This window comes from Nyctereutes procyonoides, unplaced genomic scaffold, assembly GCF_905146905.1.
Source record: "Nyctereutes procyonoides isolate TBG_1078 unplaced genomic scaffold, NYPRO_anot_genome, whole genome shotgun sequence".
NCBI lineage: Eukaryota > Metazoa > Chordata > Mammalia > Carnivora > Canidae > Nyctereutes > Nyctereutes procyonoides.
This window is the reverse complement of record NW_026575020.1, coordinates 49,197,857-49,332,761: the sequence shown is the minus strand read 5'-3', so window position 1 is coordinate 49,332,761 and position 134,905 is coordinate 49,197,857. Positions and strand designations below refer to the sequence as shown.

Here is a 134,905-nt window from a genome sequence, read left to right as displayed (position 1 = left end):
CTTCTTCTTCTCCTTTTGTGTTCTCTCTCAAATAAATAAACGAACAAATAAATAAAATCTTTTAAAAAAGAAAAGGTGTGACATATTGTGAGAATTACAGAATGACACAAAGACATGAAGTGAGCAGATGGCATTAGAAAAATGGAGCTGATAGATTCACTTGATTCAAGATTGCCACAAAGCTTCAGTTTGTAAAAAACAGTATCTGTGAAGTATGATAAAGTGAAGCACAAGACGTAGTTTTATGAATTTTTTCTACTGTGATCAATTACCTTGATTTTTAGAATATCGAATCATCCTTGCATTCCTGGAATAAACCCTAGTTGGATTTTTTTTTTAAGATTGACTTTATTTATGTATTTATTTTTAAAGATTTTATTTGAGAGAGAGACAGAGCCCAAGTGTGGGGAGGTGGTGGAGAGGCAGAGGGAGAGGGAGCAGCAGGCTCTCCACTGAGCAGAGCCTGGCAGAGACCATCTTAGCATCTCCTCCCACTGCTAGGACTGCGCATCTTATCGTAGCTTGGTGGTCCCAGCCTTCTGCATCCCCATTCCCCAACTCTCCACATGCCCAAACCTCCTGCCTCTTACCCCACTATCTCCCCAAGAGCTTTTTTTTTTTTTTAATTTTTATTTATTTATTTATTTATGATAGTCACAGAGAGAGAGAGAGGCAGAGACACAGGCAGAGGGAGAAGCAGGCTCCATGCACCGGAAGCCCGACGTGGGATTCGATCCCGGGTCTCCAGGATCGCGCCCTGGGCCAAAGGCAGGCGCCAAACCGCTGCGCCACCCAGGGATCCCCTCCCCAAGAGCTTCTAAAACAATTGCAGCACCCTCTGCACTCGGTGGGTGAGGTTTCCACAGGAGTCTGACATCCTCTTGGAAAATAATCAGGAACTACTGTGGTGTGAGCAGCTCCAGTATCTGCTTTTCCACGTGAATGTCTGGATTCAGCCTTTCATAACAGAGCTCTTGGAGCCTGCTCAAAATCTCATAGGTTGTTGGCATCACCTGGTATGAGAATGTTCTAAAGCACTGACATAAGATCTCTTGCCTGGTGTTATTTTCCTGGTTGCATTTCTGCCCCCAACAGTCATCTTTTTCCACCCTTCTCTTGCTCAGGTGGAGGATGGGGATCCTAGGTTCTTGGGTCCTTTTTGAGTATTCATTTGTCAGATGGGTACTGTTGAAGTCAAACCCCAAAAACCAGTTCTTCAAATTCCTGGAGATGCTCTTTAGGGCCACTCTTCAAGTATGTTATGACCAATGTAGATAAATGACAGCTGTTGTTTGAAGCACATATAAAATATACAGAAAGCCAGTCACTACTGGAATTTATCATTAGAAATGGGAGAAAATACCTAAGAGCTATCTAAATAATTATAGCTATATTGCAACAATGGGCAAATGGAATTTTGATTCTGTACCTAATGGAGTTGAAAGGTCTTATCTGATTAGAAAACTATATGCAGTTAGTCTTAACATCAAGTAGTGTCATAAAGGAAAGTTGAGTAAATAGATAAACACAGGTTTTGGTTCTTGGATGGGTTAAATGGGTATTGGAGGAAATCATCAAGAGGACACTGATTACCAGTTGACCCTCAGGCTGGACCTGCGCAATCGGGTCCTTCACCCTTAGAGTATACATTCTGCCTTCTGTTCCCATGGTGGGAGTCATTTTCAAGGATGTAACCTTGAGACAGCAATGTGTGTTGAGATCATCTGGACAGTACACATGACCGATCATCCCCATTAAGGCTTCTGAATAGTTTTTAAGACTCTGGTGGGTGGATGCAATTTACTCATCTTACCACCACCCATGACAAGCCTTGCTTATTACCTGGCAATCTGCGCTTTGCCTTTGGTCCCTCCTTGAGCTGTGTATGAAGAACAGTTTCAGATTTCACCCAGGAAGCTCCCAAGGCTTCGAACCAACAACAGGGCCAATAGACACTTAAACTTCAAAGGGAGCCTTTTTTTAAAAAAAGAATTTATTTATTTATTCATGAGAGACACAGAGAGGCAGAGACACAGGCAGAGGGAGAAGCAAGCTCCCTGCGTGGGGCCCGATGCGGAACTCGATCCCAGAACCCTGCGTCACAACCTATGACAAAGGCAGATGCTGAACCACTGAGCCACCCAGGTGTCCCAATACTTAAACTTTAGAAAGAGATCAAATATATAGAATGAAATCAATCATCAACAGAAAGGACAAAGAGGCTATTTAAAAGGACCTCAAATCCTAACTCGGTGACCAGGGTGCAACTTCAAGGAGGGACAGCTGGAGAGAAGCTGTTAACAGAAGAGCTTAAACCAAGTTAATTGCTTTGTACTCTAGCTTGAGAAAGAATATGGGAAGAGTCTCCGAAAGGGATATTCAAAAAGACAAATTTTTATCTTGCCTCTAGCACCATGGGAGAGAGTGCCTTTTACCCATGGAAATAAATATCTAGCCGATCTGATAGGTTTATCTGTAGAGTGAAGACACCTGATGCCATTAAACTTGGCTAGCATTCTCCTTGTTGATTTCATGCTAGTTGTCTTCCATACAACACACCCTAGTGTAACAGTCTGGTCCCCCACGTAGATCTTCTTTCAGGAAGGTACACCCTGTTGGCAAATAAAATCATCCAGATGACTGAAAATTATTATTTTTCACTAGAAAGGAATTCACTCACACTCTAGGTTTATACATCAGTCCCTTTTGAGTTTGGTGAGCATTAGTCTGTCTCCTGGAGCCTGCTTATCTCTGTGCAAACTAGTGAAACTAGGTTTCTGGCCCTACACAATGGAGCCAGGGCACTCCAACCTATTTTTACCCTCATCTTTAGGCAGGTTTTGCTCGAAATTGCAAATTCAGTAATGTCCTAGGAAGTCACTTCAAAGCTCTGACAGAAGTTTGTGCCAAATACATGAAACTACCTCATTAAGAGCTTATTCAGTAACTTCAGTAACTAAGTAATCCTGAGCAAAGTTCAAGACAACCCTTGTATTACATTTTATTCTATGTTACTGCAAGTTTCCAGTGAATGTCACTTAATGTCATACATACAACTCCCTTAAATGGTTTTTAGCTACATTCTATTTAAAGTAGGTCCTTCTAGGAGTCCATGAACAAATTTCCTCAGTTTGTCATTAAGGCGGCTTAACTATAGAATTTTCAATAGGAACAATTCACGGGCTTTTTTTTCCCCCCTAAATTATTCCCATTGTTTTATAACTATATATTGACAGTATTTTGCTCAATAATATTGAGATATTATTCACTGTCCATGACCTACGTAGGAGTAAAGCCAAAGAGGGTTTACTTCCTTTTCCAAATGTTACATGGTTTGCAATACTTGTTAATAATGGACCATTTTCTCAAACACCAACTAGCCTTCCTAAAATCCAGTGAGATGGTTTAAAAAAAAAAAAAAGTACTTCTGAAATTTGAGAAGGGGGAGTGCCTTCTGAGCAGGTCTGTGTCCAAGTGAATGATCTGTCAGTATTTCCCAAAATGTGTTCTGGGAAAAACAAAACAAAACAAAAAGAAAACACCCCCCCCCCCACTGGAGAACTATTAATAGGGTGTTACTCAAAAATCTCAAAATGCTTGAGAAACGAGGCTAAACAAAGTCAGACGAATTAATCCATTACTGCAGCGCTTTTCAGAACAGTTCAGTGTTTTTACTAGTAACTGTGCCAATTGACCCTACTCCAAATCCAACACTGAACCTGCCCATGATGGTAAGCACATCATGGTAAAAGCTTTAAGTGAGGGCAGCACCAGTGGCGCGGCGGTTTAACACCGCCTGAAGCCTGGGGCGTCATCCTGGGGTCTCGGGATCGAATCCCACATCGGGCTCCCTGCGTGGAGCCTGATTCTCCCTCTGTCTGTGTCTCTATGAATAATAATAAAAAAAAAGCTTTATGTGAAATATTCCACAACACGATCTTCTAAGACAGCAGCGAAGGTGAATCTGCTTCACCAAAGAACCCATCCCACTCCCACCCACCTACGGTCAATACAAGGCGGGCCTGAGGGCAGACGCTATCCTTGTCTTAAAACCCAGGACAGGGGGGGATCCCTGGGTGGCGCAGCGGTTGGCGCCGACTTCAGCCCGGGGTGTGACCCTGGAGACCCGGGATTGAGTCCCGCGTCGGGCTCCCTGCATGGAGCCTGCTTCTCCCTCTGCCTATGTCTCTGCCTCTGCCTCTCTCTGTGTGACTATCATAAATAAATAAAAATTAAAAAAAAAAAAACCCAGGACAATCGAAAGATGAATGGATAAAGAAGATGTGGTCTATATATACAACGGAATATTCCTCAGCCATTAGAAACGACAAATACCCACCATTTGCTTCGACGTGGATGGAACTGGAGGGTATTAAGCTGAATGAAGTCAGTCGGAGAAGGACAAACATTATATGGTCTCATTCATTTGGGGACTATAAAAAAATAGTGAAAGGGAATAAAGGGGAAAGGAGGAAAAAAATGAATGGGAAATATCAGAAAGGGAGACAGAAATGAGAGAAATATCAGAAATGAGAGACTCCGGGATCCCTGGGTGGCGCAGCGGTTTGGCGCCTGCCTTTGGCCCAGGGCGCGATCCTGGAGACCCGGGATCGAATCCCACGTCGGGCTCCCGGTGCATGGAGCCTGCTTCTCCCTCTGCCTATGTCTCTGCCTCTCTCTCTCTCTCTCTCTCTCTCTCTCTCTCTCTCTGTGACTATCATAAATAAGTAAAAATTTAAAAAAAAAGATTAAAAAAAAAAAAAAAGAAATGAGAGACTCCTAACTCTGGGAAACGAACTAGGGGTGATAGAAAGGGAGGTGGGCGGGGGGTGGGGGTGACCGGGTGACGGGCACTGAGGGGGGCAGTTGATGGGATGAGCACTGGGTGTTATGCTATATGTTGGCAAACTGAACACCAATAAAAAACAAATTAAAAAGAAAAACAAAACAAAACACCCAGGAGAGGGGCACCTGGGCGGCTCAAGGATCGAGCGTCTGCCTTGAGCTCAGTGTGATCCTGGAGACCCGGGATCGAATCCCACGTGGGGCTCCCTGCATGGAGCCTGCTTCTCCCTCTGCCTGTGTCTCTGCCTCTCTCTCTCTCTCAGGAATAAACAAAACCTTTTTTTTTTAAAAAAAATATCCGAATAAAAATAAAATCGAGGACAATGGAGTTCAAGTGCTCCGGCAGTCTGCGGGTGGCAGGGAGACCAGGAACCCGCCACGGCGAGCGTTAGGGGGATGTTCTGGGCCTTCCCCCTCCCCCCCGCAGGGCGGGCACTCACACCCCCCACCCGGCACCTGCCCCCTCCGCCCCGGCCGCCGCGCCTCCCGGCTGGACCCGACTCCCGTCTCCCCGACCCGGACTCGATGAAGTACTAAGGCACCTGCTTCTGTTCCCGTTACCAGCCTGTTTTAAGTGGACAAGGAGGTCGTGGTCTCACGTAGGCGGGATCGGCCCCTGAACTTCACCGCGAGGGCCTCGAGAAGTCATCCCAAGGGCACAAGCCCACGGCTCCGGGTCTCCGAGGGGCTCATCCCGAGGCATCACTTCGGGGACAGAGGCCCCGGCGCCACGGCTGCAGGGTGGCCGCTCCGGGAAGCCCCCCAGCTCCGCGGCGTGAGGGTCTCTCCGAGCTGGCGCCCCGCCTTCTGGGGCCCGCGCCCACCTCGCTCGCCTCCGCAGAGCCGGGAGCCCGAGAGCGGCCATCGGGGAACACCGCACCCCGCTCCCGCGGGCGGAGCAGAACCGGAAGTGGTCCCCGGCGGAAGTCCCTCCTCCGAGAGTCGCGTTTCCTCTCTAGGACCATGGAGGTCTCCTCGCCTCTATGGCCTGGACGCCCCGCCGCGGTTTGGCGGGAAAGAAAAGGGGGCGCCGGCCCCGCGCGGTGGAGCCCCGGTCCGTGTCTTTGGGGGCACCCTACTGGTCCTTTTGACGTGTGCATCCGGCAGCATTACTGATAGAGCAGTTATCCTCACGATTTAGAAAAATGGAGATGTGGGCTTCATAATGAGGCACCCCGGAATGTCTCAACAGTTTTCTAGCTGATTTTTTTTTCTCTTTTAAATAATGCACTTTATTTTTATTTATTTATTTTTAAGAGTAAGCTCTATGCCCACGGTGGGGCTTGAACTCACAAGCCCGAGATCAAGAGTAGCATGTTCTATTGAGTGAGCCAGCCAGGTGCCCCTCTAGCTGTTTTTTTATTTTTATTTTTATTTTTATTTTTTTATTTTATTTTATTTTATTTTATTTATTTTATTTTATTTTATTTTATTTTATTTTATTTTATTTTATTTTATTTTATTTTATTTTATTTTAAGATTTTATTTATTTATTCATGAGAGACACACAGAGAGAGGCAGGGACACAGACTGGATCTCCAGGCTGGAGTCAAGCCCTGAGCCAAAGGCAGACACTCAACCACTGAGCCTCCGAGGCATCCCTCTAGCTGTTTTATCATTATAATTATTATTATTATTATGGATACACACATACCTTTTTTATTGGCATGAAATCTACCTTTAATATGGTAACACGGGTGAAGGGACCATAAATGATTTTTTTAGAAAGGTTTTACATAGGAAGTACCTTTTAAATTTGAACCCCAGGCAGGGGCTAGACCTCCTGCTTCTCTCTTCTCTAAGACCCAGCCCTTTGTCCCCTAACACTGCAGGGATCAGTGGGCACACCTGTCCTTCCCCACCCCCAGGGTCCCTAACTGGCTCATCTGTTGATTCAGAGCTTGGTGTTGAATCAACTTTTATATACTCTCTTACTTAGAGTTTCTGCTCTAGAAAGGAGAAAGGGAAGATGATGCAAATATAAATACAGAATCTAATAAAATTAGAATTGTCTAGGTTTATTTTATTTTTTAAGATTTTATTTATTCATGAGAGACACACACACAGAGGCAGAGACATAGGCAGAAGGAGAAGCTGCCTCCCCGCGGGGAACCTGATGGGGAACTCGATCCCAGGATCTCAGATCATGATCTGAGCTGAAGGCAGACACTCAACCACTGAGCCACCCAGGTGCCCTTATTTTATTTTTATTTTTACAAAAGATTTTACTCATTTATTTGAGAGGGAGAGAGAGAGAGAGCTTGGTTGCACACTAGCAGTGGGAAGGGCCAAGGTGAGAGGGAGAAGCAGACTCCCTGCCGGGCAGGGCACCCCGCCCGGGTCTGATCCCAGGACCCAGAGATCACAATGCGATCACAACCCAATCCCAAGGCAGATGCCTAACTGAGCCACCCAGGTGCCGCAGAATTATCTAGGTTTAAACATAATAGCATCTAACACAAATAAGGATGTGGTGAGATAGGTTTATTCTGGCAAACAGAATGTAAATATGCAAACCTGTTGAAAAACTACCTGGCATCCTATATCAAGAGCCATTTAATGTGTTTTAGGTTCCACCCAGTGAGATACCATCTATGGAAAATTTATCCCAAGCAGAGAATCCAAGAGGAAGAGCTGCACTCCTGAAATGATTCTGCAGTGGACAACTGCTGATTTTCCTTGCCCAATAACCAGTTTTCTTTTTTTTTTTTCTGGTTTTGACACTATGATTTTTTTTTCTGGGGGGAAACCACCTAAGCCTCAGTCTACTTCTGGGGTGGGCACATGACCCAGGTCTGGCTAATCAGGATAGCCCAGCATGGCCGGGCAGTAAGATACGAAGTCAGAGCCTGGCTGCCAGGTTCCCAGGCCTGGTTCTGCTGCTTAGTAAGTGCATGGACTTCAGCTTGTTTTTTTTACCTTCTCTGAGTCTCACTTACTTATTTGTTGAATGGGGATATTAATGATAGACATCTGCTTCATAGGGTTGTGGTGGGAATTAATGAGTGAAACAGGTGTACTAATGCTGGTTATGGACAACTATTATCACTGTTTGCCTCTGAGCAAGCCCTTACCGCCATTCCCTTTTTTACTCTTCCTTTTGCCTCTCGGATTTGCAATATCATGTTCTACGTGATCCTAGAATTATATCTTTCTTTCCCATCGGAAATACCCTAAAGGGAGGACTGTATCTTTATTCATCTTCATACCATAGGTGTTTAACACAGTACCCCACTCCCAGCCATGGTGCTCGAGAAAGGCTTAGTTGGACAAAACTGAATATTCTCCAACACAGAGCACAGAAAGTAGGAATAGTTACTGAAAATGTAATAAATGCTAGATGATAAAGGGGAAGTAGAGAAAGCCACATGAAGCTAGAAAAGTTTTCTTACAAAAAATGGCCTGATTCCTGGGGATTACAGATTCCATTTTATCTTGGCCAGAGACTTGTTCTCATATAGCAGGCAAATGAGTTCCAGCAGTAGACTGGTACCTAAGGTGGACTTTGGGAATCACTGTTTCCTTTTCCTGACTTAGAATGCATCTCTTTCCTTGGAGATGGTTGGGAGAAATGACATCGCCTTGAGAGAGATCAAATCCACTCTCAGGATATCAGATACCACCGTGTAAATCCAATACTCGTATGCAAAATTCACACAGATAATGCAAAGTGGAGAGGGAGCTTAAGAGGGGAAGGCTTCATTAGGTTATAGGGAGAGGGTAGATGAGGTCAGCCAGGAAAACTTTCTTTTTTAAAAAATTTTATTTATTCATGAGAGACACAGAGAGAGAGAGAGGCAGAGACACAGGCAGAGGGAGAAGCAGGCTCCACATAGGGAGCCCGATGTGGGACTCGATCCTGGGTCTCCAGGATCACACCCTGGGCTGAAGGCAGGTGCTAAACCGCTGAGCCACCCGGGCTGCCCCCAGGAAAACTTTCTGATGGGTGATTGCCTAATCTCTGATGGTAACGCTGGATGAGTTATAGCAAAATCCATTTCTCTGTCATATGGCCTTGGAGCCATATCTATCTGAGACCCAAAAAGTCTTAGAGTTGGAAGAGATGGACAGGTTTATATAGTTTACCACTAAATGTGATGTAGACCTCATCTTAGACCATGGTCATGTAAACTATGAACACTCCAATGACACTCAGTTTCCTGGTCCAAGAGATAACCTATTTAGTGTATGCACAATTCTAATTGCTAGAAAGTTTTCCCACTGAGTCCGAAAACTGACCTCTGTGCTCTGGAGCTGAAATATAACACAGAGTTTGGAGATAAAGAGGAAAGATAAGTTTTATTACTTTGCCCAGCAAAGGAGGGTGTAGCAGGCTAATGCCTTCAGAACTGCAGACCCACTTGGGGTAAAAGGCTGAGGGCTTTTATAGAAAAATACAGGATCTGGGCAGTTTCCATAGGAATCCAGTCCGTAATGCCAGCTGGGTTGGTCACATCTTCAAGGTGGTGTCATCACTAGTGCCGGTGATGCCAGCCATTTGAGTCTCATTACCAAGTATACATTGAGGTCAACAGGATGTCAATATCGACACCAAGTTCCTGGAAGAAAAGATTCCACAGAAAAACAATTGAAGGGGAGCAGGAGGCTTTAAAAATGAGGAAGAGGAAAAAAAAACATTTAAGTCAAACTTTGCTGAAGCATTAGTGTGCCCATCTTAATTTCCATCCATCTCTATGTGTCTATAGTGGTTTCACTAATTGCTCCTTACCTAACTATGCCCCAATTCAGGTTTTGCTAATCCTTAGCACTCTTTGGTGCTACACCAGAGAAGGACTTCCGACTCCCATCCAGTATATATGCGGTCACTAATGTCACATCAGTACAAGCATTTACACCACAGATATTGGCAATGCCACAAATCAGATCGACCTCCTGCCAAAACCAAAACCAAAATCCAAATCGAGGGGCAGCCCCGGGGCGCAGCGGTTTAGCGCCGCCTGCAGCCCAGGGCGTGATCCTGGAGACCCTGGATGGAGTCCCACACCAGGCTCTCTGTATGATGCTGCTTCTCCCTCTGCCTGTGTCTCTGCCTCTCTCTCTCTCTGTCTCTATGAATAAATAAATACAATCTTAAAAAAAAATCCAAATCGAGAAACCACTACTTACAAGGCACCGGCTGCCCTTATTCTTGGTGAAACTCATTGATGAGTTGGGGAATATAAGATAATCCTCAGTTATCTACAACCCAAAGTCATGAATGGAAAACACGTGGTATAGACTCAACCAGGAAGGAGTGAGGAGCAGGGACGCATCCCCTTTGATGGATGGTGCAAGTTGATCTGGATTCTGATGGAAGGCAGCAGAGAGCCTTTCATTTGTCAAATACATGCACAAAGGGATTATCAGCAGAATGACTGGCAAGAGAGAAGACATAATGGTGAAAAAAATCCACGACATGCTGGAGAAAAAGCAAATTTCAGGCCTGGCTAGAAAAGGACCCTATGTTGAGGAGCAGTGAAACCATGGTTTGAAAAATCAGATTGGGCCTGACCTTGAAAGAATGAACTTTATTAGGGAGGTGAATGAGAGCCACTAAAACTTTTTGAGAAAGGGAGGCACGTTCTAATAGCAATGGCTTGGGAAAATTAATTCTCTGGGTTTGCACTTTTAAAAAAGAGGTATAATTCACGTACCATAAATGTTGCCTTCTGGAGTGTACGGTTCAGCAGTTTTAGTAAATTCGCGAGGTCATGCAACCATCACCAGCTGTCTAATTTCAGAACATTTTCATCACCCAAAAAGAAACTCCATACTCACTAGCACCTACTCCTCATTCCTTCCTGTTTGAAGGTTTTGTACTTTTCACAAAACACCAAGTCTGGTATCTATAAAGTGGCCTGAGGTTTGAACCCAGAAGGACTGGCTGCCAAAGAGAAACAGAGACAGGGAAAGCAGAACAGGCTTTTCCACGGTTCAGGTGATCTATCCAGACATCTCTCTGCCTCTATCTCTCTTTGTCTCTCTATCTAACTAGAGAGAAAGAGAAGAAGGAAAGAAGGGAGAGAAAGCATTTTTAGACCCACACCTGGGAGCAAAGAGAAATGAACAGAGGTGAAGTAGTTTTCAAATGCAATATCTGAAAAAAGTGGAAATTATAGAGGCTAAAAGATATTCTTGCAGGTGTTACTGTTTTTATTTTCTTTGTGGGCTGTCTTCTCATACCCTTTCAGACATTACAGTTCCTGGGGAAACCAAGGGAAAAGCAGAAGGGGCCTGGATTTTGAAAAATCCCTTGTTTTGGAAAGCCTTGAAAAAGACATTTGCTCTCTGCTGCCCTCTGGTCTCTTCAAGAAAGACGGTGACGGCTGCTGGCAGCAGGAAGAGGGGCTGGGGACCTGGGCTGTGGTGCCCGAGCCACCTGCACAGGCAGGGGGATAGTCCAAGTGTCAGTAGAGGAACTGGGGGGCTGGCGTGCAGGCGGTTTCAGCATCCTCACAGGATGGGCCTGGCATGTCTGACAACAGAAGAGGGTTTCAGTGAATCCAAGACTACTGGGGAGTACCGAGTGGTGCATTTTCCTGGGGTCTTTCTTGCCTCTCATCCCCACCCCTCTTGATCACTTGTGACAGGAATGGCTGGGGTATGTAGATGGTGGCCCTCAGCACTTTTTTTTAGTTTATTTTTTTAATTTAAATTCAATTTAGTTAACAGTGTATTATTCATTTCAGGGGTAGAATTTAGTGATGCATCAGCTGCATCTGACATCCAGTGCTTATCACATCATGTGTCCTCCTTAAAGCTCATCACCCAGTTACCCCATCCCCCCACCCATGTCCCTTCCAGCAACCCTCAGTTTGTTTCCTATGATTAAGAGTCTCTTATAGTGTGCCTCCTTCTCTGTTTTTTTTTTAAGATTTTATTTATTTATTCATGAGAGAAACAGAGAGAGAGGGAGAGAGGGAGGGGAGAGAGAGAGAGAGAGAGAGAGAAAGGGAGAGAGAGAGAGAGAGGCAGAGGGAGAAGCAGACTCCATGCAGGGAGCCTGACGTGGGACTCGATCCCGGGTCTCTAGGATCACGCCCTGGGCCGAAGGCGGCGCTAAACCGCTGAGCCAACTGGGCTGCCCTCCTTCTCTGTTTTCATCTTAATTTTTGTTTTTCCTTTCCTTCCCCTACGTTCATCTGTTTTGTTTCTTAAATTCCATATATGAATGACATCCTATGGGCATTCTGCACTTTTGAATGTCTGTTACTTGGAATCCCATTGTTGGGGTGGCTGGTTTAGGTTCTGAGGGGTGTTGCTTTGCAGGGAGCACTAAATCTCACTCTGCCAGCCTTGGGGCTGATGGAGCTTTTTATTCTACTTAGAATACTAAAGTCATAGGATTTTAAAATTAGGAGAGGACTTCTGAATTCATCAAATCTGATGCTTTCTTATTACTAATAAGAAACTAGTGAATCAGAGATTAGGTGACTTGATCAGAGATTAGGTGATTTGATCCAACTAATTGATAGTGACAGAAAGGGTGGTTGCCTAGGGACGGCAGGGAGGGGGGTCGCAAAGGAAACCTCTGGGGGTTTTGGATATGTCCCCTACTTGATCATAGGTGTGGTTTCACATATATGGTATATAACTTATAAAATTGTATATTTTAAATACGGTGCTTTTTGGTGTGTGTCAATTGCACCTCAATAAATCTGTCTAAAAAAAGTCACACATCCTATGAGAAATAGAGCAGGGCCCAGAACACACATCTTGTGCCTTGAGGCCTTCACACCTCCCCTTAGCCCCGACGCTGTCTTAAAACCAAAGCCTACTTCGAGTTGTGAAAAGTGCCTTTTCTCTTAATGTCATTTTTAAAAACTCCACAGTTCCAAATTTACTGTAATGTAAAGTAATAGCACCCTTTACCAGAAAGTAGCAGATGTCATTCTTAAGTTCCAGCATGACCCGGTCCATAGACAGCCATGTGCCCCAAAGAGTTGGAAGGAAGGGGGGGGACCGAGCAAGATGTGGTTTTGTACTGTTTACCTGTTTATCTCTGGTGATCCGTGTGAAAGGTATGGTCTCTGGGTGTATCCAAACAATGTAATTTAGGATAAAAAAGATAAAGAATAGGGTTTTTATAGGAATGTACTTCATGACATATTGTACTTTTGATGGCTTCTAATGGGCCAAGATAATTTCTGAGCAATCCCTGGATGTGGAAGAGGCAGGAAACCTTCCACAAAGGTTCCAAGTCTTTTTCTTCCACTCTCCCCAATCAAACAGCCAGAGCCACCAGGTGTGGCCAGCTTGCTGAGGTCTAAAATAGTTTCTTTGTGTTGAAGGTGAAAGTACAGAGAGAAGGGGGTGTGTGTTTCACCCACACTTCGCTTTATTACTGAACCAGAGCTGACCAATGGGTGCACAGAAAGATTCTATCTGGCTGGTCTGGTAGGCTCACTGTGGGAAAAGAAGGGCCTCTGGTTTCCCTACAGAATATATTTTCATGAGCTATTGCCTCTCTAGCAGGTGCTAGGAAGAAACATTCATGCATGTAAGATGTTTTTTCTCTAAATGATTTGGTAGGATTGCAAATGCTATCCTCATAACAAATTCAAACAAGACAAAATTATATGAAATGCAAACAAGGGGTAGTTGGCCAGGAAGTCAGATGAATTCAACATGATTTCTGTCTGAGTCAGGGAGACATCTGTGTAGGTAGGGGAGGGGCTGTTACTAGGGGACATAGGATCAACTCTGGGGGTAGGGGACACAGGATCAACTCCGAGAACTAGCCTCTGGGCTTCTGTGTTATCAAAGACATTTAGCACGTCATGCTATTTCACAGTTTACCTACCCCATGTCCCTCCCACCTCTGAATCCTTTGCCCTCGTCTGCATGGCTTTGTGCTCCAGGAGGCTGACCCCAGCAGGCTGACCCCAACAGGATGCATAATCCAGGCTCCGCTGCCCCCTGGCTTCTGGTCAGAACTGAGCAATGGGAGGCATCAGGAGGAGAGCAAGTCAGAGTATTCTTCTGGCATCCTATCTAGCAATGGCTGTGTCCCTCTAAGATGACAGCTCCACAAGGCAGCCCTTCCAGTGGGGCTCTGGCCTCCCAGGCCTTTTTGTCTGGATAGTAACAGTGGTTTCTTTCTTTGTGTGTGTGTGTTTTTAAAAAATATTTTATTTATTTATTTGGCAGAGGACAAGCAAGAGGAGCAGCAAAGGAAGAGGGAGAAGCAAGCTCCCCGCTGAGCGGGGAGCCCCATGGATGCCAGGCTAGATCCCAGGGTCCTGGGATTATGACCTGAGCTGAAGGCAGATGCTTAACCAACCAAGCCACCCAGGTGCTCCTGGATAATAGCAGTGGTTTCCATGTTTGTCATTCTCTGGGTGCCTTGACATCTTTTAGGAGTTACCTTAACCCTGCCCCACCTCTGAGAAGAACCTTCATGATGTCTTTACCTGGAAGTGATATGATATATCCATCATGTGGGAATAAACTATCTAACATTCTGACTCCTTTCCTGATCTGGGAGCTGGGAGCATGGCTTTCTAAAGTCTTATCTCCTCAGCACTTAGAACAGTGAACTGAGGTAAACTGTTGAGCTGGCCGGGGACATTTTACTGGGAGGTGACCTTAGACCTGGCTTTTAAGGGACACTGCCATAGGGATGACCATTGTGCCTGGATAAGGTTTATCCTACAGGGGACAAGGTTCAGGTCCATAGATCATATTGAATGGTATCCAGGGCAACATGATCCCGATTTAGGCCCTGAACAACACCCCTTTGTTAATGAGGAGGAGGACTTTGATGACACTGGTGACAACGGTGACGATGATGATGATGGAATGTTCACTTACCTGACTGAGTCATGGGAGGAGCTGATTTTTGTACCATGTCCCTCTACCATTTTGCAAGATAATATTTGCTTTTGAGAGTCCATCCTTTTATTGAGGTATGGTTTATAGACCATATCATGACCCAATTTTAAGAGTACAGTTGGATGAGTTTTGACAACCTTATTTACCTGTGTTACCACTATTCCTGTTAAGATATAGAACATTTCTATCACTCCAGAAAGTTCCCTCTCTTCCCCTGTTTAATCCCTGACCCAAAGCCAACTATTGTCTGATTCATGCCCACTTCCCTTTTCCCAGTCTCCCGTGACCTTGTGTCCAATGCATTCCTTACCACCCTCCTCAAACTATGCTAATCCTTGCCTCTGTGCCTATTCTTTGGCTGTAGTCTGATGTACCAGCAGTGACCCCTTTTTCTTTTAGGACTCCTTTTCTAGGAAGTCTCTCTGATCTCTTCCACTCAGGCTGCATAAAGTGCCCTTCTACAAAATTCTGTGTTGCACTGACTGGACCGCCATTATGTATAGATTTGGTTTATAACATATTTTTGTTCAAGTTCTCCCCCATTACCCCATGATCTCCTTGACGGGGACTGGATCATATTCTGCTCTGGCACAAGGCCTGGCCTGCAATATTTTGTTGTTTAAATGAATAGGTGAATTAAATATATTCTTTTCTTTCAGGACATTGTCTCTCAAGTTTTGACACCACATTACATATTTAAGCCTCTCCGGTTGCAAGAAGCAAAGACTCAAGATATGTAAGAGGATTTGTGGAGATTCATGTGCCCTTGGAAAGGCAGGGAGTCAGGTTAGCCCTAGAGACTTCTCTGTCAGCTTCATGGCCCCTTCTCTGCTCCTAAAGCCTGTTTAGTTTCTTTGCTTCTTTTTTCCAAAGGGCCGTCCTCCACTCAACTTTCGTTTGTTTCCTTAAAACTTCACCTTGAACTTGGCCTCAGCTTCTGGCCCTGACTTGACTTCTCTCTGACTCAAGATGACATTTGTGAAGGTAATAATCAAGCAATCTCATCTAAGCTTTTCAGATCCATATCATGGCCACAGCCTGAGCAGGGACCAGCTGCCAGGTCACATCCTCAGCATCCCTGGTCCAATGTGCTCAGGGTGGGTGGATCCCACAAAGCAAGGTTGCTCAGTGTGCAGGGCCTAATAGAAGGGATGAAGAGATTGGCAGGCATCGTGTAGTCACTCCTAGCCTATTATTGAGCAAAATCTCAAGTATTTGTCCTGTTTTGCTCCTAAATCATTTAAGTTCTCTCATCCTTGAACATAGGAAAGCCGTTTTCCTCCTTTCTGCTTAGGAACATCAAAAGTGGAAGGAAACTCATAGTTCATCTGCTCCAGCATATTCCAGGGTGTGTTCTAAGTAAGTTCAGGTCCAATAACTCTATTAAAAAAAAGTCATATTTAAATACAGATATTCTAGCACTTTTCTTGGGTTGTAGTTCACACCAGGAACATACTTCCCAGTGGCCTGGTTTGCTTTGTAGGATCTCTGGTCTTCTGCATGGATGGACACCTGTTGGGTCCTGGATTCTCGAAAGCAAAAGGGAGTTGCAGACCACTCTCAGAGGGGACCAGCCATGGACCCCTTAAAATTGTTTGCAAACTTGAGTCAGCGTTGTGTAGATGTGTGTGTTTTGTATGTGCACCCGTATGTGCACCCATGTGCCCTTGAGCATGTTTCCTGAGACAGTGTCCATAGCTTTCATCTTACATGTGTGACCAAAAATATGGATAAGAACCACTGCCTTGAAGGGACACTAATTGGTGTGCTTTCCTGAGCCAAACTTCTTATTGTTCTCCTTCCAACTCGAACATTTTATCTGCCACAATTGATCGCCATCCAGCTAATATGAAAAAATAAGAAGCTTCACAGACGAAGAGTCTTGCTGATTACTTAGGAAGGTCATTTTTTCATTTTCTAGATATGAAAACTCTAACTAAGGAACAGAGAAGGGGATCCCTGGGTGGTGCAGTGGTTTAGCGCCTGCCTTTGGCCCAGGGCGTGATCCTGGAAACCCAGGATCGAATCCCACGTCGGGCTCCCGGTGCATGGAGCCTGCTTCTCCCTCTGCCTATATCTCTGCCTCTCTCTTTCTCTCTATGTGACTATCACAAATAAATAAAATTAAAAAACAAACAAACAAACTAAAAAAACCAAAAAACTAAGGACCAGAGAAGGAAAATATAAGTTTGCTTAGATCATTTAGATCAGGCAACTGACCCAGAAGCAACTGTGTCTTTCCTTCCCTCCCTCCCTCCTTCCTTCCTTCCTTCCTTCCTTCCTTCCTTCCTTCCTTCCTTCCTTCCTTCCTTCCTTCCTTCCCTCCCTTCCTCCCTCCCTCCCTCCCTCCTCAATACCTCACCAATCCACTTATGATCTATCTCCCTAAACACTGCTACACATTTGTAGAGGACCAAGCGTTGTGTTGTTACACATTTCCCCATTAGGTGATGTAGCAACCCGGGTGTTGGGTATCACATTCCAATTTTTAAATTTTTTTAGCTTCCAGGTAAGGAAATTAAGGCTTAGAATTTACGAAACTTGCCCAAGGTTGCCCAGCCGGCTGGCGGCAGAGCTGGGATGGTTAAGACCGCGTTTTCCACCGCGCTCATCAGTGAGGCTGCTTTGTCTCACCTCTGCCCCAGGTGACAAGCCGGCTGTCTGCGACCGAGCCTCCCCCGGCGGCGCCCGGGACCGCGGGGCTCACCTGCGGCTCCGCGGGGGCCCCCGGGCGTCGGGCCCCGCCCCCTGGCGGCAGGTGGGCGCGGCGCAGCGCAGCGCATGCTAATGAGCCCGCGGCGCGGCGCGCTGATTGGCTGGCGGGGCCCCGCGGCTTTCCCGGGGCGGGGGCGGGGGCCGAGGCCCGGTGGAGGGGCTCCCCCCGCCTCCCGCCTCTCGCCCCCCGCCCCCGCCTCCCGCCTCCCGCGGCCGCCGCCCCCGCTCCCGCCCCCGCCCCGCGCTCGGGGCCGCCCTCCTCCCCCGGGGACGCCGCGGCGCGTGCGGGGCTGGCGGCCGCCTTCGCCGGGGGCTTCCCCTGCTGCCGGCCGCGGGCGTCCTGGCTCTGACTCGGCGCGGGGTCCAGGATGACGATCCGGCACCAAGGCCAGCAGTACAGGCCGAGGATGGCATTTCTGCAGAAGGTGAGCGCGGTCGGGGGGCCTGGGCGCGGGGCGCGGGGCGCGGGGTGCGGGGTGCGCGGGGTGCGGGGTGCGCGGGGCCCCAACTCCGGGAAGTGTGCGCGGAGATGCTGGGGAGGCGCGGGGCGCGGGCCGGGAGTGGAGGGCACCCTGGGGGCTGGGAGTGCTGCTCGCTGTTATTAAATGACTTATTTGCTCCGTGTGTGCGTGTGTGCACGCTCGCGTGTGTTGTAGAGGCTGATGGTTAGAGGTCCACGGCACCTGTTTGTAGCGGAGACTCTGAAGCCAGGGGCGATGGTCCGCTGGCCGCTGCAGACAACCTGTTACTCTGGAGAGGAGGGCGCCGGAAGGCGGCTCGGCCGAGGCTGTGTCAGGTGTGAGAGAGGATCGTGGCATTACCATAAGGCTCCCAGATGTCGAATTAACATTTTTGCCATTTCTCTAACCCCCAAGAGTGTGTGTGTGTGTGTGTGTGTGTGTGTGGTGTGTGTGTGGTGTGTACCCAGAGACCGCACAAAGATGGTGTGATTTGTAGGATAAAGGGACACCTTGCTCTCAGCGCCCCTAGATGCCTCGTTCAGGTGTGTGTATTGGTGGATCTCGGGTCTGTCTGTGCGGGCAGCAGAACTCAGAGCCTTTCCCTTCCATTGCAAAGGCTTTCTCAGAGCAAGTGGCCCGGCACAGGGTATCCACCCCCGGGGGGTGCTTGGGATGTGGCATGTACCTGGTGGGGTGATGCGTTGGGTTCGAACTGGACTTTTGAGATGACTGGTGTCGGGGGGATGGACGAAGGTTAGGTCCCAGATCTCTTGCTCACTCTTCATTCCATCTACAGCCATATTTCACAGTGCAGCGGACGCCTTTTGAGGCTTATCTTGTTGAGTAGAATTAGCTGAATGCTTTGTGACAGTTAAGAGCCCTGCCTTGAGCCCTTGGAGCTTGGCAAACTGGTGTAGTTGGTGACTGTCCTGATTTGGCCAGGGCTTTCAATGCTAAAACCTGCACAGTCCCAGGCACCCCCCCGGATGGATACCCTGTGGACACAGTGGGTCACACACGGTCTACCTGCTTCAAGAAGCTTGTGAAGTATTCCAGGTAGTAGAGGTGTGAGGATTGTCCATAAAGCAGAGAGGTGGAGTGTTGTCTCACTTAGAACCCTCTGAGCCTGTATTGCAGACCCCAGTTCCTAAAAGCAGGAGAAACCATCTGCGTCTGATATCTGAGAGCCATAAATCATCTTCCAGGATCTTTCCAGCACTGCCTTCTTCTCCCAGACAGCAGGGCAGCCCTGGCTTGTGGAGAGGCTCAGAGAGCAATTGTCTGGAGACATTCTGTGTTCTGAATCTCGACACTCTTTTCCATCGTGACTGTTATCTGGGAGATTTTCGTCTCTTTACCTGGCCTTCTGACTGGTGTCGTGGTTTCCAGCCTCCCTCCACTACCCACCCCACCCCCAGCCTGCCTACCTCTACAACATGCTTCATAAACACATTGATTTTCTTTCCTAAACGAATGCCGATCTCCTCAACCTAAACCCTTCCACTGGCTTCTCATGTTCGCAAGATAAAGTGTAACCTGCTCAGCTCAGCCACTCGGGATCCTGCTTCCACTCATCTCTCCATCTCTTTACCTTCCACGGGCCCTCTACACCTGCTCTCCAGGAAAACAAAACAAAGAAGCCATAGTACGTGGAATCTGGCCTCGACAGCCTCCCTACCTTTCTAGGAACCCTGTGCCCTTTCATACCCAGGTTCCTCTCCTGGGAACACTCTTTTCCCCCTTCTCACCTGCCAACTTCCCACTCCTCCTCTGGGAAGGCTGGTTCTTCCCAGCCCCTGGAGCAGAGCCACTTCCTTCTCTGCCCCACAGACCCTGCCCACACATCCAGGATGGCTTTTTCCCTTTGCCTTGTGGGGAGGGACCTGCCTGTTGTGTATTCTGGGGCCCCCAGTCAGGTCACAGAGCTCCTTAGAGCTGTACTCAGGAGCCCTGCTCTGGGGCGGGGGTGGGGGTGGGGAGGTCCTTGACAATGAGCCAGCTGAACTAGATGTCCAGCTTTCTGGAGAAGGACCCAGACCAAAGGAATGTGGACATGGGTGCCAGGTCATTCACCGCTCAAGGAATAGTCATTGAAATATTCAACGAGTATTTATAAAGTGTGCTGTGTCCCCGTAGTGGGGACGTATGTGCATTATCCCATCTGGTCCACAAGACAAACATTATCATCACCATTTACAGAAGAGGAAATTAAAGGTCAGAGAGGTGACTTGCCCCAGCCATATAGCCACTAAGTGATGGAACCAGGAAAAATACAGAACTGCTCGTCATCTGTTGCCAAATGTGATACTATGCTATGGGCTTGGGGTGGAGTGGAGGCTGTGGGAAAGCCTGATTTAAGTGCATGGGGGATGTATTGCCGAGAACCCAAGGATAAATGGGGTTTCTAGGCAGAGAAAGAGAAGGATGTTCTAGGCAGAGGGAATGGCATGTATTGTATGAGAGAGTGTGTGTGTGACACACGATGGGCCACTCCCTATGGCTGTAGCATGCGTGGGCTCCTGTCCTAGTGCTGGCCTGTCCCCTCTGTGATTTCCAGATCACCATCCCAGCCAGTGCCGGTTGTTGCTGCTCTTGGGACACACCATGGCATTGACTCTCTTGGTGCCATGTGGAGAAGAAGCCTTTGGTTAGATACCATGCTTTCTGGTGTGGCTCCTGACATCTGCCTTTGCTTGGGAAGGGAGTGCGGAAACAGAAATATTAGGAGGTGTGGGCAGCTCCATACCTTTTTTTTGTGTCTTTTTGTTTGTGTCATTTCATTCAACATGCGTACATAATTGTGCACTGATGTGCTAGGCGCTGAGCCAGATGCCAGAGACACTGTAGGGATTAAGACACGGCCCCTTCCTCCCAGAAAGACAGATGCATAAATAAGGAGAGACGTGTTACCAAGGTCATGGTAGACCTTGTGAGAGGAGATATATATATATACACACACAAAGATATGCATATACGTATCACACCAAGTGGGGGACGGTCAGTTCTGCCTGGCGTGGGGGGGGATCAGGACAGGTGTCATGAGGGGGTTGTAACTGAGTTGAGTTTTCTTTGCCAGGAGGACGGGAAGATGAGTGACTGTTCAGGGAGATACAAAATGCAGATGTGTGAAACAGCACTCTGGTGTGGGCGAGACGTCAGGGCCTGGGGTGGCAAGAGTTAATGGATGTTAGGAGCCCAGAACCGGGGGCTTTGGACGTTGTGCTGAGGAGTTGGATGCTTTCTGCATTCAGGGAGAAGCTGTTTGATGTTTTAAAATGAGTCTGTTTACGTGCTCGAAGGACGATTGTGATTCGAGGGTCCGGGTGCTCCTCTATGCTGGCTGCACCTAACAGTATGTTGATATCAAGTCCCCATCCTTAGGGTTTCTGATTTGCTTACCAGGTAATCGAATAATTAAGCGCAATGGAACCCAACCATTGGAGTTTTTTTTTTTTTTTTTTTAAAAAAAGCTTCCAGGCGATTTGACTGTACAGCTGAAGTGAGAGGTCCTGGGACTGTTTGGCAACATTTGGAGACATTTGGGGTTGTCACATCTGGAGACGAGGGTGCTACTGGCATCCAGTGGGTAAAGAAAGGTAGGGGGGCTGCTTGCCGTCCCTCAATGCCCGGGACAGCTGGCACTACAATGAAGAATGGCCTGGACCCCAAATGTCAGTAGTGCTGTGGTTGGGGACCCTGAGCTGGGGGTCACACAGGAGGCTGGAGATGTGCCTGTTGAAAGGCAGAAGCCAGACAGGCAGAGCCTGACGGTCCAGAGGGGAGGTTCGAGGGTCCCACGAGGCAGGATTCAGTGGGCAGGTAAGACTCATCTCAGGAAAAAAGCAGAGTCCGTGGAAGTTGGCTGCTATTGTCTGGGGCTATCTAGAATGCTTCCCAGGCCTCGACCAAGATGGGAAGAGGAGGATTTGGGGGACGACCACTGAGTACTGATGAGGGTATGGGGCTCAGGAGGGTGCATGCAACGGCGGGGTGAGGTGGCAGGGGGGCAGCTGGCCTGTGTGTGGCCAGGCTTGTTAGCAGGAGCACCTTCTCTCTGTTAGCAAAACAACCCTGTGGTTCTGGGTCACTCCGCCTATCTTTGTGTAGAGAGAAGGACTGATTATTATCATCCCCCTGGGAGCCTTCTCCGGCTGGAAGGAAAATTCTAGCCCAGAGATCTTGCACAGTGAGTGACAGCTCCTTAATGTGAGGAGCAGCGTGGGCGTGCAGGGTGGGCTGTCGGGGCCATCAGAGCCATCGTGTCTGCTCCTCTGTGATATTGGGGTTCCCTGGCATACCTGCAGTCACGTCGCAGCACGTTGGCTTCTGAGAGAGGAGATGTGGGGCCGGCACCCTCCTCCCGCCACTGTCCCCCAACACGGGGTCATGGGTGGCCTGGTTGTGCGGCATTTATCCGTGCCGGGGAATGAGAGTTGGCTGAGTCTGGTTGGGAGTGGGCTTGACATTTGCGGGTGGGGAAGGCCGGCCTCTTCCTCATCTCCCGGGGGACGCCCACGGAACACCAGGGGGAGGTGTGACAGTTGGCAGCTATTTGGAGTAGAAAGGCCAGGGCTTCTTGCCGGCTCTCTGGAGAACTTGGAAATGGTTGGGATTCTCTCCTCTCTGCGATGGGCAAAGGGGTTTTTCTCTTGGGCTGGATGAATAGAACACAGAGTCTACTCTTTTTTTCGGGCCACCATGACAAAGTATGGGGGGCCCTGTGGCTTAAACAACAGGAATTTCTTTCCTCACAGCTCTGGAGGCTGGAAACCCAACACCAGATGTGGGCAAGGTTGGTTTCCTCTGAGGCCTCTCTCCTTGGCTCGCAGGCAGCCGCCTTCTCCCCGTGTCCTCACCTGACCTTCCCTCCGTGTGCGTCTGCATCCTAATCTCCTCTCATAAGCACACAGCCCTATTGGATTAGGATCCACCTGATGACCTCATTTTACCTTAATTACCACTCACATTCTGAGGTACTGGGGATTATGGGTTCAACATGTAAGTTTTGAGGGACACAGTTCAGCCCATACCAGTGAGAGGCTCTCACTGTTTCCTTGGGTGACTGGGGAGACCCCTCAGAGGACTTTATGTGAGGAAAGTTCTAAGGAAACTTGAGTGGAATTGCACTGGGCTGAACGCCCTCGAAATGTCCTCGAGGTTCATGTAACGCTCCCTCCTCCCACCGGCCCTTTTTTTTCTGTGAAGGGTGACACACCTGCTGCAAAGAAATGTGACTCCCCTCATTGTGTTTTTAAAATAACTCTCATTATTCCTCCCCTGAAGATTATTTTCAAACTCTTTATAACTAGATTTTTTTTTTTAATGTGACAAGAAAGAATCCAATCCACTGACTTTCTATCCGAGGAACTCAGATTTCCAACTCATAAGGCAATTTCTATTTCTTCAATATCTGGGCCCCCTGTTTCTATGAAACATTGCTGTTTCATCCAAAAAGTTTTTGAATAAATATGGGATTTCATCTGGCAGCTAATGTGGGAATGGAGGAGGCCTGAGTCCTTGTGTCAGAAAATCGGGCACTTGCTGGAGTGGCCTATAAATCCAAGGCTCATGGTTAGTTGAGAACTGCAGAAGGAGTGACCCCATAAACTGTAGCTCCTCGGGGCCCCATGTCCAGGGAAGTGCTGGCCTTGTCCCTTTGTTCCCTCGCTGCGGCAGGCTCTCCGCTGACCCTGTGGCCAAGATTGTGTCAGGCCCTGGCACTGCAGAAGGCCGAGGACGGCAGCTCTGAATGGACCCGAAATGGATAGTTTCTGTTCCAGAACAATCTGTGAGCCGGGAAAGTGGGCAGATGCACAAGCACTCATTCTTGCTCCCCAGCATGACCGTTCCCCTCCACTGCAGCTGGGTCAATCTCTCTATCATTCTTTTTAACATTGTGTTTTATTATGGTAAGAACACTTATTGTGCGAATCTACCCCTTAAATTCTGAAGTGTACAAACCATATTGCACAGCAGATCTCTAGAGCTTATTCACCTTGGTTAGCTGAAATGTGATGCTTGTTGGTTGGCAACTCCCCGTTTCCCTTCCCGGAGCCCCTGGTACCACCATCCTACTCTTTGATTCTATGAATTTAGGTGCCCCATGTAAGTGGGATCATGCAGTCCTTCTGTGACTGGCTTATGGCACTTGGTGAAATGTTCTCTGGGTTCATCCTTATTGTCACACACTTATTGTCACAGAGTTTCCTTCTTTTTAAAAGGCTGACTCGTGTTCCATTGTATGCCTGTGCCACATTTTCCTTATTCATTTGTTGACGGACATTTAGGCCGTTGGCATGCCTTGGCGTTCATGAGCCCTGCTGCCGTCAATACGGTAGTGCTCGTATCTCTCTGAGATCCTGATTTCAAGTCTTTGCCATATACACCCAGAAGTGGGATTGCTGGTAATCCTGTTTTTGATTTTTGGAGGAACCTTCATACTGTTTCCCAAGCAGCTGCACCATCTTGTGTTGCCACTGACAATGCCGAGGGTGCCAAGATCAATCTTTTCACTTTTCTGCCTAGAGGACCCCGGGGCCTTCTCAGGCCATGCCTCCCTTGGATGGGAGCCCCTTCCTCACCCCCGAGGGAGATCCTGTTCACCCTCCATGCACATTTTTTGGAGATCTTCTCAGCCATCCTTCTCATCTCTTGGCTTCTATTCCAGTTGGCACCTTCCTGGTGATTCGGTGCCTAATTCAGCCTGCACTTGCTATCTGCTGAATAGTCTGTGCATAGCACCATACTAAGAGCTTTAAACGCTTCATGTTGGTTAATCTTTAAGACATCCCTCTGATGATAGAGGTACTATTGTCATCTCTCTTTACAGAGAAATGAGTCTTAGTGAAATTTCAGCGATTTACCTAGCTTATACCTTGAGTAGGGATTTGAACTGGGCTTTTTCTGCACCCAGATCTCTAGCATTTATCTTAGTTAACTTTTTATTTTCATATAAATGTCCTCCCAGCCCTCTATGGACCTCTTTTACCTTGTTGTATCACCCGCCATAGTGCTGCACACTTAATAAAGCTCAATAAATACCTGTATTTGAATGGCGAGGAGAATAGAGTTTTTGTTCCCAGGCATCTAAAGAGGGAGAAGTGCTTGCTCATGACCTGGTGGGGGTGTGTGTGAGGGGGAGGAGAAGAGGCAGAGGGTGAGGGAGAAGCAGACTCCTTGCTGAGCAGGGAGCCCAATGGATGTGGGGCTCGATCCCAGGACCCCAGGATCATGACCCGAGCAGAAAGCAGAGCGGCAACCGACTGAGCCACCGAGGAGCCTTGATAAAGTATTCATCTTTATGCTCATGTATCTTTATGAGTATAAAACATATCTGTCCCTATAAGGTATTTTTACACAATTAATGGGATTCTAAGAGATTACAAAAGTGTGTCAATTACTTGGGCACAGACTATTGGTGTCCCGTTTTATGGTAGAGAAAGGACATGTAGAGAGGTTAAGTGAAATCCCACAGTTAGTAGAAAAAGGAAACCCCACAGAGCTGTGAGAACCGTGGGTTTCTTTTCTTTGTACCACAGCCCCTGTGCAAAGTCTAAAAGGACTGGTAATTGTAAAGGGCTGTACGGAGTGGGAGAGTCTTATTTCATTTAAAAGCAGGAGAATAATGATGATATAACTGAGTTCGTTACATTGAGGGGAAGCAGGTGAGTCAGTGACCTGTTTTGGTTTGGGTGTAGGCTAGACTGTGGACAGGCTGGGTTTGGGGTACGGCCCTCCGGGATACATCCAGCTGTATGCAGGAGAGGGTTTCCGGATGGAGAAGGACAGGGAAGATTTTCGTTCCTACTTGCCCATTGGTAATCTGTGCTTCTGCTCCTGCTGTCCCCGGAGCCTGGAATGCCCTGGTCCCCCCCGCCTGATCAGGTGCCTGATTCCTATTCATCTTTTGAAGATTTGCTGCTGGAGTCCCCACTCCTGATCCCCCTCCTGGCACTGTAGTGTTCTTCACCATACCTTGATCTCACCTTTGTCATTATACTTCCCATGTTGGTCCATCATCACACCCTCACACCAGACAGTGAGCTCCTTGGGCTTGGGGACAGCATTGCCTTATCTATGGTTTTCCAGAGTCAATTATGACTGGCTGGTTGTTGAATGACTGGCTGACCATCACAAGCACCCAGCAGGCTGGGGGAATGTGTGGTTTCTTCATGGGTGAGGGGTTTCCTGGGGGAGTGTGAAGCTTGAAACCTCTGATACATGAGGTCCTGTCAGTGTTCATTGTAAACATTGACAGGAGATACATCTGGGTTTATCTTTTTTTTTTTTAACTGTGCCAACCCATCCTTTCTTTCTTTTTTTTTTTTAAAGATTTATTTATTCACTTCCATTTAATTTTCTCAGGTGGAAAACAAATTTTTTTTCTTAATAAAATTAAAAAAAAATACAGAGCATCAGGGCCATCCTCGTGGATGTCCTCCTGGAGCTCACTCTTCCTTGGACAGGTCACCGATTCTCTTTGCTTCACCCCTCCCTCTGATATTCATGACTAATCCATAGCTCTGATCCCTGTCTCTTTCCCTTGGGACATTCGGTTTCCTGTCACCTGCCTGACCCGGTGGTGGCTCTCTCAGTCGGCATTCCAAAAGCAGAAGCTTTTGCTTTCAGAAAGTGCTCCTTCCTTTGCACTTCCTACATTTTCTATTTTGGTGACTGGCGGCTCTGATCACAGGAGTGCCACCCTCACTGAACAAGTCAATCACTTGCAAGTACAGTTCACTCGAGTTAACTAGAGCTCCAAGAGCAGTGCCCTCCTATCTCCCCTGCCCCGGCCTTCATGTATATATTAATTCATGCATCAGCTGCTTAGTGAGTACAACCTACGTGTCCAGCAGTGTGCCAGCATGCACAATAACAGCATCGGACAACAGCAAACAGGACACCTGCTCTTAAAGAGCTTGCTTTCTAGGGACAAGGGAGACACACAGTAAGCAAGGTAATCAGTAGGTAGAGAATTTCCTATGTTAGAAGGTGGGTGCTATGGAGAAAGTGAGTAGGGGAACAGGAATACCACGGGTGGAGTTCCAGGTTGTAGCGTTAAGTACGATGGTCAGGGTGTTAGCAGAAGAAGGTGGTGAGTGAGTTAGCTACGTAGGGAAGAATGGTCCAGGCATAGGGAATAGCCAGAGCAAAGGCCCTGGGGCAGGAGGCTGGCTCTGTGCTTGGCATGGTCAGGGAACAGCAAGGTGGCCAGGGTGGCTTGGATCGGAGGGAGCCGGGGTGGGGGGCAGTGGTAGGAGAAGAGTCAGGGAGGAAGAAGTCCCAACCATGCAGACCAGTAGGGGAGCTTTCCCATTGTCTCTGAGTGGAAATGGCCATTGCAAGGTTCCGAACAGGAGTGACACGTTCTAAAATAATTGAAAGACTCTCTTTGGCTGCTCTCCTGAGAAGGGGCAGAGGTGGTGGGGGTGGTTGTGGGGGGGGCCCCACTATTTCTTGCTGGGACCATTGCAGTAGCTTCGCATGGATCTCCCCGCTTTTCTGCACCTTCTTCAAACATCAAACTTCTTCATACTTCAGCATTCTTCTCTCTGTCTTGGGCCACATTTCCTGAGCCTGGGCTGAATTATGCTACTGCCCAGCAGTTGCCGCTGGAGCAAAATTCACGCTCTGGGAATGGCATTCAAGGCCCATGGTGATCTGGCCCCTACCTGTTGTTCCTGTTTCATCTGCCCCTGGTGTCTGCGCCACTCTCTCCCTGGACGTTGGCTCCTGTGTCTTCTCACTTTCTGTCCAGCAAAATCCTCATTGGCTGAGTCTCACTTCCCCCTCTGGGCCCGTGAGTAGCTCTACATTGGAGCACACATCTCTGAGCTCCCCACGCCCAGTGAGGGTGTTTGTGTCTGGGAGGCACATGCTGAATCTGGTTGTGTTGTGCTTCCTCAGTGTCCATCTAGGTTGCAAGCTCCTGGTGGTAAGCTCGCTGTATTCATCTTTGCACCTTTTGCTCCCTCCATGCTGCAGAAAGGGGCCTTGCTTGGCTTTTGAATCAGTTCTGGTCAGCCAGTGGTTTTGGTTCTGTTTTGCAGATTGAAGCTTTAGTGAAGGATATGCAGAACCCGGAGACGGGGGTCAGAATGCAGAACCAGAAGGTTCTGGTCACCAGTGTCCCTCACGCCATGACAGGTAATGTATCTTGGGACATAGTCTTGGCCTGGAACCGTCCACATGCAGAGGTTGCCAGTCTATAGCTGGAGGTCCAAGTTTAGCCTATGGCATGCATCTGTACATCAAGTGTTATTGGAACACATCCACATTCTTATTTTTAAAAATATTTTATTTATTTTGAGAGAGAGAGAGAGCGCGCGCACAAGTGTGCGTGCATGTGCAGAGGGGAGGGCAGAGGGAGAAGGAAAAGCAGACTACCTGCTGAGCAGGGATCCCAATGGGGGTCTCCGTCCCAGGACCCTGGGGTCATGACTTGAGCTGAAGGCAGACGCTTTACCCACTGAGCCACCCAGGTGCCCCCCACATCCCTATTTATGTATTATCTTTGGCTGCTTTTGTACTACAATGACAGAGTCAGGTAGTTGTGCAGAGACTGAATTGTGGCCCACAGAACTGGAAAAATTTACAACCTTTTATAGGGTAAGTTTGCTTATTTCTGGACCACAGCCTCCTTCTGGGGAAGGGGTCAAAAGGAAAAGGAGAAAAGGAATCAGGAGGTCACTTTGTGAAGCCATCCCTCCCAGGAGTTCATTTAAAAAGCTTTAACAGTCACTTTCTGTTTGCCCTGTTTTAATGAAATCAGGTGGTGTTAAAAAAAAATAGTACATCTGGCAGAAAAAAATTGGTCTCTGCTCTACCCTTTTCTTATTCCTATTGACACCTTTAGCTACCCCATGTTGATGGCACCAGAGTCTCTTTTCTCTGGATGTGGGATAAAGGAACATCATTTGAGGATGTCCGCAGAAGGGATCTGAATCGCAGAATAAGAATGAATTTGATTAATATGTTGTATGTGTTTTATGATTCTGGTTTTTCAGTGGAGAGTATGTTTCCTAATGAGACAGTTGTCCTCAGAAACAGATTTTCAAAGCACCAGCCTGGGACTCGCCACTCTGCACCACTCCTTGTGACCCTGCACTCTCTCCCCACCATGACCTATTTTTCACTCAGGGTGCCCTGGTCTTGGCAGAGGCAAGCTGGCTAACAGTGTCCCATTTCCTTCTGTCTGCTTGGAAGGAGTACCCATGCCAGCAAAGTGTTGCTCAGGGTTCCTGGAGTGCAAGCAACAGAAAATCAACCCAGCTGGTTGGAACAAAAGAGCCATTGATGGAATGGGACAGAGTAGCTCACAGAAGGAAAAGGAACTCTGATGAGCCACACTTGGGAAAGGCTAGGAACCAGAGTAGCACATGGTATCCAAAGAGCAGGGATTGATGGGCAGACTTCTCAAGGTGGCTCTGCTTTCCCCCAGCGTTTAAGATGTCCCTGGGGCAGTTCTTCCTGAAGGCATCCCTGCTCCTGCCCCCACTCCGCTCCTGGTTGTCATTCATTCTGGCCTGAATTCTCTGCTGGATTGGGAAGCCCTTCAAGGGGAACTATCTTGTCTTGCTCATCTGGGTAACTCCAGGGCTTAGCATAGCTGTTGGTCAGGGTGGAGGTTTAACAGAAATTTATTTAATGCATGAGTCAGTGCTCCTCGAGCACTGTGCAATGAGTCCTGGACGTTGAGTCAGGTGCCCTGGGGTTGAATCCTTCAGGTGCCTTTTTAAAGCTGTGTAGCCCTTGTCTTAATCATCTCACTTTATTTATTATTTTTAAAATATTTTATTTATTTATTTGAGAGAAAGCGCACGCACACTCCCACACACACAAGCAGGGGAGCAGCAGAGTGAGAGGGAAAAGCAGACTCCTCACTGAGCAGGGAGCCCAGTGTGGGGCTCAAATGGTCCCAGGACCCTGGGATCATGACCTGAGTCGAAGGCAGATGCTTCACAGACTGAGCCACGCAGGCACCCCTTAATCTTCTCATTTTAAAAGCAGGAATAGCAATCCCTGTGTAAGAGAATGATTGCGGGAATTAAGTGAGGTAGTCCTGTGCACACGGTCGGCCAGCATGGATGCTTGATGTGTGATGATAGCTAGCAGTTTCCCACACTGTGCCACTTAAGACCCATGATAAAGTTTGGGGTAGATATGACCATCTGCATTTTGCACCTGGGGCCATGGACAAGCAGAAGGGTTCAGCAACCTGTCCCTGTCACTAAACTTGCACATGGCTGAGCTTGGATCTGACCCCAGCAATGTGACTCAGGTGTCCATCCCCTTATCCATGGTCAGCGCACATAAGCTACTTTCTTTCCTTGCACACGGGGCACCCTTGGCTCCTGGGTCTGGGCGAGGTGGCCCACCCTGCTGTGTTTCGTGTGGCTGAATTTCGGCTGCCACTGGAGCAGGACTCAGGGAGAAGCCTTGGGTCCTGCGTCAGCATTAATGCACACAAATTGGGTAATCAGCATCTAACTCCTCGGATGGCAGGTGACCCAGACCTCTGGGAATGAAGGTGGCTGACGTGGGAGCCTACTGCACTCTTAGCATACACCATGTGGTGCAGATGCTGGTGGCCCTGTAATCTTATTTGGTCTATTTTAGGAAGCAGTCAAGTGGATGAGAAAACCCTTGGCTCCTTGGTGGAGAGCGCTAATCAGTCTGCTGTCTGCCTGAGTCTCTCTCTCTCTCAGTCTGCATACCTCTGAGTGGCATTCAAGGGGACCCGGGGTGGAAAGTCTAAAACATCCAGTCCTAGGAGTTTAAGGAGGATCTTAGATGGAGAATTTTGCTTTAGAAAAGCCAACCAGGGGTGAATAAAACAAAGAGCAGCAGAGGAGATCCCACTGAAAGGAATAATGGTGGGCATGTGGGCATAGACAGAGACAATTTGTGCCTCAGGGCAGAGAGGAAAGTAAGAATCACATGTTGTCCACCCTTAGCTGTGGCCAGGTAATTAAGCCTGGAGAGTGAGTGGGTCTTATAAGGGCCTTCTCTGGAGGGGCCCAGAAGACATGCCCCTTCACGACCACTGAGGAGAGAAGTATCATTTGGAATAGTCTAGCCACAAGGACATTGGCAATGGTGTCTCAGACCCGGATCCTCCTTCTCAGTATGTTCTGTGGGTCAGTCTCCGTGCAGGCAGGGGCCCAATGTGACCTTTGTAAAGCAGGCTGAAGTTGCTGGAAAATATGGCCATTGGTATTTGCAAGATGGCATCTGAATTGGGGTGGTTGGTTCCAGGGCATCTTGTCCTTCTTTGGAAATGCTACTGGGCTCCTCCTACAAGGAACCTGTTCTGCTTATGGGGCTGCAGGGCCCAGGGTGAGGAGGAAGCACACAGTTTCCTTGGGGTCCTATAACAGTTTTAGATTATTGGTGGAACTTGGCTTGCTTTGGCCCTTAGATAAGGCTGAATACTTGGGGGGCAGGTGGGAGGGGTGCTTGTGTCCTGATCTCTCCTTTTTTTTTAAATTTTTAAAAATTTTTATTTATTTATGATAGTCACACACACACACACAGAGAGGCAGAGACATAGGCAGAGGGAGAAGCAGGCTCCATGCACCGGGAGCCCGACGTGGGATTCGATCCCGGGTCTCCAGGATTGCGCCCTGGGCCAAAGGCAGGCGCCAAACCGCTGCGCCACCCCGGGATCCCTGTCCTGATCTCTCCTGATCTCATCCCTGTCTGCCTCTCCTGCTTCCCCCCTGCCCCCACCAGTCCTCACTCTGCATTGTTCCCAGGCCAGCCCCTAAGACTTGCAGACTCCCAAGTGGAGTCCACATCCCGTTGTCCAAAGTTATAAGTCAACCCATAGTGTTACCAAATATGTCCCCTCATCCTGCTTTGACCAAAATACCTTCACAGTGACCTGACAGGTCAGGTCTGAATTTAGAATGTTCTGACTCCTCAGAGTTCTGCCTGGGAACTTGGGAGCGTAGGAGAACCATCCCCTCACTCTTAGCTCATTCCCACTTTTCCTCCCATCTCTTGCTCTGACTTACCCTTGTGTGACCAGACTCCATCTGGAGCCCCACAGACAGCATTCCTTGGGTCTGTTTTTTTTTTTTTTCAGTGTTAAGACTTAGGCTATTTACTTTTTATCTGTTGAATGACAGTCAATGCACCAATTGTTGTAAGGTAAGAAAAGAAGTACTACAAGAGAGGTGAAGATTGAGGGTGTGTGTGGGAGGTTAAACTAGCAGTCTGGATGAAGTCAGATCTTGGATGACCCTGAATCATGGCTGCAGGGTTTGGAGTGAACATAGTAGGGAGCAGTGGAGAGGAGTCCCTGAAAGTTGTAAGGAGAAGAGGGATGAGATCGCAGCTGAGCCCTGCAGAGACTCAGGCAACAGCGTGGAGGAGGGTGTAGAGGTCAGGGGGTATGCTTGAAAGCTCTGACGATGGCCAAATACTTCTGGTTTGCAGGAAGTGATGTTCTACAGTGGATCTCCCAGCGGCTTTGGATCTCCAATCTGGGTGAGAGCTCCTCAGGCACTCGGTCAACAAAGATGGTCATGTGTGCAGCGCCACCAATGAATTTCTGGAGGGTAGAGACGAAATGGAGGCTTAACCTTTGTCTCTGAGAAATGGACATTGGAGAGACAAGGCGTTCATGTGCAAAACAACCAGAATCAAAAGTGAAGGCATGATAATGGGGCTGGAGAGCATGTAAATAATGGATAATTGGGGAAGAATCAGCCAAGACAGAATTCTTGGAGGGGGTGATGCACACATATAGCTGATTTCAAAAGAAGGTTATGCTTGGGAATTGCGGAGGGGAGCCCGACGGTCTGTCTTCCCAGAGGGGCACTAGCCAGAGCAGTGGTGTAGAGATGGAATGAATGAGATAGGGAGTGGGAACGAGGGGAAATTGGGAGACATGACTTCAGCTGGGTGTGCAGGGCAGGGGAGGAGTAGGACTATAGCTGGCATGTTTACAAATTCCAAGTTGTTGTTGTTTTTTTTAAAGATTTATTTATATATTTGAGAGAGAGAAAGAGCATGCGCTCACATGTGCACGGGTGGGGGAAGGGCAGACTGAGAGGGAGAGTCCTAAGCAGAGTCTGCACTGAGCCAGATGTGGGGCTCGATCCCAGGACCCCAAGATCCTGACCTGAGCCGAAGTTACAAGTCAGCTGCTTAATCAACTGGGGCCACCCAGGTGCCCCTGCAAATTCCAAGTTTTATCTGGGAGACAAGTCATAGGAAGCCATGGGGGATTTTTGAACATGGCAGTATGTATGATAATCATATGTAAGCGAGGATGTCTGCAGCGATTTGAGGGGTGGATTGGAACAGAGAGACTCTAAGGAACAGACTTCCCACTAGAAAAAAGACTTGGTACAACAAGGCATAAAAAAATGAGACTTGTCAATGACAGAGGGAGTGAGACATGATGTAAGAAGGAGGGTTGGGGAGAAAGTCTTCTCAGCTTTGAAGGCTGAGATATGGGATGGGATGTGGGTTGGGTCCTTGGGCCGGAGAACTAGAGGTGGAATTCTTTCTCAGTGATCGATGAAAAGACACCTGCTTCATTGGGGCTTCTGAGAAAGAACCAGGAAGGTTTTCCTTTAACTGACACAAATCCAGAAATAAGACTGTGTTTTCAAGCACACTGGAGGTGGGTGGGAATTAAAGGGAGGTTTAGAGGAGTTGGGGGCAATAGGGGTGGGATCTGGGCCTGGGATGCAAGGAGAATTGAGCTTGGGATAGAAGCTGGCAATAAACATGGCTTCCTCTTTCCTTTCTTCGTTGAGTGAGGAACTTTCTGTTGATCAGAGACATTCTTTCCCTGCGCCTGGGGACTTCTCTAGACCCAAAGGGCCCAAAGAAGCTTCTCCATATACCTACAGTGGACCACCTGTGACACTCATTAACATTTGGGTTCACTGGCTCCCCCTAGACTTATGAGTTGTCATTCTGGGGATTGGGCTGAGGAATCTTCTTCTTACCATGCCTCCCCAGCTGATATTTGCCTATGGCCAAGTTCAGGAACCACTGTCCTCACTCCTTGGATGAAGTGCCATTAGGATGGAAGCACCTCTCCTGGAGTTTGGAGAACTGTGTGGGGGTTGGGCAGTGAGCTTCCGCCTTCTGTGTCTGCTCTTAACTTCCATGTGTCTTCTCAGAGGCACAGAACTTGGGGAACTTTATTGTCAAGTATGGCTACATTTATCCCCTGCAAGATCCCAGGAATCTCGTTCTCAAGCCTGACAACAGCCTCTACCGATTTCAGGTGGGTTTTGGTCTTGACCTTGGTGTTATATGGGATTAATCTTACCTGAGAAGGTAATTGTGTGGTTTCATATCATCACAGATCAGAACTTTAGAAAGAGTGGGAGGGGGCTAAGGTAGTTTCATCTCAAGCCACAGGACTGGGTGGGGGGCTCAGGGGGACAGTCACAGCGTAGTGTTTAAGCATGGTTTCCTGGTTTCTTTTGTAGACACCATATTTCTGGCCCACCCAGCAGTGGCCTGCTGAAGATACAGACTATGGTAAAACTCTACCTCCCCATGCCTTTGGTAGTGCTTAATACGCTACTTATTTACTCACTGCATTTTGGTGACATTTGTCTTGCTGTCATCATGACCTTTATGTCAGTTCACATCTGTATTGGGAGGGTTCCCAGGGAAGGGAGCAGGGGTCTGCTGAGACTTCTCCCCACCAAGCCAACCACAGCAGCCTCATGCAGATGCAGTTTTAAAATATGATGATGATGGAAAATGTCATTGCTTTCTTTTTCAGCCATCTATCTGGCCAAGCGAAATATAAAAAAGAAAGGGATTTTAGAAGAATATGAAAAGGTACAGAGATGCTTTCAAGTATAAGCTATTATAGTTGGAATAAAGTCTTCAGTTGTTTTTTCCTCTTCCTCCTTTGTGATATCACATATACCCTCATTGTCCATCCATCCATCCATCCACCCTTGATCCATCTGTCCACTCACTGTCTATCCATCCATCATCCACCCATCCACCATCCACTATCCATCTACCATCCATCCACCATCCATCCACCAACTCTCCATCTATCCACCATCCATCCACCATCAGTCCATCCATCTATCCTCTATTCATCCATCCAGTATCCATCAACCCACCATCCATTCATCTACCATCCATCCACCCACCATCCATCCATCCATCCACCTACCATCCATCTATCTACCATTCATCCACCATCTACCCATCCATTATCTATCCACTGTTCATCATCCATGCACTCACTATCCATCTATCCACCATCTATTCACCATCAATCCATCCATCCATCCATCCATCCATCCTCCATTCACCCATCCAGGATCCATCCACCCACCATCCATCCATTCATCTGTTTGGAAGCAGCTTGCTGAAGTAAATTCTTCCCCATGTCAAGCTTCAGTTTCTCCTGCTATAATAGAAACCCTTGCCTCAGTGTCTACTGGACACACAATAGCTACTACCTTCCTTTTCCTTCCTTTTGCTGTCCTAAAACAATGAGACAATTAATATGCATGATAATGGATAGTGTGTGATGAACAGATTTGAACTTGAGTGTGTGATGAGAAAACAATAGTGTAGCTTTTGTTTTAGGCCAGACGAGTTAGATTTCTCAAAGAACACGCCCTCGCCCTCAAAAGGCTAGGTTTCTGGGCAGACAGCAACAATCTTGCTGTGTTTTTATTCTTTACAAACATGTTTTTAGAAGTGCCAACATCATGCCAATCTTAGGACTTGTCTGTGCATTTGTGATGCTCTGTCATTGAATATTGAGTTTCTGCTTTTTCTCCCATTGTATTCTCCCTTTCCTAATAAGATTTGGGATATATTTATTTAAAAAAATTCAAGCCAGGGTCTGGCTTCTGTTGGCAAGGCTTTCTGAGAATTTGGTGCTACCCTTTGAATGAATGCCTTTGCAAAGCCAGGATGGGAGATCATTTGGCTGGGGTGAGGCTGTAGCAGGGCCAAGGGCATGCCATCATTGACTTAAAGCTTTCTGCCCTCTGCACACAGCATATGTCATGGGGCTCAGTGTTCTTTTTGTTTCCCATTTCTAGGAAAATTACAATTTCTTGAACAAAAAAATTAACTACAAATGGGATTTTGTCATTATGCAGGCCAAAGAGCAATACAGGTAAGTGAAAGGTCACGTTTGTCCACTAGTCATCCTTTCTTCCTCCCTTCCTTCTTTGTTTCCTTTTGTTAAAATAAATCTTAACTGGGCACTTCTGTGTTAAACATTAGGCTAGGCATGGGGAACGTGGAGGCACAATCTGGGGTCAGGTGGATGAGCAAACAGGCTGCAATGCTACACTGAGATGGGGGCCTCACACTGGGGTTTCCAGAAGGAGCGGGGGAAACCGCATCAAAGTAGATGGAAGTCTTCAGAATCTGGAGTCAGGGGAATGGCCACTTGAGGCAGCTCTGCATAGCTGGAGCAGAGAGCCTAGAGCCTGGAACTGACAGATGTGAGACCCGAGATGTCAGCAGGAGCAGCTTGTGGGAGGGTTTTGTGCTAAGGGCCACGGGAAGCCATAAAGAGATTTTAATTGGATTTGCACGGTAGAACCACCCACTGCTGCTCTCATTTGCCTGCTGTCCACTTCAGAACTGGAGCCGGAAGTCCTCATGAGGGCTTTGCCTTGTCTAGGAGAGCCAGACGTAAATGTTGGAGAGAGTGAATCAGGCAGGATGAGATCAGAGGTCAGGCTGTTACAACAAATAGCCCCCAGGTCCCAGGAGCACAAAACCACAGTGCTGTGTTACATGCCCACTGTGGGTTAGCTGGGGCCCTGACATGCTTTGTGCCCCCTCCAGGACCCATGCTGAAGGAGCAGCACCATCCAGGCTTTACCTGTTGCTGGAGCAGAGGGAGACAGAGCCTGTGTGGGTCACAAGTGATGCATGTCACTTCTGCTCGTAATTCCTTAACCAAAGCAGCTCCTATCATTGTGCCCAACCTCAAAGGAGTTTGGATGGGGAGGTACAGTCCTATCGTGTGCCTGTAATACAGAGGAGTCAGGAATATCTGGGGACCAATGCCAGATATTACCAAACTGGATAAGTCAAGCTGGCCTAGCCTCACTCACTCTGGCAAGTCCATTTTCTGGAAAGGTCTACCTTTGCTGGTGCATAGTTGAGCTGGACAGTGAGCTCTCATCAGGCAGCCTTAGGATTGGAGTAGTGGGAGATTAGTTAGGTCTCTCTAGAGAAACAATAGGATATATATGTATGTATGTATATCAAGAGTTGTATGCTAAGGCATTGGCTCACACAATTACAGGGGCTGAGAAGTCGCAAGTCGCAGGCTGGGGACCCAAAGAGCTGGTGGCGTAGGTTTGTCTGAAGGCTGGCAGCCTGGAGGTCCAGGAGCTGATGTTTTAGTTGAGTCCCAAGGCAGGAACAGACTGCTGTGTCAGCCCAAGGCCATCAGGTGGGAAGAATTCCCTGTCATTCGAGGGAGGATCAACCTCCCCCTTTCATTTCATTCAGGCCTTCAACTTAACATACCCTCATTTGAAAACACCCTCAGGGACACATCCAGAATAATATTTGACCAAATATCTGGGTGTCCAGTGACCTAGTAGTTGACACATAAAATTAGCCATCACAAAAGGTGAGCGCTATTATGCAGGTGTGCCAGTTTGGGAAACACAAAAATTCCAATGGCAGATGGCTTTATTGCCTGGAAGGGAAAATATCTGTTTTGAGGCTTTAGATTCAGGTAGAGGAGCATTACTGAGAGACCTGGTGTGGGCCTTTCACCACTGACATGTTTCTGCCTGGGTATGTCTGAGACAGAGCGCTGCAGGGAGTGCTCTAACTTCCCATCACTTGTATTTGTTCCTAAGGCTTCTTTTGGTGAGGTCTGTGTACTGTCTCCTTTGCTGTTGGTGAGAGGGAAGTGCTCACAGTAATTCTGGTCATCCTTCACATCCACAAATAGCGAAACTGACACTTAGAAAGTTTAAACAGTCCTCGGCAAAGTCACTCTGTGAGGTAATGGTCAAACCTGGGCTAGTGTTACTTTGAGTTTCTGCTGGATTCCACACTGGGCTGCAACCCCCTTATTCTTCCCCAGCTCTCTGCTCTAAGTAGGATAGCCCAGGGATCCTGAGTCCTGCAGACCTTGACATATGCCTTTAAGGATACTCTAGCTCCCTGGCAGCTCGGGACTATTCTCAATGGCTCCCACAGGCCCCACCAGTTGGGCCTTGGCCTCAGCCTAGATAAAGCTCTGTCCTTCCCATGTCACAGGACGTCCCCTCCTCCATCACTTCTAGATGCCTTGGGATGAGCAATTCATAAAAGGCTCTGTCCTTCTGAGATACTGGCTTTTCCCCACTAATTCCATTGCTTGACTCAGAGGCTGCCTCCGATTCCAGATTTCATGTCTTCAGTGGCTAATTTTGTGTGTCAACTTGTCTAGGCCATGGTACCGAGATAGCTGGGCCACCACCAGTCTAAGATGACATTGTGAAAGTATTTTTTTTTTTTTAGATTTTAAAAATTTGTGAGCAATCTTTATACCCTACAGTGGTATACCCTACTCAAATGCACAATGCCGAGATCAGGAGTCTCATACTCCACCTACTGAGCCACACAGGTGTCCCGTCAAGGTATTTTTTAGGTGAGATTAACATTTACATCAGTAGACTTTGAGTAAAGGAGATTACCTCCATAGTGTGTGTTTGGGCCTTATATAATCAGTTGGGCCTTATATAATCAGTTGAAGGCCTTAAGAAAAAAAGACAGGTTTTCTGAGGAAGGAGGCGTTCTGCTTCCAGATTGCCTTTGGACTCAAGTTGCAACATCAACCCTTCCCTGCATCCTGCCTGCTGGTGTGTCGTTCATAATTTAGACTTGCCAGCCTCCTCAATAGCGTGCTATTCCTTAAAATAAATTATCTATCTATCTATCTATCTATCTATCTATCTACTACTCTCCTACTCTTTCTGTTTTTCTGCAGAAGCCTGATCAATACAAACACAGGGTCTCAATGAAATTAGGTTGGCCATGTAGGTTCGCTCCTGAGGTAGCCATTTTGTTATACTGAGCCTCTCCACATAGACCTCTTTTCTGAATCCCGGATTCAGCATCTAGCCACTCATTCAACATCTCATGTTGATGTCACGGCTCAAACTTAACTTGTTCATATTTGAATATTTCTCTCCCTCATACCCCAAACCTCTTCCTCTGGTGTTACCCACATCAGTGGAAGGAGCCCCATTTACCTCCCGTTCCCAAGGCCCCATACCCAGTGTCTAGTCATCTAGTCCTATTGCACACTCCTGGCAAAACTCCTTCTGCCCACCTGCTCCCACCTCCCTGCCCTGGTTGAAACAACTTCACCATGAAACAACCAGGCCATGGCTGTGTCTTTCCAACTGGTCTCTCTGCTCCCATTTGCATTTTGGAAACACAAATAGGGTCCTGTTATCCTTCAGAGAGAGATCTCTCAGTTCAAATGTCTACTCAAAAGAGACTTTTCTAATTAGTTGTTGTTAGGGAACACACATCGTCCTAAGACTCAGTGGCTCAAAACAGCAACAATTGCTTTATTATCTAAACAGGTTTCTGTCGATCTGGAATTTGGGAAGAGCTTGGCTGGGCAGGCCTGGGTCTGAGTCTCGTAAGTGGATGCAGCCCAAGGCTGGAGCTGGAGGCCTGCAGCCACTGGCTGGGCATTTCTTGCCCTTGTCTTGGGGCCTCTGGACCTCTCCAGGTGGCTTGGGCTTCCTCCCAGCATGGTGGCACCAGGGAAGTCACGTTGCTTACAGGTGGTTGGAAGCCTCAAGGGCAAGTATTCCAGTGGGAGGATGGCAGCTATCCCGCCCTTTATGGCCCAGCCCCCAAAATCATAGAGTGCCATTTCTGACATTACTGTGTTGGTTGAACCAGCCACAAAACCCACCTGGTTCCCGGGAGGGGAGAACATGAACCCTCCTCTCAAAGGAAGGAACATCAAAGAATTGTAGACATATATATTTTTTAATATTTTATTTATTCTTGAAAGACACAGAGAGGCAGAGACATAGGCAGAGGGAAAAGCAGGCTCCCTGTAGGGAGCCTGATGCAGGACTCAACCCTAGGACTCTGGGATCATGCCCTGAGCCAAAGGCAGATGCTCAACCACTGAGCCACCCAGGCACCCTCATCTGATTACCTCTCAAAGGCCCCATCTCCAGACACCATCGCATTGGAGGTTAGGGCTTCAATATATGTTCTGAGGGGCACACAAAGATTTAGTCTATAACAGTCTCTTTGGTGCACCAATGTACTCTCAGTACTTTTTAAAAAATGATTTTATTTTATTGTTTATTTGACGGGGGGGTGGTGGGGGGGGAGAGAGAGAGAGAGAGAGAGAGAGCCCAAGCAGAGGGAACAACAGAAGGAGAGGGAGAGGGAGAAGCAGACTCCCCACTGAGCCGGAAGTCTGATGCGGGGCTCAATCCCAGGACCCTGAAATCATGACCTGAGCCAAAGTCAGCCACTTAACCTACTGAGCCACCCAGGCACCCCACCCCATACTCTCAGTACTTTGAACATAGGGGGAGATCAGTGAATATGTGAACAAATGATTTATTGATTGATTGATTAAGCAATACTGTTGCTGAAAGAAAAAAAAAGATCATAATACGACAACCTAAGATTCTTTCTTGTTTACTGGTTCTTTCGGATTCCATTCATCACGACTCTCCTCCAAGTACATCTGTCCCAGCAGAGCCAAAGAGCAAAGCCAGAAAGGACCATTATTGTCAATTAGCCACTGACTATTTACAAGGCTCTCCAGCATGATGGAAACGCTGCAGTGCCGTAGGCCGTCTGTGGCCCATCCTCCTGAGGATGTGGGGTAGTTAACCTGGTGGAAAATCCAGTTAGGTTGGCAAGGGGAAGTTGAAGTGACAGTGTTTATATTTAATTTCCAGAGGAGGTTGGCAAAACACCCCAGTGGAATGGCACTCTCCACCCATCTGGCTCTCTAGATGTGCTGACGTTATTCACAATACATTAGCTAGCAAATAAATCTGCCGTCTTGTGGAGGGCATGTGCGTCATCCCACGTTGCCTGGGAAAGCAAGCCTCACCGTGTGAGTGCAGGTCGCCGTGGAAATGGTGCTGAATGGGACCTGTGGCCCTATAATTACCGTTGCCCGGCTTCCGTGGGAGGAAAGCATGGCATTGTTTCCTCTCCATAATGAGGAGAGGGGGAGATGGAGATAAGGGAAAATAAATAGCCTTTTACAATAATAAGTTGGGTTTGGAAAAACCCTGACTTGTCATGAACTCTTTGAAAGGACAGAGTGGACCCGACAGGGAGGGAGACACACAGATCCCCGAGGCCCAGCATTTTCCCCATCAGCAAGCTCTGGCAATGCCTGCTGCCTGCTGGTCCAGACGTTGACTGTGTTGTCTATCAAGGCAGGGAGAAATTAAGCTGGGTAGTCAGGTGTCAGCCCAGAATGTCATCCACACTCGCCCTGGTGGTGAAGGTGGTGGCGGTCTGACTCTGGGGCCAGTCACCGTGGCGTGGTAGCTCTCAGACAGAGCTGGACTCTGGGACCAGATGCCTGTTCGGATCCCACCCTGCCCCTTGCTGACAGTGTGACCCTCTGCAGGGCATTCAGTGTCCCTTTGCTTCAGTCCCTGGAGCTGCGAAGTCCCTGGTCACTGGGGGCATTAAGTGAGTTAATACTCGTGTGATATTAGTGTTGACTATGATGATGATGATGATGATGATGATGATGATGATGATGGCAAACGCAGATTATTTGGAGAGGTGGGGAGAGTGGACTGGATCATCAGAAGTGGGGTACCTCACTGAGCAAAAGGTGCAAAGTCTTACTGGCTTGTATGTGGCTTTTGGCTTCTCAGGACTGGAAAGGAAAGGAATAAAGCAGACAGGTATGCGCTGGATTGCCAGGAGAAGGCATATTGGCTGGTCCACCGATGCCCTGTGAGTATTATTATCCTTCCTGGTTTCACCCATTTTATGCCTCCCCATCTCTATCCTGTACTCTCATTATCCCTTTTCTGGCTCATTTCCCGCTGTGGCTGGAACTGAAGGAACAGGAGTGGTTGCTCAGCACTGGGTAAGCGTCTAAGTGCCTCTTGGTGGAAGAGGAAAGACTGCCTGATGGAATGAGCTTGTGGCTCATCTGGTGGTGGTGGGTCTAAACAAAGTTACCTACGGGAGGAACCCGAATGAGCTTGCCTTTTATGAGGGATAGATTATGATTTTGACTTTTTTTTTTTTGCCATGATACCTTGGAAAAGGGACACAAGAAGAAAAAACTAGTACCCAGGTTCTACAGAAAATGCTGTAGAGAACTGGAAGTCTGCATAGACCAGGCTATGCCTTGCATCTCTTGTTCCCTCTTCCTTTTCCAGATCCATCCCCAGCAGTTGAGGTGGGAGTAGGTGAGGAGGAATGAGTGTGTGCTGTGCCTCACTTCTCAGAGCACAATGCATCTCTATCTAGCTCAGGGACTCTAGGGGCCCAGAGAGACAAGCTGGGCATAAGTGATGTAGCTTGCTACGGCTCATTACTGGGAATGGTCACCTGCTGGGGTTACCTCTGCTGCCTCACTTTCCTCCTGTGGCAGATCCAGGTGCTGCCTTTGGGTCACTGGAGGTGGGAGATGTGAAAGGGAATCTGGAAAGTGAGGAGGTCAAAGCAGATGTGCTTCCTCTTCCTCCTTTAGCCTTCCCGCCTGCCTGCTGACCGCCTTCTCAGGTCAGAAAGTGAACTGGGTCAGCCATGGTGCCAAAGCTTCTGGAATTTAGAACTTTGACCTCATCACATTTTGGCCATTTTGCTTATTTCCTTTCTACATTCAAAACAGATACACATACACTGTTCCATCTGTGGGCGCATTGGTTTGCACAGCTCGTTGCTGAGGTTAAGGTCTTGGAGTTGGTTGATCCCCAAAAAGCTTGTTTGGTTTTGCTTTGTGTCAGGATTCGTCCTCTAGACAAATCGGTTAGCTGATGCCCGATAGAGGTCACCAGGGCTCGGTGAAGTTGTCCACAGCTGGGATGACAGGATCCTGGAGGGACAACTTACATATACGCCCCTCCCTGTTGTAGCTCAGGAGTGAGATCTTTGTATGAGAAGGAAGGGTGCTGTCATTGCTCAGCCTTCCTTCTGTCACCTGTTCCTGAAAGGGGAGCCTGGGTGAGATAGGGGGACATGGCAGGGAAGCCTCTCATTTGGCAAGATGCCCTGGTGCCTGTGGCACTCGTGATGGAGGGGATCCTTCTCCTTGCAGGGTGGAGAACGGATCCTCTATTATGTGCAGAGACTCCATGGGGTGGAAGGGCCAGTGTGACTGTGTCCCTTGCAAAGTGACATAGACCGACTGTGCACAGGACCTGCCTCGGATCTCTCTCCTCCCCTCTGTCCCTGTAGCCAGCCAGGAGGCCTGTAGGGAACAAAGTGAAAAGCAGATGATCTGAATTCTCCCAACTTCTCCTGGGGCAAGCTCTCAGCGCCCACACCAGGCAAATGGCGCAGAGTGGCCCCTCACAGTATGATGCAGAAGTCCCTAAACTTGACAATGTGACTCTATGGTTACTGCTTCCACTATCACCTGCCTTGTTTCCACCCCCCACCCCCACCGCACTGCTCCCACTTTCTCCCACCTCCATCGCCATCACTGTCACTGGTCCATGATGATGGTCATCATCACCATCATCACCACAGCAGACCTGAACTGAGCACATAACTATGTGCTGGGCACTGTGCTAGGCTTCACTCGACATTCGTCCTCTTGTTTCATCTTTGCAGCCCCTCATGAAAGGTGATATTAGCCCCATTCTGCTGATAGGGAAGCTGAGGCTCAGGCATATTGCCAGGGTTGCACAGCTACTGAGTGTCCAAGGATCTGAGCCCGCAGACTGGGGAGCACCGTCTCCTGGTCCCTGTGCCCTTTTGCCTCCCACCACAACGTTACATGATGTCTTAGCTCATTGAAGGCCTTTTTGGAACCTCTCCGGTCATTAGAGCATCGTGTGAGTCACTGCTGCTCTAACAAACATGATGCCAGGGTGCAAAGGTGCCCAGTCCGTGCTTGAGAGCACTGAGGAGCCAAGTTCACAGGGAGGTTCTGATGTACCTGGAGCTGTCGTAAAACCCTGTGGACACAAAACTATTTTCATGTCCAGTCCTTGCCAGGGCTGCACCCCTAAATCAAACTGGACCATCAGCCAGAGATGAGGCTGGGGTGCATCTGGGTCCTGCTCTCCCTGACTTTCTCAGAACACTGTCAGCCTCTTGGTGGAGCGTTCTGCTTGAAGAGCGTCCTGTCTGAAGTCTGTCTCAGGCTAGAAATTGAGCAGTCTCACTGACAAACCCACGAAGCCCAGGAGTTTAGGGGCTGTCAGACTGTCTCCAGGAGACCAAACAAACTGTCAGTTCAGTGGGAAAAAAGCCAGCCAGGCAAACAAAGCTTTTGACTCCGTGGAGTGTAAAGCCGCCAGTATGTGGACCATCTGTAACCAACTGTCGTAGAATGGGACATGGATTGCTGCGTCTCAGTGGTCCCCTTCTTCACTTGTCTGTTCATTGATCTGTGAAACCTTCATGGGCCCCGACTCTGTGCCAGCTCAGTTTGGTGCTGGGCATAAAATAACAGCTAAATGTCATCGAGCACCTGATACATGCCCGCATTAAGCTCTTGGTGTGGATGATCCCATTTACCTGATGACAATGCTGTCAGGTAGGGAGTATCCCCATCCCCGACACTCAGATGGGGGGCAATCCAGGCTCAGAGAGGGTCAGTAGGTTGCACAGCACTGGGATGTGAATCCACATCTGTCTGATGTGCTACCGCTGTAGGATGTGAGGTCCCCCCCTCCCAGCTTGGGGGGCACAAGATCCAAATTGCCATAGCAGGTGAACAGCATCTCCTGGAGATAAGGCCTAAGTGCTGAGGGGGCACAGCGAGGAGTGCTTGATTCAGGAAGTGCTGGTGGCGGGGTGGTGGTGGTGGTGTGGAGCCGGATGCTGTATCAGAGAGCTCATCATGGGCAGAGGCCAAGACCCAATGTGGGTGGTGGTGGCTGAGGATTGTGACCCAATCCCTGCCCTGAGCCCAAATGCTGCCTGTGACGCAGCATCCATATGCTGGGGGCAGGTTAGAAGGGGAGAACAGTGAAGGAAAATGATGTTCCTCTCCCATGTTTTACCCAAAAGAAACAGAGTGCAGATGTAGGCAGGATGCAAACAACAGTTAATTGCGTAAATCAACAGAGGGTGAATGGTTCCTTTAGAGAAGTCATTTTGGGGCCTTCTGTGCATCTTTGCTGCACCATCTGGGACTTCTGGGTCTCCCGAGGATAGGGTCCACTGACGTGGGGACCATGGGTATATGGAGGATGTGGTCCAGGACAGAGGCGGTGTGTGCTCCAAATGACACAGTCACTTGTCCGAATATCAAGCTAACTGGCCATCACGTCAACCACAAATCCCGACACTCACCAGAGCAGAAGGTGTCTGCCTTCCATTTCTTGTTGAGGTTGGGCTGAATGTCCAACAAAGAGAAACAAAATAAATTTGAATGGATAAAAAGACAGATAGATGCATTTAAATCTTTACATATGAGCTTATATCCACATAAAGGAACATTATGAAGCTATTAAAATTGTATTTTTTTAAAGATTTTATTTTATTTATTCATGAGAAACAGAGAGAGAGAGAGAGAGAGAGAGAGAGAGAGAGAGAGAGAGAGAGAGAGAGAGGCAGAGGGAGAAGCAGGTTCCATGCAGGGAGCCCGATGTGGGACTTGATCCTGGGTCTCCAGAGTCATGCCCTGGGCTGAAGGTGGCGCTAAACCGCTTAGCCACCCGGGCTGCCCTAAAATTGTATTTTTAAAAGGCCAATTATTGATGTAGGAAAATGGTCTGACATTTAATGTTATATCATAAAGGCAGACGGAAAACCCACATACTCTGATTCAAATGAGAAAAAAATCCGACATCTATTTTGTGGGTGCCCACGCTGTGCCAGGTGCTCACTCAGCAGTGGGGATACCTGGACGCTGAGCCATGACAGACGATGAGCCTGTGCCCTCAAGGAGCTTACAGTCTGGCGGAGAGCTGGGGACAGAAGCGATTGCACACACGAGTGCGTACTGTACAGAAGGGCAGGACGCTGGAAGGGGGCAGGGGTCCCGTGTCAGCGCAGGGTCTGGGAGCACCTCTCCAGGGAACTCATGTTCCAGCCAACATCTCCCAGTGCAGCCCCATCTCTGTCTCTTTCCCCTCCTTCATCTTGTTCATGTAGCTATTTGGTATTTTATCTCTTGCTTTCTGTCCCAGGCACCAGAAGGGGCTGAACTAATACGTTAGGGAAAAGAGTGATGATGGAGAACAGAAGAGGAGAAGGGACAGGAGGGACATGGTGGAGTGTCCCCGAGCAATGTCCCTCAGCACTCAGCCTGGTGTTGCCCTGGGGATGTCGCCTCCTCAGAGCAGTTGTTGGGCATACAGGTTCTTTCCTCACCCGAATTATGATGCATTTAGGAAGTTGCCTCTTTGGCTTATGCCCAAGGGACGTTCTCGGGGCATCACAGCCTGGCACTCACGGGGGGGGGTGGCTGTCTTTGTGGGCTCTCTGCGTGTGGCACTGGGGCTGGATGGGCCTGCTGGCAGCCCACGGCAGGGATTGCTCTGGTCTCCTGCACACCGCAGGCAGCTCTGGCGAGTACCCTCCTGTGTGCCAGAAACTGCAGCGCCAGTGGCTCTGCAAGTGGCAGGGGAACAAAAACTTGATTCTACCTGATGAATAAGTGAATGAATCAGTGGAGCCTGGGAGTCTTCCAAACCAGCAAAGGTGGAAAGGCAACCCCCTGGGGAGTTTTGAGGGCAGGGCACCGGAATGGGGCCACAGCTCAGTTGGGAGCAACTGAGATGCTCGAAGGAGGCAGGAGATGGGGAGACTGGCCGCCAGGAGGGCACGTGTGGCCGTCTGCACAGTGCAGGGCAGCCAGGAGGGGCTGGCACTGGACAGGCTGGCAGGATCCTAAAGCCCCCGGGGCGGCCACAGCTCCGAGAGTCAAGGCCGTCTGGTCTGGGCGGCGGAGGGCAGCCCTGTGCTGATTACGGTTGTGCAGGTGCACCAGGGAGCACCGGGGCAGCCGAGTTTATATCAGAACATGGGGCAAGTTTGAAGGAAAGATTTGGAGAACTAACGCAAGACTTGAGCAGACAAGTACACTGAAGCTGCTGAGGTTGTAGGGGTGCCCGGAGCATGGTGGGTATGTGTGTGTGTGTGTGCGCGTGCACGTGTGTAAGTCTGTCTTTGGTTACCCTGGGGGGGAATTCTTTGTACCAGATGGAGAAGACAGTTCCTAGAACTCACTTTAGGGATGGGCATGGATTCTCGTGTCCCCCTGCCCCCACCTCCATGCTGGGTTAGATCCTGTTGAAGGCTGGCTTGGACTTCCACATTGTCCCTCATAGCACTTGTCACAGCTGTAATTTATCATTTGTGGGATAAGTTGCCGAGTGGCTGCCTTGCCCACACAACTGGAAGTGCCTCGAGATGCCAGCTGGGGATGCCTTGAAGTGTCACATTCCCCACAAGCTCCCCAGGCTGAGCACAATGTCACCCATGGGAGTGCCTGATAACATATTTGTTGATGGAGGTCCACATGTGACCACTGAGGTGAGGACAGCCACTCCCTTCCCCTGTCTTTCCCCACCGATTTTTCTACTGCTTTCTTTTGTCTCTTCCTTGCCTTGGCTGTGTGCCCAATATCTGCCCCCTGTGGTAGCCTGCTGAGCTAAGTAGGCAGATTTAGCAAGTAAAATAGAGGATGCCCAGTTAAGTTTGAATTTCAGACAAGCAGCAAATGTTTAATGTCGCAATATTTTTATGCTTATTGTATATTTATATTAAAAACATATGGAATGTATTTTTATGTATCAAAATTGTCATTTGTCTGAACTTCAAACTTCCCTGGGAAGCTTATATTTTATTTGGCAACCGTACCTCTGAGCTAAACACGTGGTTGATGTTATTGAGGTTGAATCTGTTGGGGAGAAAGCTCAGTGGCCTGCCTCTGCGTCAGGGTCATAGGCCGGGTTGATCATATGTGTTGGGAACTTGATGGTTGCCTACATCAAACTAACAGAGAAGGAAGTGAAAGACTCAGCTTGCTAGCCAAGGAATAGGGGACACCAAGCAAGGTTGGCTGGAGGGTTGGTTGTCTGACAGAGAAGGGGACTGGTAAAGCCTGAGGGGCCCCACTTTGGCCCCGGCCTTTACATACACGATCCTAAAATGAACACAAGCCATTGCTCAGTAATTGCTACTCTCTGTTTAGAGCTTTGCACATCAACTTGTTAAATCCTCAACAAGAACTTGACATGTAGGAGAGATCACCTCCATTTCTCAGGAGGGGTAGCGAATGTAGAGAGAGGTGGTTTCCAAAATCTTCATCACAGCTAGGAAGTGGCAGTTCCAGCACTGGAAACCAAAGGTGCTGACTGAAGCCTGGATTCTCCAAAGCACTGCACTTTAGAGTGGGGAAGGAGCACTTCCAGAGGAGTTGGGGGTTCCTTGTACTAATCCCAGTGAAGTCTTACTGAGTTTGAGTTTTATCCATCCATCCATCCATCCATCCATCCATTCACCCACCCATCCTTTCCATCCATCCATTCATCCATTTATCCATCCATCCATCCATCCATCCATCCATCCATTCACCCACCCATCCTTTCCATCCATCCATTCATCCATTTATCCACCCATCCATCCATCCATCCACCCACCCATCCTTTCCATCCATCCATCCATCCATCCATCCATCCATCCACCCACCCATCCTTTCCATCCATCCATTCATCCATTTATCCATCCATCCATCCATCCATCCATCCATCCATCCATCCATCCCAATCATTCACTCACTCCTACACACACCTATCCATCCCACTGTATTGGGTTTTGGGATGCCACGGTGGTGGAACAGCCCCATGAAGCTTACTAGCTCATCCAGAGGGTCTTTGAATAACTGTAGTTCCCCATGGGCTAAGCCACAAGCCCTTCTTAGCTCAGGCTCATAATTGGTAGTTTGACCAAGGCCTAGAATTAATCAGAAACTGGAGAGTCTTCCAGTGGTGGTTCTTACATTGTTTTTCTTCCTTTTAGCCGGGAATGAACAACGTACTGGACTATGGCCTGGACCGAGTGACCAATCCGAATGAAGTTCAGGTAAACCAGGTAGGTCTCTGCTGCAAACTTTGGGCAGGGCCTATGTCACGTTCGTAGGCTGGGAAAGTGTCCACACGATTATTGTCTTTTTGTGCCTGTTGGGGCAATGATGTCTCCCCTTTGGGACCGCCAAAAAGATATCTTGTGACACCAAAGTCAGGAAGGGGGAAGGCCATGATAAAGGTCTTGCATGATGAGAGATGAGAGAATGTAGAGTGCAGGTCAGAGCAAATGGGATCTAGGTGGTCGATATTCAGACTTTTTTGAGGCAGTTCCCCCTTTGATGAAATCTGATGTCTGATGAAAGTTATGAACCCATTCCGCCCAGAGATGCCCAGACAGACATTTTGCACACAATCTCAGCCACTTCCCTGACACTCTGGAGACTGTAGGCCCCAGGCTCAAAACTCTTGTACCGACTTTGGGTTTAAACCTCCTTTTGCATCTCAGTAGGGTGAGACCTTTGCAAAGATTCTCTTATGCTTCTAGTTTTAAAGGATCCTGTCCCCAAAGAGGCCACTATTTATGATGGATGGCCATTTTCCTATGATAATTTTTTATTTAAAGGAATGCACTGCATAAGCTGTTGAAACGGTGGGCATCCAGGGTAGGGCTTCTCAATCATGGCACTATTATTTTTGGCTAGATAATTCCTTGGGGAGGCGGTTTCCCTCATGTTGGATGTTTAGCAGCATCCCTGGACTCTACCCACTGGATGCCAGTAACTCTATGCCTTTCCCCGCCGGCCTCCTAGTCGTGACAGTCACAAATGTCCCAGACATTGTCCAGTGTGCCCCGAGGAACAAGATTGCCCTGATTGAGAACCATGGAGCCTAAAACCCACTTAAACTAGTCTTAGAAGTTTCATTGTTTTCTGTCTAATGTTGTCCATGGGCAGCATGGGGTCAGGGACATTTTAACCTTGTGTCATCTGTAGCCTAAAGGCTTGAGTGGAAGGTGGGAAGAATATGCCAGAGAGGAGGAAGAAGGAAGTCCACTGGGACCTGGAACTCCAGATGGCTGTGGGGAACCCAACCAGTGCATGAGGCAGAGGCACGCATGGGGTTAGGGATGGAGTCCATGTGGAGAGGGGATATCCAGGCCCTATAGGGCATCCCCTGGGCATTGCTAGGTCCCTTGTTAACAACTCAAAGTAACCCTTCCTTCGATACACATATGGCCCTGTCAGCCTGTCAGTCTTTTCCATGTTCCTGTCGTCAAATGACAGATAATTGCTGAGGCCTTGTAGGCTTGGTTGCTATGGAAACAGAATCATCAAGGAAAATACTGAACCCGGGTAGAAGATCTACTTTTTTTTAAAACGAATAGCTGGCAGTTCTGGAAGCCTCTGTGGTGTGGAGGAGGGGAGGGTACAGGTGGAAAGCACATTACTCCATGCTGACCCTAGCCAACTGGGGATTTGGCTTACCTGTGTATGTGAGTGTGTGTGTGTGTGTGTGTGTGTGTGTGTGTGTGTGTGTGTAGCAGGGAGTTTTAACTCCAGCTCTGGGAGGACAGCTGAGGAGTGGAGACGCTCCATTCTCTGGAGCTCCTTTCTCTCCATTCTGTGCTCCTTGGGGTGTAACTTCTCTCCCCTCCTCAGGGAGAGAACATCTTCAGGCTCATGGCAGTCAGGCCCAGAGAAGAGCACAACTTTCATGGCCCACTTCTTGCCAGATGCTGGTGATGCTGTGAGCTCAGAGTCGGAGCACAGACAGTGTGTGAGGCTGAGGGCTGTCTCTAGTCGTGGCCAAGTTTGCCATGGGGGTGTTTTCACTTAATTTACCCTATTCTCTCTCTCTCTCTCTTTCCCACCAGCTCTCTTTCTCCCGTCTGCCCTTTGCTGCTCTGGAGTACTCAGAAGAATAAGGAACCATAATTCTCATGCGAGTGGGGCCTCTCCTGCTCAGCCAGCCCCAGCGTGTGTCAGGCCCAGCCACTGGGGGGATGGAGGCTGGTGCCATGTTTGATCTGTTGGCAACGCTTCCTACCATCTGACTAAGTGTCCCCTGTCTTCCCTGGTTTATCTGCCCTGAGGGGAGAGGGTGGAGGGAATGGGAAGTGTCTCCATGAGGCCTTGGGCATGCAGAGGTTCTGGATTTTTGTCTCATTCCAGAGAGGAGCACTCATTGCTGGTTTCAAGAGAGAGGCCAACTCTGAGAAGTAGTAAATTCTTGAAAAGATGCCTGTTCTCCTTAAAGGGAGGCAGATAACCCAAAACAAGTGAACACCATCAAGTATAAGAAAGACGACTATTAGGTTGGCAGGTGTCCTAGGACTTCGGGTGACCCAATTCCTCAGGCTGATGGCCATTGGTTAGTGTGGTTGTCCAGCCCTGGGAGGAGTTGGCCGTGGTCCCAGGGCCGCACCCAGAGAGCATGTCCTCTCTCAGTTCCCATACCCTGGGGGACACTCAGTTCCCCTTCTTCCCTTTATTTCAGTGAAAAGACAGAACAGGGAGGCTGGGCATTAGCCTAGCCATGGGCATTGGTACACCCAGGGCTGGCCCTTCCTCCCCTGACCCTGACAGGGGGACAGTGGTCATTTTGTGATGAGGGCCAGTGTGGTGTGCTGAAGAGAGGTTTGACATCAGGGTAAGTCCCAACTCAGCCACTCCCTGGACATGTGGTCTTGGACAAGCTCTTGAGTTAGTCAAAGCCTTAAGGTTCCTTGCCCATAAAATGGGAATAACAGTAGCCCCTTCCTCAGAGGATTAAATGAGATCATTTATGTGAAGTGTCTAGAATGGTATCAGACGTGTAGAGGCGCTCCACAGGCAGTAGCTGTCATTATCCTAACTGTCGATGTGTGTGAGAGAGGTCATTTATGGGACCTGATTTTGGGGGGCTGTCCTTAGGCCAGTTTCCTCTTCTGTCCTCCCACCGTCTTATATTTCCATTGGGTTGGAAGTGGAGGGAGGAAGATAAGCACCAGTTCAGCTTCCCTGTCTAGTCCACAGAACAGCTGCTGAGAACAGACCAGTTCACTCTAACGTGCACGTTAGTCTTTGGATAAAAGATGGAAATATGGCTCCATGGAATTCAATAGTTTGTTCTTTAGAGCCCTCAGCCTGGCTCTCAGTGAGAGAAAGTTCCTCACCACTACCACATACTCTTACCAACTGAGGACAAACAGTTCTCTTCTTGTGACTGGCGCTGGCTGGAAGGGACAGCTCCCATGGCGCCCAGGTCCCCATATGTGCCCAGCATGGGGCTGAGGGCTTCGCACCTGGTCACAGCTCAGTTCAGACCCACAACTTTCTGAGCGAATGAGTATTACTAGCATCTGGATCTCGCAGTTGAGGAGAGGGCCAAGAGAGGAAGCAACTCATCCAAGACACGCGGCTCAGAGACAGAGAAGCTGGGATTTGCACTTCAGCCTTTCCTGCCTCATGTGTTCTACTGTCCAGTGGGTGGCTTCTGGAAGCTTTGCTGAACATCATTAAATTCTTACAGTGGCTTGGGAAGAGAGATAGTATTGTTCTGTGTTTCACGTGATGAAATGGAAACAGACAGGTTCCATGTGGGTCTTTCCCAGTTCTGTGGCTCTTGCTCTTCTCTGATCCCACCATTATTCCTCCTCCCCGCCCCCCACCCACACCCTTCCAGTCTGCACCCAGGGTTGGTGTCATGAATGGGTGACCCATGCACTGCGCCGCAGCTCCACACCCAGGTCAGGTCCTTTATTTGGCTTAATGTTTTCTTGTCACTGCCTTGAAGTTCTTAATGCTTTCTTTGGACAAAGGGTCCCACATGTGCATTTTGCACGGGGCCCTGCAAATTCTGCAGGCTCTCCTGCCTCCACCTGATCAGGAAGTCCATGGCAGGACAGGCTGCTTCAGGTGATTGCGACCTCAAATTCTTGTCTCTTTGGACAGGTCACTGCCTCCCATCTCTTGTCTGCTCTGCATTAATGACTTCAGTTCCCAGACTTCCCGGTTTCTGACTTTTGACCTTCTCTCTGCTCTCAATGCCCTTGTTCCCCGAGGTCCCCTGGTTGTCCCCATCTCCTGTGTCACTCTGTGGCTTGCCTGGCCCCTCACCTCTGTTTCTGTATATATTCCTGCTTGGCTGTCTGATCCCAGGGTCCTTGGTTGTCCCTCCTGCTTGCTTCCATGCTCCTGTCTGCAGTGGCCCCAGGGCCTCCCAGGGCATGGCCTGACTGACTCCTCCTGCCCTGTGACAGCTGTCTGGAGGCCACACCCGGGGTTTGAGGCCTACAAGCCAGCCATAGAGCTGTGTAAACGGGCTCTAGATGTGTCCCTATTTGGGTCACTCCAGAAGAGAAAAAGAACAAGTTAGAATTCCAAGAATGTGTAGCATTCGAAGCTTCCTTAGGCAGAGTATCTTACCGTAGCAAAGTGTGTCACTTGGATGAGGAATAAAAAAGTGAATTCCCTCCAGGAGGGCCAACTGTTGAGAAAGTAAGGGGTTTTGTGCATGGATTACTGGTAAAAAAAATGTTTATTTCTTATGCTGTCATGAAGTGGTTTTCTTTGAATTGCTTAGAAATGTGCGTGCATGCACATGTACATGCTTGTGTGCATGTGTATGTATGTATGTGTGTGTGCGGTTAATAACTTCACTTGAATATTTAGTTTTATGGCCTTTGGCTGAGTAATCATAACATGGACAGGTTTATGAGATTTAGCAAATACAAATACTGGCTTCTTAGCTGAATTTGAATTTCAGGTAAACATCAAATAACTTCTTTGGTATTAAAGTATGTCCCAAATATTGCATAGGCATCCTGTGTTTTATTTTATAATTATGGTTAACACCCCACTGTGCCTACTCTCAGCAATAGTGTGTGAACCCTATTCAGTAGCCACTGTAGGTTGAGCCCTTGCTCTATGCTAGTCACCTCTATGTGTTATCTCATTTAATGCCCTCCCCCTTTGCTATCGCCATTTACAAATAAGGAAAGAGGCTTTGAAAATTTGCAAAACTCATCCAGAGTCAGAGAGCCGATAAGTGACAGAACCAGGAATTTGACCTGGGTCCCAGTCTGAAAGTCCATGCTCTTTCCTAAGCCTTACCTCCCTTCCCCAATCACATTCTCTCCCTGTCTTCTAGAAAAGTCCAAGACCCTCTTCTGCACCATCCCAATGTCCGCACTCCCTTAACAGGACAGAGATAACCCTGTATGTCCATCTAGAGGAAGCTGATCCCATGGAAAGCTATTTTTAAAGCTAGAAATAACCAGTAAAATGCATGTGGGAAATCCAAGGTAAGGGCGGGGAAGCCTCTGACTCAACCAGACCCACTCCTTCGATTCCCAGAGGGTGGCTGGTAATCGCAGGAATCAGAGAACAGTCAGTGAACCGCACCACCAATGCAGAAGCCCTAACGGGGTAATGCAATCAAATGAAGTGAATTAAAATATGAAATAATGAGATAATGGCCCCAGAAACATATTAGAGCTAAAAGGCAGACCATGCCAGGTAGAGGAGAGATGGGAGTGTGTGTATGTTATTATGGTTGACTTGCAGGGCCAGCTCCCCACGGAGCCCAGAGAACATCAGGCAGTCTGAGAATCTGGCTCATTTAATCTCTGTTGATCTTCTCAGGAGCCCCCTGCTCTCAGGAAGTTTGATCTTGTGCCCCAGGCCCTTGTTTATGACTCTGGCGGTTGAACACAGGCCTGGTATGATTGTGATCTTTACCATCATTAGTGTTTTTTCTTCCTTAGCTTTATTGTTGCCATATAACATCTGTAAATTTAAGGGGTACGATGCAATGATTAAAACTATATATATTGCAAAATGATTACCACAATAAGGTTGGGCAACACGTCCATCCTGTCACATAATTGTTTTTTTTTTTTTTTGAGTATGTGGTGATGGCATCTAAGATCTATTCTCTTCAACAACTGTCAAGTATATAAAACAGTATTATTAGAGTCACTGTGCCCCAGATCTTGTTTCTCTGAGAGCTGGGAGTTTGTTTTCCTGTCATTAGTGTTGATTAAAGAGTTTCCTGTCTTTCTGTTTCATCTTGCGATCAGGGCTTTAGCTGTCTTTTTGTTTTAATTTTCAATGAAATGGCTGGACAGAGTCATTCTGTGGTGCAGCCCCCGTGGCTTCAAGGTCAAGAGGAAACTGGTGAAGAGTAGGCTGTTTTCTGAGTCTCATGGATCACTCCTCAGCTTTGTGAAGGGAAGATCTAGGTTTAAATCCTGGCTAAACCCGTTATTGGCCAGGAGGTATTGAGAAAGTCGCCTGTAACATCTCAGCAACTCAGTATCCTCAGCTGAAAATCAGAATAATAAAACCTCCCTCCCTTAAACTTTGTAAGGCGTCAGAGAGGTGTAAATTGCTTTGCACTAATTGTTAAGTGATTACTGTTCTAGGCAAAGATCCGGCTTCTGCTTTTTTTTTTAAATAATAAATTTATTTTTTATTGGTGTTCAATTTGCCAACATACAGAATAACACGGCTTCTGCTTTGAACAGAGGGGGAAGACCAGTAGATAGGATTCTTAATCCACTTTAGCACATTCTAACAAGAGAGTCTGAATATATTAGATTTGAGTGCAAAGCCACTCTGGCCCCTGGGTCCTTTTTTTCCTGAAATATGTCTTCTAAAACAGTGTCTTGTGTTAAAAGACAATGGGAACAGATAATCAGCAATGATCCATATTTTGGATCCAAAATATGGATCATTGTGGTAGTGTCTTCAACTTTTTAGGTGGAAAAAGTTCAATTCTACTAAGCTTAGATTAATCTCCATTTTTCTAGGCCTCCAAGCACATGGCAGTTGTCATTTATCTGATTTTTTTTTTTTTGAGCATCTACTCTGCACCAGAAATTATGTTAGAGGCAGGCATGGTGGCCCTGCTCTTAGTGGTGCCTGGTGGGTGATACCTATATGAAAAAAAATGACACAAATATTTAATCACAGTTGTGGTAAGGGCTATGCAGGAAGAAGTCAGGGTGTGTGTGAATCCAAAACAGAGAGCCCCGCCTTTAGTTTTCTGAGATAACTTTCCCTACTCCCCCACCCAGGAAAAAGGACTTCCTGTGAAAAGCAGTTACATAAAAGCAATCTAATAAAGCAAAATGAAACCCTGCATGGATTAGAAAGGAGAGATACGTATGTGACATTCCAGATTAGACCCTCCTCTATTCCTTGTCAGTGGGCTCATAGGCCAATACTTAACTTTGCTAACTGGCTAAGGGAAATCGTGTCCTCCTCGGGCTTCTGATTCTATTCCCAGCGAAGATCTGGTTGTGTTAAGCTGCTTGGATTCTGGAAGCCAGGAATGAAGATGATCAATTTAAAGTGTAACAGTCAGCACCAAGTAGCCCCTGGACACAACCAAACCTAAAAAAACCGAGACTGGCATCACCAACTGTGCCCAACTTCCAGGAGTTGCATGAAGCAGAGAAGTGATGCTAAGGACGCATGTCCGATTATAAAGGGATTTAAGAGTAGGCAGGTCTGAGTGGTATCTAGGAGGTTCTAAGAGCCTATACATGGAGTCTCTCTTGGGAGCCAGCCTTTCTCTGCTATATCGCACAAAAATCCAGAGAGAGGATGCCCTACAGCTCACTCCAGGCACGAATCTGCTTTGGCTGCTTCAACAAGAGGATGAGGCCCACCTGATATGATCTACATCAAAACAGCTCCACTCTGGGACTTAGCTTTCAGTGGTTGCAGGTCTCAAGTTTTTCAATTGTGTGCTTTATATTTGGCAATGTGGTTGCCTCCTCCCCCCAACACTTGTATTGGTCAAGTTGTTATGAATGCCTGAGGAATGGATCTCTCCTGGAAGAAAAGAAACAAACATTCCAACTGCATACTTGTTTCCCCATATTTATGTCTCATTCCATTTAGGGTAGGCACTGTGGTAGATTGGGACCAATCCCAAACATAGTCTTGAATTCATCTTGGCTTTTGGGAGAACAGCATGCAGTTATAGTAGTAAATCATATGCGTTCCCTCATCAGAGCCTTGGTCGAACTAATTCTCCAGTGGTTGTCTAGAACAGGGTGAAGGCAGTGGTCATGGGGAAATCCTGTCTTTTAAGTAAGAAAAGGTGAAACCATTTTTTTCATGGGCAAGGATTTTTATTTCTCAAATGGGTATTTGAACCATAATGAATTAATGGCATCTGTTTAATGGTTTTTGCTTCTTTGTTTTTACAGAAACAAACAATCACTGCTGTCAGAAAAGAGGTAATTAGTTTCCTAGTCCCAGGGAAGTTTGATTTTCAGTCCTCTAACAAATTATATGTACTTTGGCTTTATGCTCTGCCCTCAGTAGTGAAATGAAAAACCACGTGTAATGTTCAAACAATTATTTCTGGATTAATGGACGGCGCAGAATGACAAAGCATCTTTTGTAAGATCTAAATGGATCAGTGCTGAGGCTCAGGATATGAAACACCATCAGAAGAGCCCAGATCTGAGGGATGTGGGGTGGATGCCACAGGGTCTGCTTGCCCACCCCAGCCCCTCCTCCAACAATTATGGGGCAAGTTTAGAATCTCTCTGAAGAGGCATACTACTTATTTTGGCAAATTTTGTGTCCAGGGTGCAAGACAGAGCTCTTGAAGGTGTTGGCTATTGAGGTTAGACCTGCTGTGTCAGCCAGAGGCATCTGAGGGAAAAGCCAAGCATCCGTCCCCACATCTCGATTTAATGCTCCTTAGAACCTTTTGTTTATCCAATTGGTACCTCTTCCTGAACTGATACATGATGGGCTGTGGAGGCTCCTAATTTAGAGTTCGGGGTCACCCCTCTACTGTGGATCTCTGCCCTGTTAGTACTGCCATGAGTGGCTTAAGGGGATGGAAGGGCAGATAAGTGGCTTCTGGTTCTGGGGGCCATGTGTGAGTGCCAGTGCTAGTGACACTCAAGGGTGGGGAAATTGGGCATCCTCTAACCACTGTGTCTCTTCCAGATCATGTATTACCAACAGGCCTTAATGAGGTCCACGGTGAAGTCTTCTGTGTCCCTTGGAGGGTAGGTCCCTAATTTGTTGGTCTTGCTGAGGTTGGAGCACGAGGTGGGCAAGAGGAGAACTTTCTGCTTTAAGGAGAACTTGAGCGGTCATGAGCTCACCTATCCTAAGGAACTCTGAGGGACAAAACCGGTCTTCTCAGGATTATGTTCCTAACTCTCAGTCTTCGTGTGTCCAGGGCTCATCTTGGGTTAGCCAAGTTAGGGTTGGGTCAGGTTTTATACAAGACTCATTGTTCTTGGAAGCCACTACTGTGTGGATGGAGAAGGTGGGCAGAATTCAAAGTTCATAGACTGGACCCTCTGGGGGATCCACACTAGCCTGTATTCCTGTCGCTACCCACTCAAATTTATTAGAGATATGTGAGTTATGTTTACTGGTTCAATGTCTACTTAAATGTCTGTTGTTAATCTCTGATTTAAAATCTACTTACGAAAAAAAAATCTACTTACGATAAATCAGAAATTTACATTTGACTTATGGAACATCCAGAAGGGGACCTTGAGCCAGTCCCCCAGAGGACATTATTGGGGAGATACAAAAGGGTGTAGTGCCACCCAGAGGGTTTAGGACCACCTTGCTAACTCAAAGATTTTCCTGCATACATGAAAATGGACTTGACTTCTTTCTGGAGAGGCACAACATGGCTAATGATTGATTTTGACTTTGCGAGACCCAAGCAGTGGTACCAATCAAGATGGAAGATGTTTTATTTTGTCCAGTGCCTTTCTTCCAATGTGGCGAGGGGTCAGGCTCTTATAGAAAAAAACAAACAAACCCTTCACATATCTTCTTACATCTTCCCAAATCCCTGCTTTGTATACATACCACCTGCCTGAGAAAATGTGCCCTGACCCCACCCGCAGATTTCCACAGCTCCTGTCTGCAGCTGCTGAGCTCCATCCGTCACAGATGAGAGTGTACCGGTTTACTCAGTAGTCACTCACTTTGGGTCGTAACAATAATCATTGTTTTAGGAGAAAGTAAAAACCCTCTACTGTGATGTACCAGAAACCCACTTTAATGAAACCAAACAGAAAGCACATGGAAGGAGACACAAAGGCTGTTGGATACTTCTGACACCCACTCTCCAATTTCTGTTTGTTTTAGGGACTCATTACGAGGATTTAACATCACTGGTGTTAGGACTTGTGGGCCAGTTTTCTTTTTTCTTCCCTTCTGTTGCCCCACTCTAAAGGCCTTGCTGAGAATTGAGAGGGTCTTGGGAGAAATGAAGCCAAGGGGCCTGAGTTTTGCACAGAACTGTAAACCTAATGCTCTGGGATATCTCCAGGGCATGGGTTCTGTTCTATCAAAATCTCCTGGCTGTGGGCAGACGTCACAGCAGGTGTCTCATGTGTATACCGTGGGTGCAGTCCCCCCACCCAAGGGCCAGAGGCACAGCAGGCGTTTCCACACTGCCCGTGCCCCAGGAATGTGCTGCCTAGGCAGGTCTAACTCACATAGAAGAAATTAGCTCTTGCTCATATTTGTGAATGTGGGATTCACACCTCAGTGAGACCATAGGCTCTGAGTGATGAATCTAGCTTCCCAAACTTAGGCATCATCCTGACCAAGTGGGGAACGTGATGTGGCAACAGAATCTCAGAGAGACCATGGCAACCTCATGCTTCCAAGATGGCACCACTAGGACACTGGTTTGAACACATGCAAACTGACCGGCTTTGAACTTTGAAGACTCATGATAAAATATCAAGAGGCCTTATTTTAATGACTTCAGTACAGTAGAGAAATTGCAAAGGGATTGGACGGGAAGACGATGTTTCATCTCAAGAGTAGATCAGGGACAGATCCTGTCAAATACCTGCCAATCCCGAAGGCTATTAGAGCATGTTTCTAAGAAGGCAGTAATAAGTATGCAACTAAATCGATAAGGAGACAGGAGGACAGGCTGGTCAATCAACCTGAGTATTGATTTCGCCTCTTGGGTGTTGAACTTCTAGGAAATCATTTTCCATTTGCTTTTCAGGATTGTCAAATACAGCGAGCAGTTTTTGTCCAATGACGCCATCATGTCAGGCTGCCTCCCTAGCAATCCTTGGATAACAGATGACACCCAGTTCTGGGACTTAAACGCTAAATTGTATGTATTTGATATATTGGTGGTTTTTTTTTAAATAGCCTTTTGAGTTATAATTCAAGTGCCATACAATTCATCCAATTGGAAGTGTGCAACTCGTTGGTTTCTACTATATTCCTGGAGTCGTGCCACGATTACCACAGTTAATTTTAAAACATTTTCATCACCCAAATAAGAACCCCCCCCCACTTCCCCAAAACCCCTTCAGCCCTAGGCAACCATAAAACTACGTTCTGTTTCTGTGCATTTGATGAGTTTGGACATTTCACATAAATGGAATGATAAACTATGTGGTCTTTTGTGATTAGCTTTTTTTTTTTTTACTGAAAATAATGCTTTCAGAGTATATCTGTATGGTGCAGTGTACTAGTACTCCATCCTTATAAATGTGTGAGTGAGAGTCACTGTAGGGAGATACACTTTTTTTTTTTAAGATCCATTCATCAGTTGGTGGACATCGTCTCTGTCCTTTAGCTATTATGAACAATGCTGCTGCGAACATTTGTGTACAGATCTTTGTGTGGACGTATGTTTTCATTTCTCTTAGGCATGTACCTAGGGGTAGAAATTCTGGGTCAGCTGGTAACTATCTACGAGTAATATATTGTTTTTGAACAGAAAACAATCATCTTTATGGCTTTGCAGTTTTGATATCTAATTAGAGAAAAAATAAGTTCCTGGAGGCCAGGGCCCTACACCTGCCTTGGCAATTATACCACTCACTCCTTTGCTCTGTTTGTGGATTATGAAGAGTCGTGGCTCCTGACTGGGCCTATGTAAGCCTGTTGTTTGCAGGAGGGAAAAAGGTAGAAATGCAGAAGGAGAAGCATAAGCTGATGAAGGAAGAAGAGAAGGTGTAATAGTCACATCAGAGGGAAAGATAGGGCAGGAGGGGAGGAAGGAAGTGGCTGGTCAGCGTGGGTAAGACAGGTGGGGTGATGTGAAGGATTGAGAGCATCAGGTGAATATCACAGTTCAGGTCCCCACCAAGGTCATTACCACGTAAGGCACGAGGAACATGTGGGTAGCACAGATCCAGCCAGGTAAACAAGCAGAGCTTCCCCGTAGCTTGGGGAACCCTTCCACCTCTTGGCCTGCTGAGAGCAGCTGATGGGTTAAGGAGGGTGCTCGTGTGAGTGTGGGGTCACCTGTCTACTAGTGTCACCCGCAGAGCCCAAGATTCTAGAGCCACCTTCCGGAGAGGCCTCCCTCCCACGCTGGGAGCTCTAGTTATTAGGGTGTTCCAGTTCCCAGTGTGTCAGGGAAGAGAAGTGACCGGAATCGCCTTGTGTGCGAGGATGTGCAGTATTCAGCTCTCTCTGGAGAAGACAGGGCTGCCTGGCCAGGGAAAGGGTTTTCCTGGGAGAGCTTGGGATGGAGACGCGGTTAGCTGCAGAATTTTAAATGAAATGGAGAATACGGTATTGAAGCTTGAGGCAGAGATGTGCTGGGGAAAAGAACAGGGGCGATGTTTTGTGTAGGAGCCATCCATCAGAGGGTTCTAGAGGGGCGATGCCGAATGGAGGCCCCACTGAACAGAGGAAGCCTTGTTCTGAATGGTTTAGATCTTCAAGCCGTATTCAAATCACCTGGGAGGCTTAAAAACAACAGACAAACAAAAACCAACATCCAGCCCTCACCCCCAAAGCCTCTTATTTGGCCCGGGCTCCCTTCTAATCCTCACCAATGGTTTTTATTTTTTTAGTTATTTTTTATTTTTATTTTTTTTAATAATAAATTTATTTTTTATTGGTGTTCCATTTTGCCAACATACAGAATAACACCCAGTGCTCATCCCGTCAAGTGTCCCCCTCAGTGCCCGTCACCCATTCACCCCCACCCCCCGCCCTCCTCCCCTTCCACTACCCCTAGTTCGTTTCCCAGAGTTAGGAGTCTTCATGTTCTGTCTCCCTTTCTGATATTTCCTACCCATTTCTTCTCCCTTCCCTTCTATTCCCTTTCACTATTTTTTATATTCCCCAAATGAATGAGAACATATAATGTTTGTCCTTCGCCGATTGATTTACTTCACTCAGCATAATACCCTCCAGTTCCATCCACGTTGAAGCAAATGGTGGGTATTTGTCATTTCTAATGGCTGAGGAATATTCCATTGTATACATAAACCACAAGCTCACATTGACTTTAATGAAGAGCCGGGACTCACAACACTGGTTTAGAGCGTTGGCTCCCAGTATGGCCCCCTGGACCAGTAGCTGCAGCATCATCAGGGAGCTTGTTTTTTTTTTTTTTTAAAGTTCTTTACTGTATATAATTTTCCATTACTGAGAATAAATTTGACAAGTGTTAATGAGACGGGATGTATCCTCATTAAAGACAAAAAAAAATAGGAAACACATTTACACCAAGTCACAGAAAATCTAGTTTAGATGAAATATTTTTCCCTGCCAGTAAATACATTAAAAGACCTAATTCATATGCAAAAGTAAAAATTCCTAACGAAATGCAGGTTCTGGGCCCCACATATCCCTGTGAACCAGAAACTCAAGGGATAGCACCCAGCAGTCTGTGTTATTATGACCCTTCCCGGTGATTCTGACGCATGCTGAGGTTTGCACACCACTATTTTTGCTTGTTTGTTTGTTTTTTGGATCTGCTTCTTATGTGAGCCTTGGTCTTCTCAGCAATACATGGGGATGACAATGGGCAGCTCACAGTGGTCTCTTGAAGACCAAGTGATGTGTGTAAAACACAGTGCCTCACAGGCGGTGACAGACTGGTGGCTCTTCATGTTAGTACAGTATTTGTACTGTTTTCACGTTGCTATAGAAGGCACGAACTTGCTTGGCTGCCTTTAGATCCCATGAGCATGAATTATAGCCGGTCCCGGCTCTAGCTGCCACCTTAGTGGGAGGTGTGGTGTCGTGGACTTGGAAACCTGTGTTTCCAAGGGGCTCTGTTGGGTTCTGGAGAATTTCATAAGGAATAGGAGAAAAGCCAACTCTTTTTCTCATTTTCTGGAATGTTAGACCTCAGCCAGCTGTGCTAAAATGTCCTACCTGGGAGCAGTGAGACCTTTCCAAACGTGGAAGTGCTGGGGACTTGCATCTTGGAGGAGGCCCTGGGAGAGGGTGTATCGGTGACAGTAGAGTCTGCCTGGGGTTTGGGGCCTGAGGGCAGGTACAGGACAAATCATTGGCTCCTACTAGATGCCCATGTAGTCCCGTGGTGAAGGGACATGGGACAGGGTGGCAGTGGCCAGAACACCCATCACCAGTGCTGCTCTGGAATCCTCTTCTGGTCTGATGTGGCAACCGACCCTCCGCTGGCCAGCCTCCACAGGCCTTGGAGGCGGCATCTGTGTTCCTTTGCCCTGAAGTAGAAAGGAGTGGGCCCAAGTGTGAGGCTGTTTGCTGTGGGCATCCTTCTCACCTCCAGGGTACCAGTTTTCCAGATGAGCCCAGGGGACTTACCTGAGGCTGCATTTTCCTAGCAAGTGATTACTTGGATTGTTCATTTGTGCAGGGATTGGGGTGGGGGAGGATTGGGTTGAGCCCCGGGCCGTGGGACTCCTGAGCTTGGTGGGGGCCCCTCCCTTTCATTGAGTGTCTGGTGCATTCATAAATCATCATCCTTGCAGGGTGGAAGTCCCAACCAAGATGCGGGTGGAACGATGGGCTTTCAACTTCAGCGAATTGATCCGAGACCCCAAGGGCCGACAGAGCTTTCAGTACTTTCTCAAGAAAGAATTCAGTGGTGGGTCTTTGATTTTTTTTAAATACAATTTTTACTTTTAGAAACACCCCTGCAAGTGTCCGGCATAGGGTTTCGAGGATTTCTCAGTAGAGGCCCCATAGTTGGGGGATGGCGTGGGCCAGGGGACTGCATCTGCTGACAAAATCCACGTAGCGTTACCCACATCTTCGAGGGCTTTGTCCCCTCTGGCTCTTCTCACTTTCTCACGCTGATTCTGGGGTCGCCAGTCCAAGAGTCCTGCATCCCCTGCAGCTGAGTACAGCTCTCAGGGAACCCCCGGCCAGAAGGAAAGCCAAAAAGCAAACTTTCTCTGTCTGGCAGCCTGGTTTCCTTCAGCTCACTGCTTCTCTGACCAGGCTGTGCATTTGAGTCACCTGGGGGTATTTTAAAAACACATCCACCCAGATCCCATCTCCAGATGCTCCTTTTTTATTGGTTTGGGGTGGGAGCTCGGCAGGTTTGAAAACTCCCCAGGTGATTCTAATATGTGGCTGCGCTGGAGAACCACCGTCTCAGCTCCCGCTCTGCTTCCTTTGGGGCATCAGAGGCGGGACAGGCGGGGCCCTGTTTTATACTCCATCTCCTGGTGGCTCAGCATGGCAGGGAGGCACTTGTAACTTCTTAAATACACTGCCCCTGAGAAAACATCTGGGAAAATTAAAGGTCAGATTAGGATCGATTTCAATAGGCCGAGCCTTCAGTTGGGCTTCTCCAGCCTTTGCTGAAAGATGTGCTTTTATGGGATCCGTTCATTTGCTTACTGGATCCCTGGCCCTGCAGAGCATCCTATTTGAACCTCCATTCTCAGACACTTGCTCCCAGGACCCATTTGTTTATGGGGTTGTGCCTGAAACTAATCCCAGGGGACATGCCATTAGCCTGCTTGACTGCCTGATGCAGCACTTACAATATGGATTCCTGACAATCCTTCTCTCTAATCAAGCCTAATTGCCGTGATAAAATAAAACCCAGAATAGATGATGGGAAAGGCAAGGGCTTTTAGCTGCCCCCCTCCACCCTACCCCAAGCAACTGGCGAATAAGAGGATAGAGTGCCATCTAGCGGCAGCGTGGCAAACTGCACCCTGAGCTTTCCCACCCTTACTTGGTAATAGTGAGAATCTGTTGGAAAGATTTCCTTGTGTTATTAAAATAGCACTTCTGGTGATCTCCTCAAGAGATTCCCGAGGCTTCAGGGGTAAACAGGGGAGATGAATCGTGAGTTTTCTCATTTAAATCACGTTTTTAAGAAATCGGGATCTACTTCGCATACCATAAATACGCGTACCATGTAATTCACGTGCCATCATCCTTTTAGAGTGTACAGTTCAGTGGGTTTTTATTTATTTTTTAAAAAGGTTTTATTTATATATTTACGAGACACACAGAGAGAAGCAGAGACATAGCAGAGGGAGAAGTAGGCTGCCTGTAGGGAGCTAGATGTGGGGCTCAATCCCAGGACCCCAGGATCACACCCTGGGCTGAAGGCAGACGCTCAAAACACTGAGCCACCCGGGGGTCCCCAGTTCAGTGGTTTTTAGTATAGTCACAAAGTTGCACAACTATCATCACTATTTATTTGTAGGACATTTTTACCACCTCACAAAGAAACCCCGAACCCGTTAAAAGCCATTCCCATTCCTCTCTCTTCCTCTGCCCCCTCCCTTCTTCCCCCTTCCCCACCATTTAGGTGACCTCGAATTTCCTGTCTATCTTCATGGATATGCCTCTTGTGGACATTTCATATAAATGGGATCATACCTTATGTGGCTTTTTGTCTTCTTTCACACAACATAGTGTTTTCAGGGTTCATTCCTGTTACATTATTTAATGGTCCTTCATTCCTTTTTATGACGAAATAATATTCCATAGTATGGAGAGGCCACCTTTCGTTTATCCATTCAACCCTTTGGGTTGTTCAGAGTTTCTGGCTGTTGTGAATAATGCTGCGATGCACACTCATACACACGTTTTTCATGTGCTCACTTAATTTTTTATGGTAATAAAATATTCATCACATAAAATTTATCATTCTAACTGTTTTTAAGTGTATGGTTCAGTGGCGTTCCGTACATTCACGTTGTGGTGTACCCATCACCACCATCTACCTCCAGAACTGTTTATTTTCTCCAACTGAAACTCTGTCCCCGTGAAACAGTAGCTCCCCATTCGCTGTCCCCCCAGCTCCTGGTGACCACTGTTCTACTTTCTGTGTCTATGAATTACTCTATTTTTAGGTACTCATGTAAGTGGAATCATACTTCTTTTTTGTCCTTTTGGACGGGCTTATTTCACTCATTTCACTAATGTCTTCTAGGGTCATCCCTATTGTAACCTATGTTAGAATTTTATTCCTTTGTAAGGCTGAATCATATCCTTTTGTATGGAGATGCCAGGTTTTGGCTATCCATTCATCTGCTGATGGACATTTTTGCTTCCACCTTTGGCTATGGTAAATAATTGCTCATTTAATTTTAACCTTAAGCATTTGCTTTTTTTTTTTTGCCATGAGTAAGGCAGTCTCCATTGCACTTGTTGTGAGAGTGATTGGCTGTCACTTAAAAGCATCACTGGCTTGTCCACTCCTGCCTGTGATCTCAATCCTAAGAGCACCCTGACATTCATGTTGAAGAGGAAGGATCGCTATAGAGTTATGGGACAGACATCAACATTTTAGAATTATGCTGCTTTTTCCATACCGATGCACCTGGGAACTTTCCAGAAAATGGTGTGAATGGAGAGGAGGGGGAGCTCCTGTCTCTTTCCCCACCCCACAGCATACTGTGATTTACACACATGCACGTGCACACACATACAACACACACCTACCCACATGCACACCCATATGTAATATGCACACACAAGCACACGTGCACACACAGCCACTTGCTGCCCCACTGCTGTGATCATCTGTATTTTCTCAAGCACAGATGATCACCTGGGTTGCTTGGACCCAAGTACTTGCACTCCTTGTGGGTGCCATGGGGAAGTGAAGGCTCGAGAGGAGACTGGCTTTCCTTCCGGGCCCAGAGGAGCCGAGTCTACGTGGCTCAGGTGAGCCTCCTCTGGGTCCCCCAGTGGCCAGGCCTTCCCTGAGAGTCCATCATTGCTAGAGCAGCCGCTCTGTAAGGACCTTTGGCTGGAATATGCCACGCGGGGGGCTGTGAAAGAGGGGGTCTCTACACACAAAGGAAGCAGAAGTCATGTGCAGCTGCTGAGCATGAGCGAGGTGAACGGGGGCTTTATGAAGAAAGCCTGTGGGGGAGCAAGCAGGACGTGGGTACAAGCCTATCCTATGCTAGCTTGTTCAAGCAGTGTTTGCTACAGTCACATTCCAGGACAGTCCTAGGGCGTTGATAGGACCTCTGACCCCAGGAGAGGCCCACGTGGCTGCAAACGAGGTGGGCACTAGGCTGGTTCATTTCAGAGACCACGTGTGGGGCAGTGGCAGGTGAACAATGTTCTTCTAGGCTCTGGAAGCAAGACTCGGCTCCTCCTCTCGAGGGGTGTTTTGTCCAGCATGGCCTGGGCGTGTTCTGCAGAGGGGAGATGCTCCTTGGGGCATGGGGACTGAATCCGCCCCTGCTGACCCATCTCTCTTCTTTCCTCTTTTCTTCTCCCACCTTGGTTCCTGCCTGGCTTTCGTCTGCGTGGACCCCTGCTCCCCGTGCAGGAGAGAATCTGGGATTCTGGGAAGCCTGTGAAGATCTGAAGTACGGAGATCAGTCCAAGGTCAAGGAGAAAGCAGAGGAGATTTACAAGTGAGGACTAGCCAGATTGTTGGGAGAGCCTCCCTGTGGGGGAGCCCCCCCCCCCCCCGCTGGCCCCACCCCATCACCTCGGATGGAAGGGGAGGGACCACATTCCTGGTGTGGGCTCAGGCTCTGCAGCTGCCAGTGCTATAGATAGATGCATCCCCGCTGAGGCTTGGGGCTTCCTCGGGAGAAAGGCTGGGGAGGTGCGTGGTGTCCCTGCCCCGTTCCCAGGGGAATGTGCTCAGGAGTTAGAGCAAGCTGCCCAGAGTCATAATGCACTGCTTTGTTTTTGACTAAATCCCCTTAGATGTCCTGGGAGGGGTGTGTGTGCTCGTGTGTGCGGGTTTGAGAGAGAGGAGAGAGACAACAGGTGGAAGAGGAAAGCCTCCTATCCTCTGCCAGCTTGGAGAAGTGAAGACCGTGAGGTCAGGGAATGTCCCCAAGGCTCTGGGATGGGGCCCCCAGCTTGGAGTACAAATGTGGGCTCATCTCTTCTTTTGCATGTAATGGCTCTGGGCCCTGCTAGCTCAGCGCAGCAGTGAGTCTGTTCTGCTCCAGGCCTGCTTCTCCCCAAAATTGCCCTCCATGTTACCCAAGAACCCAGGGTTCTAGTTCAGAGGGCCAGGCCTGCCTCTTCTGGAGAGGAAGAGGAGGTGGGCCGAGACCTGGGCCTGCTGAGCTGCAGAGCTGTTGAGATGTGTGCCCCCCTCCCCCCCCCCGCTGAGCTGGGCGGGCCTCCCTGCCAGTCCTTCTCTCTGCCCTGGTCGTAGTGGACACCAGCCTTGGGCTCTGAGTGCCAGTATATGTTCAGTTCATATACACGTAGCAGTGGTTTTCAGAGCCTAAGCGGTGTGCCGAGATGTGTGCTGGGCTGGAACCGGCCCCCGCTGGCCACCAGACTGTAGCTTCAGTCGGGGCAGCAGGCCAGATGGCCCCTCTGCCCTGAGTACTTGCCCCTTTGGATGTCTGGTGTCCTTCCGACAGGCTCAGAATGGGCTACTGCAACTTTCCGAAAGGCTCCAGTAACGCTGACAGCCTCATACTTGGGGGCATCTTGCACTTTCTCAGAAATGTCCCCACCTCCTCCCACAGGGGGGACTGTGCACATGGAGAGAAGTGGGGGTACGGGTGGGATTCTCCTTCCAGGAAGGTCCCCTGACGTCCTTGCTCAGAACAGTGGTACCTGACCGACTCACACACCATGACACACAACTCCTAACTCCAAAAATCAGCTGTAAAAAACCTTGCTGCCTCCACCTTTCTAACAGCTAACTTCCTTTTTCCCTAGGCTCCTCTATTACAGTGTCTTAGTCTAAATTCCAAAATTTTGATGTCTAGCTTCAGGGTGTGGCTAGATTCATGGATTTCTAACTCTGAAACAAGTCAGAACGGGAAATGCTGGAGAGCCATGTGGCTGAGTTTGGGTTCTCATTGGGGCCATCCGCCCTCTGGGTGCTGGGACTGTGGCTGCCTCCTGACTCAGCATAGGAGATTCCTTTCCTTTCCTTTCCTTTCCTTTCCTTTCCTTTCCTTTCCTTTCCTTTCCTTTCCTTTCCTTTCCTTTCCTTTCCTTTCCTTTCCTTCCTTTCCTTCCTTCCTTCCCTTCCTTCCCTTCCCTTCCCTTCCCTTCCCTTCCCTTCCCTTCCCTTCCCTTCCCTTCCCTTTCTTCTTTTCTTTCTTAAGATTTTATTTATTTATTCATGAGACACACAGAGAGAGGCAGAGACATAGGCAGAGAGAGAGAAGCAGGCTCCCTGTGGGGAGCCTGATGTGGGACTCTATCCCAGGACCCTGGGATCATGACCTGAGCTGAAGGAAGACGCTCAATCACTGAGCCACCCAGGTGTCCCGAGATTCATTTTTAAATACATCTAGAGAGCCTGGCTGGCTCAGCGGAGCATCGGACTCCTGGTCTCAGGGCAGTGAGCTTGAACCCCATGTTGGGTGTAGAGATGACTTGAAAAAAGAATTTTATTTTATTTTATTATTATTTTTTTTGAAAAAAGAATTTTAAATACTTCTAGACTGGGCCAAGGGAGAGCAGAGGCCCTGGAACCCCTCTTTGAGGATGTCTCAACCTGGTTCTAGGTGAGCCCCAAGTCCTCGTCAATAAGGCAAAAGGCATTAAATAGGAAATTGGATTCTGTCTTCCAGTGGCTGGCCTTGCTGCACCAACTGTTTGCTCTCCTAGGGGCTGGGAACACTGAAGTTAAATACGCACCTGCTGAATACTGGTGTTGACATTTTCTTGCTTCTAAGAAATGTCCCTTGACAACCTGTTGAGACTCTTTACTGTCCCCTTAAGAAGGACTGCTGTCATTCCCAGTGACCTGCTTCATTCTGGGTGACCCGAGTCATGTCGATCCCTCCCTCCCAAGCAGATGTAAACTTTCATTAGCTGACTTGGTTGAGCTACTGGCTAACATATTCCTCCCCGCTCCAGGCTCTTCTTGGCCCCAGGGGCGAGACGGTGGATAAACATAGATGGCAAAACCATGGACATCACAGTCAAGGGGCTGAGGCATCCCCACCGCTACGTGCTAGATGCCGCGCAAACCCACATCTACATGCTCATGAAGAAGGTAGGTGGGGTCTGTGCGGATGGCGATCTGGGACCAGGATGCCCTTCCCTTCTCAGGTACCTGGAAAAGTCTTTACCTATGGGAGCAAAGGGAGATGCTGTGTGGCTTCTGCTCTGCTGGTGTTGGGGTACAGTGTTGTCAACAGTCTCTTCCACCCATCCACTGGCCCAGAACCTCCCTGAGGCTCCAGTCTTGGTGGCTGGGTGGGGATGGGGGGACACTTACAGATGCTGTGTGCATCCTTTTGGGCTGTCACTCTGCAGTAGTGGTACAGGCGCTCATGCCCTGGTGATGAGAGTGTTGCTACAATAGCTGTTATTTGGGGGGGGGGGTTGGGAGGTGCTGTCACGGTGCAAAGCATGGAACTTTGTATCAAGGACAACCCATGGGGCAGGACTTGCTTCTCCAAGGCCTAGATAATCCAGGGTCTCCTCAGAGGTGAAGTCAAGAGCCAAACTGTGTCCGCCTGCATCCGAAGGCACCTCTTAGTCTCTAGCATAGAATGGTGGCAGTTCTGGAGGCCCTGACCCTAAGCAAGTATCACAGGTTGGGGGTGGGGAGGAGTTTAGTATCTGAAAGAGACAGATTTGGTGTGATGATGGTAAAACCCTGTGGGAATTCAGGTGGCCTTCCTGGGTTATTTTTTTTTAAAGATTTTATTTATTTATTCATGAGAGACACACAGGCAGAGACACAGGGAGAGAGAGAGAAGCAGGCTCCCTGCAGGGAGCCCCATGTGGGACTTGATCCCAGGACCTGGGATCACGCCCTGAGCTGAAGGCAGACCCTCAACTGTTGAGCCACCCAGGCATCCTGCCTTCCTGGGTTATTAATGAAAAGTGAACATGGTGGGAATTTTTAGGAAACTGTTAAAAAAAAAAAAAAGAACCCAAGACACATATTAGTCACTTTCTTAAGAAATTAGAATTTGGGGCTTGGTGTTGGCCTAACAGAGGTTTGTTTCTTACTTGATGTCATAAGAAGACTTTCTTCAGAGGTACCTGGATGGCTCAGTCTATTGGGCAGCTGACTCTTGATTTTGGGTCAGGTCATGACCTTAGGGAAGTGGGAATGAGCCCCCCATCGGGCTCCTTGCTCAGTGGGGTGTCAGCTTGAGACTCTTTCTCCCTGCTTACATGCATACACATAGACTCTCTCTCATAAGTAAATAAATAAATCTTAAAAAAATAATAAGACTTTCTTCACTTGCTTTAACTTCACATTACTACAGTTATTCTTATGGCAAAGTATCTCTAGAAACTTTCATTTAAAAAAAAAAGAAACCTTCATTTATATGATGGTGGTTTGTTTGAGTGGCAAATTTTTATTAGCTTCCCTTAATTATATTTCTTTTTTTTAGTCTTTTATGTATATTCTGTTATAAAGAGATATTTTTACTTTGCTTTTCTTTTTTGAAGATTTTATTTATTTAAGAGAGAGAGAATGTGAGCTGGGGGAGGGATAGAGGAGGAAGAGGGAGAAGCAGATTCCTCACTATGGAGGGAGCCCAACACAGGGCTCCATCCTAGGACCCCAAGATCACAACGTGAGCCAAGGGCAGATGCCTAACCTACTGAGCCACCCAGGCACCCCTTCTTTGCTTCTAAAATATGTAATAGTTTAGAATTTTCATGAAGATGAACCACTTTTCTCCACTTATTTTCCATCAGTGGGGTTTCTCTGTTTAGCTTACAAGAAGACTCTCACTTCCTTAATAATGGTCTTCCTTTGGGTATTTTGACATACATTTTGATTCTTAAAAACGTGGTTTTATACAGCCTTTTTAGAGACACTCATGGAAGCCAGATTCTAGCCAGAACAAAACGGAGTCATGCATAACTTAAGAACAACACATACACTTAGTGGACCGTGTGTCCCTATAGGCTGTGTCCTATGGCAATAAACTCAACATGACGCGGTGATCTATAATCTCCACTCCCAGACTCTGTCCTGGTCCTCATAACTTTTACTGCTACCACTTAGTCTTTAAAATGGTACCATTTTGATAAATTTAAAAAACTCAGTCCCTGGTTTGTTGCTGTGGGCCTCATCCCATGTTTGTTATAACGAGAGTTTTGAGTTGGTTTGGAAGTGACAAGCATTCATGAGGTGACTTCTCTGAATCTGCCAACATCCAGGAAATAGCCATACAAGAGAAATCGGACTCTTGGTCTTTTAAAAAAAATTATTTTTATTATTTTCTTGCTTTTATATCCAAATTCAGGGCAGAAGAGGGTGTTTGTGGGCTTCGAAGTGGGCTCCATGCTCATGGCTGCTTATTTTCCTTGGAAGGAGATACTGGGTGGGAGAGGTAAGGTACAGGTGGCCTGTCATCTCACGCTTACCTCCCAGAAGGTGGATGTTAGCGCAGGGCGTTACAGACCACAGTGCAGCCAAAGTGTGTCAGAATCGGCGAGAGGCTTGTTTTAAGACTCCGATGGCCCCATCATGGGGATTTCTGATTTCATAGGATCGGGTGGGCCCAAAGATATGTGCTTCTAGCAAGTTGCCAGGTACAATTGATGCCGCTGGTCCGGGGACCACCCTTGAGGACCGTTGCTTTAGATACACGTCTGAATGCCTTTCACACAGGATGCAGATTCCCTTAACTTTGTCATCTCACTGCCCGGGGAGGGCTTGGAAACAGCAAGCATAGTCGTTTGATTTGACACTTCCCCTCTCTTAATTACTGTTTTTCTCTTGTTCCCCCTAGGATTCTTATGCTCGCTATTTAAAATCTCCAATCTATAAAGAAATGCTGGCGAAAGCTATTGAACCTCAGGGAACCACCAAAAGAAGGCAAGTAGAGTGGTCTCTAATTGCTGGTTGCCTGCTGTTTTGTTTACAGGGAAGTGAGGGTCTTTTTCAGCCAAATGGCCGTGATTGAGATATTTGCTTGATGAAAATATTGGGGACTGGGAAGGATTTCTTAAGGGTATGATTGCCTTGTTGGCTTCAGAATGCCCTGAAATCATTCTAGCAAGATTTCCTTAGTAATTAACTGCCAGTAAATTTGGTTTCCCTGACACTGGTTCGAGAAAGTTCTGATTATCAGAACCCATCATTGCCCTTGCACAAATGGAAGCCTCTCATTGGTTTGTTAATTGCTATGCTTGCCCACCTTGAAACTAATTTGTGGGAATTAAGTTAGTCATGTCCTCGGATCCTTGGAAAGTCCCAAGACCTTAGAGAGCATAGCCGACTACACCCCCAGAAAAACAGCAGACTAATGGGGGAAATGAACAGGGGCATTCTAAGCATCCTTGTTGATGCTAGGGACCCCCTTTTTGCGAATCCCCTGTTAACTGGTTCGTGTGCGCCTTCCCCATTGGAGAGGTGGGTCATCCCATCTAGCAGAACCCGTGGGCAAAGGATGAAATGTTCCGAGGGGCAGTTTGAACTCATTCTGGGGAGGGGGGGAGGGCGAGAAAACTCTGTAGGGACTGAAGATTCAAAAGAGGAGCCTAGTGACAGCTTGAACAAAGACACGGGACTTTGGCAGAGGCTTTCCCAGAGCCAGTGCGTGGCCTGTCCCCCCATGGTTGGTAAATGTTCCCGTTTGCCGGCTCAGCCCACGCTGGGCTCTTTTCCAGCGACTCCAACTCAATTCAAAAGAGGGGTGGTTGGACCGGAGCCTTTATCAAAGGAGCTTAGAAAAAACAACCCAACTTGGTTTCATTCTTGAGGATAATGGCCCTGTTATAAAAAGGAGAGAAAGGAAGTCTCTGTGGTGCTATTCTTCTAGGTTTACGGGGGAAGGAAGGGAGTTCAGTGTCCCTGGGGTCTTGAAAGCTTCTCCTTTGAGCCACAGAAGGGAGTGTAATCTCTCCAGAAGTTCTGCCAGAAAGTAGTGGGGAAGGGAGGACAATCTCGTATTTCTCTCTCCAGATATTTTGTAAGTTGGGGCAGACCTGAGAAATCAGCTGGGATCTTTTCTGGAGCACCCCGAGGTGGGACGGAGGCTTGGGTGCTGGGGTGGCACGAGGCCCCCGGTGCACCACTTGGCTTGGGAGTGGGGACTTGTGGTGTGGTGGTGTCCCTGTGAGTGAGAATAGCTGTGTGAAGGCTCCTGTACTGAGGGAAGCTCAGCCTGTACATAGGTGGGGGTTGCGGTGGGTGTGAGTTTGTCCCACGGCCTTGAGCGTCAGACGACATATGAAACTTAATTTCTCTGGAACCAGTTACATCGAGCTCCATGCTTCCCCTTGGCAGGGCTGGTGGGAGACCCAAGTTCAGGCCTGACTTACTGGTAGGAGAGCCCTCATCTTCTTCCCTAGGGCAGATACAAGAATCCTCTGGGCCTTTGTAGTCCAGAGATTTGGGGAGGTCTTGGGTTTTAAGTCCGCCCTTGCTGCTGAAATGCTTGTTTTCCAGGCATTGCAGCTCCCCATTACCTGCATCACTCAGACACCCAGAACTTTCACCTGGTCCCCAAGACCATGGTAGACAGAGTTGGGTCCCCGGAACCCATGCTTGACTTCTTTTGAGGTCTTGACTCATCCGGCGCACGCACAGTACCACCAGCCCACCGACCCTCTCCAGGCCTCTTCCCCCTTGCTTTGCTGGTCCAGCCTCTCCCTCTTGGGAGCCCAGCTCTTTTACTCCTTCTCAGATCCCTGGCTTTTGAAAACAAATGCTCCAACTGCTCCCTGAGGCCAGAACCCTTGAAGCCCCCTTCTTTCAGGAAGAGCCCACCGGGAAGTTCAGCTGACACATTGATTTCTAACCCTTGTAGAAGGCAGGTTATCACCACCACAGCAGCCCTCCTTGCGCCTAGTGTAAAATCCAAGGGCACCGGTACTCATCTGGCCCATCCAACAACAGGGGAGAAAGAGCTAAGGTGGAACATGCCTCTGAGGGCCCCCCTTGGGGCTCACTAGGAAAATGAGGAAAAAGCCCAGATTCTGGTCCTGCAGCTCCGTCTCCCATCAGGTGGTACAGAGGCCCTGCTGGGTGGGCCACTTGCCTTTCCACCAAACGCCACCCTGTCCTTCCTTCCAGCTCTGGCCTCCCATTTATGCGGCGCCACCTGCGTTCCAGCCCGAGCCCCGTCATCCTGAGGCAGCTGGAAGAAGAAGCCAAGGCTCGAGAAGCAGCCAACACAGTGGATATCACCCAGGTCATGAGCAAGCTGGACCGTAGGAGCCAACTCAAAAGAGAGCTACCTCCTAAATAGATCTGTGACTCTTGTGGGGGGTGGGGTGGGGGATGGTGCGAGCAAAGAAAGGCAGGGTCAGAGCCTAGAGGATGCTGTTCCCCATTAGTGGGGTAGTGGGGTAGCCAGGTTCATCCCATACTCCCCCGACCTCCTTCACGGTGGACTTCCTAATGCCAGGGCGGCTAGAGCTAGGTCCCCCAACCCCCCAGCTCCAGCTCACCAAGGACCAGGGTTGCCAGCGGTGGGGTGAGGTCCCCTGTCTCAGTTGCTGAGGGGGTTCTTTCAGCGGGAGCATAGAGAAAACAGGCTGCTTCATGAGCCACCGTTTACTTTGGAAAATGAAGGAAGAGGCCCCTCCACTCCCACAAGGCATAGTTTTTTCAGGTACATCCGTTTCAGATAGCTTAATGAACCTCCTCACCGCACCTCCCCAATTTAGACTCTGCTTCTAAAGGAGTCTGAGATCCCTCCCAGGGACTAGCTGCAGGGTCCCCAGGACTCCCCTGCTATACCTTCCTGGAAAGGCCCTGCTAAGACATCCCTGGTGAGCTTGCTCTTGGTCACAGTTAGGGAGGGTTGGTGAGCTCTCTCCTTCCCTTTTTTCTACCTGTCCCCCGATACCTACCAGGGGAATATGTAGCTGGTAGGGATGAAAGACTCAGGCTAGAAGCCTCCAGAACAGTCAAGGGGAAACAGCTTTCTGAGGAGCTTCATTGTAGGTAAAGAAAAGGTGCTAGTATCTTCATTCGTGGGAAGAGAGATGGTAAATACCTGGATGTTTTCAAGATGAATTAGGGTCAAAGATAATACTCTTTGGAATATTTTCTTTCTTTCTTTTATTTTTCTTTAAAGATTTTATTCATTTGTTCATGAGAGACACACAGAGAGAGAGAGGCAGAGACACAGTCAGAGGGAGAAGCAGGCCCCATGCAGGGAGCCTGATGTGCGACTCGATCCCAGGACCTCGATCACGCCCTGAGACAAAGGCAAATGCTCAACCCTGAGCCACCCAGGTGTCCTTCTTTTGGATATTTTCTAGATGCTGGTGCTTCCGTCCTGTGTAGCTATAGACTAGGTCAGTCCTTGGTCAGGGTGGAAAGGGAGAACAGATCAAACTCTGACCTCGGGAGGAATACAAGGTAATTCTTGAAGTTAGTTAGCCTCACCTCATACACCTGTGTAAGAACATAAAGGAGATAGAGTAAGTCAGTGAGCCAGGAACCGACATAGCACAGCAAAAAGACTCATATGACACATTTTACTGAGTATCTACTATGTGCCAGGCATTGGTGACTACAGTGGGCATGGTCTCTGTCTCATAGAGCTTATAGTCTAGGACTGACAAAAAATAATGAAGCCGACTGTATCACCACCTTTGCTGACAACCACAAAACTAGAGCGGCATCCAGTAGTCAGGGTCTGTTGCTCATGGGTTTAGAGTCATCTGTGCGGCTCTGTTGATCTTGGAGCTCATTCCCATCCCTGGAGGAATGGTCTGTGGTAGCCTAAACTGGGATGAGTGGAATGATTCTTCTCTACTTCTCATGTCCCTTGTCCTCCGACAGCCTGGCCTCAACATGATCTGGCATGATTGATGCTGATGGTGGAATTGCAAGGGAGTGAGTCGAAATGCATAGAGTCTTGAGGTGTAGGCTTAGAATTGGTGCACGGTCTTCCACCTCATGTTCTTGGCCAAATCAAGTTACAAAGCCAGCCTAGAACCAAGGGGTGAGGAAGTAGACTCTATCTCTTTAGAGAGAGAAATTGTAAAGTCTTGTTGCAAAAGATGTGAAGACAGGAAGGATGAAGAATTGAAGCCATCATTGCAGTCAACAACAACACACTTTTGTGGTCAAACCTGTACAAGGTGTTATAAAGGAAATGGATACGATGCTGTGATAGGAAAAAGGGGGGTTGTGTATACTAAGATGGCCTCTCCAAGGTGGTAACATATAAGAGGGTGAGAAAAAGTGGGCCATAGGAAGCATGTGGGCAGGCAGGGAGAACTTTCCAGGCAGAGGGGACTGTCTGCATGTGTAAAGGCCCATTGTGGGGAAGCAGCTTGGAGTGAATGCAAAGCTAGGCAAAGGGAGCCTCATGGGCAAAGGAGGCATGGCACAGCGTGAGCTTAGAGAGGTGGGCAAGACCAGGTCATTGGGGACTTTTTAGGTCATCACAAGGAGTTTGTGGCTCTTGGTTTCATGTTAGCAAAATGATCCCATTATTCTCTCCATTTTCCCCAGTCATAGACTAGTTTACGCTCTGGAAGAGCAATCAGAGGTATGCTTTGGTCATCTCTCTTTTGAAGAATGTTGGAGTCTTTCAACTCAGGGAGGGCACCCCAAGCAGAAGTTTCTGGTAATGGCCATTGTGTACTGAGTGACGTGAGGCAGGGCCATGTCTCATCACTTGGAGCCTAACGCCTGAGGTAGTGAGTTCTGCAGAAGCATATATCACGGGAAGGAAGGAAGGAAGGAAGGAAGGAAGGAAGGAAGGAAGGAAGGAAGGAAGGAAGGAAGGAAGGAAAGGAAAGGGGAAAGGGGAAAGGAAAAGGGAAAGGAAAAAGGAAGGGAAAGGAAAAGGGAAAGGAAAAGGGAAAGGAAAAGGGAAAGGAAAGGAAAAAGGAAAGGAAAAAGGAAAGGAAAGGAAAGGCCCTGGATTTGGAGAAGGCTAGTGGTAGGTGGCATGTGGTCTTCACCACATCACTTACTGTCTCTGCTTCCTGATTCATGAAGTGAGGGGTTGGGACCGGATCCATACTTCTTGAAACAGACTTTGTGAATTCCAGGAGGGTACCCAGCCCGGGGCTTCCATTTTACTTGAAGATTTAAAATGAGATGAAACTTAGGTGATTTTAAATTTTCTTGCATTAAAATACTCATGAATGTGTTATGAATTAGAATACAAAATGTACATGAATTTTTTAAGCTAAAAATTGAGACATCAAAGACATTTCGTGCTTGGCTGTGGCAGGTTTAGGCTTTGCCCTCAGACTCCTGGGAGAGTATGTTTACCAGGCTCTCCTGCTGTTTGTCCTACTTTACTGGGGAAGCTAGAGAAGCATGAAACCAGAAGTGCATATTCACTACCCTTTCTAGTTACCTCATAGGAGTGGAGAGCACATGCCCGGTGCAATAGTGGTGAGGATGGCGGGGTATCAAATGCATCGTGAATTCTTCAAGTTACAGACTGCGTCAAGTTCATCTTTGATTCAACCATCTGCCATCGCCCTCCTCATGTGTGAGATGTGTCTGCTTGACAGGTCTCTCACCCTCCAGCAGATGACCAGGGGCACATAGGGGCACCACACATATCAATGGAAACGTTCCCAATGTCAGATACACAAGGATCCCACACTCTAATGAGAGGCACAAGCGTGTAAAGTTGGCTGTCGTGCTTGATGGGATAAATAAGTGTCAATAAGTATTGTGACACTACCCCTCTGAAGGAAGGTGGGAGATGAATGGCTTTAGTCCCGGACAGTGACAGTTATGTCCTCTGAGTGTTCTCTAAACACCTGTTCTGTGCTATGTCCTCTGAGTGTTCCCTAAACACCCAGTGAAGGGTGCCATGGCCGATACAAAAATGGATGAGAGGTTCTTCACCCTCGAGGGGTTGACAAGGGTGCGTGGGTGCAAAGATGCAAGGTGAGACAGAATGGGATGGAGGCTGGGGTGGTGTACAGCACAGCAGAAGAGCACAGAGATGGGACAGGATCGTCAGGCCTGGAGGACGGAGGGCGAATCCTCCAGAATCTCTCATGTTTGGCAGCAAAGGAGCCACAGGTCCCTACCCAGCTTTGAGGTTTCCTAAGTGTCCGCTGCTGGGCTCCAGCAGGTGGAGGCTGCTCCTGCCAGCTTGCTCTGTGTGGCACACGTAACGGGGGCCCCGCAAGGTCTGTTTGACTCTCAAAGATTCAAACAGTATCTTGGAATCTTTGAGAATCAAACAGTATTTTGAAAATAGTATTTGTTTGGACAGCATTATTACTCTATTTAATGATTATGGTATTCTCTGCTGTCTGTGTCCTTAGACACCATCGTAATTCCTTAATGCCAGGTTTTAAACTGCTTGAGTTTCTCTGTTTGTGGTGGGGTATAGATTATGCTAGAATATAAACTATGTGGTAAAGTACCAGGATTTACTCTGTAGAATTGATTAATTAATATAATTAAATTAATTAATTAATTTACTCTGTAGAATTTTCAAGCTTGACTTTTAGAGAGAGGACTGTTCTTTTTTTTTTTTTAAAGATTTTATTTATTTATTCATGAGAGACACACAGAGAGAGAGACAGAGACATAGGCAGAGGGAGAAGCAGGCTCCACGCAGGGAGCCCGATGTGGGACTCGATCCTGGGACTCCAGGATCACGCCCTGGGCTGAAGGCAGATGCTCAACTGCTGAGCCACCCAGGCATCCTGAGAAAGGACTGTTCTTGTGAGGATTGTGATAATATAAAGGCTAGGGACAATAGGTAGAGTACATTGGATAATGTCTGGCATATAATTGTTCAATAAATGCTAGCTACTATTATCAGTGTCATAACCATTATCACTGTCACCGTCCTCCTCATCATCACCATCCTCTTCCTCATATCACTGTCATCACAGTCACTATCAACATCATCATCATCATCACTGCCACCATCACTACCACAACCATCATCACCATTGTCATCATCATCACCATAACCATCATCACCACCACCATTACACCATCACCACCATCACCATCACCACCATTACCACCATAATCATCATCATCACCATCATCACCATCATCACCACCATCCCTAGCAGCATATGGTCTCAGAGTAAGCTTGGGCTTTCTGCATCTGTCAACATCGTCCCATACAGTGATTCATTATTCTTTGTTATTCTTTATTATTTAGGGCATTTCCTGAAGTGTGTTTACAACTTTGTTTCCCTAAACCATCTTACTTCTCTGCTCTCTCAGAGTCTTGCAGTGTGGCCCTCCCCACTCTCCAGAGACCAGGATATATTTGAAGGGAGGAGAGTGGGGCATTGGTGTCATATCTGCTGTCTATGAGAGGGCTGACCAGCAACAGTACAGTGACTGGTCCATCCTCTGGTTCCAGCTTCATGGCTACAGTAAGGGGAAGGTCTTGTGTGAGGCTGTGCCAAACCAGATAGTAGGTAGGAGGAATGATGTGTTCACCCTTGTAGATTGTTCTCCATGGAGCCAGTTTGCTTATGGGCTTTTCAAGGCAATGGGGAAAGGGAAAGGAAGGAGGGACCATAGGGGCCGCTGTGTACACTGCATGATGAACCTGAACGTGGCTCACAGGATGGGGGAGTCCAGGAGGCCACCAAGGTCTCCTTCAAATTCTCAGCCAGTTTCTAGACAAAATGAATTGCATCTCTTTGCACCACCTGCTTTGCACTCCATTGAAAGGCCTGTGATTGTGTTTTCATGTCACTGTGTACCCACTGCATTTCATGCTCCTCTCCCCGTTCTGTTCACTCCTTGCATAATAAAACAGCAGCACAAGACCAAACAAACCAAGCTCTCAGAGCTTCACCGTGTCTCTGCGTGTCACATTTCTTTGCCATGTGCCTTGCATGCCGCTGCTTCGCTGCCTCACACCAATGGTGGGCATGGCATGCGCTGGAGGGACTAGGTCTCTGTGGGAGGGGCCAGAGTCACGGAGGGATGGGGTAAAAGGTGTCCTGCTACAGGTGTCCAGGGCCAATGGCGCTAATGGCTATTTGCCCAGAAGGGACCTTCCCGGGCCAGGTAAGTCAAGCAGGACAGTGGCTACTTCCTCACCTGTCTTGTCATTCATCCTGGAAAAGAAGGTGCTGGAGGAGGTGAGAGCTGAGCAGAGGACACAGAATTGGGTGGGTGCGGGGGGCGGTAAATGGAGAGGCCCCTCCTGTCATAAGCTCTACCATCTTGGTCAAGTTGTCATCTCCACGAACCTCAGTTTTCTTATCCGTAAAGTGGGAGTGATCACGAGTTTATCACAGGTTCTGAGAAAGTAGGATTCATGGTTGGGTGTCCTCAGTCAATTTATTGAAGGAGGAGAGCCTTGATGCCACTCCATCTCTCTTAACAAAGCCTATTTCCTAGTTTTGTTGTTTCAGTCTACCGTGCAGGACCCCAGGTCCTATCTGAGCCCCGCAGGCAATGGGATGGCCATCAGGATCAGTTGACGAAGCAGGGGCTGTGGGGTTACCCACTCCTGGGATTGAATTCTCATCTAGTTGCTGTGTTAGCTGTCTATTGCTGTGTAACAAAGTAGCCCAGACACAGATGCTTGTTAGCTCACAGTTGGCCAGGGGAGGCTGGGCTGGGTCCTCTGCTCATGGTCTCACACTCAAGGTCATGCCAGGCTGCTGTGTTCCTATTGGGGGGCTCTTGGGAAGGGTCTGTTCCAAGCTCATTGAGGTTGTTGGTGAGGTTCAGTGTCTCATTGTAAGGCTGAAGGCCCCAGTGGTTTTTTGCTGGCTTTTAGCTGACGGCTGTACTCAGCGCCTAGAAGCCGCCCCAGTCCCTCTCATGTGTCCCCCTTCCACTTTCAAAGCCAGTAACAGAGAATTTCTCCTTCGTTGAATTCCTGTCATGCCTCAGACCTCTCTGACGTCTGTCTCTGGCCTCTAGACTCAGATCTGAAGGGTTCGTGTGATGAGGTCAGGCTCACTCAGATAATCCTTTGTTAATGTCACCTATGCCATATCACGTAGCCTGACCTTGGAGTGACTGTCATGTGACGTTTATGGTCTGCACCCACACTGGAAGACAGGGACGGGAATGTAGGGACCACCTTAGCATCCTACATAGCACAGTCCCTGTTGGTTGTGAGAGCCTCGGGAGGGCGATGAACCCCTCTGGACCTCAATTTTCTGTTCTCTAAAATGAGGGCATTACAGACACATACATCTACTAGCACATAGTAGATGCTTCATATGTTATAGGGCCGGACTCTTTTCACCAAACCATCATCTCCTGACCCCTAAATTAGAGCAAACTTTTATCATTATTCTCTCTCTCTCTCTTTTTAAGATGTTATTTATTTTAGGCAGAGGAGAGAGAGTGAGCAGGGGAAAGGCAGAGGGAGAGGGAGAAGCAGACTCCCCACTGAGCGTGGAGTCCAACACGGGGCTCGATCCCAGGACCCTGAGATCATGACCTGAGCTGAAACCAGGAGTTGGATGCTCCATCGACTGCACCATCCAGGCGTCCTTCCCCTTTATGGTTATGCTTGTCTGTGTTATGCAGACTGTGTCCTAAGGGGAGACCCTCATCTCCATAGAAGGACAGTGTTAGAGGCATACTGTGGGGCTCCTCAAACTCATTGGGCAGGATAACAAAACCATGACCTTGGGTGTCTGTTAGAAGATGCCGTCCCTCAGTTGCAGTCCCTGAGTCCCCGTGGGTGGGTCTGACTGGGGCTGGGATCTGCACCTGCAGCAGACACCCGGGGTGATTGTGAGGTGGGCTGAGGTGCAGGCTGCCCTGGGACATGCAGCCCGAGAGCCCGGCTTCAAAGCCTGCCTCGCCGTCCCCAGTGGCCTGTCCTTGGGGCTCACTTTTTGAAGCATTAGTGTCCTAATCTATAAAATGGGGATAATGAGAGTTGGTCACCTTACCAAGTGGCTCTGGGAAGTAAATGCAGTGATCCACGAAAAGTGCTCAGCCCAGAGCCTCCTATTTGCTGATTCTCACTACATATTAACAACGATGAGTCTGTCAACCCTGGGGCCCCAGGTCTGGGCCTTGGCTCTGGTTTGTTGGCCTGTGGCTGCCAGAGCAGAGGAACAGAATCAGTGGCTCCCAGCTGCTGTTTCAGGATGGGATTGAGCTTGAACTCTGGGGAGCTGGTGGGGGAGAATGGAGACCACCCCCGGTGCCCCATGGCAAAGCCTTCAGTGGCCTCCTGGCCTTTCTTTTCCTCCAAAAGCTGTCCTTGGATGTGCCTGGCACACTCGGGGTGACCTGGAAATCAGGCCACACCCCAAGGAAACCAGCTGCCTCCAGCTCAGCGCCCTGAGCTGCCCTCCTTTGGCCCCAGGATGATGCCCAGGCCCTGGGGGCAGGCAGGCTTCTCTAAGCGGGGCGTCTGTGGGGCTGTGCCAGTTCCGGAGAGGGTTTGTTGTTCCCTGAAGTCCTTTCTGGTTCTCTCTCAGAGACAGCGTTGGCCTAACTGTCCCAGAGGGTCCCCTTCCCCACCAGGACCGGCACATCCTGGCTAGACTTTGGTGTGGGCATAAGAAACTGGGCCGATGGGCCCTCCGAGGCCCGTCTATGGAGGGTAGAGAGGTGACAGCAGAGAGCCGCCCTGCAAATTCCAATTTTAACCTTGTCGGCTCAGACAAAGCTCTCTCGGGCTTCCTCGCTGAACAGCTGCCTGGTCCGGCACTCCGGCCCCTCTGCTCCTGGACTCTGGGGCCTTGGGAGCCGGGGAGGCTGAGATCCCCCCCACTCCACTGACGTGTCCTGGTTCCACACTCAGTCTTTCTGGCCCCCCTGCTTTGCTGTGGGAGGCATGGAAAGTGACAGAGCGTGTCCACCCCAAGTGTGGCCAGGTTGACAAGGGTCGGGGCCCAGGACAAGGTGGGTGGTCTCAAGCCAGCGGGGCCTCAGCCGGGGCTCCTTGTACCACCTCCACTGCTCCGTCACAGGGTTTAGATGCCTCCAGTCCTCAGGCTGGGAGCCGAGGATAGGGAAGGGATGGCGTGGGGGGTGGCGGGTGCTGAGCACAGTTCACTGGGGAGCAGGAGTTGAGGGGAACTGGAGGCCAGCCTGGCCACACCTGGTGCCCCAGGCCCTGAAGACAGTCTGGGATGTGGCCGCCCAACTCCTGCCACCGTGGCGGGGGTCAGGGACGGGCAGCCCCTGGGCAGGAGGCCTCGTGCGGCTGTGCCACTGCGGCGGGTGGCTCTGGGCACCCTCCCCGGCTCCCCGGGGGCAGCCCCTTGGGGCTCTGCTCTGGGCACGGGGGGAGCTGAGGGAGCAGGGGCCCCCCGGGCCCATGCCACTCACTCTGGCTCTCTTTCCTCCCTGCAGCCGGGCCAGCACACCGCGCCCAGCCCTCACCTGGCCGTGTACACCGGGACCTGCGTGCCCCCCTCTCCTTCCAGCCCCTTCTCCCCGTCCTGCCGCTCCCCGCGCAGGCCCTTCCCCTCACCCAGCCGCTTCATCCGCAGGCCCAGCAGCGCCATCTGCCCCTCGCCCATCCGGGTGGCCCTGGAGAGCTCGGAGCCCAAGGGGGAGGCCAGTGGGCCGGGGGCCTGCGCGGGGCAGGCCGACGCTGACACCCGGGGGGCCTCGGCTGAGCACCCCTGGCCCCGGCCCCAGCCCAAGGCCCCGGCCAAGGCCCGCGCGGCTCTGACCTTCGGCAGGCTGCTGAGACGGGGCTGCTTAGCTTCCCCCGTCTTTGCCAGGCTCTCGCCCAAGTGCCCCCCGGTGTCCCACGGGAAGGTGCAGCCCCTGGGGGATGTGGGCCAGCAGCTGCCGCGACAGAAAGCCAGGAGAGTAGCGAAGTAAGAACCAGAAGGGACTGTGCTGTGTGCGCGTGTGTGTGTGCACGTGTATCTCCGTGCATGGTGCACATGCCTGTGCAGTGTGCACATGTGCCTGTGCATGAGCGTGCAGATGCCTGGAGGTCTATGCACACCTGCCTGTGTGAGCATGCATATGTGTGCATATGCCTGTGTGTGCGCATGTGTGCACATGTCTGTGGGGGGGTGTGTTTGCACATTTGCCTGTGTGTGAGCATGCATGCATGTACATATGCCTGGGTATTTGTGTATATGTTTGCACGCTTCAGTGTGTGGGAGCATGCACAGTGAAGTGCACATATGTCTGTGGGCATGTGAGTGTGCATGTGTATGCATGTATGTTTGTGGCGGGGACCAGGGCTGTGTGGCTTGAACATGGTCTGGAACTGGGGGCTGGTGGGTTGGGTAACAGGGATTCTAGCCTAGTAGACATTAAAACAAGCTGTGAGATAGTTTCCAGGAACTCAGCATTGCCCTCCCCTGCTTCCTGAGAAAGAAAAGGAACAGGTGTCTCTCTTTTTCATCCTGTTCCCCCTTCTGTTCAGCACACACCCTGCCCCATCCCCCAAACGTTACTCTAATGAATCCACCGCACTTCTAAAGGGCAAGAAAGGCCAGTGGCAGCCCTGGGAACCACAGGTGTGGGGGCTCCAGTCCCCTCCCCTGCCTGAGGTGCCCTCGCCTCACCCACCCTCCTCCTGCATGTACCTGCAGACTCCCAGAGGGGCTTGCTGGGATCCCTGCTTCTACAGTCACTCCTGTGAAAACCACAGTGCATCTCTTCTGAGAGGTGGCCCCTCTCTGCTCCATTGTGGGTGGCGTTGCAAGCCTGACTTCTGAGAACCCCAAGTGCCCTGAGGCAGCTTACCGGATGCAGAAAACTCCCAGGGGTGCTCCATAGCTCCTGGACCAGTGACAGAAAGGAAAGTTGTGGACAAGGCCAAACTGTGAATTAGGCCCCACCTATGATGGTTTGGGGAAGACAATTGGGGGTATCCCGGCACCAATCAACATGCGCCTGTGTTTGGCCTTGGCTGGTGTTGGAGAAAGAAATCTCCACGCAGAGGTCTCAGGTTGCCATGGATACCGGAGCATCCCTGGCCTCCTCTGCCTGGCCAGTGTGCTCGGGAGACAGCAGGAGGCAGAGGTTATTAGTTCTCTGTTGCCCACGTTGTCGGGAGGGGCAGGGGGGAAGCAGGAAGGCGGCCAGGGATTGAGGGTGAGCATGTCTATCGATTCTTCCCAACTAACCTTACTCAGGGAATGTTCTAGCTTTGCAGCCACTGCCATGCCACACACACACACACACACACACACACACACACACACAGGCTTGGGGCTTTTAACAAGCTCTTTGCTCAGGGGTACCACTTCATCAGAAGGCAGTCTAACTAGATTGAGGATTAAACTGCAGGCATGTCCTAATGGGACATCCCGAACTCATTAAAACCATAAAAAATTCAAGCCCCTCAAAAATGAAAATAAAACATCTTTCGAATCAGCCTCAATTCAGCAGAAAAATGTGAGTCCCTTTCTACCACCAATAAAAGAAATCCACGGAGCCATTTGCTGCACAGTTTTTTGGCAACTACACCTGCATGTCACTCTTCTCCAAGGATGTCAGGGTATGTTGAGGATTTGCTTTCCTTTTGAGCACTTGCTTTCCTTTTGTGCCTGAAGCTTTTTTCAGATCAAAATGGATGTGCCTACGCAGAGTGGGACCTGCCTGATGGACTCAGAGGACACCGGGACAGGAGAATCGGGTGACCAGGGCATAGAAAAGGAGGTCATCTGCCCTGGGAGAGCCTGGAGGAGGGGAAAGCTAGCTGAGCCAGGGGCCGTGGACCAAGAAGACGCTTCCAGCAGACCCCGCCAGATGGGGCCATGCGCATGCTTGTTCTGGAACCAAAGTGCATTATGATCACCTTTGGGGGCCAGAGAGACAAGATGGGATGGATTATGGGGAAGTGTGTGCTGACTGGGGTCCCAATGGCCAATTCTTACCCTTCCTCCTGACCTTCCCTCCCTTGGGCAGAAGAAAGGCATGCGGACCAGAGGACTCTACTTGCTGCCTTAAAACCGATTAAAAAAAAAAAAAAGATTAACTTGTAAGAGTCTTTTGGACTGGAATGTTAGTGTGTGTCTGGTTTTATTAGTTATGAGCTATTATTTATGAATTAAACTCATTTCTTGTGTGGTTCTAGGGACAAAGGCACATTGAGTCACTTTCAAGAACTCCCTTCCTGTCTAAATTGGTTTGTGCATGTTACTTTTATCAACGGAGCACCCCAGAGTGTGGCATCATTCAGGAAGGGGGTTATGGGGAAAGGCGTCTTTCTAGAATGCCGGGTGTGGGAAGGGGGTTATGGGGAAAGGCGTCTTTCTAGAATGCCGTCTTTCTAGAATGCCACCAAAAAGTAGAAACAAGATGGGATTAGATGGGCAAGGGATATTTGGGGGGAAGGATAAAGAGTGGGAGCTGGAGCTGGAGGGGGTGAGGGCTGTCAGACCCTGTGCCAGGCTGGCCTCCGGGGAAAGGGGAGCGGGCAAGGGAGAGTCTCAGATGGCAGCACAGTTCCAGGAAAGTTTTGACCAAGCCACTAGGATGTCCCTGAGGCAAAGTCACCATAGGAGGAGGTCCTACGTCTGGCAAGAATGGTTCTCCCTTAGCACCTCCACCATGCAAGGTCACTGGTTAGGACCCGGGGGGAAGCCTGGCCACTGCATGGACACACTGGTGGCCATCAGTCCATATGCTCCCCAAAGCAGGAGATCTGAGCACGCATGTTCATGGCCGCTGCATGCAGTCTGGTAGGTACCTCTGGATGCATCCCCAGATGGGCCTTGGTACATCCCCGCCTCCTCTCCCATACTTCACCAAGCAAGTATTTATTGGGCCCTAATACGTGCCTGGCACTGTGCTAGGCCCTGGGGATGTAGCCGTGGATCAGACTCCTTGCCTCTTGAAATTCATCTAGAGCGGTGCTTCTCAACGAGGGGCAACTTTGACATGTTTTTGGGTGTCAGGACTGATGCGGGGAGTGCTCCTGACATCCAGGGGGTAAACACCAGGGATGCTGCTAAAATTCTACAAAGCACAGGATAGTCCCCTACCCCGCCGCAATGAAATGATCTCATTCAAAATATCAAGTGCCACTGTTGAGAAATCCTAGAAGAGAGGTTACAGGTTCTGCCCGTGCTGCTGAGCATGTGCCCCTTGTCGTTGGTTTCTGCCCAAAGCCCTGGAGTGTTTGCTACCTGCAGCGGTCCTGCTGGGATTATAACTGGATTGAACAATGTGTTGAGATTAAGGGCCACGTGGTAAAAAACATTTCTTAAAAGTTGCATGGAAAGTTCTCATAGGAAAAGAAAGATTCAGGTGGGTCTCCAGACCACGTATTATGCTCCTCCCCTTAATCCTCAGCTTTATCAGATTTCGTTTAATAGGTAAGGATCCCTCTTATCTTGCTCTTAACATTGGACAATTTACCTTATTTAGCCCATAAATACTGCAGCTACTGAGTCATCCATCCTGATTCTTCTAGAGATGAATGGTGGCCAGGTGAATGGCCAAAACCTGGCCTTGCTGACCCTGCAGGGAAGCACAGATGACTTAATACTGAAAGAGCATCTCATTTTACATCCCAAAGATTCCACTCCTTTGGGCTCACAGAGTCACTCATTTAGGGGTAAGGAAACTTCTGGAGAGCACACAGAATGGGTTGGATCTTTCTTGGAAGGTGATCTGTCTGGATCATTCTTGGTAGGTCAATACATTTGATGTCTTTATTTGCCAAGCTGGTCTAAAATTAGATTACAGGCAAAACAATCCATACGTTAGTCTACCAGTAGCCAGTGAGTCCAGACTTGTACCCTATGGCTATGGGGTTCCACTCCTAAGCCCCCAGGGCCTTAAAGAGAAACCAAGCCCACATGGATCTTCAGCACCAACTACTGCAGGCTGCAGGATTCACTGATTGGGTTCGGTGAGGTCCAGCCTATGGAGCAGTAACCCCAGAAGAGACCCCAGAAGGAAGGATATGGTTCAGACATGAAGGAGTTTCTGACTTGGTCACATAATTGCCCAAAGGCAGGAGGCAGTCTATGGTGAGTGGATTCCAGGGAAGAGAGGTGATCTAAGGGCCATTTTTTTTTAAAAAAAATCTTGTTTCTCCACTCATCCCCTAGTCACTGTCATGATTACTCTCCCCACCTTGTGTGGACATCTGCCAGGACCTTGAAAGGTCGTGATGCCCAGGCCATACCCAGTTCAATCAAGTCAGAGTGCTTGGAGGTGAAACCCTGGCATCAAGATTTTTATTTTCTAGTTTTTAAAGATTTTATTTATTTATTTATTCATGAGAGACACACAGAGAGAGGCAGAGACACAGGCAGAGGGAGAAGGAGGCTCCCTGTAGGGAGGGATCCCAGGACCCCAGGATTACGACCTGAGCCAAAGGCAGACGCTCAACCACTGAGCCACCCAGGTGCCCCACATCAAGATTTTTAAAGAGACTTTCCCAGATGACTCCGATGTCCAGACAAGGTTGAGAACCACTGGCCTGGGGGAGTGATTGAAGCTGCCTCCCCGCCCTCACGTCCATCCATGTTCACAGTCAGAGAGACAACAGGAAAGGAAAAAGCGGTGGAGCCTTTAGTTCACAACCTAGAAGTAGTAGGTGCCATTTCCACTCACATCCCATTGGTCGGTACTTGTTCACATGGCCACACCTAGCCGGAGGGATGCTGGAAGGTGCAGCCTCCTGTTAGGCCAGCTTGTGGGCAGTTAACCTTCTGGAAGTTCCAATAGTAGGAAGGAAGATGGGGATGACGGATGTTGGTCTTTTCCACACCGAAACTATGACACAATCTCGGTGAAGGAAAGAATGATGGAGAAGAAGAGAATGGGGAAGGTGGGGCAAGAGAAGCTGTGAGTGGCTGATTCGTTTGCGTTTGGCCAAGTATTTGGTCAATATGTATAAAATGCTGCTCTGTGCATTTCCGTGGCCGGGCGGCCTTGCCTTCATTCAGAATGAATACGTGCTAGGTGCCGAACACCGGGAGAGGTGCTAGGCGTGATGCCGATGCCCTCATGGATCTCTGCCCTTGCTCGGAGGCAAGCTGGGGAAGTCAGATCTGTGGGTCACCAGTAGACACAGGACCACGGGCTACGTGGGTCCTGCAATGCCCCTGACCAGTGTGGGGCAGCTCCTTGATTCCTTCATCTGCGAGCTGGGAGCTGATAACTGGACCTTCACAAGGTTATTTGAAGATACATAAAATGAGATGATTCGTGGAAAACGTTTTGCCCATCCAGAACATTTTAGGGTGCAAGAAGGAACCAGCTTTATGTGCCACCCCTCCGCACCCACGTCTCCCTGTAAACATACACCGTGAGTTATTTTGATTTTCCAACTCTGAATGAAAGCTCTGGTGAGTCCCATAACTTTTCTGGTCCCTTTCGGATAATAAATCCTCCAAGCACTATCGGTGATAAGCCCCATCTCAGTAGCTCTGTCCCCCCGCAGTTCAGATGTTAGTGTAATGAGCTCAGAACTTCATCCAAAGCTAAAGCTCCTTCCCTCTTCCGGCTTGGACTGAGCCAGGCTGGGGAAGGGGGTCAGCTTCTTCTCTCTTTCCTACCTACCTCTGCTTTTCTCCACCCCCTCCACCCCCAACTCATCATGTGACCTGTGGCTCCTGGAGGGGGACGCTGGAGAGCCATGAAGTTCTCAACTGATGGACAAAAAGCATCGGTCAAGGTGCTTGCTGGGATTCCCCTGCGGGCTCTTCCCTAGCTGGGGTGCTCCTGGATTCTTGGGGTCTTCTGGCCTCAGCCTCCTCAGTCTGAGGGGGACCATGGGTCTCCTCCAGCCAGTTGCATGAGGAATTCATCCCATGGTCCATATCTCAGCTGTGGTCACATCCCCAGTTGCTGGGGCAAGGTTCAGATGACCACGCACCAGCTCCCTTCAGACCGGGCACCCTTGCCTCGGCCGGGCAGCCCTGCTCTTTTTCTCTCCTTTTTGTTGCGTGGCATTTCCTGATCTCAGCTTTCTTCTGGTTCTTTCCCTCTTACTCTGGCTGCACAAATCAAGCCCACCCTCCAGTCCCCCCCACCCCTGCCGAGTGACTTGTAAACCTCCTTTCTTAGCTTAAGAGAGAGCAAAGCACCCTCTGCCCCGGTGCGTGGGTTTGCAAGAATGACTTTCCGATCACCACCTGTGCTGCTCCTGCCCACCTGTCTGGCCCTTCATTCGGACCTGGTTGGCCAGTGGTTGGCACCTATTGTTTTCTTCTTGGCCTTTGGGGCCACGGCAGAAAGGGAGACAGAAAGAATCCTATTTTAATTTTCCATTACAGTTGTCACATTTTCACGAGTGTGCTCATTTTCTTTGTCTTAAAAATCCACGGGCGTGTCTTTGGGAGTCCCAAGGCAGTTGTCCTTTTGCCTTCGGGAGAGGGACCCTTGGTGGCCCATTTGAGGCTGTGAATTCGTTGAAGCTGAGAGGAGATAGTCCTGCCCCTTGCTTCTTTACTAGGGAGGAAAAGAAGAAACATCTTTAAGGAGGCTATACCTGGGCGCAGAGAAGGTGAGCCGGGCAGGGTGAGGGGACACGGGATCTCCACTCACTTCTGCCTCAGACGCCCGGCCCTCTGCTCTGAGCACCATCTCCTCACACTTCACCAGAAGAGGGAGTCCACGGCTCACAGATCCCCAAAGAGAGGTGGCTGGGATTTCCCCTCAGGAATCCAGAGCCCAGCATTGGAAAAGTGAGAGGGGCCTCAGAGAGAGGTACAGATGGGGGGTGCAGCTGGGGTTGGCAAGGGTGGGGGAATGGACCTCCCCTCTGAGCTTTGTCCTCTTGTCCCCAGCCCCAGAGCCCTTAGAGCTAGTGGAGGTGGGGACCTGGCGAGAGAAGCCTCTTGCTCACTGCTCTTGGCCGTGGGGCCCCATCGGGGTTCTCCTGGCTGCTGTGCTCTGGTGGGGACACGAGCTGTTGCTACTGGCTTAGGGTGAGGGCTGAGACTCTGCAGAAAAACTCCGACAGAAAGAGACTCCCTCTCTTGCCCACAGACCTCTGATAAAAATTCCACTTTTTTTTTAGTTTTATTTATTCATGAGACACACACACACACACACAGAGGCAGAGACACAGGCAGAGGGAGAAGGAGGCTCCATGTATGGAGCCCAAAGTGGGACTCGATCCCGGGACTCCAGGACCACACCCTGGGCCAAAGGTAGGAGCTGAACCACTGAGCCACCCAGGCATCTCCAAAATTCCCCTTTTTTGAGGGCCTTCTGTGTGCAAAGCTCTGGCCCCCAGGACCAGGAACTGACAGGGCCTCATTCAGGGTCCGTATCCTGGTGCTAAACCCCTCTGTTTAGCAGGTGTGACTGGAGGCCTGAGGAGCCAGAGGGGCCAGAGCTTGGTGATATTTAAGGCAAATACATGGTATCAGAAAACAAGCTTTTTAACTTCTCTGCTGATGAGAGGGGCCTGCGTGTGGCCTTATGACAGGGGATTGAGTCATCTCGAGCAGGGGTTCATCTGCTTCTCAAACAGTAGAACAAAGGTATTCAAAGGTGCTTGTGAGTAGGACGGGTAGAGTAGGGATAGCCGGGCTCAGGTGCAGGTGCTGGTCAGTCAGCGTCATCGTGTTCAAGGAGGGGAGGAATCCTGCCGCGTGCAGAGAGGTGTGTGTGCTCACCTGTGTGGGACCACGTGTGTACCCCCCTGGGCTGTGGGTGCAGGGAGCATCTGTGTGGTGCATGCATGGGATGCTGTGGATGTGGGGCTGCAGAGGCCACACTACACACACCCCAGCACAGAGGTCGCTTGGCAGTGAACTTGGAGACCATGGTACACGTGGAAGGCACCACAGAAATGTCCTCGAGAAGCTGGGTGTTCACGAAGGACGCCTCTGTCTCCCTGATACAAACATACAGGGAGATGGGGGCACAATGTGTTAGACGAGGGGGCTGGGGTGCAGTGAGGTTTGGCCCGACAGGACAGAGGTCATACTCTGGACTGGTCCCAGCACATTGACAGTGGGTCTCTTCTGGGGACCTTCAAAAGAAATCCTTCTTCATTGTCCATCTTCCAGCTGTCCCAGAGGAAGCCACCAAGCTGTCCTGTCCTGAAGCTTTCCATCTAAGGGAGTCAGGGATCCGTGAGCCTCAGAACTCACCCTGTGAGGGGATCCCTGGGTGGCGCAGCGGTTTGGTGCCTGCCTTTGGCCCAGGGCGCGATCCTGGAGACCCGGGATCGAGTCCCACGTCGGGCTCCCGGTGCATGGAGCCTGCTTCTCCCTCTGCCTGTGTCTCTGCCTCTCTCTCCCTCTCTGTGTGACTATCATAAATAAATTAAAAAAAAAAATAAAAAAAAAAGAACTCACCCTGTGAGTTCCTGCTTGAATTTAATCCTCACTACAGCGCTGTTGGGGGACAGCCCCACTACCCTTATTTGGAGATGTGATCTCCCACTAACAACTGGTAGGAACACTTCTATTGGTGTCTAGGGAACTTGATTTTCTCTGTGTGTGAGTCTGTGTATTATATTTACATTCTGGAATTAAAAATATGTCTAGAATGAACTCCTGTTTACATTGTTCCCTAATTACTATTGATGCTTTAAAAAAAATCAAGGCAATGATTTTCAGTATTTTCACTAAGCAAATATTTTCAGTATTTCAGTTATTAAATATTTTAGACCTTGCAGGTTACCTTTGGTTTCTGTCACATATTCTTCTTAAAAAAAAAAAACATAAAAAAAGGAAAATCTTGGGGCACCTGGATGGCTCAGTTGGTTGAGTGTCCGACTTTTGATCTCATTTCAGGGTCTTGATCTCAGTGTCATGAATTCAGGCCTTGTGTGTTGTGTCCATACTGGATCTGGAGCCTACTTAAAAAAATAAAAAACAAAAAACAAAAAAACAACTCGGGGATCCCTGGGTGGCTCAGCGGTTTGGCGCCTGCCTTTGGCCCAGGGCGTGATCCTGGAGCCCCTGGATCGAGTCCCACATCGGGCTCCCTGCATGGAGCCTGCTTCTCCCTCTGCCTGTGTCTCTGCCTCTCTCTCTCTCTATGTCTATCATGAATAAATAAATAAAATCTTTAAAAAAATAAAACTCTTCCTATACCTGACAAAGGGTTAATATCCAGAATCTATAAAGAACTCCTACAGCTCAACAACAAAAATACTTACAAATTGATTAAAATATGAGCAAAGGATTTGAATAGACATTTCCCCAAAGAAGATTTGTAGATACAGATATGAAAAGATGCTTCAGTATCAGAAATCTGTAGGTAAATGAAATTAAGGCCACATTGAGTTACCACTTCACATCAGTTAGCATGGCTACTGTTAAATAACTCCCGAAACAACAAATGTTGCAAAGTATGGAGCAACTGGAGCCCTTGTGCACTGCTGGTGGGAACATACAATGGTGCAGCCACTACGGAAAACAGTATGGTGGTCCTCAAAAAGTTAAAACCAGAATCACCTTATGATCCAGCATCCCCACTTCTGGGTATATACCCCAAAGAACTGAAAGCAGCGACTCCAACATATATTTGCACACTCGCGTTCATAGCAGTGTTAGTCACAGTAGCCAAAAGACGGGAGCAATGCAAGTGCCCATCAATAGACGAATGGATGAACAAAATGTATTATATCTACACAATGAAATATTGTTCAGCTGTATCAAAGAAGGACATTCTGACGCCTGCTACAACATGAATTGACCTTGAAAACATTGTGCTAAGTGAAATAAGCCAGATTGTATGATTCCACTTATATGAGGTCCCTAGCTAGAGTAGCCAAAGTAAAAAAAAAAAACAAAAAACAACCAGAAAGCAGAATGGTGGTTTCCAGGGGCTGGAGGAAGAGGGGATGGGAAGCTATTGTATAATAAATAACGTCCCGTTATTCAACAATCATGGTTTAGCAGAGCTTTGGTTTGGAAGCTGAGAAAGTTGTAGAGACGGATGGTGGTAACAGGTGCATAACAATGTGAATGTACTTCCCGCCACTAACCCGTACATTTAAGAATGGTTACAGTGGTAAGGTTTAGGTCATGTGTATTGTACCACAATAAAAAAATATAAACAGTGTTCCTACCACGAGGGCCATATAAAAACAGGCTGCTGACTGGATTTAGCTCAAGGGTCAAAGCTTGCCAACCTTTGTTCTATGTTATGAGTTTCATTATGGTTTTTTGGAAAATGAGTCATTGTGATTGTTAGTATTGTGTATTATAGTCGATGCTTATTTATCTTTGGCTCCACTTTTACCCAGCTCTGTGGTCACCTCTGCCCCTAGTACCCTACTTCTTCCTTCCCAGGTCCAGTTTTCTTTGTACTGAAGTGGATCTTTAGTGATTCTCTCATTGACGGCTTGGAGAAACACATTGAGTTTTCTGCTTGAAAATATGCCCTATTATTTTCCTCCTCATTACCATTAAATGATTGTTTGCCCCAATAAAGAAGGATAGATTCAGGGGGTGCCTGGCTGACTCAGTTAGTGTGGATCATGTGATTCTTGGTCTCATGAGTTGAGCCCCACACTGGGCAAAGAGCTTGTTTTAAAAAAATTAACAGAATGACAAGTTAAGAGTAATTTCCCCTCTGCATTTCAGATATTTATGTCATCATCTGCTGCCCTGTCTTGCTGCTGATGAAACATCCAATTGCTGCCATTTAATAGATTTTCTTTTCTACTTTGCTTCCAAGCAATGGGTCTTTGTCTTGGGCATTCTGCAGATTTCCTGTAGTGTCTCTAGTATGGACGTGCTCATGGGTATCCTGCTCTGGTGGTGCTTCCTCAGTCTGAGGGCTCAGCTCTGGCTTTCAGTCTCAAAATTCTCACCCATTGTCTGTTTGAATGTTTCTCCCTCCTCCCCATTCTCTCAGTCTCTCTTTTGGCAGCTCCTACTCTTTGTTACACGTTGAACAGAAGTCTCTCCTTTTTTCTGAGTCTGACCTTCTGGGATCCCAGCTTGATGGAAGGGTCTTAGGTTGGGTCCTCCAAGTCTCTGGGCCCCCAGCAGACCCCTGCTGCTCTCTCTCAGGGTTTTTTTTTTATAATTGCTACCTTCATTTGGTATGATTTCCACATTTTGTAATGGAAGGGAGTCCGTGTTAGCTCAGTTGTCCTGTTGCTGGAACTGGAAGTCCATCCAGTGCCTTCTTTTTACCACAACATAGCCACACAGCCATCTGTCTCCCTTTTCCTATTATTATACACATATATTTCATATATATACTATTCCAGTTGTCCAATTATAGTATTTCCCTCTTCACTGTATCTCCATTTTAATAGGGACCTCTGGTTCAAGGAAATGGATCTCCAAACCTAGAGTTATAGGCACCAAAATAAGCTGTGGATATAATTTGGGGGCAGGGAGATTTACACTCAGAGAATGCTGATGAGGCTGACTCTGGCTGTGGCCCTGCCATGACCTGTTTCTTCACTCTCCATCGTAAACACACAAATGAGTCAATATTCCATCCATCCATCCATCCATCCATCCATCCATCCATCCATCCATCTGATGGGATCCACTTGGACCTGTTGATGTGGTATGAAGCTTAACTTAAGTTGAAAACATCTAAACAGGGCAGCCCCGGTGGCTCAGAGGTTTAGTGCCACCTTCGGCCTAGGGTGTGATCCTGGGGACCCGGGATGGAGTCCCATGTCAGGATCCCTGCATGGAGCCTGCTTCTCCCTCTGCCTGTGTCTCTGCCTTTCTCTCTCTGTGTGTCTGTCATGAATAAAAAAATAAAATATTTTAAAAAAAATGAAAACATCTAAACAAATAGCAGACACAGAAGAAAAAAACATACCTAAACTTTTTTTTTTCCTGACTTAAACGATGACTCTCAAAAACATACCCTCCATAAATCCTCTCTCTGGGATGTTTACAGTTAGAGGAGAGATGGACCTTTTGCACATGGATGAGAAATCACGTTAAACAAAACCTCATCAAAACTTTCTATTCCTTTCATTCTTTTTGCTGGTTTTCCCTACTTGTCTCTCATTACTTCCCACCATTTGCTTTCCCTTGAAATCCTCACCCCTCTTACTAGGAGGATGATATATAAACCCTCAGCTCTAGCTGTTCAAGGAGAAATTTCTTTTTTTTAAAGATTTATTTATTTATTTTAGAGAGAGACAGAGAGTGCACACACATGTGAGCCAGTGTTGGGGGAGGGGCAGAGAGAAAGAGAGGGAGAAGGAGAGAGGCAGACTCCCCACTGAGCATGGAACCTGATGTGGGGCTCGATCTCACCACCCTGAGAAGGACATCTTTGTCCTGAGATGGTAGATGGGAAAGTGATGAATATAAATTGATAGGGGGAAAAGCTTTTTCTTCTCCTAACATTTCTATCCATCCATCCATCTACCATCCATCCATCCATCCATCCACCATCCATCCATCTATCCATCCATCCATCCATCCAAGTTTCAAGTGTCTACTGGACACTTGGTATATTGCCATGAGTAAATCTAGGTCCTGCTCTCAAGGATTCATAGTCGGGTTGCGAAGCATACTTTTAAACTAAGAATTAGAGTACACTGAATTGGCAGGGGGTGCAGAGCATGGCAGCTAGGATCACACTGCCTGGTGCACACTGCTCTCATCTGCCTCAGGTCAGATACAGGTTCCACTCTCTCCTAGCCGAATGATCATAAGCATCTTATTAAAGCCCTCCAAACCTCAGTCCTCTCAACCATAAAATTAAAATCAGGGTAATACCTGCCGTGTACAAGGGTGCGAAGATTATGAGCTAATTTGTGTAAAAAGCTCAGATCAGTGCTTGATGAATATTTGCTATTTTTATATACGAGGTGGTACTGAAGCAAAAAAGAACCTCTAGAAAGTCTTATTGGCCCCAGAATGTGGCTCTGTGTATGTGTTGGGCTAGCTTGTGGAAAGTTTTAGTTCCCGTGAGGAGCATGTAGTAGGAGAGTCCAGGAACGTACAAAAATAATCTCAGGACACTCACCTCCAATAAAATGCCACAGAACATGGTGGGACGTTATCCATATGAAACAAGAAGGCACAGAATGAAGGAGACATCCCCCTCAGTAAGAGGCCGACATAAAATATCTCCTGGGATCCAGTTCCTGGAGATCCAAGGAGCAAGGAAAGAGCAGAACATATTTCAGCCAGCAGGGGAACACGCCTCCACACCCCAAGAGGACAACAAGCTTTGTACCCATTAGGGCCCAGGCACCTGACCCGTATCAGTAACTTCTAGTGTGTGTGTTAATTAGACATTAGAACAACCTAGATTGCTGAGTTCGCTGCTTTCCTGTAGAACCCCAGCTCTGGTCCTTCCCTCTGCTAATCCTCAATGTTCTCTCATTCTCCTTTGGCTTCAAGGGAAGGAGAGTTTGAAGCATTGTAGTAACATGGGACTCCTGGGATTTTTGGCTGAGCCTCTGAACTACTGGAGGGCATGCCTCTGTCACTATGTCATGGTTGTCATTGAATTTTATTTGTACGGCTCATTACTCTCATCCCAATAAATGTCAACAATGGGAACTCTAAAAGGCAAGAGTCATGACCACAGCCTCATCTTTGTCCAGAGCTCAAGGCAGCACCACACTCAGTTTGGGGCGTGGGGTATTGAAGATGTTGGATCATCTATGAAGATAAAAGTCTCCTGATTATTCAGCAAATGCCCACATATATCACTCTGTAAATTAAGGCTCATATTGTGAATTGATGGCCTTTTTACTACTTTTTTTTTTTTTACATCCCTAGTATTTTTGTTGAAACAGGATGAAAAGTCAGTGACCTCATAGGAGTTACTGGCCTGAGATTTTTAGTGTCTTTTTCCCCTCCCCAAAAAAATCCCTACTGGTAACTTTACTGAAATATTAGTCATACTGGATTAGGGTGGGCCCTGAAGCCAATGACTGGAATCCTTCTAATAAGAGGAGATGACGCGTGGGGACACAGGCCGCCATGTGAAGTCAGGCACAGATGGGGCTGATGTGGCTCTAAGCCTAGGATTGCCGAGAGTTGCTGGGGCCACCAGAGGCTGGGAGGGGCAAGGAAGGAGGCTCCCTTAGATCCTCCAGAGGGGGCTGGGCCCTGCCAACACCTTGGACTTCTGGCCCCCAGAACCGGGAGAGAATAAATTCTTTAAGCCACCCAGTTTATGGCACTTTGTTACAGGAGCTCTAGGAAACGATTACATTATGTTTGTAACATGGCTAGATGATTCTATACACGAATACGAAGTTGTTTCCAATTTTTCACAACGACAATGTTGTCACGAATACAGCGTGCGTTCCTGTCTGTGTGTACCTCCAACCAAGTTCCTCCCCAGAACAGAAATGGAAAAGAGGAAATTGCTTGACTGGAAGTTCAAGTTCTGTGTTACAGACCAACCCACCACATCACCTTGCCTTTTTAGAAGTCTATACTGATTCGGATTTCTACCGATACGAATGTACATGGGCAATCATCTCCTGACAGAGCTGATATTGACCCTGTGATCCTGTCCGTGCTGGTGTTTGCTTGGCCTTGAGGAAATGGGGGAGGCAAGCACATTCTTCTCAGCTCGAGCCTGAGAACACCAGGTCCCTGCACCTCCTTAACCCTGAGAGGACGGGACAGTGGGGATGACCACAGAGACCTGGGATGTGTGCCTCCCTGCCTGTCCTTGGGGACATCCCAGCCTTGCTGGGGCTTTGGTGTTTGTTTGATCATCAGTGCCTGGTATGCAGGTTAATGGGACCTTTGTTTTCTTTCTTCTTTCTTTCTTTCTTCCTTTCTGTTTTTAATTTTTAATTTATTTATGAGAGAGAGCACAAACAGGGGGAGCTGCAGAGGCAGAGGGAGGAGCAGGGAGCCTGATGTGGGGCTCCATCCTAGGACCCTTGAGATCATGACCTGCGCCAAAGGCAGACACTTGACAGACTGAGCCACCCAGGTGCCCCCTTTGTGTTGTTTCAATATGTGACTTATCTCCCTGAGGGATGGTGACATCTTCAGGGTTCCACTTCAGTCATCTTTGTGTGGATGCGAAAGACAAAGAGGAGCCTGGGGTCCTGGAGGGGAGAGAAGTGAGCAGGTGTCTTCAGCATCCTAGTTAAGGCTGTGTCCTTGAGGCTACCAGTGCCCCCATGTCTTCCCCAGCAAGGTTTATGTCTGGAGACATAAACATGACCACCCCCTGCCCTCCCCTTATCAGGTCTCAGGATGTCAGCTACCAGGTAGGCTGTCCACGCCACCAGCCCCCTTGCCCCCAAATGACTCAGGTCCCTCAGGCGCACCCTGGACCCTCATTGTCGGGAGTCCCATCCTGGAGAGGCTGGCTCTAGGCTTGTTGAACTAGAAGAGCAGGTTCTGCCGATGACTGCTTAAAATTCACGTTGCCATAGCAGCGTGGCATTAGGCCACGGGTGATCCCGCTGCACAGAGCTTTGATCTCAGGGAAAGCAGAGTTTCTTTTTCGCTCTTAAGCTGGTTCCGAGGGGACATTGCCTTGGGGTCAAGCTTTGGCTTTGCTCCTGGGCCTGGGGATTGTCCCAGAAGCAGAAAGCTGGGGACAGGAAGAGAGCATGAGGCTCTCAGAAGTCAGCTAAGCTCTGAGACTGAGATTCTGGTCTGGGGGAGTTAGCCCGAAACCCTCAGGGCAAGAGATCTCTGTTCTGAAGAGAGAGCAGCTGGGCAGGTCTGGACTGAGGGGATGCACATACCTTGCTTGACTTGAGAGGAAAGCACAAAAGTGAATGATTTGCTTGTGTTTTTCATAGCAGAGCTGAGGAAAAGATAGATAGATGGGGCCTGGCTCAGGGAGTCCCAGCAGCATGAATATTTTAAGGATTCAGTCGCCACCCATTATGAGGACTTACTGTGTGGTTGTTGCTGGGGGATGCAAGGATGGCTCGCATGGTTTCCACCCTCAAGAACTTTCCAAGCTGTCAAGGCACCAAAACATGCATTAAAATAGCACAAAGCAGAATGTGATCCATTGCTTAGAGAATACAGAGTCTCATAGTGGGGACAATCACCCCACTGGTGCTATCGGGGTTTCATAGGTGAGTTTAGGAAGGGGACTGCACTTGGGTGACAGCACTAAGGTTGGAAAGAACAGTCCAAGATGCTGAGCAGACCTGGAGCGTGACATGGGGGAAAGGACAGGGCGAAGTCAGAGATGGCTGAGATGTGGAACCCAGGGCACGAGACAGTGGAGCTGCCATGGGAAGGGACCAGAAAACCAGGTGGGAGAATAGACTCATGACATTTGAAGATGCCGAATGGATTCCCGGGAGAGGAGATAGGGAGGGAGAGGTCGCTTGTGTGACCTCCCTTATAAGACATAATGAAAATACAGAAGGCCTGGGAGTAAGGGGAGGGGATGTTGATGAGCAGGGTAGAGAGAGAGAAGAACAAAAACATAAAAGGAGAACCTGGAGGAGTGGGGGTGAGGATGGCAAGAGGCATGGGTAGGGTTGCCCAGCGGCTGTGAGGACCCACTGGTGGCTGCAGAACCTCAGTGTCCCCCGAGGGTGCCCAGGACAGCTGGGATGGTTTGTGACTGATCCACGTCACAGTTTCCATAGGCAGATGGTTCAGCTCCACTACTAACTTATGTGTCCTTCAGTTTCTTCTCCCTGTAGGCTGACTGTACATATTTGACCTCGTAAGTCACATTTTTGGTGACTTTCAACCCTTTCTCCCTTTTTTCCAAGACATAGTTGAAATTCCCTGGTAATAGCACTCCTCTGTAGTGTGGAGGAAAACATGCTTTATCCTTGAAAAACTTTTTCTTGCGCATTTCTCCCTACTTCCTCCACCCATCCCATGTGATGAGGGGCATACAAGGAATAATATTAGTTTTCTATCCCTTGTACATATTTATGATCATTTATGTTCCATCTATATAGCTCAGTGATTCCTAAACTTTGCACCACTAATGGCTTTTTGTTTATATTCCAATCCACGCACATTTTTCAGGTTTGAAGGGAATTAAGAAAGGGCGATGCTTTAGCATTTTTCCATTTTATTGATTAAAAATTACATAGTTCCCAATAAGCCTTTCTGATCCTTAGCTCTTATGATATTTTCAGGTTGCTGCAAGAATTTTCACACTGTTGAAAATTGGTATGAGAGATGGAAGGACCGGGGATAAAACTAGAGGGTAACCCAGATCATGAGTACCATTCTAAATATGAGATTTTTCTGTGAATACAGTGGAAAGCCATCAAATCAGGAAGGATAGGGTACAATTTGCATGTTTGAAATTTCTCTCTAGCAGCAATGTGGAAGGAAAATGAACCGAACTGAACTAAGGAAGTGGCAACGAGGACGGAGAAAAACCGAAAGATTTGAGAGATGTGTAGGTGGTAGAATCAACAGAACTTAGGGGATCACTGGGATACCAGAGAGTGAGGGTCAAGGATATGAAAACAGTGTCTGGTGGAACTGGATTCGGGTCAGAAATGTGACAAAGTAAGGTCACATGGCTTTCCAAAGAAGCTGTCTACACAGAGGCAGAGGACTATATGACGGAAGGAATATATGTCTTCAGGGACATTTATTAGCCAGGGTATAAATTCACTTATTCAAGTATCAATGCCATAAACATTGATTGAACATTGGATATATAGGAAACCAACCCTTCCCTTGAGAAATTGAATGTCTCCTTGGGCAGACAGACATATAAATAAACAAATGTCATTACTACCTACTGTAGTAACAAGATCTACAAAGTTCATCTTGGTAGATTTCCCTTAAGTTATATTTGTTACATATATGACACTTTCTCAAAAATTTTACTAAATATTTCAGCTGTCTCTATGCCAGTATCATGATATTTTACTAATTACGGTAATTTTGTATCATCTTAATCATTCTCTTTCTTAAAAAAAAAGATTTATTTAGGGATGGTTGGGTGGTTCAGTGGTTGAGCATCTCCCTTGGGCTCAGGGTCTGATCCCTGGTCCAGGGATCGAGTCCCACATTGGGATCCCCACAGGGAGCCTGCTTCTCCCTCTTCTATGTCTCTGCCTCTCTCTCTGTATCTCTTATGAATAAATAAATAAATACAATTTTAAAAAAGATCTATGTATTTATTTTAGAAAGAGAGAGAGTCTGTACAAGCTGGGGGAGGGGCAGAGGGAGAGAGAGAATTTCCCACAGACTCCCTGCTAAGTGCAGAGTTCAATTCGAGGCTCAAACTCAGGACCCTAAGATTATGACCTGAGCCAAAATCAAGAGTTGGATCCTTAACCAACTGAGCTACCCAGGTGCCCCTTATTCTCTTAGTTTCTTGTTTTTTTTAATGATTGATTTATTTATTTTAGAAAGAGAGAGCTAAAGGAGAGAGCAAAAGGAGAATCTCAAACAGACTTCCTGCTGAGCATGGAGCCCATGTGGGGTTCTATCTTACAACCCTGAGATCATGACCTGAACCGAAATCAAGAGTCGGCTACTTAACCGACTGAGCCTATTTGGTATCTCTGTTCTCTTTGCTAATAATGCAATAAGAGTTGAGACTGGAATTGGGAAAGGAGGAGGGAAAAGTATTGCTTGTAAGAAATACAATTGTAAGTACAGAAAACTCAAAAGAATTATCTAAAATTACTTAAATCAATGAAGAATTTAGTAAGAGGATTAGATAAAAGACACTAATTCAAAATTCAGTGACTTTCTGGTTTACTGGTGAGGCAGGTTTATTATTTGTGTAAAATTTTTCTTTCCTTCCCTCTTCTTGCAATGACCTCCCCAGAGTCAGTATATACTTCCTACCCTGTGAACCATGTGATTTGCTTTGACCTGTGGGAACGTGGGAGAAAGTGACAACGTGCCAACTCCTACCTGAGGTCCTAAGAAGTGCAGCAAGTTTCCAACAGGCTCTCTGAGATCTTCTGCTCTCCAGTCTGAGAAGAGCACGTCCCAGGTGACCCAGGCTTTTTCGGATCATGTCCAGAAATTAAGACCAGAACTCAGAAAAAGCATAGAGCCCAGTCTAGCTCACCTAATTCTGGAAGAGATCAGATAAACTGCACCTACAGAGTGTGAAATACATGTTTGCAGGAGCAAGCATCTGAAACACAATATGTACTAAAACACCCCAAGCACTCTGAGTTATCACACATGGGGAATGGTTAAGTGAATCATGGTACTTCAATGATGCAGCCATTAAAATTATTTTTATGAATGGCATTTAGTGATGTAAGAAAATGCTTATACTATGATAAGGAAAATAGCAGAATATAAAATTGACTATACGATAAGCTTTTAGCAATAGAAAAATGCAATTAAAAGCTAAATTGTGTGAGGAAGTTTTTTGGAGGCTTATCTGAAAAGCATGCATTATTTTTCCCACTTAGAACAGTGGTTGCCAATTGTCAGTCATGGGTTGATTTTGGTTCACAGTCATATCTGGCACCGTGTTTTAAAAATAAAAATTCATCTTCAATATTTTAAAATTGAGCTACTTTACGTATAAATTCCAATTTCCATGTCCCCTGGAAAATATCGTGTCCTCTTGAGGATCTGGAAGCAATATTTTCCTATGATCACTTCTAATGTGAGCTGAGTAGCAGCTCTCCAGATAGGAAACGTGCTCTCCCATGATTTTTTTCTTACATGGTACCTCGTTTACATTACCCGCTTTGCCCCTGTAGGCGTTTGCTTGTGCAATCGCTCATTACACACTGAATTTAATCCTTGGGTTTTGTCAGAGCATCAAAAGCTATTTCCCTCAACCACACCACTTGGGCTTCTTGCCATCAGCTTATGGAATTCGTTACTATCATCTTCACAGGAAGCCACTGAGGATGTGGTTCTCTACAATCCATAGGAAAAAATCTTGTCTGCACTTAATGCCAGAAAATACTTCTTCTCCCTGGTCATGATTTCTTTTTTTTTTTAAATCTCATAGATGCCCTGAGTCATATGATCAATCATGGCTCTCTCAGTGCTGGCTTCTGGGAGGATTAGAGCCAAATCCTTCATAAAGTACAGTGTATCAGAGCCATATGACACACACTGCATGTATAGAAAAAGAATGGAAGGAGATGCATTAAAGCATCAAGAGCAATGTTGTAGGTGGGTTTCCTAAAAGCAGACCCTGAGATGAGGATTCAAGTGCAAATGATTTATTATGGAAGTGCTTCTAGGAGAAACCAGTCAGCCAGTGGGAAGAGCAGGACAGGGAAGGGGAAGAAGTCAAGTAAGGATGGGTTATAGAACAATGGAGAGTAACCTCAGTATCTTCTTGTGGGGGAATTCTGAAACGTAAGCCATGCCTCACAGGATTTCATGCTTCTTTCTATATGGTCTTCCCAGGCACTTCTACCTCTCTAAATTTGTCAAAGTCCACCAATTTAAATATTAATTTCATTCAAAAAAACATCTTCACAGAAACATGGAGAATAACTGACCAAATGTTTAGGCACCATGGCCCAGCTGAGTTGACACATAAAACTAACCACCACACGAGGACAAGTTCTCGTTTCTGACTTGGTGGTTGGCCGATTGCATACTCTTTTCTAGCTGGCACTTTTTGCTTGTGTTTGTCTTCCAATCAGATCACAAGCAAGCACTGTAAGGGCTTGATTCCCCACAGCACCAAGCACAGTGACTGTCGTCCATGATAAGAAATACATTTTACATGACACAGCAGACACTGTTGATGCTCTGTATAGATTCCTTTGGTCTATTCCAAGGTCATCACAGGCAGTTCCTCTGCATTCTGACAGCTGTTCTAGCTCTTTGCCAGAAGGTGTCCTCTGGCCATAAAGGCATACATGGTCTATGTGTGGGGCATCCTGAAAGTGCTAGGGAGCTAATGCCCAGGCGAAACCCTAACTGATAGAGGATGGATGTTTGTGGACCAATACTCCAGCATCCATATCTCCAGGGGGACAACTCTGAGGCATTTCCACAGGGTCTCTTAAACATTCCCCAGAAGATTGAGCTCCAGTGGCTCATAGTGGTAGCTCAGTCATTAATGGTGTGCTTCATTGGCTTCTTCTTTCCTATCTCATTTACTCCATCACCTCACAGTACTTTCTGGAATCATACCCTCTTCCCCAAGTAAACTACTTGCCCCAAATCCTTGTCTCAGGCTCTCTTTGGAGGCAAGAAGGTGGTGATGATACACCGTGATCTGGTACACTCATATCTGAAACAAAAGTTTCCAGAAACAATGCTTACCCCAATACATCGAATGACTGTGATATTTTCTTTTCCCCTCTATTGTGCTAGACATGATCCACTAAAGTGACTTGATGACTCACTCATGGGTCTCAGTCTGCAGTTTGAAAACCACCATCCCAGAGGGTGGACATATGAAAGAGAACTGGGTCTTGGTCATAAAGGCAATTTAATAGTCTAACCCTTCCTTGGGGGGTGCACAGGGCGCAGCTGACGTCAGTTTTGGGGGCCTCTCACAGCCTGTGGACGTCTCCTTTTCATTACATTTCAAACCAGTGCTTCTGTCAAGGGGCTACTTCATTGGTCTCTGCTGACCATCCTGGCACACGTCCAAACCGAAACAATGTCCCCCTTTTCTCTGAATTGTCCTTCGGGTCACCTCAGAGAAGACCAGAGCTGGGAGTGAGGGTGGGGAGAGCAATCAGGAAGGAGGAGGAGGAGAAAAAGAAGGAGGAGGAGGGGTGGATGTAGATTTTCAAAGGTCAGCTTGAGTATGGTTAGCGAACGCTTGGAGATTTATTCCAAGTGCCTTTCCTGACTGGAAAAACAACAATAAAAGGGGGAAAAAAAAAAACCCAAGCCCACAAGTGGGGTAGGAGTTGAAGAACACTTTAATTCATAAGGAAAAGCGCTTGAATAATTGATGCAGCCGCCATGCCAAAGATAATTTCAGCCCTCTCTCTATCTCACAAAGACATTTAGCATTGATTGAGATCAAAGTATCTAGAACCCCCGCTGCTAGGCTGAAAGGCAAAACTCACAGCGGCCTTTCTCTGCTCTGATAATGTCGTCTTTATGTAGTTAATAAACTGCGCACTTCAGTCAAACTATATCATTACAGAAGACTTAGGGAGCTAATAATTTAAAAGCAAAGAATTGCCTCTGTTCTTCACTTTGAACTAAACAACATTCTGTTGAATGAGGAGAACATCAAAGTCTTGTCACTATTACCAGTGTGGATTGAGCAGAAGGCCGCACAGAGTGGGTACTTCAGTCATCAAGAGAAAGAGAGAGAGAGAGAAGAGAGAGAGAGAGAGAGAAAGAAAGAGAAAGATGAAAGATACTGGCTTATCAACCCAAAGGCAGTACCAGGTGTTTTATTATTATATTTTTCTAGTATGTGAGCATCAGGTGGTTTGCTTATCGATGAGCGTCCTTGTTAAATGGATGTACGTGAACCAGCAGACTGTTCATTTTCTTACCTTGGCCCCATTCTGAACCTCGTCCCAGCTACCTTTGTGTCCACCTTCAGCCTGCCTATCCCTCTGGCCACTTCCTGGTCCCCCCAGTTCTGCTTTCTAGCTTTTGTGCTCCATCTTTGTGAAGGGCAGGAAAGTCCTGTCTCCCTCTCTTGCTGGTTTATTGGTCACTGAATGGCTTGCGGCCTCTACTCTGCCTCCAAGACTCCACTGACTTGCTGGAGGAGGGCATCCTTGTGCAGATGTATTTGAGGAGATGCAACCATTTGGAGTAGGGGTTTTCTGGGACTGAGAACGCCATTCCACCAGTGCACACACACACACACACACTACCTGGTTCTGTTGGCACCTAAGACCTTCCACTTGACCTCCTCCACGCCCACTACTGGAAGAGTACCTTAGGATGGATTCGAGAGAAGGGATACTTGTGGAGGTGATTTATTTATTGAAGAGGTTCTTTTTTTTAATTTTTATTTATTTATGATAGTTACACACACACACAGAGAGAGAGAGAGAGAGAGAGAGAGAGGCAGAGAGAGAGAGAGAGAGAGGCAGAGACATAGGCAGAGGGAGAAGCAGGCTCCATGCACCGGGAGCCCGACGTGGGATTCAATCCAGGGTCTCCAGGATCGTGCCCTGGGCCAAAGGCAGGCGCCAAACCGCTGCGCCACCCAGGGATCCCTATTGAAGAGGTTCTTAGGAGAAGTACCTTTGAGGAAGTGATGGAGGCAGGATAGAGGAAGATATAGCTCAGCTGAAGTGTGGTCTTAGCTTGTCCCACAGGGCACTACGTGGCTTGAATAACACCACAGGTTGTCCCTCCTTGAGGTGAGGGGCTGGCCTTTGTATCCTAGATCAATCAGCTCGTTGGCTGCAGGCTGGCCCGGGGTGGGGGGGGGGCGGTTAACATTCTAGGTACTTTCCAGGGATGGAGCTCCCATAGGCCAAGGGCAAGTCCCCAGATCCCGGTGCAGCTGTGAGCCCTTTGCAGTCAAGATGGACAGCAGCTGGAAGGCAGGTGCGTGGCTTGGCAAAGGAGTCCTGGGCAGGGTGTAGGGAAGGTAATTCGGATTAATGTTCAGAAGACTTTAGAAAATGTACATCTCATATAATCTGGCAGTTTATGTCTTGGTTTTAATCCCGAGGAAAATACGGATTTGTAAGAAGCTGTGCTGTTGTCACCACCACCACCTTCATCATCCTTCCTTGAACATGACTTTGCTGGGCGCCTTACATGCGTTATCTCATTCACTTCTTTCAGTGCTTCCATGAGGTACAGCCAATGATTTCACATCGGGACATGGTGGCTTGGAGAGGTTTTTACTCTTGCCTGGAGAAGGGGGTGTGCCCCTGGGATGTTCACTTTGATGTTACTTACAGTAATAAGGATTTGGAAATAACGTATTTCTCCAACGCTGGCAACAAGGGAGGTGAATAACTATGCCTCCTTACCGTGGCATAGTACGCAGTAAATCAAAATGCCATAATGACACAGGGATGGGTCCCTAATGCATTGTTTTGTTTTGTTTTTTTTAAATATTATTTATTTTTTCATTCATGAGAGACTCAGAGAGAGAAAGAGGCAGAGACACAGGCAGAGGGAAAAACAGGCTCCATGCAGTGAACTGGTGTGGGACTCGATCCCAGGACCCCAGGATCACGACCTGAGCCGAAGGCAGACGCTCAACCACTGAGCCCCCCAAGCATTCCCTAATGCGTTATTAAGTGGAAAAGCTAGGCCACAACGCAGCATCTTACTGATATGTGTGTGTTTGTACAGTATTTTTAAAACATTAAGGGATACTTTTGTATTTGCATTTCCTTTTACCCTTTGCTGAACCTCCTCCCTACCCACTATCCTTGGCATTAAAGTTCAGCCCTTTGGTGCTTATTGCCTCAGGGAAGGGATGTGAATAGAAAGCAGTAGAAGAGGAAAGTCATCAAGGGGCTTTGGCAACAGAGGCAGGGTGGATAAACTTTCCCCTGGCCTCACCCCAGAAAGAGATCCCCTGGGTTTGAGAGGGGTGGGGAGTAGGGGTGAGGGGGAGAGGGATGGCAAGAGTTGCTGAGAGCTTAGATGCTAAAGGATTCCTGAGAAAATGTTGGGAGCCCTGTCTATCACTTGGCTGGGATGCTGGAGGCTGCAAGGAGGTGGAGGATGCTTCAAAGGCTCTGAGAACCAAGAGATCTGAGGCCAATTCCTGAGAGGCCTTTGACACCTGAGAGGGAGTATTGTGGGGAGAGGGTCCCGTGATGAGACTCCAGGCAGTTTCTGTGACACACTGCGGCTCATTGCGGCTCATCCCCGCGCTGCAGGGGACCCATGAGGCAGAGGCACTGGACCTGCGGGGCCTGCAGAAGGGAGTGAGGGGCTGTAGGCCGAGAATGGTCTGGATGGACGCTTGGATCCATGGACCGGATCCCCTTACCCCTGACTCTCTCTGCTCTGGATCCTCCTCACCTCCTCCAGCCACCACGGGAATTTGGAGAAAACCCCAGGGAAAGGAGACGGGTTCAACTAGCAAGACTGAGCTCCTGCCTGCAGTGCAGCTCAGGCTCCTAACAGAAATTAGGTTGAGCTAGAGGAAATAAAGATTTATTTCTTGTCCACCTGAAGCTGTGGGCTGGGATTTATGCTCACTGACACACAGGAAAGGAGTCGAAGAGCACACCGCAAAATTATGATTCAGTGGTTATTGCTGAGTGATTTCTGCTTTCTTTTTGGCGCTTTTCTCTGTGTGGGGTTTTTTTTTTCCTATAGAACATTCATTAATTTTGAAATTAGGGTGACAAAAAGGGATTTCAGATCCTTCCACGACAACCACAGTAGCTCACCTCTACTAAGGAAGGAAGCTCAATATGCTGGGCATTGGGCTGGCCACTTTTCTTTTTTTCAGGAAGTCATTAGTATTTTACTTTATTTTTTATTGAGGTATAATTGACATACAACCTTCCAATGAGTTTCAGATGTACAACACAACGATTCGACATCTTTATATGGAGAGAAATGGTCCGACCACCAAGTGGCTGGCCACTTTGTTATTCCGTTCATTTATTCCATTCATTTCTTGTGACTGCCCTACGGGGTAGGTACTATGGTGATCACATTTTACAGATAAGAAATTTGAGGCTCTGAGAAGTCAAGCAACTGACTTCAAATGACAGAAATGTGTTAACAGTGCAGGTCTATCTGGCTTCCAAGTCTTGTGCTCTTTCCATCATGCCCCATTGTCTATCAGGGGAAATTTTTCGGCTAAACACGAAATTAGCCAAAGCATCTGGGATGGGTTTAGGGATTCCAAGTGAGCACAGGTGCTGAGCAGAGCTGGCCTTGCCAATAAACAGAAGAGTCCATACAAAGGGCTGACCAGCATGGGGCCCGAGGACACAGCTGTCTGTACAGTGTGAAAGGAAAACTTGCCATGATGAATTATATTGATGTAACAATGAAAGAATCGTTTTTGAAAGAATTGAACTGTTATTAAAACACAAAAGCACGTGAATCGTATCAACATTGATCTGCTCAGTGTAATTTCTGAACTAGGCAGTATTTTTTTTAAGATACGTTCTCATTGAAGTTTGACATAAATAGAGAAGCTCACACAGAGACCCGGTATACAGCTTGATGAATTTTCTCAAAGTGAGCATGCCCATGTGGCCAGCTCCCAGATCAAGAAACAAGCATTTCGAGAACCCCAGAAGATCCTGTTCATGCCCTCTGCCAGCTACCTCTCCCCCCCATGAACAACCACCCTGACTTCTAACATTTTAGTGTTGCCTGTTTTTGAACTTTATGTAGATCGAATTTTCTGAACATTATATAAGTGGATTGTACAGTATATTTGTGAGATTTATCCATAGTGTTTATGTAAAATTTGCGCATGTTATTGACATATAGCATTTCACAGTCCATATTAATTTTGAGTGACTATATTTAATGTATGCAAATAGATCCAGTTGAATTCACCCATTCTTCTGCTGATGGCAGGTGCTTCTGAGGAGCCCCCCTGAGTAGCCAGGAATAATTAAGAAGTTACTCATAAGGGAGGTATAAAGGGTTTGTGGGGAAGGAGGAGCACATGGGGACTCCAAAGAGAATTTGGTCTTCATTCAGGCAGTAATTACTGAGTTCCTTCAAAGTGTCAGGCTCTGGATGTGGTGCTTTGAACACAGGGATAAATAAATATCATTCTTTTCTTTGAAAAACTCAGTCTAGCTGGAAGATAGTTGTGTATATAACTAGCGGTGACAGTGCGTGATAACAGACAAACACCCCTGTTGTTTGCCTACACAACAACTATTTTCCATTACTCCTTTGTTCATAGAGCCATGAGTCTTTTTTTTTTTTTTTTTCATGTCACCACGTTCTGGAGATAGGTATGTCCCTTCCAGTCCCAAGGGATAAATCATGACTGGACCAAGCCAAGTGTAATCCCCAATTCTAGGGACTGTTTAGGGGTCGGCATGTGACTAGATCTGGCCAATGAGATCTGGACTCCTCCCTCCTGACTTGAGAATAGTTGTGCATAGACATGGCATTTGGAGAGGAGGCAGTTATACTGGGACAAGACCAAGGATGAAAACCCAAATGCTGAGTTCTGCAATATGGAAAGAAAAAAGAGCCAGATTCCCAGAGATTCTTGTTGAACTGCTGTGCCAACCCCCAAAACAGTCCTTGCCCCAGACTTCCTGTTAGGGGAGATAATCAGATCCCTTCAGCCCCTGTCAGGACTCCGTAGCTGGGAGCAGACTTTTCCCAGGGGATACATGTGTGTAGATTGCTGCAGGAGTGTGGGGGAGAGATGTGGGTGTTGACATGGAAAGCACCATGGAAGGTCTGGGGAGAGCAAATTTCTCCCCAGATGAGTCATGGAGGATTAACAGGCATGTGAGAGAAGGAAGGGGGATGGGAGAGAAACAATCCCACTTAGAGGAAAGGGTCTGAGCAGGATCATAAAAGCCTTTGAGGGACAGGTTAGAAATCTGGCAAAATTCAAGCCCAGGATGCACCAGAGACAGATGGGAGCCTAGAAATTCAGGGTGAGGTGAGGCTGTGTAAGGGTCTTCTGTGCAATTTCACCTTGAGGTGAGCTCATTGCCTAAGCCTACTTTCATTTTGGCAGAAGTTCTGGGGTTTTTCAAGCTCTGATTTTAATATTCACTAGTTAAGATTGATTAAGAATCTTCAAACAGGAAGCTTATTATTAATGGCAAGGTCTTGTCCTGAGTTAACATGCCTCCAGAAAGGCAGGTTACAGGTACTGAAAGTTTAACTACTTGGGTAGCGCCTGAGTCAGAATCCATGCCCTGCTCATAGAGAATCTTCTCTACAGAAAGCTCCAAATGCCTTGTGTGACTTACGTTTGCAATATGGCATGATCTGGGACACATATTTGCATATTTGGAGGTACACGGGAAGTCTAGCAATATGAAATACCTTTTGTGGAGTCACACAGCTAATTAGAAGAATAGACAAGGGGTGCCTGGGTGACTCGGTTAAGCATCTGTCTCCGGCTCAGGTCATGATCCTGCAGTCCTGGGATCGAGCCCCACGTCAGGCTCCCTGCTCAGGGAGAAGGAGTGTCTGCTTCTCCTTCTTCCTCTGCCCCTCTCTCCTCGCTTGTGCTCTCTCTCTCTCTCTGTCTCTCAAATAAACAAAGAGAATCTTTAAAATAAGGAAGAGGAGGAGGAGGAGAAGGAGGACAGACCAGATGACTTCCACATCTTCTGGTTCCTCTGCACCAAGTGCCATCTAATTTATCACCATCCCAAGCAGATGGAAGAGGTTCCAGGAGTGGTGGATACATCATTGACTCAAGGCTTCCAGCCTCCACCCGTGTTAGATCCTTCTATTGGTTATCTATTGCTTTGGAACAAAGTATGGCACAACTTAATGTCTTAAAACATCAGAATCATCTATTTTGCCTGTAAATGTGCAATTTGGACAGGACTTGGAAGGAATAGCTCATTGTTGCTGCATGCGGCCTCAGCTGGAGTAATGCAATGGGGATGGTGGCTGAAGGGTGCCCTTTAGAAATGGCTCACCCATAGGGCTGGCAAGTTGGTGCTGGCTCTTGTTTGGATACTGAGCCTCAGCCATCTCTCTAGGCCTCAGTGCTGTCCATAGGGGCCTCTCCACAGGCTGCTTGGGCTTCCTCATAGTATGGTGGTCATGTTCGAAGATTGAGCATCCCAAAAGAAAAAGGCAGGAATGCATGACATTTTTTTAGGACTTAACCTTGGATGTCACATAGCGTCACTTCTGATGTACTCTATTGGACAGGCAGCCATCAGACCCACCCAGGCTCAGGGAGGAGGGGAAGCACCACAGTCCTAAAAGAGCTTATAGGAAAGAAGATATTATTGCAGCCATTTTTACAAAGTGCAATCTGCCATGATCCTTTACCAGAGGCTCCAGAATTACTTCACAAGTTCATAAACTTTATCTTTCACAAGGATAAAGAAGTCCTAGGGAAAAGTGGAGAAAAACATAGCTGTAGCCTGGGGCACAACAGGTAACTCAGTCCAGGGGCCAGATGCCATTTCTGTGTTCTCTGTATCCCTCCTTCCCTCTGGACATAGAACCCTCCCTGTCCTTTTGCAAACTATCATAATCCTGGCCTGGCCAATCAGAATATTTACCCCATTTTTCTAGCCATAATTATTGGTTCTGGGGTAGTTATCTGACCCAAGCCAGGCCAATGGGAGTGAGCCATGGAACCTCAGCCAAAGCTACTGAGAAGTCATTGGCTCTAAGTACCGGGTAAGCTTAGAGCTCCTTCCTGGGCTGCATCTTTTCTAAGGTTCCACGTGTAAGAGACTGTCGAGGAATGAAACCAAAATCCAGGAAGGTAAAGCTGAGAGGTGAAGAGTGAGAAGGATTTCTGATCACATTGTTTGCAGACTTGGTTTTGACTATACGCAATGGCGCATCTGCCTCTGGAATTTTTGTTTATACAGTTGACCCTTGAACAACACAGATTTGAATTGTGCGAGTCCACTTGTATGTGGATTTTTTTTTCACAGTAAATGTATTTTCTCTTCCTTATGATTTCCTTTTTTTTTTTTTAAGATTGTTTATTTATTCCCGAGAGACACACAGAGAGAAGCAGAGGCATAGACAGAGGGAGAAACAGGTTCCCTGCCTGGAGCCTGTTGTGGGACTTGATCCCAGGACCCCAGGATCAGGCCCTGAGCCAAAGGCAGACACTCAGCCACTGAGCCACCGAGGTGCCCCCTTATGATTTTCTTAATATTTTCTTTTTCTAACTTACTATATTGTAAGAATATAGCATATAATACAACAGATGAAATATGCACTAACTGTTTACTTTGTTCCTGCCAATAGTAGGTTATTAGTAATTAAGTTTTTGGGGAGTCAAAGTTCATACTCAGATTTTTGACTGTTCAAGGGACTGGGAACCCCTAACCCCCACGTTGTTGAAGGATCAACTGTGTACACCAATCAATTTTCTTTGGGGCATAAGTCAGGTCGACTTGAGTTTCTGGCACATGCAGCCAAAAGTGTTCTAATTAATGTAGTGAGCTTCCTACATAAATATTAACACAGAGAAATTGAGTTAGAAGTTTGCAATATTCTCCTTGGAAAAATGATTCAGAGTCCCAAGAACATAAAGTCACCATGTAAAATATCCCCTCCTCCAGAATGGACAGATTAGAGGTGAGGCTGACCTCAAAGAAATGATCTTATGGCTAGGCTAAGGAAATATCAGACATGCTGGGTTGGTTCTGCTGTGTGTCTGACACTTGCTTCTGGTCGCTGTTAGTGTGAAATGGGATTCTGGGCAGGATAGTATATATTCATTAATCTAATAGAGTTCCCATCCATCCATTCATCTATTCATCCATCCCTCTCCACATTTGCCCTTTAATTAAATACATATTGATTGAGTTTAAGTAATTGGCACAAGGCTTTCAGAGAGGGAGGACTTGAAGTGCTCCATCAAGGTCAAATTAGCAAGACTTTCTGTGCCTGGTGGCTGGAGCTCAGCCAGATGCCCTCTTTTTCATCAGATCAAAATCAGAAAATCTAAGTTAGGTACTTGCTCATTTCCCTTTAGTGCTCCTACTTGATGATTCAAACAACTTTCAAATGGATAACTCAGAATGTGATCTGGTCCAATTCTCACGCCTGGGATGGGAAAACCCAACTTGGGGAGTGAGAGGGATTTATGCCAAGACTTGACATCTACTCCAGGCCGGTGACGCCATCACTCCACGGTGGCTGGAGGGTCAGGAGGGGACTGACCACACAGTTCTGGGGCCCCAGGGCCAGCAGAGAATCAGAGGCATCTGGTGTGATAGGCACAGTGGGTGGGACCCACACGGGCAAGGAGAGTGGGAAAAGAGCTAGGAGCCACAGAAAAGCTGCCCCTGTGGTTTTCCCCCCACAGATTGAGTGTGTCTGTGTAGACTGCCCTGCAGGATGGGATTTCTGCACGTTGGCCCCAAGACCATGGGAAGTGCCTGCCCCGGGCGGGCTCACAGAGGGTGCCGGGCTGCTCTGCCCCCCGACTTCTCTCCTCCACAACGGAAATTGCAGACTTGTTCCTGCTTTGCTCTGGACCAGGGATTATGGAGCTTAAACTTGCTCCTTCAAGCCATGTTCAAGTTTTTGACTTAAAAGGGAAATGTTTCATTTTAGGCCAAATGCATCCCCCCTTCCCCCTTCCTGGAAAGAGAACAAAGCAATTCAAATCAGAAAACAGAGGGAACTCCGTGCGCACTGTCCACAGGGACCCGGCTCCCAACTGGATCCGACGGAATTTGATTGAAGTACAACTGAACCCCTCTGCGTTTGTTCAAATGTCATTTAAATAGAAACGTTTCAAATCTCTGCCAAGTAACTGCCCAGGGGGTGGCGTGGAACAGAGTCGGGGCCCTCTCGGCTCTGTAGGCTGCTGGGGCAGGAGACCATGGGGGCGGGACCCAGGCCAGGGGGGACTCAGCCCTGCTCACAGTGGGGTGGGGGAAGCAGTGGGAAGAGAGAGGAGCCAGGAAGAGGAAGGGTGGAAGGGGGTGGGGGTGGACACCCCGGGGCGGTTTTTACTATACAGGTACACAGCACAAATGAGACACCAGATGCCTGCATCTTGGCATCTTATTTATTTATTTATTTATTTATTTATTTATTTATGAAAGATGTAGACAAATCCAAAGCCTGGAAGGATCCGTGATCAGGAGAGCTGTGAGGCTTCAAGGTTTGGCTGGTCACCCCTTTAGTGTCATGAGGATTTTAATGTCAGTACACCATGCAGGGGCTGTTTTTAGCTGGTCAGTTTGGAAAGGAGACACCATCTCTGGCTTGCCTGGGTTTTGTCAAGGCAAATGGATAGGCTCTGGCTTGGGGGTGGGGGTGGTGCTGAGGGTGTGGGTCTCTATTTCCTGACCCAATGTAGTAAAGGCAGCCAGGGAAGTCAGGGTTTTGATGCTCTTGGTACCCAACCCCAAGAGTCTGTAAGCAGAGCCACAGTGAGCCCTGGTGATGCCCAACAGGGAGGATTCTGGGTATCTTATCCTCCCCTCAACTGTAACGGGTACCTTTTTATGTTTTGTATTTTCTAGTTCTGGGTAAAATCTTATGATGGAAGAAATCTGCTACTAATAGCACTGTCTGAGAACCACAGAAGCAGATATTTAGAATGGCCCCTTGTTCTGATAGTCTGATAGTCTATGAGATCAAAACTGGGAAAAGATTAGAGTGGGGTCAATCCTTCACTCCTAGGGACCCATTAACATGGGAAGGAATGAATTTACTCATCGTGACCTTTCTTCCCAGGACAGTAGGCTTACCTGGCTGTTGGTTAAAAAACATTGTTGATATCAGGATAGATAAGCGACTCATTCAATATGTGTGACTCATATCAAATCTTCAAGACACGATTATGTCTGATGCCTGTGTTTTTCCTTCAGTCTTTGTTTATGGAAAGGCTATAAAAGAGGGCTTCCCACATTTCTCAGGATGAGGACACCTTTACATATCAAAAGGCTGTTGCTGACCCTCAACTAGTAGTGGTTGGATTTTCCTTATGTGTAGACAGAAAATATCTAATGAAATAAATCCACTCTAACTTTAATAGTTCTTTGAAATGAGCTTGCATTTTATCACTACATCTACTTATATTTGAAAAGTCATTGCACATATATGTGTTAGACATTATTTATTCATTCTAGATATAATGCTCAGTATCAAGATGATTTGAGAGTATTCACAGTTACTTCAGTGTTCAAGGATTGGTGAACATACATACACACAAATTTGCTGTTGTATATAAATGAGGCATGGCAACTAGTTGAGTCTATGCTTCCTATCACTCCATCATTCCATTTCTTTTTCCTGCTGAATCTGAAATCCAGCCTCAGAAACCTTCTTAACACAGTGCTGTAAGAAATTCCTTTCTATGGAAGTTGGCACACGAGGTCACACATACACTCATTTCCTTCCTCTGAGATAGACTGCAAGGTTTTAGAGGGTAGGGGTCTAGAAAGATGCTTATTTGGCATTGTTCTGAGCCTAAACACAATAATGAAAAACTTCCAGAACTTGGAAAAGATTCACATGGGTCTGGATTAATCAGGCTGGTCAGTGACTTATGCAGATAGATTTAGGGGACTCAGAGAAAGTGCAGTATTGGTGATCCTACAAGATGAGCCTTCCCTCTGAATTGAAATTATTAACTTAAAGATGTATGAGAAGAGCAGTCTAAGAGTCACTAAAGTTAGTTCTCCCTGTCTTATAGACCTTTTTGTTCTCTTATCTTAGAGAACCTCTTAAAGCAGCAGGGTACTCAAAAGGATACATTTCCTTTCATCACTATGTTCAGCAAGAAGTAGCTCTGAGGAGTCCCTTTCAATGAGGATCACCAATGGAGATGGTCGTTCCTGCACTAAGAAAGGACCCCAAGGTATGAAGGAGCTGCTCACTGTAACTCAGCCAAACACAGAAATCACAGACCTTTAGAACTGAAAGAGACCCAAGACTGATCTCTTTATAGATCAGAAAACTGATGCCCACATTGATTGTCCACATATAATTAATTGCAGCATTAATAAATTAATTATCTAATTGGGCACAATGAGGCTTTTATAGCTTTGCTCAAATTTCAGTGACCTCAGTTAAAAATCACAGAAGATATACCATTTAATTTCAAGATGGTCTGCCAAAACCCAAATCAAATTCGTTGTGCATCTCCACATTCTTGGTGATAAATTACACTTGGTAGAAATTAGTTCATTTCTTTGAAGTGGCCATGGAATAATGGATAGGCAGACATAAAATGCTCCCACATTGGGGTGACTTGGGCAGAAACCCTGTGTCATTCAGCTGTTATCACAGAAACATGGCCATATCAGCTTTCATTAGCCTGTGTAGGACAATTACTCTGTAGGACAGATATTGTCCTCTTCCATATACTAAGAAAGTTCCCTTATCTGGCCATACCTTTTCTTCCGCTCCCTTTTCAGATATTAAGAGCCATGGGATCAAAATCCCAGCTGGCCTTCTTGGAAGAATTGGCAAGCCAATCCTAAAATTCATATAGAAATGAAGGGACCCAGGTGGCGCCCAGGTGGCTCAGTTGGTTAAGCGCCCAACTCTTGATTTTGGCTCAGGTCATGCTCTCAGGGTCCTGGGATGGAGCCCTATGTTGGCCTGTGTGGTCAGCAGGGACTCTGCTTGAGGATTCTATCTGTCCCCCTCCCTCTATCCTCCCCTGCTTGTATGCATGCTCTCTCTCAAATAAATAAATCTTAAAAAAAAAAGAAAAGAAACGCAAGAGATCCAGAATAGCCAAACAATCTCAAAAAAGAATGAAATCAGGGGACTCTCTCGTGATTTCAAAACATACCACAAAACTATAGTAATCAATCCCGGTGTAAGGATGTACCTATGGATTAATGGAATAGAATTGAGACTCTAGAAATAAACTCATACATTTGTGATCAGTTGACTTTGAACACACATGGTGAGACAATTCAATGAGGGAAAGAATAATCTTGTCAACAAATGGTTCTGGGACAACTGTGAATCCACATGCAAAAGAATGAAGTTGGGCCCCTACCTCATACCATATACACAAATTGCCTCAGAATAGTCAAAGACCTAAGTGTGAGAGTTAAAACTTTTAGAAGAAAACATCAGTGAAAATCTTCATGACCTTGGATTAGGCAACAGTTTCTTAGATATGACACCAAAGGCACAAGCAACCAAAAAATGATAAATTGGACTTTATCAAGTTTCAGTACTTCAGAAGTGCCTGGCTGGTTCAGTTGGTTAGGTGTCTGACTCATAGTTTCAGCCCAGGTCGTGATCTCAGCATTCTGGGATGGAGCTCCATGTCTGGCTCCATGCTCAGTGTGAAATCTGCTTGAGATTTTTAAAAAAAAGATTAAATGCTTCCAAGGACACTATCAAAAAAGTGAAAAGACAACCAACAGAATGGGAGAAAGTATTTGCAAATCATATATCTGATACGATCTAGTGTTCAGAGCTCTTGCAACTCCAAAATAAAAAGGCAAATAACTCAATTAAAAAAATGGACGAAGGATTTGAATGACCATTTTACCAAAGAAGACACATGAATGGCCAATAAGCAGATAATGCTCAACATCATTAATCATCAGAGAAATGCAAGTAAAAGCCACAATAAGATATGACTTCATACTCACTGGGATGACTATAATCAAAAAGACAGACAATAGCAAATGTTGGTGAAGATGTGGAAAGATGTTGCTGGTGGGAATGTAAAGCGGTGCAGCCACTTTGGAAAAGTTTGGTAATTCCCCCAAAAGTCCAATATGGAGTTACCATAAGATTCAGCAATTCACTTTTAAGTATACACCAAAGAGACTTGAAAACAAATCTCTACACAAAAATTGGTGTGTGAATGTCTACAGCAGGATTATTCATAAATGCCAAAAGGTGCAAACATCCCCAAAACCCATCAACTGATGAAAAATATTCCTACGCAGAAATATTTTTCTACCGTAAAATGAAACAAAGTGCTGATGTATATGCTGCAACATGGAGGAATTTTGAAAACATTATGCTGAGTGAAACAAGCCAGACACACAGGCCACATATTATATGATTCCATTTATATGAATGTCCAAAATAGGCAATCCATAGAGACAGAAAATATATTAGTGGTTTTTGAAGGCTGAGAGTTGGGGATGGGGAGGGAGTGACTGGTAATGGGTACAGGATTTCTTCTAGAGGTGATGAAAATATTCTGGAATTACATAGTGGTGAAGGTTGGAGAACTTTGGGAATACACCAAATCCCACAGAACTGTGTGCTTTTAATAAGTGAGTTTAATAGTATGTGAATTATATTTCAGTTTTTTAAAAAAGGCCATGGGGATGAATTTGGGAAATGGATTAGGAGAGTCAAGGGGGAAAGCAAGAGCTAAGTGGCATCAAGACTCATTTCTCTTGTCCATGCTAGCATTTTTCATGATCATCAAATGTGAGTGGGGCATGGAAGAGGTCACTTGTGTGTAGTGACAGTGGCCCAAACTAGGTGACCAGGATGTGCTTATTTTGGTCTTGTTTCTTCCATTGCTTAGTGATTTTAATCTGGTCATTGGATATTTGCTGATTTTCTCTTATGCATGTTGGTGGTTTGGCACAGAAGAAAGAACATGAGACTCATAGCCAGAGAATCTTGGTTCTTCCCTTAGCTCACTGAAGGATCCTGGGCAGGTTATTTGGCCCACCATCAACCTGAATTTCCTCATCTACAACATGGTTTGATGGGAAGACTCACTGTCAAGTTCCAGGCACCTGGTCTATATCCACTCAACATTAGTGCCTTGCTTTCCCTTCTCATCTTCCCGGAGTGGTGAGACCTTTGTATCTATACATGAGAGAATAGGAGTAGGGGAAGGATGGGTGAAGAGGAAAATTGTACCCTCATGTGCCCTCACTGAGGCTCTAACAGGGAAAGAATCTGTTCACAGCCAAACCTGTCAGGTCTAGATTTCAACTGAGGGCAACTTCCCAGGAGCTCTACGAGAATTCAGCTGAACCAAAAGGCTCAGGGCTGGATGAATTTCCCAACCAGCAAACCACCATAAACCAGGTTAACTATGATGAGTTTCTGGAAACCTGAGCCTCTGTTGCTTCCTCTCCTCTCCACTGGAAAAATTCAGATTGCTTACCAGGTTCCTAGATACTTGCCCCACTGTACTGGCTGCTGTGATGTCACTGGGCTTCCTTAGTGACGTCCCTGCCACCCCCTCCTTACCATCAGAGAGAGCCCTCAGCAGAGGCAGAAACTGAGTCAGATGGTCCCTTCCAGAAGTCAACCCCTTCTCTTCACCCTCCCTCCATAAACTCTGACCTGCAGCTGGTTTTCGTTCTCCTTCTCTCTCAAGCTGTGAAGAGTATCTCTTCCTAACACTTGTCAAAAATTAGAGCGAGACCTGCTTTCAAATGTTCTGTCTGTACTTGCCGGCCAGGAAGGCAAGTTTGTCTCGAAAGAATTTGCATTTACAATTCCAAATATGCACTTGTGCTAAGACGAAAGAATGTCTCCTCGCTTTCAAGCTGGGTTTGGCGTGACCTCTAGGTTTTAATATTTTCAACAAAGTGTCGTTTGACAATCCAGTCGCATTCGGAAAGAGGAGAAGAGTGAATGTCCCTTCATACACATGCCGACTGGATTGAGAGGCAGATGGGAAGCCTTCGCCCAGAGCCATCTACTTTATTTCAGCATTTGCTGTCACTCTTTATTTAATTTTTGAAAATCTCTGCAGAAACATTGTTGTTTTCATTTCTCAGTTTTAGCTTCTTTTTTGGTTAAGACGGTCAACACAAGCTTTCTTAAGAAGACACAAAAGCATCCAGCCAGGTGGGGTTTCCCATCTGTCTCTCCATCTCTCCCATCCAACCCAGCACCCCATGTGGTCTCTTCCCAGCTCCAACAGGGGGGAACCTGGTGACATCCTCCAGGTCTTGATTGTGTCTGAGGGCAGCATCCTGGGAATCCTGCAAGAACCCCACAGACTGTACTCTTCTAGGGCTGGGCCCAAAGGGTGATAAGCAGTCCTGCACCAAAGGCCAGCTCAGAGTGTGTGCTTCTGGGACAGGTGCAGCTGGGCAGGAGTCCAGGAAGAAGTTGTCTCATGCTTCAGAAGGCCTCTTTATGGGTCCTGGTCTTTAGCTTTGTGCTCCTTCTCCCCTCTAAGCCCCAAAGACCCCATCTTGACAAATACGTGGTAGCCACTCCAGCCCGTAGATCAACTTGTCACAATAATCAGTGCTAACCCAGGCCGCACCACCTTGCCCTGTTTTGCTTAGAAGTCGGTGGAACAGCAGGATCTCTCACGACAGCTTCATTCAACACTCCAACAGGCCTGTGGGCACAGGATGGGGCAGGTTGACACAGATGCTGGCCTCCCTGGTGTGCAAGCAGGTGTCTGATAACTTCTCTCAGACCACCCTCACCATGAAGACCCCCCTTGTGTTTTGGGGCAAGAGGCCAGTCTTTGGAGAAACTTTCAGAGACCCACCCACAAGCTGCCCAGAGCCCCAGGGCTGGCTGGGGCGTGAGGACCAGAGCCCACACTGAGAAAGCACATGGGAATATTGTGCAAGGTCTCTCTGATTAACGTGGCTGCCCTCCACCTGTCAATACTACCAGGAAACGGGCTCACGTCCATGGTCACAAAGCCAGGAAGTCATCAAGCTGCAGCCTGGCTGGAGGCCCTCTGAGCTCTGGGCCCACGCATGTATCACTGCACCACCTGTAACAACAGACGTAACCCCTCGGAGGCCAGGAGACGTCCAGCCGTCAGCGTGTGCTCTCAACTTGTAAAAGTCTTTGCACGTTTCCCTCTAGTATCTCTTTATCTTCTCCCAGGAGATCTCAGACAGAGTGGTCCGGGGAGATGCCACACCTGGCACTGGTCTCTGTCCCGGAGGGACTCCACCAGCCATGGTGCAGCCAGCTCCCAGCAGCATGTGGGCAGCTACCCTCTCCTGAGATGTCCTCTGGGCTTAGAAAGGCCTTCATTTGCACCCTGAACGTATGGGGCTCACTGTACCAAGGAGGAATGTCATCGAATGGGTCCCTCAGAGCACCGGGAAAGGTTTCCCGGCCCTGGGTGTGTGGTGCTTCTGGACAGTTCCCATCTGTGTGTCCCCCACAGCAGGGGTGACGGAAGATGTTCGAAAATTCTTACACATTACATTTTATCTAAAAAAAAAAAAAAAAAAGAAAGAAAGAAAAAAGAAAAAAAGAAAAGAAAAAATCTACTATATTGGGCAGCCCTGGTGGTGTAGCGGTTTAGCGCCGCCTGCAGCCCAGGGCGTGATCCTGGAGACCCTGGATCGAGTCCCACGTCGGGCTCTCTGCATTTAGCTCCCTCTGCCTGTGTCTCTGCCTCTCTCTCTCTCTGCATCTCTATGAATAAATAAATAAAATCTTTAAAAAAAAAGTTCATGGAAAATTACATTCTACTTCACCACGTATCTGTTTCTTTTTTTGTCTTTCTTTTAAAAAATTGTAGTACAATGCACATAACACAAAATTTACCATTGTAACCATTCTTAGGTATACAGTTCAGTGGTAGTGAATTCATTCACATCGTTGCACAAATATCACCACTGGCCATCTCTAGAACTTTTTCATCCTCCCAAACTGAATCTCTGCCCCCAGTAAACAGTAACTCCCCATCTTGCCTCCCCCAGCCCCTGACAACCACGATTTTAGTTTCTGTCTTTCCGAATTTGGCTACTCTAAATACCACATATAAGTGGAACTGCTTCACTTTGCATAATGTCCTCAAGGTTCATCCGTGTTGCGGCATGTGTCAAAATCTCCCTCTTTTTAAAGGCTGAATAATATTCCATTTGATAAACAAATGAAAATATATGAATAAAACATATATATGTCTACATATACATGCGGATAAAATATAAAAAACAAATTATTCACTTCATAAGGTCTGTGGGGACCAGAGAGTACACATTTTAGGCCTTATGGGCCACATGGTCTCTGTTGCAATCACAAAGCTGCCTAGCTCTGTGGTAGTAGTATAGGCAGCATAGACATAAATGAATGGAGGCATCTGTGTTCCAATAAAGCTTTATATACACAAGTAGGCAGTGGGTTGGATTAGCCTGAGGGTAGTGGTTTGTAGTTTTCTGGTCTGGGGGTCAAGATGGTACATAAATAAGAGCATAGACTTTGGTGTCAGTGGGGTGACTTAGTTCATACAAGAAACCATTTTACTTCTCAGGGCTCACATGTTCAGCTGGGCCAAGACCCAGCTGGTAGGCTCCGCCCATAACTACCCTCAACACTGATCTTCGGGTCCTGTGTCTGAGCCAGTAACCCCCGGCCAAACTCCTTCTCCCCAGATGACTGATACTCCCTCAGATGACTTGGATCCCTCTCACTACTGCCACCCAAAGTTTGCCAAGTATGTTTATGAGTGACTGAACGACAGTTGTGTACAAGAAGGTTTTCCCCCAGCAGATTCTTGGTCCTTCCACAGACCAGGATGGAGATAGACACCGGGGGATTGAGTGTTGCAACTCCAGGTGCCAGGAGAACCAGAGTCCAGCCCTGGCCCAAACAAGAGCTCTATGTCTCTCTGTCCCAGTAAAATCTTTGTAGTTGCTTACAAAGTATCTGTGTTCATTTTCCCTTTTGGAAGGGATTTTACCTGGGATGCTTGGCACTTTCCTTTGGGATCCTAGAGATGCTGTCTCTAAACTGAGAATGCCAAGCTGTTCTGATGTCTTCCACTAATGTCTCAGGAGTGGAACATATGAGCCTGGGCACCAGGCAAACTGTGCAACCTTGAAAACAAGATTTCCAAGTGGAGACTTTCTTTTCTGCCTTCTGTAGTGCCTGAAGACATTTTTAAAAACAGCTTTATTGAGGTATACTCAACATATAAGCTGCACCTGAAATGTACAACTTGGCAAATTTTGACAAATATACATACCCATGAACCCATCACCACAACCAAGAGAGTGAACATATTTCTCTCCCCCTAGAGTTTCTTCATGTTCCTTGTTAACCATTCCCTTCCCCTCCTGCACTCACCATTCCCCTAAGTAACCACTGATCTGCTTTCTGTCATAGATAAGTTGGCATTTTCTAGTTTTATATAAATAGATTCATATAATATGCACTCCTTTATTGGTTCACTTCTTTTACTAAACATAATTGTTTCAAGAATAATCCGTATCATGGAGTGATTAATAGTTCATTCTTTTTTGTTGCAGATAGGATTCCACTGGATGCATATACCAAAGTTTGTTTGTTCATTCCCTATTGATGGGCACTTGGGTTATTTCCAGTAAATTGGGTCAAATTGGTTGATAGTGTTATCCATATCTACTATATCTTTGCTGATTTTCCATCTGTGTGATTTATCAATTATCAAGAGAGGAGTGTTCAAATTTCAAATTACAAATGTAATTAGTCTGTCAATTTGTAATATTCTCCTTGCATTTCTATTCAGTTTTGCCTTATGTATTTTGAAACTCTGTTATTAGGAACATAAATATTCAGGATTGGTATGTCCTCTTGATTAATTGATCCCCTTACCATCATGAAATGAGCTTGTTTATCCTTGGTCTAGAGCCTACAGGCCATCATTTTGGTTGCTTAAAACTTGGTTTCACCAATTAAGACTGTGGGGACAGGGGTGAGTCCAATCCAGTGTGGGAGGCCACGTCACACTCTTGCTTAGCCTACTCTGATGGGCTGTGCAATGCACCATCTCCAGTTTCTTTCCCATTTTTCTCCACTGAGAGGGGCCAAATGGAAGCTAGATTAAGGGTGAGGTAGGGTTAGGGCTGGGGGTCCAGGTCTTAGAATATCTTGGCTTATCACTGGGCATACTCCCCAATGTGGTGACATATGAAGACCCAGGGTGGCAAGGAGGTCATGGTAACCTTGTCTAGACTCTAAATTTATTTTTAAGAGACAGTTTTGTTGGAACCAAGGCTCAGACTATTCAACGTGTTTTCAGATGGTGCTAAAAGGATCTACTGTACAGGGGTAATGTCCTAGGTTTATAATTTCCTGACTAATTCCACCATAAACTTAATTGCCTTTTTTTTGGCTTTGAAGCCTTAAGACTCTTGTTGGCACAGGGCTCTCTTGTACACACACACACCCTGAGTCCTGGCAGGAGGTCATGATTGAATATCCAAGTGCCAGGGCTCCTTGACTCATTCTCCAAATGGTTACTTCTGCCTGGCCCAGGAGCTGGACTCTCCCTCTTCAGGAGGTGATGTCAGGAAGAAGACACTTTGCCAGCAACACGCTGGAGCATTTGGAAGCAAATGCCCAGGAGTTGCTGCTTCCAAGCCCTGTCCTGAGTCCTATCCCAAGCACTAGGGATTCCAGCTCATCTCTGCCTATGCCCACCCCTTGACAATGCGGGGACTCTACGCACTCTGCCAGATGCTTTAGTTATGTTGTCCTTGATCTCATTCCATTCCCAGTATAGCCCCTGGAAGCCAAGTCATAGTGGACCCATTCTACAGAGGGAGACACTGAGGCTTGGGTGAAAGTCAAGGAGCTGTGTGAGGATACATGGCTAGGAGGTGTGATTCTAAACACCAGCTTTCCATTATGCCACACAAATCTGTATTAATTTCCTAGGGCCACCTTAATAAGTTACCACAAACTTGGTGGCCTAAAACAATAGGAACTTATTCTTTCTACAGTTCTGGAGAAGTCCAAAATGAAGGTGTTGGCAGTGTGAGTTTTTTCTGGAGGCTGTGAGGGAGAATCTGTTCCATGCCTCTCTCCAAGCTCCTGGCGGCTGCTGGCCACCCTTGGTGTTGGCTGTCGTGTGGGTGCCTTGCTTCAATCTGTGCTTGTCTTCACATGCACCTCTTCTTCCTCCTCCTCCTCCTCCTTCTCCTCCTCTGTCCTCCTCCTCTTCCTCCTCTTCTTCTTTTCTTTTTTTTAAAAGATTTTATTTATTTATTTATTTATTTATTTGAGAGAGAGAGAGAGAGAGAAAATGAGCAGGAGTGGGAGGGTAGGGGCAAAGGGAGAGGGAGAAGCAGATTCCCTCCTGAGCAGGTAGCCTGACACAGAGCTTGATCCCAGGACCTCAGAATCATGATCTGAGCTGAAAGCAGATGCTTAACCGACCAAGCCACCCAGGAACCTCGACTTTCTTCTTCTGATAACAAGGAAGTAAGTTGGAGAGTTGGAAGCACTATAGGAGTATTCAACTAAAATAATCTAAGGAGGATTTGGAATCAGGAACTTCTAGGCTGGATCGTGGGCTACAGTCCTTCTTTCTTTCTTTCTTTCTCTCTCTTTTTTTTAAAGGTTTTATTTATTTATTCATGAGAGACAGAAAAGCAGGCAGAGGGAGCAGCAGGCTCCATGCAGGGAGCCTGATGTGGGACTCGATCTCGGGACTCCAGGATCATGCCCTGGGCTGAAGGCAGGGGCTAAACCGCTGAGCCACCCAGGGATCCCCGGCTACAGGCTTTCTACACCTGAGCTTCCTCATCTGTAAAATGGAGATAGTAATGGTACATACTTCATGGGGTCTTTGTAAAAGTTAAATATATGTAGGCTTATTTACATTTATATATAAGTACAGTGCTCAGCCCCATGCCTGGCACCAAGGAGGAACCTAATTAATATTTGTTATGAAAAAATACACTTGATAACATGGTCCCCATCTCATTGTGAATAAAACCCAAAGGCCTTGCTGTGGTCGACAAGACCTTCCATGATACAGGCCCAATTCCTTCTGATCTCACCTCTGACCCCTGGCCCTTCTGTTCTCTGCATTTCTGCTGTCCTGACCTTGTGGTTGCTTCTTGGTCTGCCCAGGACCCTTTCACTTGAGTTCTTTCTGCCTGGCTTGATTCTGGTCTCTCTTTAAAGGCCATCTGCTTTGAGACCTTCTCTGGAGTTCCTATTTAAAATACTGCCCCATAAAAATACAGAAATTTTAAAAAAAAGTTCTATTCTGGTCTTCTCAGTATCTCCCTTCCCAGCACTTCTGGCTTTGTGGGAAGCTTTATTTTTTTCTTAACACTTATTAACTGATACATTCTGTATTTATTTATTTGATTATTCATTTCTGTCTTCCTCCATCAGAGTGCAAGCTTCTTAGGTCTGTTTTGTTCATTGCTGAATCCCTAGTGCCCATGATAGTGACCAGTGGATAGTAGTTCTCAATAATTATCTGTTCCATGTGTGGTGAATGAATAAATGAAAGCTGGCCGGTTCACCCCAGTTGGCAGTGTGATGCATGTGTACAACCCTGCCCCATTAACCATCTTTCGAAGAGGGAAATGAGAGTGAGCATCTACCACACATGTCAGTGCCTCAATGCATTTTACATCTACTGTTATGGTGAAGAAACAGGCTCAGAGAGGTTAAGTCAGTTGTCTGAGATCACATAGTTCATGAGGGCAGAAGTGGAATGCAAATCTGTGTCTGCCTGGCCCCATGCCTGCCTGTTTTCCACCACCCCAAGCTGATGTCTCCTTCAGCTCTGGCTTCTAGGGGAGGAAAATATGGGCAAAGTTGGAATTTGGCCCCATCGGGGGGCTCCATGGGAAACTCTCCAACCTCAACTCCCAGAAGAGGGTTCTGGCCTCTGGAATTCTTGGCAGGAGGCACGAGATGTGCCTGGATCCCCCTGTCAGTGACCTTGAAGAAGTATCTTCAGAAACTCTTTTGATCTGAAATCCCCTGCAGCTCCCAGCCACCCACATCTTAAATCAGCAGACCCTTCTCATATTTGACATTCTTTCCCGGAGTTCCTGACCCCAGCATTCTCTGCACCGCTCTTGTGCGTTCCCACCTCTGCGCTTCCTGGTACACTGGGGAAAGGAGGGGGGCAGGGCGGGAGCGACCGGAAGACTTCATCCATGCAGCTGGGGACAGGAGACTCTGTCTGGCTCCTCTGTAGCTTTTTCTCAGAAAGTTCAACTCTAGGAAAGCCTCTAGAAGCTTCTGGAAGAGGTTGAGGTCCTTCAAAGGATGCCTGGAGTGGAGTCAGGGGCCACAGACCTGTGGCTCAGCTCATGCTAGTCCAGCCTCAAAAGAGTTGCCCACCACATAGACCAGCAGACTTGTCTTCCCTCTGTGGGTGGGTCTGTGGTCAGACAATGGGACCCCTGCACCCTGGATCTCCCAGTCCACCCAGCATTGCACCCTGTTCCGCCATGTTCCGTCTCCATTAGAACCAAGTGAAAGTCAGCTTGTGGAACTCACATATGGCTTGTTCCTGACTCTAGGCAGGCCTGGAGAAAGCGTTAGAGCCCACAGTCCTACAAGACTGGCTCCACTTTCTTTCAGATGCCAATTGCAAGTTCAGATTATCATCTGTGCTTCTGACTGGAAGTTCCAAACCCCCATCCCCACCCCTTGGGTTTGATTAATTTTCTGGAGCCTCTGGAAAAACTCAGAGAAACATTTTACTCATGAGATCACTGGTTTATCACAAAGAGTAGAACTCAGGAGCAGCCGGATAGGAGAGGTGTATAGGGCCAGGGGATGGGGAAAGGGCTTGGAGCTCCCAAGCCTTCGCCAGATGTGCCACTCTCCCCCAAATCCCCAAGTATTCACCAACCTGGAAGCTCTTGGAACCCAGGCTCTTTGGGGGTTTTATGGAGGCTTCATTACTTAAGTATGATTGATTAAATCGTTGGCCATTTGCACTTAATTCAACCTCCAGCCCCTCTCTCCATTCCCCAGAGGGACTGTAAGTTCCAACCCTCTAATCACTGGTTGGTGCTCCAGCAGCCAGCCCCTATCCTGGGGTTAGATCCAAAGTCATCTCATTAACATAACAAATCTCACCTTTATTGCTCTCATCACTTAGGAAATTCCAAGGGTTTTGTGGGGAGCTCTGGTGCCAGAAACGGGACCAAGACCACATATATATTTCTTATTATAAATCACAACCTCACAAGGCCCCAACTCAGATCTCTCTAAACTATATTCCATGCAGAAGCCAAGGGCCTCTCTAGGCCACAGATATGATGACAACCCTCATTCCCTGGGCTTTTGGAGCTCTTGGGGTCCCCCTTCACTTTTCTTCCAGCCTCAAGGGCCACTCTGCCCTCCTTCTGTGGCTTGGGTTCTTCTTCCTTCCTCTAGGATTTTGTCCATGGTGCTCCCCTGTGTATGGGGCTATATAGCATTCCCTTCAAAACACATGTCCCCCCAGATACTCAGAATGTGACTGTATTGGAAATAGGGTTATTGCAGACATCATTTAAATGAGATCACACTGGGGTAAGTAGGGTGGGCTCTCGATCCAATATGATTAGTGTCCTTATAAAAAGAGGCATAGAAACACATGGGGAGAAGCCATGTGAGGCAGAGATTGGAATGACACAGATAGAATCCAAGGAATCCCAAGGATTGCCTACAACCATGCAAAGTTAGGACAAGGCAAGGAAGTTTCCTCCCCTAGAGCAGGGCCCTGCTGACTCCTTGATTTTGGACTTCTGGACTCCAAAACCATGAAAGAATAAATTTCTTTTGTTCTAAGTTTCTGGTTTATGGTACTATGATATGGTGGACCTAGGAAATTAATACCCCCTGTCATGGACACTTACTTTCCATCCCCCCAATCTCACGTTCACTCCATCTCCTGGTGACCACCCACCTCCTACAGATCCTTTACCCTCACTACATCAGACCTCACTTTCTAATCTCTCCAAACCCAGTGGGGTCCTCCCAATACATGCTATATTTTTTCACATTGTACCAATTCCCCTGTGGTTTCTTGCGGGCAAGGATCTGGAGTATGGCTCTCTGAGCCATTCCCAGCACATTGAAGCAGATTCCCCAGAACATCTACCAAGCCATTGCCTCTGAATGGGTGCTACGGTTGTGCTTGCTGTGGACCCATGTACTTTCTCAGATCTCCTTGCCTGTCTCCATCTTCCCTGCTCTGGGTTGGTTCCTATCCTCCCTAGGACGGTCTTCTTCTTCCAGACTTAGATGGAAACTCACACCTCCAGGTGTTGAATCTGGAGGGGCCGCCAAGGGGCCAGATGGCACAGCCAGTGGAATCAGCTCCTCATGGAGGGAAATTTGACCAACAGGACATAGGAAGCAGTGGGTCAGATAAACCCTCTTTCTTTCTCCCTTCGGGGGGAACGCCTCTGGAGTGCCTTCCCTCCTTGCAGCCCTTCTGGAGAAATGCTGTGTGCCCAGCCAGTACGCCTGCTGAGTGAGCTTGTAGCAAATAGTAGCCAGTGTGATGAGGCATGGCTGGGCATTGCTTCTGCCCTCATTGCCTTCACCCTTCATCCTCACTGTCCCCAGGCTTTCATCTTCACTTCAGGCCTTGTTTCTCAGAGGGCCCAGCCGAAAACAGTGGTCAAATAAAATTAGGCAATATTACCTGCTGTATCCTGTTCCCCACTTTGAGAGTCACGGTGCGTGTACGCATATCAAAGACTCTGAGCAATTCTGCAGTAAATGAAACAAAACATAACTGTTTACCTTACAAACGAACATTTCTCAAACACTTACTCTCTGGTTCTCAGCATTTTACATACATTAACATGTTAAAATTCCCACTGCAACCCTCCGAGGTAGGTATTATTCCATTTTACAAACAGGAAAACAGACACAGAGCATTTAAGGAGCTTGGAAAAAATAGCATAGTTAGCACGTAGAGAAGCCTGGTTTCTAATCCAGGAAGCCTGGCTCCAGAGGGTGTGCACATAATCATAATGCGATATATATACTCTTGCTTTAAGCAAGAATGGCCCTTATTTTTTCACGATGATTTTTTTTTAAATCATATCACCCATTAACATCAACGGAGCTGGTTCTACTGGAAGCAGTTTGCTCTAAGTTTATCTTGATTTCCTGCAGAGATGTCGGTGCAGACAGCAGTGATCCTTCCGCCCTTATCTGCTCAGAGCCCTAGCCCAACCTCCTTATGAGCTTGCAACTTTGCACTACAATAAATATTTGTAGGAAGGGAGGGAAGGAAGGAGAAAAGGAAGGAAAGGTTGTTCTTATAAAAAAATAAAACCCCAAGTTCTTCCTAAGAGTGGGAACACTGGACAGAAATTCAGTGGCGCTTCTGATTCTTGGCTATGGCCTCCACATTGAAAGAAAGTCTTCGACTACATACATAATCATCCACTGCTCTACTTCTTTGTGGCTTCTAAACTCAGAGGTGGCCAAGAAGAAAACCAGAAGGGGCTGCTGTGATGATGAGACACAGTATCCCCATTTCTGGTACTAAAGCTGCCATGTACAGTCGCATAGGTTGTGCACTGCACAACTGTAGGGGTTGCCATTCACATGATTTTGCGTTGCACAGTTGCCCTGAGAGGGAACCACACTATGTAGCAACCACAATGTTGAAGTTTGGGCAGGGTGGAGTCAAGGTAATTGCAGGACTATAACCATTACAAACACAATCTGGCTTATCTGAGTGGCTCAGGGTGTAGTCCATGCCATATCACAAAGCACCAGGAAGTTCTGACACTGGCGCCTGGAAGCCTGCCCTGTCTGAGGCGAGGCCTGAGTTCTAGCAGGAGTGTGCAGTGGCATCACCCTGACAACCTGGCATTGAGTACCCACTTCCTCCCAGTGTTCTGTAGAGCTCTGACTTGCCTCTGTCAACGTTTTGCCCAGGCTCATTCTCCGTTGGGGAGGGGGGAGGCTGGCTTGTGCATTGTAGGATGGTTAGCAGCATCCCTGGTCTCTATCCCCTGTTGTAACAACCTAAGCTGTCCCCGGACAGTGTCAAATGTCCCCTGGGGAACAAAATAGCCAGGGTTGGGAAGCAATACTCCAGAGGTCTAATATGGTAGCCGCTAGCCACATGTGGCTCTTGAGCACTTGAAATGTAACGCGTCCAAACTGAGATGTACTCAGAGTATAAAATACACACCAGACTTCAAAGAATACAAGGCAAACAAACAGAGTAAAACACACCAGTGATAATTTTAAAGCATTGATTACATGTTAAAATAAGAATATCCTGGGCGCGCCTGGGTGGCTCAGTCAGTTGAGCGTCTGAGTTTGACTCAGGTCATGATCCCGGCGTCCTGGGAATGAGCCCTGAGTTGACCTCCACGCTCAACGGTGGGAGGTCTACTTGTCCCTCTCTTTCTGTCCCCTCCTCTCCCCGCTCCGGCTTTCTCTCATTCTCTTTCAAATAAATAAATAAAATCTTTTTTTTTTAAATGAGAATATTCTGGATATTTGGGGCTAATTAAAATATAGTATTCATTTCACCTGCTTTCTTTTCACTTTTGAAAAGCGTGACCCCTAGAAAACTTAAAATTACGCGTGAGTCTATAATTATGTCTCTCTTGGGGAGTGCTGGGTTAGCTTGTCCCTTCTTTAGGTGACATTATGAAGTTGGTTTGCCCGGCTGGCCTCTGTCTTAGATGGCCCCACCGCTCTCTACTCCTGGAGGAACTGCTGCTGCATCTGAGCATCTAAAGACCATGCTCAGGCCCACCTGCTTATAAATGCCCCAGGCCTGAAACTTCACCCTATTAAACCCCACTGGCCAAGAGGAAAGACCCAGTAACCTTCTCCTCCTGCCGGCTGGTCACGCAGGGCTCCCCTACCCCACAATGCAACTGCGTTTTTGCATCAGCCCTTCATGTGCTCCTTCTGTTTTTGGTCTTCTAGAACCATCCCATTCGTTTCTTTTTTTTTTAATTTTTTTAAAAATTTTTATTTATGATAGTCACAGAGAGAGAGAGAGAGAGAGAGAGAGAGAGAGAGGCAGAGACATAGGCAGAGGGAGAAGCAGGCTCCATGCACCGGGAACCCGATGTGGGATTCGATCCCGGGTCTCCAGGATCGCGCCCTGGGCCAAAGGCAGGCGCCAAACCGCTGCGCCACCCAGGGATCCCCCATTCATTTCTTAATGCTTGTTGGTGACTCTCATTCCTTCCTCCTGCACTTTTCCAATTGCGTGGCTCTGAACCTATTGATCCCCCTGTAGGAAGCTTCAGCGGCAGCCTCCTGACACCCTGAGGAAGCCCAGGCTCCTTTGCCGGGTTTTCAAGGCCTATTGCAAACTGGCCACAGTCCACTTCTTAGAACTTCATGTTCCAAACACATGGGTATGTCTCCCTGCGTGTTCTCCTCACTTGGCACTATCCCCTCCCTACTGTGTGTCAAAACCTATTGATCCCTTAAGACCTTTTGAAATCCCTCCTCCTCTGAGAAGCCCTCAGCATTGACACGATTGCATGAGTCACCTTTCGAATCTTCTGAACAGGTCTGCACCAAGGACTTGGGAGCAATGATCTGATGGTCTGGGGGAAACTCTGATGTGCAACGGTTCTTAACTGAACATAATCACTCCTCTTTTCGTGTGTTTAGATCTTTACTCACGGACTCTGTAGATTCCTTGGACGTGCCTCATAGGGGTACACTCACTAGAATAACTGGAGACGACGTTCCAACATCAGGGCTCTCCCTCTCACACCGGAGATGCATGGTGATCATAGTGCTGCAACTTGCTATTTCCTAAAACAAAACCCCAACACTGTGTAAGGCACACCTGGGGATTCATAAATGTTTAGGGATAGATATCATGGGGATGAGACCCCCATTCAGAAGAACAAATCCAACAGGGGTGTTCAGGCAGGCAAGAACCTTG

General features: G+C 47.6%; 1 protein-coding gene across 2 annotated transcripts; it reads left to right on the top strand.

The window, feature by feature from the left end:
- The first annotated feature begins 17,739 nt into the window (after window positions 1–17,739).
- On the top strand, window positions 17,740–86,849 carry RGS9 (regulator of G protein signaling 9). Of its 2 annotated transcripts, none has more exons than XM_055315354.1 (19): window positions 17,740–17,819; window positions 27,905–28,001; window positions 32,298–32,348; window positions 34,001–34,107; window positions 34,316–34,367; window positions 34,618–34,676; window positions 35,912–35,988; window positions 41,729–41,810; window positions 49,011–49,073; window positions 57,222–57,251; window positions 57,979–58,040; window positions 60,029–60,142; window positions 63,741–63,856; window positions 67,529–67,616; window positions 70,054–70,192; window positions 72,906–72,991; window positions 75,194–75,311; window positions 84,383–84,858; window positions 86,557–86,849. In XM_055315354.1, the coding sequence occupies exons 1-19, from the start codon at window positions 17,763–17,765 to the stop codon at window positions 86,795–86,797; spliced, it is 2,115 nt and encodes a 704-aa protein (XP_055171329.1). In that variant the 5' UTR covers window positions 17,740–17,762; the 3' UTR covers window positions 86,798–86,849. The 2 variants fall into 2 exon arrangements, with proteins under 2 accessions (XP_055171329.1, XP_055171319.1); XM_055315344.1 differs by having other exon boundaries at window positions 49,011–49,082.
- The last annotated feature ends 48,056 nt before the right edge of the window (window positions 86,850–134,905 follow it).

Bases quoted from the DNA above. Each gene is read 5' to 3' on its own strand.
- RGS9 (XM_055315344.1), top strand. From the start codon at position 17,763: ATGACGATCCGGCACCAAGGCCAGCAGTACAGGCCGAGGATGGCATTT. The intron at 32,349-34,000 runs GTGAGAGCTCCT...GTGTCTTCTCAG, and splicing joins GCTTTGGATCTCCAATCTGG to AGGCACAGAACTTGGGGAAC. The intron at 58,041-60,028 runs GTAGGTCCCTAA...TTTGCTTTTCAG, and splicing joins TCTTCTGTGTCCCTTGGAGG to GATTGTCAAATACAGCGAGC.